Source organism: Rhinopithecus roxellana, chromosome 2, assembly GCF_007565055.1.
Source record: "Rhinopithecus roxellana isolate Shanxi Qingling chromosome 2, ASM756505v1, whole genome shotgun sequence".
Lineage (NCBI taxonomy): Eukaryota > Metazoa > Chordata > Mammalia > Primates > Cercopithecidae > Rhinopithecus > Rhinopithecus roxellana.
Window position 1 is genome coordinate 52,437,228 of NC_044550.1, and position 108,847 is coordinate 52,546,074.

The window sequence follows — 108,847 nt, forward strand, 5'->3', positions numbered from 1 at the left end:
AGGTGTGGTGGCACACACTTGTAGTCTCTGCTACTTAGGAGGCACAGGAATCACTTGAACCCAGGAGGTGGAGTTGCAGTGAGCCAAGATCGTGTCACTGCTCTCCACTCTCCAGCCTGGGCAAAAGAGGGAGACCCAGCCAAAAAAAAAAAAAAAAAAAAAAAAACCTCAACTCATATACCAAAGTTAACTGAGAATGAATGATAGCTTACATGTAAAACCTACTAAATATTGAGAAGAAAACCTAAGAAAAATCTGTGACCTTGGGTTAGGCAAAGATTTTAGTATAAAACTAAGATTCCCAAAAAGAAAAAAATTGAGAAACTGGACGTACCAAAATTAATTACATCTGCTTTTCAAAAGACACTGTTAAGAAAATAAAAAAAGCCACAGACTGAGAAAAAAATAATTGCAAAACACAACTGATAATGCACTTATATCCAGAATATGTAACTAATGCTCAGTAAGAGCCAACCTTCCAAAATATGAACAAAAGACTTGAGCAGACCTTTCACCTAAGAAGATACACGATGGCAAATAAGCATATGAAAAGGTGCTCCACATCATTGGTTATTAGGAAAATGCAAGTGAAAACTACAATGAAATAGCACTAGACACCTATTAGAATGGCTACTTTAAAACAGACCAAAATCCTGACAATATCAAGTGCTAAGAAGTAGTGCAATGGAAACACTGATATATTGCTGGCCAGAATGCAAAATGATATTCACTTTGCAAGTTCTGGCGGTTTGTTATAAGGTTAAACACATACTTACCCATCTTGTGGTTACAGCACATTTTGTTGTTTTCATTAATCAGTCAATGGACATTTAGGCTTTTCCCCACTTTTTGGCTACTATCAATGAAGTTCATGTACACATTTTTGTGTGGACGTTTTCATTTCTCTTGGGTACATGCCTAGAAGTACAATTTGCTAGGTCATAGGTAACTCTAAGCTTTTGAGGAACTGCCAGGCTATTTTCCAAAGTTGCTGTACTAGCTGGACTATTTTACATTCTCACCAACAAAAGTGTATGAGGGTTCTAATTTCTCCACATTCTTGCCAATACTATGTCTTTTTTTTTTTTTCCTTTCAGAGATGGGGGTCTCACTGTTTATTGTCCAGGCTGGTTTTAAACTCCTGGGTTCAAGCAATCCTCCTGCCTCGGCTTCCAAAAATGCTGGGAGTTGAGGCATGAGTTACTGTGCCTGGCCATGTCTTATTTTTTTTTTTTTTTGAGACGGAATCTTGCTTGTTGCCCAGGCTGGAGTGCAGTGGCATGATCTCAGCTCACTGCAACCTCCGCCTCCCAGGTTCAAACGCTTCTCCTACCTCAGCCTCCTGAGTAGCTGGGATTACAGTAGGGTTTCATCATGCTGCCAGGCTGATCTCAAACTCCTGACCTCAGGTGATCCACTTGCCTCAGCCTCGCAAAGTGCAAGGATTACAGGCATGGGCCACTGCACCCGGCCTCGATGTCTTCTAATAGCTGTCCTAACAGGTGCAATATGATATTTCATTGTCATATTGATTTGCATTTTCTGGATAGCTGATGGGAACATATATTCATGTGTTTTATGGCCTTCTGTGTATCTCCTTTGGAGAAAAATCTATTCATATTCTTTACCCATTTAAAAATTTTGGTTATTTGTCCTTTTGAGTCATAGGAATTCTTTGTAGATTCTAGATATAACTTTATTAGATAAATGATTTGCAAACATTTTTTTCCATTCAATGGGTTGTCTTTCACTTTCTTGATGGTATCCCTTCAAAGCACAAGTTAATTTTGATGAAGTACAATTATTTTCCTTTGCTGTGCTTTGTCTTAAGAAACCACTACCTGGCCAGGCACGGTGGCTCACACCTGTAATCCCAGCACTTTGGGAGGCCAAGGTGGGTGGATCATGAGGTCAGGAGTTCGATACCAGCCTGGCCAACACAGTGAAATCCTGTCTCTACTAAAAATACAAAAATTAGCCGGGCATGGTGGTGCATGCCTGTAGTCCCAGCTACTCGGGAGGCTGAGGCAGGAGAATCGCTTGAACCTGGGAGGTGGAGGTTGTGGTGACCCAAGATCCCTCCACTGTGCTCCAGTCTGGGCAACAGAGCGAGACTCTGCCTCAAAAAAAAAAAAAAAAAAAAAAAAAAAAAAGAAAGAAAGAAAAAAAGAAACCACCACCTAATCCAAATTTCAAAGTTTAACTCTGTATTTTCTAAAAGTTATATAGCCTTACCTCTTCTATTCAGGTCTTTGCTTCATTTCAAGTTAATTTTTTTGCATGTGGATAACCATTTCTCCTAGCACTAGTTATTGGGAAGTAGGATAAATTTTTAAAGGGAATGCTTTTCTCTGAAGAAAAAAATGGTCAAGATGCAAAGTAGAAATTATAACCAAACTGCCCTAAATCAAATATGAATGAATAATTTATTTCACTGTAAAGTGTATCATATCAAGTAAATCTGGTATAAGACTCCAAGCCCCTTCACAAGTGCAGGAGCAATTAACTGGGCTAAAAGTAGTGATGAGACTATTCTTATCTTCTTATCTAAGAGAAATCTGTGACCTTCAGATTTTTCAATATTCATTGTCTCTATCGACCATCTCTTTCCAATTTATCTAGCACTTAAAGTAATGCAAAACACTAAAATACAGACATCTGCACATCAGTCAAATGTAACACCAAAGGGCATTAGATACTACACATATAAATCTTGCTTTACATAAAGATCAGGTACAGAGCTTGGATTTATATAAGCAATAAGTTAAAGTTGGTGATTTACAAACAGGCTTCCTTTAAATAAGATTTATCCTGGTGTATTCAATTCTATTTACAAACAACAAAAAGCACAATATTCAGACTTCTCAGCAATAGGTTCTGTATAAAATGAAGTATAAATTGGTTACACTTCAAAACTTAAGCCTTTGTTTGAGGTAGAATAAACAAACATATCAAAATATACTTTGTAAGGGGAATTTTAATATAATTTTGTTATCATTAATCTTTTACAATTCTAAGTTTTCATATTAGGATTAACTGTACTTTGCAAACACTCAGTGACAAAAAAGATGTTTTTATAACACAGGTGAATAATTTGCTTGTTTCTTCTATCCATTAAACTATTCTCATTTGTGAAAGCAGAGTTACCTATGTTTTTCTGTTTCTCTTTTCGAATGTGGATGTGAGTGGAGAAAATTGTCCTTAGTATGCTTCCATCTTCAAATTAGGTTCCCCCTGTTTTCTGATGAGCACTGAGCTTTTTCAAGTCAAACTAATAAGTGTCCAGCCTTTTATTCAAAAGTAATATTTCAAAGTTCAGAGATAATGGATAGTGAAAAACACATTAGGTATATTATTTCCAGACTGCACTCCCCAGCGTGGCTGTAGCACAAGGAAGAATCTCATGGCTCATGTTCTTTACCTTCTGCCTGATGAAGTTTAAGCATTTCTATTTTAGGTATCCTGGGACAAGGGGATTTTTGCAGTATTTGATATTTGCTTGAGCCTAATTTTCAAACTACAATTTAATTTTCATATTTAAGTAAAAGTTATCTTCAAGGTTTTATAGGTATTGTTAATATTTTTAAGAACTGCAATCCAAAAATCTTTTAGAAATGTAGTGTAGTCATAAAAGGAGTCAATGTTTTGATAACTCAGAGTTGTTGTTTTTCTTGTTTTTGAAGCAGATGGAACAAGTTAAAACGGTGTCCAGTAACACTGCTTAGTCTTACAGTAGTAAATTCAAAGACAGTACCTATTGGCCAGTCTGCTCCTACTGACTTACTGCTTTCTACATTTTGGAAAACTCTTAAATGCTACAAGCCATACCAAAAGTATAAGCAGATTTTGTGATATGCAGAATTTGAAATTTTAATAAGTCAGAATTGCAAACTTGTCCACTGTGCAGAATGGTCAATTTATAAAATATGGTAAATTGAACTTTTAAAAATGTTGACCAAGTGTTCTTAATTAAAATGTTAATATATTTTAGGTCTCTCATTTGAATGGATATCCATCGTTACTCAGCAAATGCCTGAATTTACTACTGGTATTAGCAAAACTTGAACATTTATAATCCTGTAGAGATGACCAGTGTTTCCTTGATAAAGTTTTCATATCAGTTCTCTCTGACTGTTTTAAAGGGTTCTGTGCAACATTTTTAGCTCTGATATTTAAGAAACAGATTATTATATCCTTTAGCAACTTGACAAAGTGATTGATGGCACACACTTCTCCATCAAAGAGATGCTTATTCAAATCTACAAAAAGATAAATATGCCCAGAAAGCTCACATAATATTTTCTGTTGAAGATACAATTCCCTTTGTTTAGGAACTAGTTCAAAAATTGCCATTCTTGAATGGGTTCTTACAACTCGCTCACAAATATTTATGACCCGACACAGACCTTCTGAAGGAAAATGCAAACTATTCTTCTTTTTAACAAATAATAGTGACCCAATTTTAGAGGCTTTGAGATCCGATGCATACAGTGCTGTGATGCAGTCCTCACAAGTTAAAAGAGCTGATAACTTGTTTGCAACATAACCAGCGTAACAGATGAGGTTTCGCCTATGATCTGACAGGTCTAATAATGCCTCACTTAGTGAACAATTAGACCAGTCTTGACAAATACCCTCTTCGTGAAAGAGAGTCTTTGTAACGCTGACACCATACTGACGTTGAACTGTCCAAAGTGCCAAGTCTTTCCTTCGAGCAATTGAAATGTCAAAGATGCTTACTTTGCTTAGAAAAACTTCATCTTGAAATTTGTATCTGGTCTCCAAATTATGGTAAGCTTTCTGGAATGCCATGCAGGTAGGGCTACAACTTGTTACTAATACCTGCCTAAGCATATTTAGAAATAATTCCAGATGATCGTGACTGAATTTGTAAGTCAGAAGATAAGGAAAAGGCATGACCTTTGGGAAAACATAATTTTGGTAGAGCCATTTTAAGCTCTCAGCATTGAGCAAAAATCCCAGGAATCCTAGTTTTTGCTTACCTTTAATTATTTGATTATTGCTAGTGTCAGATAATGTAACAAAAATAGTCTTGGCTTCAATTAACACGTGGTTTATTTTACTGTAAGTTTCAGGCAACAGAGGCCCTTTAAGTCCCTTTCCATAACAGTTCCTACTGTTAAAGATGTCAAACAGATTGTTAATTAAACGTAAAAAATGGATGGTACCAATACAGTTTTGAAAAGGTGGCAGGTCTAAGGATAGCAAATATTCTAATGCACTGGCTACACTCTCACTAAAGAGTTGGGCAGCACAATTCACTTTCAGTACATGATTTTTCAAATTTGCAAGTGTACTTGGTATTCTTTCCATATTTGATAATTCCTGTTCCTCCAGTGCCACTAACTCCACAAGGTGCTGCCAATGTGCTATGCCATTAATAAACTGAATGCTTTGAAAATTCTGAAATGCATTTCTTATTAGTCTTAGCAAGTGGCAAGAGTCAAAGAAGTATGCAATCTGTTGACTAGAAGATGAAGGATGCTGAAATGTACATTTCATGTCGTCTCCATCAATATGTATCCCCAATGCTTTTGCCATCTGAACACTATGTGCTGTGGCATCAGATGTAACAGCCAGAACTGTGATTCCTATGTCACTCAGTTTACCAATAGTCAGACGAAGCAGCTGAGCTTGCAAATATCCAGATGCTCTGTTTACAAAAAAATAACCAAGAGGTGTTCTCCAATGGCCAAAAATACCCACTGCCATTAACAAAACAGTTTCTGAAGCAAGTGGCGTTTCATCAGCATCAAGTTTTCCAAGACCAAAGTCCATAAACCCCTGCAAACTGTGACTGCTAGGATCCCAGTGAAGCTGTTGCTTGAGAGGTATACTTTTTATTAACAATGAACAGTACTGATAGAGCTGATCTCCATTCTCTACTCTTCGTTGAAGAAAAGAAAAAATGTTGCTGTTGAAACCTGGACTGGGTTGGCATTTGGATAACCACCTAGAATATATAAAAAGTGAAAAACAGAAAACTTAAAGAGAAATAAAACGATAAATGGGAAAATGCCTTAAGCAGTACTAAAGTAGTCTCCTATCCCTGTAGAAATAAAGCCAAGTATATAAGCAGCCAAATTCTATAGACATTTTCAATGGTAAATTCGTTACAATAAAATAGTAAGATAAGAGAAACTTAGAAACACAAAGTAGTATTTTAAGATGCAAATATACAACATATTTTTAATTCCTCATTTATTCTTTAAAAAGTAAACAACTAACCAGTTTGTTCTGATCTTTTTATATTGTAAATCATAAACAAGTCTTACCTGTAAATTCAATGAAATGAGAAAATTGCTGAATGTAAAGGAACCTTTGAGAACATCTAGTAAATCTACCTCATTTTACAGATTAGGAAACTGGGACAGAGGGAGAGGTTAAGCGACTTGGCCCATAATGTACTGTTAGTTATGAACGAATGTGAAACCTGGCTTTCCTGATGCCCAGGGGTTTAGTGTTTCTCACTCTTTACAGCCTCAAAATTACACCCTTAAAGGCATATAACAAGTGTGCATCTGCACCCCTATACAACCTACCTGCGCTACTGTTCTTTCATAGTATCCCTGCTCTTCTCAGACTGCTAAATATTTTCTTCCTATTACGGTGTCTATCTTTGGAATTCTTACTTCTAGTTTACTCTAACTTGTTACAGACCAGGAAAGAAAACAGCCACATTTAATCATTGTCTAAAACTAAAGGGATTCTGAGGCAGAGACTAGGATGTTCACCTGTAACTAACATATACTTTTGTAACTCAAATGTCTGTTAAGTTAAATTTCTGATTTTCTGGCTATATTCTAAGGCAACCAAGGCTTCTTCCTGGACAGCTGACCTCTACTTAATTGTGAGTTTAATGTTCTTCTCTAAGTATTTTGGGATAGGGCTTTCCAAATATTTTAAGTGTCACCTAGGAGTTTCATAAACAAAATTCACCTTTAGTACATACTATGAACTTTCACATATATGAAATATATATACTACACACATACACAAACACACACACACACACAGAATTGACTTTTGAACTAAATGGCATGGGTACACTTATACCTGAATTTTTTTTTCCAACCAAATGCATGGAGAGAAAATACAGTATTAACAGGACGCAAAACTTGCATATACAGCCAGCCAACTTTTCATATACATAAATACTGCAGGACTGTCTACAGGACTTTTGTATGCATGGATTTTGGTATACTGGCACAAGTGGGGGGTGTCCTAGAACCAATCCCCCACATATACCAAGGGATGACTGTAATAGTTTAAATAAATATATATATGTGTGTTTATATATACTTAAATGGCAATTATGACCCACTAATTTCATGACGCATTAATAGGTTTAAAAAACACACTTATAGGCCAGGCATGGTGGCTCATGCCTACAACCTCAGCACTTTGGGAGGCTGAGGCAGGCAGATCACCTGAGGTCAGGAGTTTGAGACCAACCTGGCCAACATGCTTAAACTTCATCTCTACTAAAAATACAAAAATTAGCTGGGCATGGTGGTGCGCACCTGTAATCCCAGCTACTCAGGAGGCTGAGGCAGGAGAAGTGCTTGAACCTGGGAGGTAGAGGTTGCAGTAAGCCGAGATTGCGCCACTGCACTCCAGCCTAGGTGACAGAGCAAAACTGTCTCAAAACAAAACAAAACAACATACTTACAGGATGGCAAAAGACATACCTTGACTATAAGTAGGTTATAATCTATTCAGAAGACAAAAGTATCTGTTGTTCGTATATTAAAATAGGCAAACCAGAAATAAGGCCACACACTTATGACAATCTGATCTTCTACAAAGCTGACAAAAACAAGCAAAAGGGAAAAGACTCCCTATTCAATAAATGGTGCTGGGGTAACTGGCCAGCCATACGCATCAGACTGAAGCTAGACCCTTACAAGCCACATACAAAAATTAACTCATGATGGATTAAAGACTTACATGTAAAACTCAAAACCATAAAAACCCTGGAAGGCAACTGAGGCAATATCATCCTGGATATAGGAACAGTAAAAGATTTCATGACAAAGACACCAAAGCAATCATAACAAAAGCAAAAATTGACAGGTGGGATCTAATTAAGCTAAAGAGCTTCTGCACAGCAAAAGAAAATGTCAACAGTAAACATCCTACAAAATGGGAGAAAATATTTGCAAACTGTGCATCTGACAAAAGTCTAATATCCAGCATCTATAAGGAACTTAAACAAATTTACAAGAGAAAAACAAGCCCATTAAAAAGTGGGCAAAGGATATGAACAGACATTTTTCAAGACATACATGCCACCAACAAGCATATGAAAAAAAGCTCAACATCACTGATCATTAGAGAAATGCAAATCAAAACCACAATGAGACACTATCCCACACCAGTCAGAATGGCTATTATTAAAAAGTCAACAAATAACAGATGCTGGCAAGATTGCAGAGAAATGGGAAAACTTACTTATACACTGTTGTTGGGAGTGTAAATTAATTCAATTATTGTGGAAAGTGAATCCTCAAAGGGTTAAAAGCAGAACTACGATTTGATCCAGCAATCCCATTACTGGTTATATACCCAGAGGAATATAAATTATTCTACCATAAAGACACACACATGCAAATTTTCATTGCAGCACTATTCACAATAGCAAAGACATGGAATCAACCTGAATCTCCATCAATGACACATTGAATAAAGGAAAAGTAGTACATACACACTATGGAATACTATGTAGCCATAAAAAAGAATGAGATCATGTCTTTTGCACCAACATGGATGGAGCTAAAGGCTATTATCCTCAGCAAACTAACACAGGAACAGAAAACCAAATACTGCATGTTCTCACTTATAAGTGGGAGCTAAATGATGAAAACTTGGCTGGGCACAGTGGCTCACGCCTGTAATCCCAGCACTTTGGGAGGCCAAGGGAGGCAGATGACCTGATGTCAGGAGTTTGAGGCCAGCCTGGCCAATATGGTGAAACCCCATCTCTACTAAAAATACACAAATTAGCCAGGTTCAGTGGTGTGTGCCTATAATCCCAGGTACTTGGTAGGCTGAGGCAGGAAAATCACTTGAACCCGGGAGGTGGAGGTTGCAGTGAGCGAAGATCATACCACTACACTCCAGTCTGGGCAACAGAGTGAAACTCTGTCTCAAAAAAAAAAAAAAAAAAAAAAGATAAGAACTTATACTCAAGGAAGAAAACAACAGACACTGGGGTCTACTCAAGGGTGGAGGTTGGGATGAAATAATCTGTACAACAACCCTGTGGCATGAGTTAACCTATGTAACAAAGCTTCACATGTACCCCTGAACCTAAAAAGATAAAAAAGGAAAAAATAGTAAGACAATGACTAAGCAATATAGCAGTGCTACAGCACACTAGAATGTTGAAAACTCTTTGCAAGTGTGTCACCGAATTTTAATTGTTTAGTTTATTTGTTTTACATTAGGATTCTCAAATGAGCACAAAAGATGCTAACTGTGTTGCATATGTGGTACATATATAACAAAGCACTTAATGTCCCTATGTAATTTTATTTTAAATGGGTGTTAAAAAAATAACCAACTTATGTTCTGCTGAGTTTGATTTTTAAATGGAAATCTCAATGGTATCTGAAAATCTACAGCTACTAAAACAACGTCATGAACATGAAGCAGAATGGTATGTGGATTTGTTGACTTATTTTTTAAAGTTTTTACAAGAAAGAGTAGGCATACCCAAACCAAGTTCATGAGTTAGAACGGTAAGGAAGGAAACAATTTCTCCTTTAAATCTCTTTTCTTCTCTGAAAATAAAAAAATTTTCTTCTGATCATAAAAAAAGACACATTCTTCTTTTTAAAAAAACTAAACACAAAAAGTATAAAGAAGAAACTAAAAGTTACTGTTAATATCTTTGTGTATACATACCTAGATATAATTTTCAAAACTGTATACTGAAACTATTTTTCACTTAATGGTAAGTAATGTTTCACATATTTTTATGCGCCCTTAAACATCAACCTACAGCAACATTTTAAATGTGTACACAGTATATACCACAGTATAGTTAAATGAAAAATAATTTAACCAACTCTAATCGAAGGACATCTTGATAATTTCAAATTTTTAGATAATGGTACCACAATGTGTATATGTATGCATGTGCACCCATACACATATACATATTTATGTCATTTGTCTAATTCCTAGGAATAACATTCCGAGGTAAACTTACTTATATTTTAATAAGAAATTAAAGACAAAGTTTGGATTTCAGCTGCACGTAAGTTGGTGGGTCAGTTTAAAATTCATATTCCCAAATTGTCCTTGCAAAAGTTCAAACCAATTTTCATTTATACGCTCATCAACATGATATTTTAAATTAACAAACCAATATCTAATAACTTAGTTATGGAATGATTATAGGGAGTCACTTGTGCCGCCTAAAATTCTGCCTGGGAAAAATATAGTCCTAGAGATCTACAGTGCTAAGTGTTTTTCTGTTAAGACTTTTAGCTACTCCCACTGTTGTTACTTTTGATTCTCTCACAGCAGATAATCTATAGAGGGAGTTGGTTTACTAAATTGCAGTGAATATAAACCAAAAATTAGAAACAGAGGAAATATAAATAAGGAGCAAATGTGCCAGCATTTTCTATCTATGACCAAGATCACACTAAACATATCACTATTATAACAAGGAAAGTTGAGGATATTAAGACTTAGTTTCAAAGGATTTGTGAAAATAAATTACCTTAAAAGACCGCAAACACTGAAAATTATAAAAAAAACACAGCTTTGGGAAAGTTTTGGACATAAAGAATCCAGGGAGAACTGAAAAAGAATCCAACATCAGTGAACAGAAAATTAGAGAAGTATCTGATGTAGCTAAGACTAGAGAAAGATATATGACAATTAGAAATTCATGGGGCACCCTATCTAACCAAACCAAGGGTTTTAAAAAAATTTAAGTCTAGTTTGGTCTGTCATCGTCCAATTCTTAACCATCTAATTGTTTCTCCATCATTATGGAGGGAAAGACAACAGTTTTGACCACAAACCTGGTACTGCAATTTTCTAGTTACTTACTTTTCCTGTCGGTGACTGGTCACATATTCTCCTTTCTTTCCAAATCTAATGCCTTCCTCCTCAACTCTCAGTTAATAACTTTATTTCATTGAGAAAACAGAAGCAATGCAATAAAAACTCATTTTCCTGCTGAGTGTGGTGTTGCATGTCTATAGTTCTAGCTACTCCGGGATTGCTTAAGCCCAGAAGTTCAAGGCCAATCTGGGCAACACAGTGAGACCCCATCTTTTTCTTTTTGAGATGGAATCTCACTCTGTCACCCAGGCTGGAGTGCAGTGGTGCGATCTCAGCTCACTGCAAGCTTCGCCTCCTGGGTTCATGTCATTCTCCTGCCTCACAATCCCGAGTATCTGGGACTACAGGCGTCCGCCACCATGCCCGGCTAATTTTTTTGTATTTTTTTAGTAGAGACGGGGTTTCACCGTGTTAGCCAGGATGGTCTTGATCTCCTGACCTCGTCATCCGCCCGCCTCAGCCTCCCAAAGTGCTGGAATTACAGGTGTGAGCCACCGCGCCCGGCCAAGAACCCATCTTTTTAAAAGACAAAACTCATTTTCCTACTACCAAATCTGTTAACCTATTGTATCTGTACTTCTGGTTTTCTTCCTGTTTCAGTGGATGAACTGTCCCAAAACCTTAAGGTCACATTTCCTTCCACAGTGGTGTTGGATGTCATCCTCCTGCAATTATCATTTATCTTATATGTCACGAATTTTCTTTTCTCTCTTGGATCATTCCCATAAACATGCAAACACGCTGGAACATCTGCCATCTCAACAAACACCCTCCCCTCAATGCATGTTCCTTTCTACCCACAGACCCATTTCTTTGCTCTCCTTCATAGCAAAACTCCATGGAAGAGTCCACCATTTTCTCTGCTTCTTCACTTTTAGTCTCTCTTAATCCCACTCCAGCCAGGTTTACCTCTCCACCAATCTACTGTAACTGCTTTTGTCATGGTCACCAATGACCTTCATCTTGCAAAATCCAATGGTCAATTCTCTGTCCTCATCTTACCTGATCTCCCAGCAGCATTTGACATAGTGGACTACTCCCTCCTTGAAATACTTTCTACACTTGGCTTCCAGGCCATCACAATCTCCTGGTTTTCCTCCTGCCTCACTGGCCGCTCCTGATCAATAAATATTTATTGAATAAATGAATATTAAATATAATGATTATAAAAATCTAATACTTAAGATAACTGTGTTAAAAACAGATCACTTTTTATATGGGAAAATAAATGGAAATGTATATACCATTAATATTAGAATCTTATATTAATGTAATATAATCTTATATTAATACAAGAAAATAAACGGAAGCTCTATATACCATTAATATAACAGAACACTATATGGCCACTAAAACAAAATTTTATTGGTAGGTAAATAGTTTTTTGTTTTTTTTAACTCGGAGGATACACACAAAACTGCTAATTGTAGTTATTTTGTGGGATTAGGGGAAAGGAAGTACTGTGTTTCTCACTTTCTGGTATTTATGTACTTACATATGGTTTGAATGTTTTATAAGAAACATGTATTACCATCATACTAAACAATATACCTTACTCATACGCAAAGTACCTAAAGAAATGAGCAACTGTTTGAGTACTGGAATTATAAATCTAAATATATATATAATGTTACAGCAAAGGTCACAAAATGCAAAATGACATGAAGAGAGAAAAGATAAATGTGAGCTGGAATTACCAGGAAGATTTAATCTAGGAGTTGATGTAGAACTATGGGAAATGAAGAAAACCATGAAAAAGAAAAGATGAGAAGTTACATGAAATATCTTATATAAACCATAGTGAAATATCATTAAGTAACACTTTAAAACCAGTGTAGAAGAGATTAAAAAGGCATATGCTTCTCAACACAAAGAAAAGATAGATGTTTGGATTTATAAATGATGGATATTTTAATTACCCTGATTTGATCATTACAAATTATATAAATGTATCAAAATATCACATGTACCCCCAGAATATGTACAGCTATCAGAAAACAAAAAAACCAGAAAGGTATAGGAGGAGAAATTAACATAGCACCTATAAAACTCTCTTGCTTAGCAAAAAGTGAATATTTATAAATAATATCTAGCCTGAATGGTAAAACCATATTATAAAAGAGTAAAGCCTTATACACAAATGTTCATCTAAATATATGAAAAAACAATTATAACCCCAAAATGGAAACAACAGAAATGTCCAATAGCTGGAGAACGCCAGAGTTAGGTAGGGTAGGACTACCATGTATCATGCAGCTATTAAAACTTGTCTATAAAGAGTTCAAAATAACGTTATAGATAAAAGGCATACATAATAAAGTGATAAAAGGCTGGTTGGAAATTTATTTACAAAAGATCATAACTATGTAAACACTAGTAAATCTAAGTGCACACACACACACAGACAGGAAGGAAATACTCTAAGTGTTAACGGTAATTGTTTATATATAATGTATGGGAACAATAAATTTTTCCTCTTCTAAATTTTTTTGGAAGAGCAGCCCACTCTGAAGGTCAATTATTTTTAAATATTTTATTAGTAGTATTATTGTAATAGTGTGTATAGAGGAAAATCTACAATTTTTAAAAAAGGAATCTGGGCTGGGCACGGTGGCTCATGTCTGTAATCCCAGCACTTTGGGAGGCTGAGGTGGGTGGATCATGAGATCAGGAGTTCAAGATCAGCCTGGCCAACATGATGAAACCCCACCTCTACTAAAAATATAAAAATTAGCTGGGCGTGGTGGTGGACGCCTGCAATCCCAGCTACTCGGGAGGCTGAGGCAGAAGAATGGGTTGAACCTGGGAGGCTGAGACTGCAGTGAGCCAAGATCTTGCACCAGTGCACTCTAGCCTGAGCAACAGAGCAAGACTCCATCTCAGAAAAAAAAAAAGGAATCTGTAAAACTAGGCTGGGCATAGTGACTCATGCCTGTAATCCCAGCACTTTGGGAGGCCAAGGCAGGTAGATCACTTGAGACCAGGGATTTGAGATCAGCCTGGCCAACAAAGCGAAACCCCATCTCTAGTAAAAATATAAAATAGTAGCTGGGTGTGGTGGCACATGCCTGCAATCCCAACTACTCAGTAGGAGGCTGAGGCATAAGAATTGCTTGAACCTGGGAAGCAAGGTTGCAGTGAACTGAGATTGTGCCACTGTGCTGCATGCAACCTGGGTGACACAGCAAGACTCAGTCTCAAAAATAAAAAAAGGAATCTGTAAAACTAGTGGTAAAAACAGTAAAAATTAAGAATTCAGTATTAAATTTATAAGACATTACTAAAAAATCATTGTTAACTACTCCACACGAAGAGAATTATATCTATCCACTTTGATCACAAATCCTAAAAAATTATTTATCAAAATCTGTTCCCTGGACAACCTACATTGGCATCAACTGCAGTGCTTATGAAAAATGCAGATTTTTTTTTGTGCTTTGCCTAAGACCAATGGCGATCGATCCAGAACTGTTCTAGATTTTCCAGGATAGTCAGATATTAAACTACTGAAGTATACTGGAAATTCCAGTATTTCAGGATTCAAATTTTATCCACAAAGAGTGTCTGGGAGATGCAAAAAGCTTGTCACACTGTGTATCTTCATTTTGTTAGTGAAAATATTGCTTTTGTGATAACAGGCAAATACCACCTAGAAGTTTTTAAAAAACAGAAAATGGGAGTCCATTTTTTCATTAGTCCATGTTTTCTTTTTTTATGGGAGTATGAGTACTAATAGCCTTAATAAGTAAAATGTGATAAAAGAATAATATGGTTTAACATCTAAAGAGTAATTCACATGTAATCAACAAGATGTGGTGACAAGAAAGACACTTTTAAAAAATAAAGTAATTCACTTACGTTCTGAGGATGGAAGAATGAGGCAGCTTAAGAATCTTTCTTACATAATCATAGACTTTGCTACTGCACAAGTAGAGTGTACATGCAAATTGTTTCATTTCTGTGGTGTACTCATCTGTTTCTCTCCAATTATATAACTCCCACTTAAAATCTGTTAAAATAAATTTTTTTATTCTTTGTGACGAATAGTAAAATTTTCAGGTACAGATTACAGCATTTGGATGTAAAATGCACTGGGCATCAAAATTCAAATACAAATATAGATGCATTTTAATTAAGTCTATTCAGAGGTTAATATTCACGTAGGCCCCTTGACCAATTTATTCAGTTCATCTGGAATCATTTCACTAGAGCGAAAAAAAATTTTTCAACTTGCATTATGTTTTACTATTCAGTGGCAGCCTGAGTGGAGAGATTTTTAGAGGAACAGGAAAGAAAATAAAATGAGGACACTTATTTATTTAATTTTGTTCCCTGATTAGTATTTATCTGAGGGTGAAAATTAGATATGAAAAACATTTCTGGGGATAGGGTACTCTTCAGACTGAACAGACCATCTTGCCTAATATCGAGAAAGAAAAAAAAATTCTTTTCCTGGTGGGGATTCCTATTTATGACTTCTAGTCCCCTCTTGGAAAAACATAAAATATTCTCCTCCTTTGGAGATACCTACTCTTTTCTAAAAACAGGACACGTTTCTCTTTTCCTAGAATGTAATCCAAATCTCTGCTGCTTTCATCAAAGAATAAGTTGGCAATTTTTATTTTGCCCTTTTTCAAATATCTTAGTTCACAAAGAGGACTAGGTAGCCTTTCCGTGGGTTTACAGGTCTACTCTACAGAATATTTTAGAAAAAAATGTGGAGATACACAATTTCCAAGCTCAAAGAAATTCTGTAAACTAGTACAACTCCACTGCAAAAAGACTTTGGTAAAATTATGTAGCAGTTAAAACTGTTTATAATGAATTTGCAGTAGCAAATGGGTAAGAGCTACTATAAAAAGTGAAAAGTGCAGAACAGAAAATGGTATAAACCATATGGTCTCATCTCTGGGTAGTGGGATTACACATTATTTTAATTACTTAAATATTTCTTTGCTTTTCCTATAATAAATGTTACTTTTATAACTGGAAAACCATAAGATACAAAAGAATTTTGGTGATTTTCTTTCTTCTTGCTTAAGCTGAGACTTTCACTTCCCAACTAAAAGCATGTTTTCATAGGCAAGAACAAAATAAATATTTAAAGGTCTTTCAGAAAAACAGCTATTTTTGTAAATACTACAGGTTACCAGGGGGAAATACCTGAAAACTGAGCTCGTAGCAGACACTCAGTTTCTTCAGAAAGTAGTTTCTCTTCTACAAGTGCATCAATTAATCGTAAACCTTTTCTCTTCTTGATCATCCTGTAGTTCTTTACGGAGATAAGTCTTTTTTTGGACACTTGTAACATTTGTTGCACCTCAGCCAGTTTCTCTGCACCTATCATCAAAGGTGTCTTTAAACTATAGTTATGGTCCTCAGTAGCAACTTCTTGAGAATTATCTGGAAGAGGTTGTTTTAGGATTTTCTGTCTTGCTTTACCTTTAAGATGTACACCTTGAGGAATCTATGACAGACATATAAAATTAAGGTTATTTTAGAAATAATCACACCGAAGAGTATCTGTAAAAATACCCTAGATACAAAGCACTAATCTGGTTGCTGTGGAGAGTTAGTTAGGAAAGAAAAGGTCATAATCTCTGAATGTTTTAATGTATAGTTTATAGGGTAATATAAACAGTTTTTTTTTTTTTTTGCACTACACAGAAATATTAATGTGAGGTTGAAAGTTTCTGAAATAAAGTAACTAGAGAAAAGTGGTAGTAAACTGGGACGGCTTCATGGAAGTGAGTTTTAAGCAGTTCTTAGAAGGTACAATAACATGGTTAATGAAGGTGACAGAGAAGTTATTTGTGCAAAAAAGAAGGCATAGTGGACAGAGCATGGCTTTGGAATTAAGACTGACCTGGGTTTGAATCTTAGCTCCCTCAATTAGCTGTCACATAAGCTCTACAATCCCTTGTGTCCTCATCTGTAAAATGTGGATAATAATACAAGGCTGTTTTGAGGATACAATATAAGAATTTATGTAGATCTCCTAGTACAATGCCTGGACCATTGTCGCTCTCAATAATGGCAGCCATTATTGAGTTTACACAAAAGTATGAAAGCAGGCAAATTTATCACATATATAGTAAGTATAAACAGTTTGAAAAGATAATTCAAGGCAGTTAAAAATGTACAAATCAATTAACAGTAAGCTCTTGGAACTTGGTGAGTTTGAATTTGACACCAACTAAATACTTCCGAATAGGGGAATGAGATAAACCAATACTGAAAGAAGGAGACTCTGATGATTAAGAGGAAAGTAAGGCAAGTGTCAGGATAGAACAGTTAGGTGACTATCACAGACTGTGCAGAAAGTGAAAGCCCATGTGTCAGAGTTGTGGTTAAGGGGTAAAAGGATAAAATAAAAACAGTCATAGGAAACAGAAGAATATCATACCAATACTGGCGACTCATTCATAGAAAGTTTCATTATTTCCCATATACTTCCTGTATCAATGTTAATAATTACGTATATTTTTGATCAAGATAAATAACATGATTAGGAGGAACGAAAAAACAGGTATTTTCAAAGTACTTTGAAAGCTGTCTTATAATTTTAAAAAGTCTGTATTCTAAGGCTATTTATATCTACCAGTTGATTTTTGCAATTGGTTAGTAACCTTTATATATATCTAGACAAATGATTTGCATTTATATAGTTTTTTAAAAGCTCCAGAACAAATGCTAATATATATAGACTTTTTTTTTTTTTTAATTTTCAAAGCATTTAAAATCTATTACTGGATTTAAGACTTGGGATTTTTTTCTGGTTGCAAATTCTAGCTATAATGGGGGCTATCTTGATTTTTAAAGGCTCTGTAAATTTTCATTTTGTTGACTTACACCTACATTTAAGTACCTTGTATAGAGAAACAGAAGGCACAGCTCCTTTTTTCAGCTTTCTTCTTATGCCATATGACTCAAAGTCACTTTCTTGAAAATGTTTGGAACACAGTATAGCACCTGGTCCTGGAATCCAAATCTTTTTGCTTCTGGGGTCCACACGATTAACAGCCCTGATCCATTTTGAGCGCTGTATGGTATCAGTTGGAAATCTATGGCAATCATATTAAAGTTCCATTAACATGAAAACATTATAGTAATACTGCAGTAGTATTTATTATATAAACCCATTTATTATTTTACTGCTTTATAGAAACATAAAGCCGAGTGAATTAAAAGTTTACTTAGTACGTTTTTCAAAGTTCTTTGATTTTTTTAATCCACAAGTTCAATATCTGATTGTGTCAATCATAGAGGGGCAATTCTCATATTAAAAATCCTACTGTATTTTGTCTTCACTTCCTACACTTAACAGAATCTGCTCAAATTTAAATGGTTAAAGAATGTATGACTCTTTTCCTTTCCTGTGGTGATTTTGAACTATTTGGTACTCCTCCTTTTAAGAAGTGGAGCCTGGCCGGGCGCAGTGGCTCATGCCTGTAATCCCAGCACTTTGGGAGGCTGAGGCGGAAGGATCAGAGGTCAGGAGTTCAAGACCAGCCTGGACAACATGGTGAAACCCCGTCTCTACTAAACATACAAAAAATTAGTCGGGCATGGTGGCGGGTGCCTGTAATCCCAGCTACTGGGGAGGCTGAGGCAGGAGAATCTCTTGAATCCAGAGGTGGAGGTTGCAGTGAGCTGAGATCGCACCATTGCACTCCAGTCTGGGCAACAAGAGTGAAACTCTGTCACAAAAAAAAGGTGGAGCCTAATTCCCCTCCCCGTGAGTGAGTATGGGCTAGAGTTAGTGATTTGCTAAGGAATGGAAAAAGAACATGTGACAGTAAGTGACCACAGACTGTCATAAAGGAACAAGTTTTCCTCCTTGCTCCCTGTAGAGAATAGTTTGCTCTGGAGTAAGGTATCTGGCATGTTATAAGCAGTCCTGTGGAGAAAACTAGTTGGTGAGCAACTGAGGCCTCCAGTCAAAGGCCATGTTGAGTTAGTTTTTTTGAAAGCAGGTGACTTCAGCCTTCAGATGACTGCAATCTTATGAGATACCATAACATCCAGCTACACTCCTGAATTCCTGACCCTTAGAAATGTGTGAGACAATGTTTATAGTGAATTTTGAGGTAACTTGTTATGCAGCAGTAGAAAACAAGACAAGTATATTTAGTATATTCAACTTTTTCATGTTTAAAGGCACTACTTTTTGCTAGTCCTGATTATAAAAATTACTTTGCATTTATTTTTCAATCCAAGCCAAATTATGTTTAGAAACTTGTCGGCTAGGCGTGGTGGCTCACGCCTGTAATCCCAACACTTTGGAAGGCTGAGGCGGACGGATCACTTGAGGTCAGGAGTTCAAGACCAGCCTGGCCAACATGGTGAAACCCTGTCTCTAATAAAAACACAAAAATTAGCTGGGCATGGTGGCTCGCACCTGTAATCCCAGCTACTAGGGAGGCTGAGGCAGGAGAATCACTTGAATCTGGGAGGCAGAGGTTGCGGTGAGCCAAGATTGCGCCACTCTACACTCCATCCTGGGCAACAGCAAGACTCCATCTCAAAAAAAAAAAAAAAAAAAAAAAAAGAAACTTGTGAAATTAACACAATAAAACCACAAAACTACTCTTTCTGCCCCGTCTTCTTTGACTTATTTTAGAGACAGATTTACAGGTAACTATGCTTTTTGTGCATCTTAATTTAGACTTTAAGGCACATAGTTACCAGAACTGAGATTGGTATAAATTTTATTTCTCAGTTAATTGCTACAAAAATATAGCAGTATGGTAAAACATAATTCTGAGATACTCTCTCAATCACCTTGAGAAAGAACACTGACTTGGAAAACCTGTTTTTAAGCTTTATAGCTTTAAAAGGTCAGAACACCGACCTTTTACCAGCTATATGGTATTAGACACATCTCTCAATCTTAGAACTTCCTCACGGGGCTGTAGTAAGAGTGTATGAGGCTACAAATGTATTCAAAATCACTTTGTAAACTGTAAAGTACTATCCAAAGTTTGCGCTTTCCTACGAACAACTAATTCCATTTCTGGGATTACAATTTTATTGTTCCAGGAAGATGATGATACTTGCTCAAGGGAAAATGAACAGGGAATTCTTTTTCCAATAAGGTTGGAGCAAATCTATCTTTTTTCACTGAGTTATTTTTTAACTCATCGAACATATTTGCAAGGGAGCTTTTCCACAGATTTGGTATAGTCTCTAAATGTGCAAGGAACCCTCAAAAGGTGGCTGGTCCAACAACTTCTATTACTAGCATGGTCCTCTGATGCAAAGCTTCCCAACTGGTATGCCGAGTACAGCTGTTGATATTGGCCTGGGACACCTGAGTAGTTACTTCAAGGCAGCCCCAAAGAGTGCTGTAGGTTTGCCCCCAAAGTATTGAACAATTATTTCCTATGAGTAAAATGCTATGAAAAAGGCTGGGGCCGGGCAGGGTGGCTCATGCCTGTAATCCCAGCCCAGAAGTTGGAGACCAACCTGGGCATCACACTGAGACCCCTTCTCTACCAAAAAAAAAAAAAAAAAAATAGCCGGGGTGGTGGCCTGTGCCTGTAGTCTCACGAGGCTGAGGTGGGAGGATCACTTGAGCCTGGGAGATAGAGGCTGCGCTGAGCTGTGATAGTGCCACTGCTCTCCAGCCTGGGCAACAGTGAGACCCTGTCTCCAAAAAAAGAAAAAAAAAAAAAGAAGAAAAAGGCTGGGAAATATTGTAGTCTAACTAACATAACGAGTTTTGAGTTCTGGAAAAAATTAAATTGGTAATAATACCATTTTTAAAGCATTTACCTTGTGGTCTACATATGCTATAAAGTCTTACGTTTTGGTTTTACAAAACTCTACAAGGCAGGTTTTTATTCCTCTTACAGAAGAAGTAACCAAGACCCAGAGCTAAGTACAGAGATCAGTAAATAATCAATTAAAATTGGAATTCATGTCTCCCTAGTTTAAAGCTACCTCTATCACAAGAAAAATCCCAAATCAACTATCGTCTCACATACAGAATGAATTGGTTCACACTGTTAACAATTTAGGTGGAGGAATCAGCCTTATTTAAAACATAAAAAGAAAAAAAATGAATTTGATACACAGCCTACCATACATAATCCAAACTCCTCAACCTGGCATTTAAATTTTTTAAATGATTTGTCTCTCAGGTATTTTCCCATTCCTCTATATTTGCACTTTCTATCCTTTACATTTTCCCATGCCATTCCTAACTACCCTCTTCCTAACCCCACTTTCCAACCATAAAGTTCTTTTTGATCGTTCCATAAATCTGTTCCTTTTGTCTGTGATGATCTATTTTACCCACTTTTCTACTTGCCGGTACACTCTGAACACCGATTTGAATGACCTATAGCAGTCTGAACCATGGATAAGAGTTCAGATAAGACTGGTCTGAAATTCTTCCCCACTGTCGAGCCAAATGAAACTTCTCTGCCATAAACAAATCCAACCAGAATCGGACCGGCCTTGTAGAGCTCAGCTAATAGCACTTAAGAACTTGCAATGTCTGCCAGTACAGGAGAAAACTGATCTGTACTCGTGCTCAGGAACACGCCACACACTTCAACCGTTGTCCCAAACTGCCTTCCCTTCCGGCCTCCTCACTTTAAATAATAAGACCATCCAATTAATGGAGAACTCCTTTCGCGTAACTCTCGCTAAAGCGGTAGGCGGTGCTAGACCCGGCTACAAAGAGGTAAACACGAGCGAGGAGAGAGAACCTCAATTCTCACAGTGCCCCAATTCCGCTCCCACGCCCCGACGCTGCGCACGTCACGTCGCGTCACATCCACGGCGCGACCCACAGTGCGGCCCGGCCCCGCCCCACGCCGCGCTACGGCCCACCGGGCCCCGCAGGGAGTTCGAAAGCTCCGAAGCTTCTCCCATACGCACTGGTGGAAGGAGAGGCCGCGCTCCCGGCTGAGCACGGTGTCACGGGTGCTGCAGCCCACTGCGGAGCAACTTCGGGTCATCTTCTTGTTACGTGGGGCCCCACCTTCGGGGTTCCCGCGACAGCATGAATCACGACCACTTTAGCTCCGCCCGTTGACTGCGGCTACGACCTTTATTTGTCAGGAAAGGCGGGCTTTAGAGGCGCGGGACTTCCACACTTCCTCTCCGAGGCCCTGCGCCGGTGCCGTAGCCAATCACAGGCCACGTTATGTCGCAGCAGCCAATCGGAAGGGCCTGAGCCTGAAGACGTGCACTTGACCGCTCCTTCTTCCGCGTTGGAGGCCCAATAGTGGGTTTTGCTGCAAGCGGTTCATTTTTCTTCTGATTTCACCCATTCTGGCACAATCCGGCGCCATCGTCGTTCTTGTGTGACCGAGTCTGAAAATGCGAAGCAGAGAGGCAGGACCAAAATTGAGGCGAATCCAGGAACCTGCCAATGGGTCTCCGGATGCGTTCTCTGAAACTGGAGGATATCGGGAGGAAAGGGTATGGAAAAGAGATAAAACACGGTGCCCCAGGTATGTTGAAGACAGAGTCGGGTCCAAACTACATGATTTACTGAGATGCGTGTCGTGTTCTTGCGCTTTATCTTGTAGCTTTCCGATGCGGAGATGATGCGGAAGCTCTTGGCATGGTTGGCTGTAGGTACCTGATACGGGAGGAGCGGTAGTCAAATAGGATACGCCGACTTTTAATTCGAGGAACCCTTTTCTGAAACACTGCCACAATGAAGGACATAAGGTAAGGTTCTTGGGGCTCGTCAGACCACACTGCCCCTATTAGGGGCAGGGGACAAGGGGCAATTAAGTGGTTTTGGTTGGCAGTGAGGCGTTATGGATAGCTTTCAGGAGAAAAAGCTTAGAACAATGTTTTAGTTATAAGCCCTTATGTTTGAGGAAGAGATTTCAATTTGCTTAGAAGGAAACAGGCAGTGTGTTTTTGTCTCTGAGGAGATCCTTAGCATACAGAAAACAGAAGGGTTTGCAACTTTTCCGTTTCTTTGTATAGCACACAAAAATAATTCCAAATATCCAGGCCTAACAAGATTGCTTCTTTTTCCCCTTTGTGTTTACTTTGTCCTAATTACAGCCGAAAAGACACATATTAAGGTATTATTTATTCACACCAGTTTTCCACTAAAATATGTTTATATCTTCTTTGAATGGAATTAATAGCTTTTGGTTATGGTTCCTTAAAAGTCACATGGTCTAAGGATAGTCAAGGAACTTTGGAAAAATTGGTCCCTGGGGGATGTGCAGGGAAAATACTTTTTGGCTGTAAGATGTGTGCAGAGAGTAGGAACTGGATTTAAATACTGTAAGTTGGTTGGGCTGTTAAAGCCTTTTCCTACTCAACCAATTAAGACCTGAATGAGGCTGAATAAAAATACATTGTTTTTAGCTGTCTTTAAGGAAAAAATCAGTTGCCTTGTATTTTTGTAACAGTTTTGTTCAGATATAATTTTCATACCATACAACTAACTGGTTTAAACTGTACAATTCAGTGGGTTTTAGGATATGCACAGAATTGTGCAATAGACACAATCAATATTAGAACATTTTCATCACTCCAAAAAGAAACCTCATTCTTTTTTTTTTTTTTTTTTTTTTTTTTTTGAGATGGAGTTTCGCTCTGTCGCCCAGGCTGGAGTGCAGTGGCGCGATCTTGGCTCACTGCAAGGTTCCCCTCCCAGGTTCACGCCATTCTCCTGCCTTAGCCTCCCAAGTAGCTGGGACGACAGGCGCCCGCGACCACACCCGGCTAATTTTTTGTGTTCTTAGTAGAGACAGGTTTTCACTGTGTTAGCCAGGATGGTCTTGATCTCCTGACCTCGTGATCCACCTGCCTCGGCCTCCCAAAGTGCTGGGATTACAGACGTGAGCCACTGCGCCCGTCCGAAACCTCATTCTTATTAGCAGTACCTCCAAATATTCCCCCACCCCGCTTCAGCAACCACTAATTTACTTTCTGTGTGCCTATGCCTGCTCCGTACACTTCATGTAAATGGAATTATAAACTAATATATGGTCCTTGTGACTGACTTCTTTCACTTGGAATGTTTTCAGAGTTCATCCATCTTATAGCACGTATCAGTACTTTATTTTTTATTGCTGAATCGTATTCATTTTATGGATGTAGCAGATTTTGTTTATCCGTTCATCAGTTGGAGGGCATTTGGGTTTTTCCGTTTTTTTTTTTTTTTTTTTTACTGTTAGGAACATTTGTGTACAAGTTTTTGTGTGGACAGTGTTTTCATTTTCCTGATTACACACCTAAGAGTGAAACTGGTGAGTCATAAGGTAACTGTGTTTAATTAACTTCTTGAGGAACTGCCAGATTATTTTCCCTAGTGGCTGCACCATTTTACATTCTCACCAGCAGTGGATGAGGCTGTCAGTTTCTCCACATTTTTGTGCGTGTGAAGCGACTGTCTCATCGTAGTGTTTACCTTTTCTTAAGGACTCAAAAGTTTGCAGATACAGGCCTTCACTTGCCATTTTCTTAAGGTAGAGTTGAAAGTACTGCTGCCAGTTCATCATCTGAAATGAGGGCTGTTTTCTTTCCTGTTTAATTGGATTGCAGCTATTTGCCTTTCCTAAAGTTGAAACAGTGTGCTTCCACATTATTCTGACAACATTCCTTTAATTATTATTTTCAAATCAGTTTCTGAAAACTGCTTTTATCAGAACAGATTTACTTAAATGAAGGCAATAGCCGCAAGGGGTTACTGCTCTAGATATTTACTTCTGGATAGGAAATAAGTAATCCTATCTTTACATTTGTTTATAACTTATTTATGCTTTTTTTGTTGTTGTGATTGTTTATTTTATTGTTGACATTGAAGTTCTCAATTTGATCCTTTGGTTATATCGTTGCTTCTTCTAGTAACTTCATATCCAGTGATTAAACCTTTTCACTGCTGTTCACATAATGAACTGTTGTGATTATTGAATACTGAAATGAGGATATGTAAGCTGTATTAAAGGTAGTGTTATTTGCAAAGGCATTGACTATTGCACAAAAAATTTTAAAAGAAAGTATCTCTTTTCAGGAATCATGCTCAGAGATGTCAAGAAAAGATACATGGGTCTTGGAAGATAATTACTCAAAATATGCAGGGGAAGGTAGTATATTTTTCTATTTTGAATGTGTTAAGTATTCCTGGAACTATAGCAGTGAGTTGGAAATGGAGAATTGTCCAAGTAAAAAACATTTATAAAGGCTTTGATGAAATCTAATTACCTATTTTATGGTATAGAATCTTATTAATTGTCTACTTAGAAAGAATAATAACAAATTATTTATTGGCCCATTACTGTGGGCCACACATTATGCTGAGCTGTTTATTATTTTATTTTATTTTTTTGAGATGGGGTCTCACTCTGTCACCCAGGCTAGAGTGCAGTGGCGCAATCTCAGCTCACTGCAACCTCTGTCTTCCAGGCTCAAGCAATCTTCCCACCTCAGCTTCCTAAGTAGCTGGGACCATAGGCATGTACCACTACACCTGGCTAATTTTTTTTGTATTTTTGGTAGAGACAGGGTTTTGCCGTGTTGCCCATGTTGCTAAGCTTTTTATATACAGTATATAGAAAGAGTTGGTTTTCTTAAACAATGTTTATTTCTCATAATAACTATGAAAGCAGATACAGACTTCTTGCTTTCTAGGGTTGGTATCTTGCTTGTTGAGCACCTACCCCTTTTGTCTTGCCAAATTTTTCATTGTTTGAGTTCTTTTGTTTCAGAAAGCCATGGAGTTTTGAAATTATTGTTAAATCATTATTTGTTACATAATTATTTCTACTTCTAGAATCTCATGCTAACTTGGAAGTGTCTTCTCAGCATCAAGCCTGATATAGAGGGGCAGCTACACCCTAATGTACTCCAAAACTAGTTATGCTTTGTTTTATACGTAATACTTCTATTATTAGACAAGTGGTTTCCAACTATTAGAAGCAGTGCTAAGACTTAAAGGAAAAGGGGGAGTGTTTTTTCTTCTAACAGAACTTTTGAGCAGTGATGAAAGGAAAACAAGAAGACTCAAAAGATTATAAATCTCGGGCATGAATTAGTATTCTGCCAATTAGAAACATTGTGATTGCCTGACAAGGTCTATTGCTGATGAGGAGTAGAAGCCTGTGGGAGGTGGGGGTGGAAGCAGCAAAAGGAAAAGACAAGCAAGTAGTTAGTAAAATATATTCATCATAGTGGATAAAAATCAAGCTTTGGGGGAAAAGGTCAAACTCCTTCAACAGTGCTGTACATCTGTACCTTTACTCCATCCTATGGCAAATATTTGTATAACTGCACAGAAAAAATTGGACAATGTTTGTTGAAATATTCTTAGAAAGTTCAACTTTCCAAGTTAGTGCCACCCTAAGGAAAATTATATGAGTAGGGATACTTAATTTTTAGCCATACTCTAGTTCTAATCAGCTTCTCTAAGTAGCTGGAACTGCAGGTGTGTGCCACCACACCTGGCTAATTTTTTGTATTTTTGGTAGAGAAGGGGTTTTGCCATGTTGCCCAGGCTGGTAAGATTTTTATATATAGTATAAAGAGTTGGTTTTCTTGGCCAGGCATGGTGGCTCACACCTGTAATCCCAGTACTTTGGGAGGCTAAGGCAGGTGGATCACCTGAGCTCAGGAGTTCAAGACCAGCCTGGCCAACATGGTGAAACACCATCTCTACTAAAAATACAAAAATTAGCCAGGCGTGGTAGCATGCACCTGTAACCCCAGCTACTTGGGAGGCCAAGGCAGGAGAATCACTTGAACCCAGGAGGTGGAAGTTGCAGTGGGCCAAGATTTGCCACTGCACTCCAGCCTGGGTAACAGAGCAAGACTCCGTCTCAAAAAAGAAAGAGTTGGTTTTCTTAAACACTATTTATTTCTCTTAATAACCCTATGAAAGTAGATACAGACTTCTTGCTTTTTAGGGTTGGTATCTCACTTGTTGAACACCTACCCTTTTGTCAGATGCATAGCAGGTTAACAAAGTTGATAAAGTGATATACTTGACATAATCTTTGTTCTGAGTTTTTTTTCCCAATTATAGTAAAATTGGAGGTCTTAACTGTTCTACATTAGATAAATATACGCATTTGTTTTAAAGAGCTAAGCAATGAGAATCTTATGACTAGAGCTGAAGTTCAAGAAATAAATGTCCAATGATTAAACTTTTTCCACTGCTGTTCACATCATGATTTGTTGTGATTAATGTACGTGGATGAGGACATAATAGAAAAAGAAAATGGTGAGGCTTGTATATATTGTGTTTCTGCACAATGAGTTCCTTTGAATGTTTTTCGTTTTAGGAATAAAATTGAAGGGTGTTTTTCTTAGAGAAAATCATTTGTCATATTTATTTGATCAAGAAGTTGAAGATTTATGTAATAAGGTATGAGACTTACACATTTATTTTGATAAAAGAACACAAAAAAGGTCGGGTATGAGTAGAAAATTGACATTTATTTGAGTCTAATGTGGATACTGTACTCTGAATTAAAATTTTCTTTTTGTTACTCTTCCAGCTTTTAAAGATAATAAGTATTATTTCAAAATAGTTTTTTTAAGTTAATAGATTCAATTCAGGAAAGGCATTGGAGGGGGTGGAGCTTTTAACTTTGACAGTCTCACTCTGTTGCCCAGGCTGGAGTGCAGTGGCGCAATCTCTGCTCACTGCAATCTCTGCCTCCTGGGTTTAAACAGTTATTGTGGCTCAGCTTCCCAAGTGGCTGGGATTAGAGGCGCATGCCACTACGCCCAGCTAATTTTTTTTATTAAGTAGAGACCAGGTTTTGCCATGTTGGCCAGACTGGTCTCGAACTTCCAGCCTCAAGTGATCCACCTCGGCCTCCCAGAGTGCTGGGATTATAGTCATGAGCCACTGCACCTGGCTGTTGGTTGTCTTTTCTTAGAAATAATGATGTAATCTTTTCAGCACCTGAATTCTTAAAGATCCAGGGTTTACAAATGACTCTTAGATATGCCAAGGATGACTATCCTATAACTTAAGTCAGGAACAGTAGAAAAGAAGATGATAGGAAACTGGGAATCTTAAAACTAGTTCTGTCATTAATTAGGCTTGTTATTGTGGGTGTTTCTCAAATTTAAGAAATATGAGGGGTCTTGAAAAAGTTTATGGAAAATGCATATCATGAAAAAACTGCATGGATTTCAAAATTTTTGGACTAAAATAAACTCCTACTAACTTGTTATAACATTTTTGAACAGGATCTAGTTTGAAGCACTAAGAAGAATAAGACATCAGTTTGAAAAGAGGCTCTATCAGAGCAATATGAATTCTGCTAAAATTGAAGCAAGAACAAACATCAAATATATGTTGACACTTGGGTGGAAGAATGGTGAGCTAATTGATGCTTTATGAAAAGTTTATGGGGACAATGCTCCAAAGAAATCAGTTTACAAATGGATAACTTGTTTTAAGAAGGGATAAGGTAATGCTGAAGAAGAAGCCCACAGTGGCAGATCATCCACATCAGTTTGTGAGAAAAAAATTAGTTCACGGCATAATTGAAGAAAACCAACAATTAACAGCAGAAACAACAGCCAACACCATAGACATCTCAGTTGGTTCACCTTACACAATTTTGACTGGAAAAGTTCAGCAAACTTTATACCTGATAGGTACCAAAACCATTGCACCCAGATCAGCTACAGACAAGAACAGAACTTACAATGGAAATTTTAAGTAAGTGGGATCAGGATCTTGAAGCCTTTCATTGAAAAATTGTAACAGGAGATGAAACATGGTTTTACCAGCGCAATCCTGAAGACAAAACACAAAGCAATCGTTACCAAGATAAGAAGTAGTTCAGTCAAAGCACAAATGGACTGGTTGAGAACAAAGGTCATGGCAACAGCTTTTGAATGCTCAAGGCATTTTGCTTGTTGACTTTCTGTAGGACCAAAGAATGGTAACGTGCTTATCATGGGAGTATTTTGAGAAACTTAGCCAAAGCTTTAGCAGAAAAATGCCCAAGAAACATCAGAGAGTTCTTCACCACAACAATGTTCCTACTCATCCCTCTCATCAGACAAGGGCAATTTTGCAAGAGTTTTGATGGGAAATCACTAGGCATCCACCCTACAGTCCTGGTTTGGCACCTTCTGACTTTTTGTTTCCTAATCTTAAAAAATTTTTTAAGGACAGTACATTTTTCTAAAGTTAATGTAAAAAAACTGCATTGATGTGGGTAAATTCCCAGAGCTCTCAGTTCTTTAGGGATGGACTAAATTTTATAGCTGGTATCATCACTTACAAAAGTGTCTTGAACCCTATGGAGCTAATGTTCAGAAATATCGTTTATATTTTTATCTTTTAATTCCATTTTTCCACAAACTTTTTGAAGTCTCCTTGAATATGTACCCTTTATAAAGGGGAAAAATTCTGTGACTACTCATATTGACTTAATGCTGACTTAATTTTCTATTTTGTAAATATATACAAACATAAAAGTTGATACAAATTTTGTTCGTAACCCTAACAAACAAATTTGTGAAATAAATGCATTCAGAAACAAACTGAAACATTAATGAAATGGATGCTACTGTTTTACTGAGGTGTAAACATAGTACTGGCTGCTGTGGAAAAAGTTACATAAACAGTCATGTGCCTTGTGATGATTGTTTTGTCTACAACTTCACTCTTTGCAGACGGCAAGACTATTGAAATGAGGGGAAGGGATCTGAATTCCCGAAAGAATGTCAAGTGGGCATCGAGGCTTATGCCTAAAATCCTTGAACTTTGGGTGGCTAAAGCACAAGATCCTTTGAGGCCAGGAGTTCCAGACCAGTATGGGTGACAAAATGAGTCCCTGTCTCTTCAAAAAATAAAATAATTAAGCATGGCCATGTGCCTATAGTCCTAGCTACTTGGGAGGCTGAGGTGGGAGGATCACTTGCACCCTGGATGTTGAAGCTGCGGTGAGCTGTGATCATTGCCACCACACTCCAGCCTGGGTGACAGAGCAAAAACCTGTCTCTAAAAACAATTAGAATATCTTTGTGCCATGAAATCCTAATTTGAAGAATTCGTCATTAAATTCTCTCCAAACATTCTTCTGATGAGCAATTCAGTTTTTATTTGATTCAGGATTAGGCTTGGATAGTAGTTAACAAAATTGGATTACAACTGTTTTGTGAACTAGAGTTTTTTTTTTAGATACAGGCAGTCCTTGCTTTGCACAGTTCCAATATGTAAATACCAGTTACCACAATTAAGTTAAATAAAACCAGTCCAACATTGTGGTTAATAATTCCATTACCACAGTACTGAGAAAACTTGCATAAATTTTGCTGCTAGCTCTTTAGTCCACAAATCGTTGTGCCCCCCACCTCCGCCAAAAAAAGGTGTGCATCATGATCAGTGGCCAGTTACGTTCTTTAAAAGTTTGTTGGTGATTTGTTACTGATCATCAGTTCATGCACAGATAGCAAAGCACAAAGTGCATAGTAGTGTTGCCTCCGTGACCCCAGAGATTAAACTTCTGACCATTTACAGAAATGGATAATCAAAATAGGTAATTAGTCAACAAAGGACAGGGCAGCAAAGAAAAGTGATAATGCTGGAAGTGAAATTGGATGTGATTAGAAGATTTGAAAGTGGTGACAGCAAAGCAAAGATAGGTTGAGACCCAGACCTGCATGAAGCTGTAATACAGGCCTATTGAAAAAGTCTGATAAATGTAAAAAGGTAAACTTGCTTCAACGTCTTTCAGTTTTAGTTGCACTAGGAACAGAAAGCTGCTTGCGGTTGAAATGGAGCATTTACTTGTTTGGATTGAAGACTAATCAAAAACAAATCCCAATCAGTTTGACTAGCATTCAGGCCAAAGTGATAACCTTAGTTACTGCGTTGAAAGAAAATGGTAATTAGAAGACTGAAAGAAAATATATTACTACCAGTAAAAGCTGGGTTCGTTATTTCAGAAGTTGGCGTGAATTAATGTTAAGCTATCTTATGAAGCTGCAAGCATCAGATGGAATGTTGCAGAAGATGTAGCTGACTGGGAATGTTGACACTGCTGCTGTTCAAGAGGCAGGATCCTGCTTTAGCCACCCAAAGTGCAAGAGTTGGCTTGAATGCTAGGTGTAATGAGAAAAGAACTTGTCTAGAAGTTAGGAGGCCTGGGTTGAATCCAGTTTCTGGTAGTTTAGCAAGTGATTTTCCTTTGGCTTTACCTCGCTGTAAAATAATTCCTCCCTAAACTAAAAGTACACCCAGGCAATGCATCTCATTAGATTTGAGGCTCTGGGGAAACTAGTAAGGTAACAGCGGAAGGCGAGTGCTACCGGGTCTCAATACCATGGGATAGTAACAAGTATGAAAGGGTACTAATTGATAACACCCCATCTATGCCTCTTTGTCCACAATAGCCTTTGGGTATGCCCAGATAGTTTCGCTTTGTGTAAGTTCTCAAAATGCCAGAATGTGTTATCAAGTGGGTAATTTTAAGAACTCAGTCACAAATTACAATAAAGCTCTTGCAGCCCAATTTTCCACGTGGTTTGGCTCGGGCAGTGTCGCCAGGGGCTGCAGACGCCTCACAGGACTAGTGCTACGTGGCGTTCCTGCGGACCACGGCGGTTATTCGGCCGGACGGAGACACCCTCTGCACTAGTCCTTTACCCGCTAGTCCTGGCTACCGCATCCGCATTCTGCGCGCCGCCCCTCAGACAAGGGTTTCTACATTCGCGCGGGCGCGATGACCGCAGAGCGCGCCCAACCCGCAGAGCCATACCCTGCACCCCAGCCTACCGCCGGTCCCGGAAGTGCCGTGGGGGGCCGTGCGTCGGGGTGGGCGGGGAGAGATGTCGTTCCCGGAAGTGTTGGGCGGCAGGGCGTGGCTGCGGCTGCGGCTGCCACGTTGGAACGGAACGTGGAGGTGGCCCTGGCCCGGGAGGAGGGGCGGCGGCGAATGCTGGGAGACTCCGACGGGCGCTGCACTAACGCAGGATCCCGCTGCCCAAGGTCCTTGCCAGGTGCGTCCACCCGTTGCTTTTTGTCCTCTTCGCCCGTCCTTAAGCCTTGAGGTAGAGCCCAGGCCAAAACTGGGACCGCAGCCTGGGTCTCCGCTGCCCCGCGCCAGCCTGAGGCCCAGTCTCTGGTGACGGCGCGCCCCCAGTCTTGGTGTCGGGCCCGGCGGAACAACGCCTGGCGTCTGGACTCCTTCAGTGATCGCGCCCGTCCGCATCCGCCGACCTCTCCACTGCTGAGCAAAAGCCACCCGAGGCTGGCGACGGTGTCTTGCCGGGGAGTCGTAGCCGGGCTGGTAACTGGAGTTTGAGGTTAGGAGACTTTCAGACCCTTGTGCACAAAGAGGTGCGGTCCCCGAGGGTGAGGAAAGGAAAAAAATCTCAGGATTACTTTGGTTGACTTTAGTTTGGTTAGGGTTTTTTTTTGTTTGTACTTGAACTGTTGCCAGATTTATAGTTAAAGGTTCATAGGTTTGAACTGACGTCTACTGTTACTAGGATTGGATTATTTTAAGGACAGTGGTAGCCAGGCGCAGCCTGTACTGTGAGGGCAGTCTCATTAAGTGTTACATGTTTTTGCTAATAAGTTGTTTAATTACGAGGCTGTTGTAAAATAAACCAAAATATTGCCAGAACTTGTGGGCATTATAAAATTTTCCTTGCGCTTAAGGAACTAATTTTACGTAGGGCTTTTTGAAGTTGCAGTGACCTGATAGTCTGTGACAAATCCTTTCTCCTATTTTTTTCTAACTATGGAAAACTGAAATTTGGTTGTCTTTGTGGGCAGTTATAACTGCATTTAATCGATAAAGGTGTGTTCTTGTTATAGTGTCCAGCGTTTTCTGTACCTCCAGTTATTCAAGGGTTGGCAAAAGCTTACTCTTTTTTTTTTTTTTTTTTTTTTTTTTTTGCGACGTAGTCACCCAGGCTGGAGTGCAGTGGCGCGATCTCAGCTCACTGCAACCTCCGTCTCCCGGGTTCGAGTGATTCTCCTGCCTCAGCCTCCTGAGTAGCTGGTATTACAGGCGCCCGCCACCACGCCTGTCCACTTTTTTTGTTTTTAGTAGAGACTGGGTTTCACCATGTTGGTCAGGCTGATCTCGCACTCCTGACCTCAAGTGATCCGCCCGCATTGGCCTCCCAAAGTGCTGGGATTACAGGCATGAGCCACCACGCCCAGCCTACTCTCCTTTTTTAGTGGTTCTTCTGTGCTTCTTGTTTCTCACTATTTCTTAGTTATAGCTCAGGGAGAGGTTTGTAGACTCCAAGAACTTTTGGATAACTCGTGGTGTTTTTGTAGTTTTGTAGTGATTTTATCTTACATACGTCCACGGTTATTTGTGAAATTTGAAATTTAAGGTGGATTTAGAATAATATTGCTTAATTTTACATAGGCAAATTATTGAAACTAATAACATGGGAATAGAAATAAATTTATAAATGTGAAGAGCAATGATTCACAATTTGGGGGGGATTTCACTGTCTTATGGGAATCTAATGAAAGCATTGGAAGAATGCACATATACATACGTAGGATTTTCTTTTTTTTTTAATTTTACTTTTTTTTCTGAGACAGGGTCACTCTTTGTTGCCCAGACTGGAGTGCGGTGGTGCAGTCATAGCTCACTATAACCTTGAACTCTTGGACTCAAGAGGTCCTCCCTCCTCAGCCTCAGAAGTAGCTGGGAATATGCACATGGCGCACGCCCAGTTAATCTCTTATTTTTTATAGAGATGGGGGTCTCACTGCGTTCCCCAGGCTGGACTCAAGCTCCTGCTCTCAAGTGACATGTAGGATTTTCTGTGTACATAATATTATGAAGTTTACAAGTTAAAAACTCCTGTAAGGGGATATTACTAGATTGATTTACATTGATTACATTGTTTTTAGAAATGTCATTAGGTTAATTTCAGCTAAAAGTTTTATTATACTGAAGATTAATATGACACCAATTAGTTCAGTAACCAGTGCACAGTTACTTTCTCCTTTGATTTGGTTTGGGTTGAGTGAAATGAACCTAGGACATTGAAAATAATAAATCCTCTAAACAATTGTTTCTATCCGTATTGAGATATTTTGCCCACAGAAAATGGATTTTTACTAAAAACAATGCCAACTAGGGATTGTATACCTGGTTTGGGAATCAAAGTTCCAATTCTATTATTACCTCTTTAACTTTTTACTTGCTTTCTGAGGTATGGGTCAGCTCTATATAGCATTGTAAGGTTGGTACTTTTCAAAGAATAGTGCCGTTGGGTTTTAGTATTGCTTCAGGAAATTTACATTTTGAAAATGAGGAGAAAGAAAAAAGTTTCCACCTAATTGAATGCAATTATCGAGAGAAAGTTGCATGAAAAATAAGAGTTCTAGTCTGGAATATAAATATTCCTCAATAAACCTTTTTTTTTTTTTCTGAGACAGAGTCTTGCTCTGTCTCCCAGGCTGGAGTGCAATGGCCCGATCTCCGCTCACTGCAAACTCCGCCTCCTGGGTTCAAGCGATTCTCCTCCCTCAGTCTCCTGAATAGCTGGGATTACAGGCATGCGCCACCACGCCCGGCTAATTTGTGTATTTTTTAGTAGAAACAGAGTTTCACCATGTTGATGAGGCTGGTCTCGAACTCCTGACCTCGTGATCCGCCTGCCTCGGCCTCCCAAAGAGCTGGGATTACAGGCGGGAGCCACTGTGCCCGGCCATATGTATTTTTTTATTTATTTATTTTTTGAGACGGAGTCTAGCTCTGTCTCCCAGGCTCACTGCAACCTCTGACTCACTGCAACCTCTGCCTCCCAGGTTCAAGTGATTCTTCTGCCTCATTCTCCTGAGTAGCTGGGATTACAGGTGCGCACCACCACGCCCGGCTAATTTTTGTATTTTTCAGTAGAGATGGGGTTTTGCGGTCTTGGCCAGGCTGGTCCCGAACTTCCAGCCTCAAGTGATCCCCCCACCTTAGCCTCCCAAAGTGCTGGGATTATAGGCATGAGCCACTGCGCCCAGCCAATAGATGTATTTTTGAAGGTTCATGGTTCCTGCCTCAACCTCCGGAGTAGCTGGGATTACAGACGTCTGCCACCAAGCCCGACTAATTTTTTGTATTTTTAGTAGAGACAGGGTTTCGCCACTTTGGTCAGGCTGGTTTCGAACTCCTGACCTCAGGTGATCCTCCTGCCTCTGCCTCCCAAAGTGCTGAGATTACAGGCGTGAGCCACTGTGCCCGGCCTTCTTTTTATATTTTTGTAGTGATTATGTTCTGTTTAAAATAGTATTGAGTGAAACAAGTATTCATAGTATGAATTGTAATCACGTTTAATATTGAAAAAACATTACACACGGCTTTTAAAGTAAGTCTTGCTTGGGAAGTATGTATGGTTTACTCTAAAACCTTTTCCTGTTTTTGAGCGCCATGGCTCATGCCCATAATCCTAGAACTTTGGGAGGCTAAGGAAGGATGATTGCTTGAGGCCAAGAGTTCAAGACCAACCTGGCCAACATAGTGAGAACCTGTCTCAAAAAAAAAAAAAAAAAAATTAAAATACATTTTTAAAAATACCTTTTTGGCCAGGTGTGGTGGCTCACTCCTGTAATCCCAACACTTTGGGAGGCTGAGGTGGGCTGATCACGAGGTCAGAAGTTTGAGACCAGCCTGACCAACTCTGTCTCTACTAAAAAATATATAAATTAGCTGGGGGTGGTGGTGTGTGCCTATAATCCCAGGTACTCGGGAGGCTGAGGCAGGAGAATCACTTGAACCCGGGAGGCGGAGTTTGCAGTGAGCCAATTTCATGCCATTGCACTCCAGCTTTGGTGACAGAGTGAGACTCCATCTCAAAAAAAAAAAAAAGACTTTTCATATTTTTAAGAAAATCATTTACAACTGAATGATTATTTCTAAGAGAAGGAAATATTCATATCCAGATGTAACTATATTTTCATGGCATTCTTAGTAATTTTGAGAATGATTGCAATAAGTAGAACGATTATGGTACTCTTAATTAGATTCAGGGCATATAATATAGTTCTAGGCCATTGTAGTATAGTGATTCTTTTTTTTAATAGATGGTATTGAAACCTTATATTCAGTACAGGTTAATAAGCAGAACTGCTTCTCGCGGAACACTGAGTACTAAGGCTAAGAAGTAAACTTTAGTAAATGCTTTGAATTCCCATTTAACCATTTTATGTTCGTATAAATGTGTCTCTTTCTTTTTCAATATTACACATTAACCAAGCATTAATGAATTAGGTAGTCCTTATACTTTAGCTCTTGGAAGTACTATTATTATATTCCTTTTTTTTTAATACAGCTATTTTGATTTCACTTTTAGAAATTATTCTGAAGTCATCTTATAACCTTTTCCCCCTTAACAATACTTTCTCATTTTTTAAAAAGTAAATGATCCTTTAAAGAGTTAAGAATTTAAGAGTAAATGTTTTATCTGAAACTGGTCGTTCTAGTTCATTAGTCTACTTGTTTTCCCCTAAATGTAAACTTTTAAAATAAATCAGAACTTTCTGCATATCTTCTAGTGTGCTAAGCAATTTTGAGTCTAAAAAGGGGTAAAAGTTTTGAAAAAAGACATTATTTGTCTAATTGATGAGATAAGATAGCACATAAGGCAACTGGTTAAAAAGTAATCGGAAAATATGTCAACAATATGTGCTAGTAGAATGTTACCAAATGTTGATTAAAATAGAATGATATTACTATAAAATGCTTAAATTGTAGTACTGACAAATATAAACTTGTGGTAAGTATTTAGATCAATGTGGATTGAATCATCAGGGCAGTTTTCATGGAGGAACTGGAACTTGAATTTATTGCTACAGATTAGATGAGACAGTTGGCAAAGAGGAAGAAGAGGAAATTCATGTTAAGAAAATAAATGCCTTTTTTATATCTTAGAAAGTTGGAATTTTTCCCCCCAAATAACCCTGAAGTTTTCTTGTTTAATCTCATGATAGCAGTAATCTTTAAAAATAGCAAGCCTATCAAAAGCACTAACCCATGTGCTAAGCACTTTGTTTGGTTCCCTATTATAAAACATATGATCTCATTGGAACCTCACAACATCCCATGAGGTTGTCACTCTTTTCCCTGTAAACCTCACAACATCCCATGAGGTTGTCACTCTTTTCCCTGTTTTAGGAATGTAGAAACTGGGGCTCAGAGAGGTTAAATAATGTGTCCAAAGTATCATAGCTAATAAGTGGCAGAGCCAGTAGTCAAATTGAGGATTAACTTCAGAGACCATACTTTTAGCTATGTGATACATCCTGCCTCCTAATCTCACTTTGCCCTAACCTAACACAATTTCTAAAATGCATTTCTTCAATTTCATCATGCATGCTGGTTTCTTGGTTACTGTTTCTCCTAAATGTTAATATTTCTTCTATAATATAAAAATTGAATATCTGAACTTGTTGGAAGTAATAAGAACTTGGACTCTGGAGCTAAACTTGTGAGTTCCAATCTTGGCTCTAGCCCCTTGCCCCCTTGCTAGCATGTACAGATTGTCTAACTTTCCATGTCTTAATTTTTTCCTCTATAAAATCTCCTTCAAATATGAACAATTTGCAGATACAAGACTCGGGGCATATGTTTAAGGCAATCTTAAGGAAAATATTAGAGGATAGACTCTGGAGCTAAGTAAGGAAACTGGCAAAAAAGTCCTGTTGGATAGCATTGAGTATCCTTTTTAACTGCAGGACTGAGACTGGAACAAAAGTGAGAATGAGGAAGAAAGAATAAAATGTAAATATTAAATGTCCAATAATATAGGGATTGGTTACACGACTAATAAAAAGAGAAGAGGAAAGAAATTGGAAGTAGAATAAGTTTGTGAATTGCCACATCTGTAATGGTTATGAGTCAGAGGACATCATTTAAAGCTGACAAATCAGTTAGTAGAAGTATAAGCAGTTCAAAGGTAAACACTGAGAAAGATAATGCTATTGATTGTAACTGTGTTGTGTGGAGAGGCAGTAAGATTATACAAGCTAATTTCATAAGTGTTCATAGTAGAGAGTTACTGTTTCTGTGTAAAGAAATAGAGGATTAATGGTGTTAAGTAAAATATTTAAAATTACAATTAAAAAGATAAAATCAAACACATATTATAATGAAAATATACATCATCCTAATTATCAGAAAAATGGTAATTGCACAAAAAAGATGAAAGACTTTTTAAAAATTATTACCCAAAGATATTAAACCAAAGTAAAATATGACAAAACTAAGACCAACCATGTCTGTCATGTCAATACATTTTAAATGTCCTTAGCTAACCTACTGAAAAGATTTTCAAATTAGATCACCAATAAAATCTGTTTTTTGTTTTTTTGTTTCTTTGTTGCCGTATAGCTAATGATGACATAGTTCTGAAGGACAAAAGTATACATGTAAAGGCAAACAAAAGGTGGAATTCAGACCAAAAGTCATTATTTCAGACAAAGAAGGATATTCATAAAGCTAAAGTGTACATTTGACAGTGAATTTGAACATTATGATTGTGCACCAAATAACTGTATTAAATAACAAAGTAATTTTCGTAAAACAAAGGTTTCAGGAGATACCATGAGAAATAAACATAAATATATTAGCAGTAGGAGACTTAATTCACTGTTTTGGTCCAAGGCAGATCAAGTAGACAAAAAAATAAGGATATAGGATATCTAAACAAATCAATAAAGAGGATTTAATTAATAGATATTGAGCTCTAGGTCCTGAAAACAGAGAGCACCCCTTCTTTCTAGGTCCCAAGAATAATTCACAAACATTTACTATATAGGCTCCATTGATAGGAAAGTAGGAATTAACAGGCACAGGGGATTTTAGGACAAGGGAACTACTCTGTGTGATACTATAATGACAGATACATGTTGTCATATGTTTGTCAAAACCCATAGAATGTACAACACCTAGAGTGAGCCCTCATATAAATTGTGGAGTTTCAGTGATAATGATGTGCTCATGTTAGTTCATGGATTGAAACAAATAGACCTTTATGATGTGCGATGTGATGTTGATGGTAAGAAAGGTTATGTGGTTGGGAACTGTGTAGCATTTTTTTGTACTTTGTGCTCAACTTTTCTAGGAACGTAAATCTAAAAGATAAAACATATATATATATATATTTTAATCAAAATCCTATGAAAGGTAAAAAGAAGTTTTTTTTTTTTTAAAAAAACAAAGTAAAAAGATAGTCTATCAACTTAATAGAAAAATTGTCAAATGATGGCCAGCTGCAGTGGCTCACCCCTGTAATCCCAGCACTCTGGGAGGCCAAGGAAGGTGGTTCACCTGAGGTCAGAAGTTCGAGACCAGCCTGGCCAACATGGTAAAACCCCCATCTCTACTAAAAATACAAAAAAATTAGCCTGATGTGGTGATGTGTGCCTGTAATCCCAGCTACTTGGGAGGCTGAGACACCAGAATTGCTTGAACCCTGGAGGCGGAGGTTGCAGTGAGGCGAGATCACGCCACTGTGCTCCAGCCTGGATGACAGAAAGAAACTCCGTCTCAAAAAAAGAAAAGAAAAATGGTCAAATGATACATGACTAGACAGAAGAGATGACAGAAAAGGAAATATGGTTGACCCATACTCATGTAAAAAAAGATGTTATACATTCTTTATAATATTACTATACAGAGCTAACATTTTTCTTTTTGTTTTTCTTTTTTTTTTTTTTTTTTTTTTTTTGAGTCATGGTCTCACTCTGTCGCCCAGGCTGGATTGCAGTGACGTGATCACAACTCACTGCAGCCTCAACTTTCCGGGCTCAAATGATCCTTCCTCCTCAAACTTCTGAGTAGCTGGACAGGCGTGCATCACCATGCCCGGCTAATTTTTGTATTTTTTGTAGAGGTGGGATTTCACCATGTTTTCCAAGCTGGTCTTGAACTCCTGGGCTCAAGCAATCGGCCTGCTTCGGCCTCCCAAAGTGCTGGCATTACAGGGCTGAGCCACTGCACCTGGCCTTTCATTTTTTAATGTTGCAAAAAATCTCAAAGTGTGACAGTATACTCTGGTAAGGCTGCAGGGCAAGAAGTAATCGTATATTACTCTTGGTAGTATGAAAAGGCACAATTGCCATAGAGGACAACTTGGTAATATTCATCAAAATTAAAATTGCATTAACCTTTTAACTTAGCAATTTTACTTCTGGAAATTTTTAGCTGTCCCTTGTTTTTAACGAAATAACATGTGCAGATGACCATTTATTTCAGCATTTTTTGTAAAAATAGCTACAAACAGCTTAGGTGTTTGTTGGTATTTGACTAGGTAATTATGGTACATCTTACAGTGGAGTACTGTGCCATTTCAATGTATTTATGTAAAAATAACAACTTTAAAAAGTGCATAATACTATACCTTTCTAATTTTTCCATCAAAGTAACTTTTTTTTTGAGACCAAGTCTTGCTCTGTCACCCAGGCTGGAGTACAGTGGCATAATCTCGGCTCAATGTAACCTTCACCATCTGGGTTCAAGTGATTCTTCTGCCTCAGCCTCCCAGATAGCTGGGATTACAGGCATGCATCACCACACTTGGCTAATTTTCTTGTATTTTTAATAGAGACGGGGTTTTGCCCTTTTGGCCAACCTGGTCTCGAACTCCTGACCTCAAGTGATCCAACTGCCTTGTCCTCCCAAAGTGCTGGGATTGCAAGCATGAGCCACCACACCTGACCCCATCAAAGTAACTTTAATGACAGAAAATACGTAAACAAGTGGTATATGGGATTATACCTTGAAGTGACCAGTTTTCTAATAATTTCTACTTTATCTTTAAAATCTGTGGACTTACTGTATTCTCTCTGTTTTAATTTTGAATTAATTTTTTAAACTGCTCTTATCATTGAGTAATCCTACTCCAGGAAGTTGTACCTTGTTTATTTTTTGGCTGCTCTTACCCATAATGTTTTGTCACCCATCCTTGTTGGATAAACACATGTGTAGCAAAGTTAATTCTTCAGGTACCACCTCATTATTTTTGTGGGCTATTTTTCTAGACCGATTCAACTGAAGAACTATAATCTGTAGACAGAATAGACCAGTATTTGTCTCAAAGTAGTTTATCAAGTTTGTCTTCTTTTTTTTTTTTTTAAAGTGGAGTCTCTCTGTCTCGCCCAGGTTGGCGTGCAGTGGCGCAATCTCAGCTCACTGCAAGCTTCACCTCCCAGGTTATGCCATTCTCCTGCCTCAGCCTCCTGAGTAGCTGGGACTATAGGTGCCCGCCACCACGACTGGCTAATTTTTTGTATTTTTAGTAGAGACAGGGTTTCACCATGTTAGCCTGGATGGTCTCGATCTCCTGATCTCGTGATCTGCCCGCCTCGGCCTCCCAAAGTGCTAGGATTACAGGCATGAGCCACCGCGCCCAGCCTCAAGTTTGTCTTCTTTCTAATTAATATTTCCAACAAATGACACCTAAACCAAGTTGATTTATTTGCATTTGGGCATTACTAATGTTGTAGTGGTTTGTTCAGTATGTTTCTGTGTAAAATATCTGTGTTCTGTGTTAGACATTCAAATCATTCAAATATATTTCTTTGTAAAATATTCTTTTTAGCAGGATGAAGTTAAAGGAAGTAGATCGTACAGCCATGCAGGCATGGAGCCCTGCCCAGAATCACCCCATTTACCTAGCAACAGGTAAGTTCAAAGGAGAGAAGATAGTATGAGTTACCTAATTTCTTCTCTTCTGCGTCTAGCTTATTCAGGTTAATCTTTATCTTCTCTGGAAAGCTTCTCTCTCCCTGGCAAGTTACCGACATTCTCTCAGCCAAGTTCAGTGTTCTTCCTGTGCGTTCCCATAGTATTTTGATCATGATGTGTTACATCTAAAATAGTTTCTTTCACAGGAATTATATTTTATCTTTATTCCTCCAGTATTAAGCACAATAGATGGCATGTAAAAAAAAAACACAGTTAATATCAGTTTGAATGAACGAAGAGCAATTTTGATGTTAGCATTTTTATATAAAAAGAATTAGTTATATCATGTATGTCTATAAGCAGATATAGTAAATCACAGGACTTTTTTTTTTTTTTTTTTTTTTTTTTTTTTTTTGAGATGAAGTCTTGCTCTTTCACCCAGGCTGGAGTGCAATGGCATGATCTCTGCTCACTGCAACCTTCACCTCCCTGGGTCATGCCATTCTCCTGCCTCAGCCTCCCGAGTAACTGAGACTACAGGCGTCCGCCACCACACCTGGCTAACTTTTTAGTACAGGTGGGGTTTCACCGTGTTAGCCAGGATGGTCTTGATCTCCTGACCTCGTGATCCGCCCGCCTCGGCCTCCCAAAGTGCTGGGATTACAGGCGTGAGCCACCGCGGCCATCCGCAATCATGGGACCATTTTTACAGAGATTTTTAAATATCTACAGGCTTAAAAAATTATTTACACTACCCACTCTTACGAACATCCTCTCCTAATTCTGTGCCAGAATCTCATTGCTATAGTGATTTAAGCGTCTGCTCAGTGGTATATGTGCAGCATTTATGAGCAAGAGAATTGAAAAACATGCTTTTAACTTCGGTTTTGTAAGGTTTCTCTGAGTCTTATTTTTGTGTGTATAGTTACCATAAATATATTTTCTATAGGAACATCTGCTCAGCAATTGGATGCAACATTTAGTACCAATGCTTCCCTTGAGATATTTGAATTAGACCTTTCGGATCCATCCTTGGACATGAAATCTTGTGCCACATTCTCCTCTTCTCACAGGTATGAGGTTCAGCTTTAAATTCATGTGATTATTTAATTATATATTGTTCTTGATTCCTAATGTGAGTGTATTTTTATGGAAGTAAAAGTGTTTATATGTCCTATTGACTTTTTTTTCCTTTGCTTTTTTGAGACAGAATCTCACTTTGTAGCTCAGGCTGGAGTGCAGTGGCATAATCTCGGCTCACTGCACCCTCCACCTTCCGGGCTCAAGCAATTCTTGTGCCTTAGCCTCCCAAAGAGCTGGGATTACAGGTGCGCACAACCCCGCCCAACTAATCTTGTATCTTTAGTAGTGACAGGGTTTTGCCATGCTGGCTGGGCTAGTCTTGAACTCCTGACCTCAAGCAATCCACCCATCTCAGCCTCCCAAAGTGCTGGGATTATAGGCATGAGGAACCACGCCTGGCCAGTATGTTCCGTTGACTTTTTTATTGCTGTTATATGCAAGGTGGGAAGGAGAGGCTGTAGTTTCTAGCATTTTTTTCTGGGTTTTGTGTGTGTATGTGTGTGGGTTTTTTTTTTTTTTTCTTTTGGGGGATGGAGTTTCACTCTTGTTGCCCAGGCTGGAGTGCAGTGGTGCAATCTTGGCTCACTGCAACCTCTGCCTCCTGGGTTCTAGCGATTCTCCTGCCTCAGCCTCTTGAGTAGCTGAGATTACAGGCACGTGCCACCACACCCGGCTAATTTTGTATAGAGTTCGTTTTTCTTTCTCCTTTATTGTGCCTGTTTGCAAAAAGGTAGATGTACTAGGAAAGAAGTAGTCATAAAGTATTAGTAGTGATTATCTCTGAATGGTAGCTTATTTTTATTTTCTTCTGTTACAATATTTAGAAATATATTTCACAGTTTTGTTGACATGATTTCTAATACACTAGATAACTAGGTATTTGGATCATACTTTCAAGTACTTATGCCCTATTGTAATGCAGAGAAAGGATGCCTTCATTTGAGTAATAAAATAATCTTTATTGCCTCAGTATCTTGGCAGGGTTTAAAGAGATTGCTCTTTAGCTGACAGAATACAGCTCAAATCATGCAGTTTCACGGAACTGCTCATATTCTTCAGAGCTGTCACAGTGGGATGGGAACCCCAGATACCTTTTGTCTAGTAGTTTTTCTGCTTACTACCATTTGTATCATCGTATACGTTTCTGCCTTCATATTTCATCTCCATTCTGGATCATATATTTTATTCTCCAATAGTAGGGGTACTTGTCATAATATAATCTTGATGTCATTTTTCTACTGTTAGAATACATTCTTTTTCTTAGAAAATTTCACATGACTCCTTTAACACCTTTACTATTTAACAGACCACTTGTTAGTGACTCTTGTTTTTTTTTTTTCAGACAAAGGTCAAAGCATGAGACGCTTCTATAGTCAAATGAACAGTGTTTTTACTTTTCAAGGGAAGTGATTGATTAGCTCTATTTTACAATGAACCAGAGGCAATTTAAGAAGATTAAAACTTAGGGTCTCACCGTTTCTAAATGGTAAAATCATTCTTAAGCTCATATTTTTTGACACACAACTCAAGTATATTTTGTTACACTACCTTATAAGAGTTTTTACTCTTTAAGGATTACAAAATCAAATATGCAAATATAAGTATAAATAAAAAATGAAATACTATTACACCAAAGTCATACATAGTTATTACCAGGAGTGGTGGGGAAGTAATATATTTGGACTGTTTATGAAAACATTAAAAATTAAATGTATAATTTCCATTTTTTGTCTACATTTATTTGACTTTAAGAATGAGTTATTTTATTCATTTTCTCCTGTAGATACCACAAGTTGATTTGGGGGCCTTATAAAATGGATTCCAAAGGAGATGTCTCTGGAGTTCTGATTGCAGGTGGTGAAAATGGAAATATTATTCTCTATGATCCTTCTAAAATTATAGCTGGAGACAAGGAAGTTGTGATTGCCCAGAATGACAAGCATACTGGCCCAGTGAGAGCCTTGGATGTGAACATTTTCCAGGTAAGTCTTTGACATTCATTCATAATTCTTAGACTGTGTGCTGCTCTTTTGATATCAGTATGTGAATCTATGCCTCAGTTTTGGAACTGAAAGTTGAAAAACTGTGTGGCTATACAGGTTGACAAGTGTTTGTTTAAAGAATGGTGGGTTCAGAATTGAGATCAGGGTTAAAAATACTACCTCCATGAAAAGGATCAGACCGATAGGTTTTTTTTTTTTTTTGAGATGGAGTCTCGCTCTGTCACCAGGCTGGAGCGCAGTGACGTGATTTCGGCTCACTGCAGCCTCTGCCCCCTGGGTTCAAGTGATTCTCCTGCCTCAGCCTCCTGAGTAGCTGGGACTACAGGTGCGTGCCACCACGCCCAGCTAATTTTTGTACTTTTAGTAGAGACAGGGTTTCACCATGTTGGCCAGAATGGTCTCTTGACCTTGTGATCCACCTGCTTTGGCCTCCCAAAGTGCTGGGATTACAGACGTGGGCCACCGTGCCCGGCTGGCTGATAGGTTTAATTAAGTCTGAAGATATCATGCCATTCGAATAGACATTTTATAAACATTAGGAGCCCCATAGGTTGGAAACCTTGCCTTTTAAAAGTTCATGCTAGTTCAGCATTAGGCTGGTGCTGTGATGTCCAGGTTAATTCACTGTTTTATTAATTGAGAAATTTTGTGTTTATGACAGAGATTAATACTCTATCAAATAATTAGAAATTAAATGTAATGGCCGGGCATGGTGGCTTACGCCTGTGTAATCCCAGCACTTTGAGAGGCCAAGGCAGGCAGATCACGAGGTCAGGAGTTCGAGACCAGCCTGGTCAACGTGGTGAAACCCCGTCTCTACTAAAAATACAAAAATTAGCTGGGCATGGTGGCAGGCGCCTGTAATCCCAGCTACTCTGGAGGCTGAGGCAGGAGAATTGCTTGAACCAGGGAGGCAGAGATTGCAGTGAGTTGAGATCGTGCCGTTACACTCCAGCATGGGTGACAAGAGCAAAACTGAAAAAAAGAAAAATTAAATATAATGCAGATTTAACAAATAGTCAATTAAGATTCTTTGTACTGTTGCCTTCATAAACGTTACTGGGTGTTAATTATATAAATCCACAGCGTAATAAAGATCTTAGCCTGCACAGGATGGTGAAACCCTGTCACTGCAGAAAATGCAAACAATTAGCAGAACATGTGGCATACGCCTATAGTCTTAGCTACTCGTGCGGATGGCTTTAGCCCAGGAGGTCTATGCTGCAGTGAGGTATGATCGCACCACTGCACTCCAGCCTGGGTGACACACAGAGACCCTGTCTGCGGGGGGGGAAAAAAGACCTTGAGTTAATAGGATACTATATTATAACAACCAAAAATGAGTATTAAGAAAATTTTAAATAGTTCCTTTTCTTACATTATAAATAGATCCTTAGGGTATAGCAATACAGAAACCCAACTTGTTTATTTCTTTTTTGTTGTTGTTTTATGTTTTTTGAAACAGGGTCTTGCTCCCTCCCAGGCTGGACTGCAGTGGCTCATGGCTTACTGCAGTCTTGACCTCCTGGATTCAAGCAAGTCTCCTGTCTCAGCCACCCAAGTAACTGGGACTACAAGCATGAGCCATAACACCAGGCTAATTTTTGTAGAGACAGTGTTTTTCTGTGTTGGTCAAGCTGGTCCTGAACTCCTGGGCTCAAGTGGTCTGTCTGCCTTGGCCTCCCAAAGTGCTGTGACTACAGGCCTGAGCCACTGTGCCCGGCCTTCATTTCTATAGTTTGTGGTATCTGCTCTTTAGCTAACTCTTTTGTTAATTGTATGAAACAGCTGATGATTTTTAATAAAGTATTTTGTGTTATAGGTAGCTACTACCATAGAATTTCTCTCTTTTTTTAGTTATATGCCAGCTGATAAGAGAATAATTTGTAAAAGTAAATAGTAGTGGATGAAGGTCAGTATATGAAGCCCATTGTCTTCCTGTACTTTGTATTACAATTTCAGGTTCTTTTTGACCCTTAAGGTTTGTACCAGAGAAAACCTAGAAATATTGCCACCTGGAACAAGATTGAGTGTATATGAACTAGAAATATGAGAAGAATTATGACAAGAGATTTTACTAGGGCTATATTGATTCAGCTCTGGAAGCTGACTTTGAAGTATACTGAGAAAGATACCACAGTTTTAGGATTCAGCTTTTTATGAAAGCAATAATTGATTACCTTTTTAATCTTGTAAATTAAATCTCCTTCCAGAGATGCAAAGATATAAACAGTAATCCTCACATGGTTGCAAGACTGATTAAGAATTTATCCGGCCAGGCTTGGTGGCTTACACCTGTAATCCCAGCACTTTGGGAGGCTAAGGCAGGCAGATCACCTGGTCAGGAGTTCGAGACCAGCCTGACCAACATGAGAAACCCCGTCTTTACTAAAAATACAGAATTAACTGGGAGTAGTGGCGCATGCCTGTAATCCTAGCTACTCGGGAAGTTGAGGCAGGAGAATCGCTTGAACCCGGCAGGCGGAGGTTGCAATGAGCTGAGATTGCGCCATTGCACTGCAGCCTGGGCAGCAAGAGCAGAACTCCATCTCAAAAAAAAAAAAAAAAAAAAAAAAAAGAATTTATCCATATAATTTTTAAAATAATATCTTGCATTAAAATTAGTTTGTTCTCAGTAGACATCTTTTGTCTTTGTTAAGTAGAATTTTATGTTTTTCTAGAAAACTTTAAATTTTGAAGGAATTATGCATAATTTAGAAATTCATGCGTATGTTTTTCACTTTTTAAATTAAATAGAAAAATTGTGTATGCTACATCTAGTATCTAACTCTGAACTGAGTTATTCTGAATTTTCTTAATTATGCATAAATGCTATTTAGTTATGTTTTCTTCTTACAGACTAATCTGGTAGCTTCTGGTGCTAATGAATCTGAAATCTACATATGGGATCTAAATAATTTTGCAACCCCAATGACTCCAGGAGCCAAAACACAGGTATTTTTATACTGATTTTGATCGTTGTAATAAGAAAAGCCAAAAGTAGTTCTTCTAAGCCCACTTATTTCACTTTTAAGGCTTCTCACACAAAACATATATGTTTAAAATCATTGTTTAGATGTTACTGATTTTTCTTCAGTAAAGTGTTAATAAATATGTTTTCTCAAAATATGAGTAAGTCCTTCAAGAGTATATATTTATTTAGTATCTCCCACCTGGTAGACACTGGTCATGGTACTAGGCATACAGTAGTAAACAAAATGAACAAAGATCCTTAATGATTGTCGTAGATATAGTATAATTATTTTTGTTCTTTGTGTGATAGCTGCTCTGTGTTTTAGCAACAACCAACCTTCTTAAAACACGCTTAGGCAAGACCATGGAAGGCAAGGTTTAAAATAAATACCTCAAGCCCTTTGCCTGTGTATTTCTAGTAAGTTTGGTAAGAACAATCTTCTGTTCTTCTTTATGTTGTATAGGCTATCCAATTGAGTAGCCATTGTAACTGGCTCTAACATTTTGGCAATGTGAGAGGTAGTGTAATGATAGCATATGTACTAGCATTTATAAAGGTATTTTGCTAATGGTCTAGGCTGTAATTTTGCCCTGCCTAGTTTTCTGTCATAGTCACCAACATCTACTTTGTGGTCCATGATCTACCTTGCAGCAGTTGCAAAGTAAACAGTACTTGGTTTATAGCAGGAATTCAATAAAATTCTTATTGAATGAGATATTATTAAACAAGATAATACACTTGAAATGGCATGTACCTGCACTTTAAATCGTATAATTGTACGTGTTGAGAATGTAGAGATGTAGGACTATAAAGCAAATTTTGGGTTAAATGGATCAGATTTTTAAGTAATATACTTTTCAAAGTGAAGGATCCAATTTTGCAGTTAAATTTGATTATAATAGAGAAACAGTTTTTATTAACTGTTTATTCCTTGTAGCCGCCAGAAGATATCAGCTGCATTGCATGGAACAGACAAGTTCAGCATATTTTAGCATCAGCCAGTCCCAGTGGCCGGGCCACTGTATGGGATCTTAGAAAAAATGAACCAATCATCAAAGTCAGTGACCATAGTAACAGAGTAAGTGTGTGATTGACTTGTGATGAACATGTTGTATTTCTGCTGTAGGTATTCCTGTGTTGTTTGTCAGAGTTGACAGCAAATCAAATTTCTGTGAAGTCAAATCCTGTTTTTTCGTTAATCAGTCATGTTAGAATGGATGTTTGTTTTTTTTCCTCTAAGGGAAAATCATAAAATTTTTATGATTTTATGGAAATTGGAAAATCATATCCAATAAATATGTTGGATATTATTAATGATGAAGAGAGATTGGTTAATCAAGGAACTTATTCCATGGTATACTGGTTGTTTTACTTTGCTAGCTGTTTTAAAACATTGCAGCAACCTTTTTTTTTTTTTTTCTTGAGACGGAGTCTCTCCCTGTCGCCCAGGCTGGAGTGCAGTGGTGCAATCTCGGCTCACTGCCTCCCGTGTTCAAGCAATTCACCTGCCCCAGCCTCCCCGAGTAGCTGGGATTACAGGCACGTGCAATCACGCCCGGCTAATTTTTGTATTTTTAGTAGAGACGGGGTTTCACCATGTTGATCTGGCTGGTCTCGAACTCCTGACCTCATGATCTGCCTGCCTCGGCCTCCCAAAGTGGTGGGATTACAGGCCTGAGCCTCTGTGCCTGGCCATTGCAGCAACTTTTTAATTCATCTTTAGCTTTTCTTAGAATGTAAACATTTTTCCTGCTGGGAACTTCATCACTGTGAACTTGTAATATTTGACTTCTTGGCCTCATCTCTTCCTCTGATTGGGTACTGCTAAAATGAGCTAATATATTTCCAGCACTTCCCATAGAGCACATTAAATTCTGAACCTTATAGGTATCTTAATTTTTTTATGTCATTAGGTGCTATAAAATAATTTAGATATAATTTGGAGCCTTTTTTTTGTTTATGAGTACATTGCATGGTTTGACATTTTCTAAAATAAGTTTGCAAAAAGTCAGAGTATATGTATGTAATTTAAAAACAACAATAACAACAAAAAACTATTTGGGAGAACATTTCTTCAGAGTATTGTTTTCAAATGAATCGAGAGTTTTAAAACAGAAGTGTCAATGGAATAAACCATACCAGAAGCATTTTAGTCATTTTGTGAAACATTTAATAGAATCTGAACTTGCAGATAGTTCCTAATAATGTTAGTTTATTCCATATGAAAATTTAAATGGTAGTTTTTGCTTAAGATATTTTGCCTTGAGTTTTCTGATAAAATAGAGGAAAAGCGTGGGGTTTTTTTGTGTCTTATGTGTGTCTTAATCTTTTTTCTTTTTTCTTAAGGGTTTTGTTTTTTTGGTTTTTTTTTTTTTGTTTTTTGTTTTGAGATGGAGTCTCACTCTGTCTCCCAGTCTGGAGTGCAGTGGCGCAATCTTGGCACTGCAACCTCCGCCTCCTGGGTTCAGGCAATTCTCCTGCCTCAGCCTCCCAAGTAGCTGGGATTATAGGAGTCCGCCACCATACCTGGCAAATTTTTGTATTTTTAGTAGAGATGGTGTTTCACCATGTTGGCCAGACTGGTCTCAAACTCCTGACCTGGTGATCCGCCTGCCTCAGCCTCCCAAAGTGCTAGGATTACAGGCGTGAGCCACCACGCCCAGCCTGTATGTGTTAATCTTTTATCTTTTTTTTTTTTTTTTTCCATTTTTCTGAAAGTATTTTAAATGTGTATAAAATGTTTTCTCTACTGGCCGGGCGCAGTGGCTTAATCCTAGCACTTTGGGAGGCCGAGGTGGGCGAATTGCCTGAGCTCAGGAGTTCAAGACCAGCCTGGGCAACAGGGTTAAACCCCTTCTCTACTAAAATACAAAAAATTAGCCAGGCATGGTGGTATGTGCCTGTACTCCAGCTACTGGGGAAGCTGAAGCGGGAGAATCGCTTGAACGTTGGAGGTGGAGGTGGCAGTGAGCTGAGATCGTGCCACACTGCACTCCAGCCTGGGTGACAGAGCGAGACTCCATCTCAAAAAAATAAATAAATAAAATGAAATGTTTTCTTTATATTTATAGTTTTGATAGTAAAACTCATTTTTGGTATACAGTTATTCTGACTCAGAATGGTTTTGTGTGTATCAAATAGCTGCATGAATTGAGAAAATACTCAAATATCTTACTTTTAAGATTACTGTTTAAGACTCTTCAATAAAATTTGGTAGTTAAAAAAATAAAATAAAATAAAATGTGGTAGTTTTACATTTTGTTTTGTATTGTTTTTTAAAATAAACTAAGGCCAGGCACGGTGGCTCATGCCTCTAATCCCAGCACTTTGGGAGGCCGAGGTAGGTGGATCATTTGAGGTCAGGAGTTCGAGACCAGCCTGGCCAACATGGTAAAACCTCATAACCACTAAAAATACAAAAATTTGCTGGCATGGTGACTTGCACCTGTAATCCCAGCTACTCGGGAGACTGAGGCAGGAGGATCACTTGAACCTGGGTGAGGTGGGGTTTGCAGTGAGCTGAGATGGCGCTACTGCACTCCAGCCTGCCTGGCAATAAATAAATCATAAATAAAATAAGCCAAAGCTGATTTTTTTTACTATTTGTTTCAATAAAGGCATGTTTCTTGTTTTAGTTTGGTTTTTCATAAAGTAATATGATTCATAAAATGTGAACCTTAACTATCTGCAGATGCATTGTTCTGGGTTGGCATGGCATCCTGATATTGCTACTCAGATGGTCCTTGCCTCCGAGGATGACCGGTTACCAGTGATCCAGATGTGGGATCTTCGATTTGCTTCCTCTCCACTTCGTGTCCTGGAAAACCATGCCAGGTATCATGCTGCTATTCCAAAGAACTTGATTTGTTTATTTTCTGAACATGTTGGTGATGTTTTTGTGACCAGAAATACACCATAGGACATAGGAACTTTTTTTTTTTTTAGACAGAGTTTTGCTGTGTCACTAAGGCTGGAGTGCAGTGGCAAGATCTCGGTTCACTGCAACCTCTGCCTCCCAAATTCAAGTGATTCTCCTGCCTGAGCCTCCTGAGTAGCTGGGATTACATGCATGCACCACTACGCTCAGCTGATTTTTATAGTTTTAGTAGATATGGGGTTTCACCATGTTGGCCAGGCTGGTCTCGAACTTCTGACCTCAAGTGATCCGCCCACCTTTGCCTCCCAAAGTGGTGGGATTACAGGCATGAGCCACTGTGCCTGGCTACCATAGGTACTTAATGTTTATATCAGTTTTGAGTCAATGCTAAAATTGGTTTTGTTATCCATTGTTTTGCCTAAAGTCACAGTTTCTGAATTAAGTAAGGACTTAGTGCAGTTAGATTTCATGCCCTTCCATAGGTAAAACATTTCACCGTACCTAAGTTACGTGTGTGTGTGTGTGTGTGTGTATGCATGTATAATCCCAATATAATTTTTATACAATTGGGATAATTTGTGCATATAGTTAGATAATTTTTTCGTTAATCATGAATACTATATAATGAGGTAAGAAGTTGATTTCCAGAAAATGATAAGTATACTTTTTAGATGGGGTCTTGCTGATTTGCCCAGGATAGAGCCACCATAGCTCACTGAAGCCATGAGCCTCTGGGCTCAAGTAATCCTCCTGCCTCAGCTTCATGAGTATGCCTGGAACTACAGGCACACGCCACCATAACTGACTAATTTTCAAATTTTTTGGTAGAGACAGAGTGTCGTTATATTGCCCAGGTTGGTCTTGAACTCCTGGCCTCAAACAATCCTCCTGCCTTGGCCTCCCAAAGTGTACAGAATAATTTTTATCTACATATTTTCTCATTGAAAGGTGGTCTGTAATTTATTGTGAAATAGTCTGTTGGGCATTTGTTTTCACTTTTTCGCTGTCATACACTGTACTATATTGAACATCTATGTCTTTGTAATGATCAGATAGCATATACGTTACTAAGTTGCCTCTGAAAATATTGCATTTATTTTATTTTTATTTCTTTTTTGGTTTGTTTTTCTTTTTTAATTTTATCTTATTTTTGAGATGGAGTCTCACTCACTCTGTTGCCCAGGCTGAAGTGCAGTGGCATGATCTCAGCTCACTGCAACCTCCACCTCCCAGGTTCAAGTGATTCTCCTGCCTCAGTCTCCTGAGTAGCTGGGATTACAGGTGTGAGCCAACGCGTCTGGTGTTGAAGCTCTTGCATTTAATTGTATTTCTGTTAACAATGTGTGAATCTCCAAAGCCTAGGCAGAAATAATTGAGATTTGGTTTTCTTAAGATTAAAAATTTCCTTATTCCTTTATGTTTTTTATAGGGGGATTTTGGCAATTGCTTGGAGCATGGCGGATCCTGAATTGTTACTGAGCTGTGGAAAAGATGCTAAGATTCTCTGCTCCAATCCAAACACAGGAGAGGTATGGGGAGGAAATGTTTCTCAACCTTGTACCCCTTGTAGTATGTTACTTCTGGCTACATAAGAAATTTTCTATGTGGATTCTTTAATGGATTACTATGTGAAAAGTATGTGGAGGTGTGTGTGCAGTGTTTATTTGGCTGCAATTTTATCAGGAACATAATCTAAGCTCAGCTTTTTAACCAGAAAAATCAGTAATTGAAATAGTATATTTTAAACTAGTAATCATCCCCTCCTCATTTCCAATAATGTATTTATTACCTAGACTCAGAAATACTTTTATTTATTTCACATGTGGTTTATGGGAATCAGTATCTTCGATGTAGGATTGTTCAAGGTTTGCATCTTTTGTCTGCTTTACCATTCCTGAGGATCCTGTTTCACTTCTGGAAATTGGTAGATATAGTTTTCCAGTCTGTCTTCTGAATGGTAAAGCAAGAATATAAATTATAGCTTTTATATTTTTACCTTTTTTATGTGAAGGTAGATTATTGCTAGTGCTTATGTAGTTTGATAGAATGCTAATAAAAATAGTGTCTTCGATAAGTTTTCATCTATATTGTTAAAATTAAAACAAGCCCTTTAGTTATTTGGTTTCTGGTTTAAGAGTCATGGATATAACAATATAAAATATAGAATCATTAACATTAGGGGAGACGATAAAAAAATTAATAAATTTTACTGCATATCATTTGTAGGATGAATAACAAAAATCTTAATTTTACACTGTGCCTTGCCAAGTAAATTCAAAATTCATGGAACTTACTATTCTGTCATCATTTTCTCTGTTACATAATTTAATTAGATGAATTTTTGCCTGTGATTAGTTGTGTGTGCTTGGACTTTGAAGGAAGAGACTTTTAGTACATGCTACAACTAAAAAATTGGATTTTGTTCAAATACAAGTAAGGAATAGATAAATGATCTAAGTTTTATCAAACCGCATGTCTTATGAAACAAAATGAATACCAAAGACATGAGCAGTCTGAATACCTTTTCAATTAATTCTATTTTTAAATAAAATGAAACATTTTAAATGTCACATGGGCCAGGTGTGGTGGCTCACGCCTGTAATCTCAGCACTTTGGGAGGCCAAGGCTGGCTGGCAAAACCCCATCTCTATAACAAATACAAAAATTAGCTGGCTGTGGTGGCTTGTTCTGTAGTCCCAGCCACTCGGGAGGCTGAGGTGGGAGGATCGCTTGAGCCCAGGAGGTCAAGACTCCAGTGAGCTGTGATTGCGCCACTGCACTCCAGCCTAGTCATCAGTGTGAGACCCTGTCTCAAAAATAAAAGAAAGAAAAAGGAAAAAAAAAAGTCACATGAAGCCAGAGTTAAGTTCATTTGACTGATCGTAAAGTCCTAAGGTGTTGCTTCTATGAATAGCGGTTAACCACCATACTAACTTTGAGTTCACAACAAGCATTATATTGTAAAGCTTTCGTATAAGCCATTTTCTATTTTTTTTTATTACTATTACTATTTTTTTGTCAGGATCTTGCTCTGTCTCCCAATGCAGTGGCACCATGACAGCTCACTGAAACCTTGACCTCCCAGGCTCAGTCAGATAGCAGGGACTACAGGGACTCAGCCTCCCAGATAGCAGGGACTACAGGCATGTACCACCATGCCTGGCCAAGTTTTTGTATTTTTTTGTAGAGATGGGGTTTCGCCATGTTCCCCGTGCTGGTCTTGAACTCCTGGGCTCAAGCAGTCTGCCCACCTCAGCCTCCCAAAGTGCTAGGATTATAGGCGTGAACCACCATGACCAGCCTCATATAGGTCATTTTCTATAGTTCTTTCTCTGTCATTTTCTTTCTAAGGGAAGCTGATAATGCCGAGTTCTGTTAGGATTCTGCAGTGATAGGAAGGGTGTGTACAGTACATGTTTCTCTCGTGATTAAAAGTCAAATTTCTTGGTGAATTCTTCCTTCTCAAGATTGATTGTAAAATTTGATTCTCAAGTAACCTAAATATGGTGGTTGTTTGGGTCTTACCAGACAAAAACAATTGGACAGGACATCACTTATCTTTTAGAGTTTAAGAAGTTGGCCCTAGGCCAGGTGCGGTGGCTCACGCCTGTAATCCCAGCAGTTTGGGAGACCAAGGCGGGCGGATCACTTGAGGTCAGCAGTTCAAGGCAAGCCTGGCCAATGTGGTGAAACCCCGTGTCTGTTAAAAATACAAAAGTTGGGCTGGGCGCGGTGGCTCAAGCCTGTAATCCCAGTACTTTGGGAGGCCGAGGCAGGTGGATCACGAGGTCAGGAGATCAAGACCATTCTGGCTAACACGGTGAAACCCCGTCTCTACTAAAAATACAAAAAACTAGCCGGGCGTGGTGGTGGGCGCCTGTAGTCCCAGCTACTCGGAGGCTGAGGCAGGAGAATGGCGTGAACCCGGGAGGCGGAGCTTGCAGTGAGCTGAGATCTGGCCACTGCACTCCAACCTGGGCGACAGAGCGAGACTCTGTCTCAAAAAAAAAAAAATACAAAAGTTAGCCGGGCATGATGGTGGGTGCCTGTAATACCAGCTACTTGGGAGGCTGAGGCAGGAGAATTGCTTGAGCCCAGGAGGTGGAGGTTGCAGTGAGCCGAGGTCGCTGCCACTGCCCTCCAGCCTGGGTGACAGAGCGAGACCCTGTCGCAAAAAAAAAAAAAAAAAGTGACTCTAATAGAGTGTGCTGGTCTTTCAAATGCATCCACTATTTTGAACACAGAAAAACCTCAGTTTTTAAAATGTGTTTATTCAAATCCGATTGAAATTTTAAGTCACATTCCTGTTAATCAGAATAGGTCATCATAATGAATCATTCTTGTACTTTAAAAAATCTTAGTATTCTTTTTCCTGGCTACAGATACTTTCTACAAAAAATTGTTCAATTTAGCTATACTTGTTGACCACGTTCATTCAGGTGTTTGGGTTGTGAAGTCGCCGTACTGAAGAGGTGACTTGCTCCTCCACACCTGTGGGCATTTCTTGTTAGGTGAAAGGAGAGACTTGAGGAAAAGAAATGAGACACAGAGACAAAGTATAGAGAAAGAAAAAGTGGGCCCAGGGGACCAGCGCTCAGCATACAGAGGACCCATGCAGGCACTGGTCTCTGAGTTCCCTCAGTATTTATTGATCATTATCTTTACCTTCTTAGAAAAAGGGAAGTGACAGGATAATAGGATCATGGTAGAGAGAAGGTCAGCAGTAAGACATATGAATAAAGATCTCTGTGATGTGAATAAGTTTAAGGAAAAGTGCTGTGCCTTGATAATGCATATGCAAACATCTCCATAAACCTTTTTAGTGCATAAAGAGCAGCATTGCCGCTAGCACGTCCCACTTTCAGGCCTAAGGCGGTTTTCTCCTTTCTCAGTAAATAGAAGATACAATCGGGTTTTACACTGAGAAGTTCCATTGCCTAGGGATGGGCAGGAGACAGATGCTTTTCTCTGTCTCAACTGCCAAGAGGCCCTCTTTCCTCTTAAACTAGTCCTCCTCAGCACAGACCCTTCACGGGTGTCGGGCTGGGGGACGATCAGGTCTTTCCCTTCCCACGAGGCCATATTTCAGACTATCACATGAGGAGAAACCTTGAACAATACCTAGCTTTCCTAGGCAGAGGTCCCTGTGACCTTTGGCAGTGCACGTGTCCCTGGGTACTTGAGATTAAGAGAATGGTGATGACTTTTCACAAGCATACTGCCTTCGGGCACTTGTTTAACAAAGCACACCCTGCACAGCCCAAAATCCGTTAAAACTTGAGTCACCACAGCACATGTCTCTTGCAAGGACAAGGTTGGGGGTACGGTCACAGATTAACAGCATCTCAAATACAGAACAAAATGGAGTCTCTTATGTCTACTTCTTTCTATATAGACACAGTAACAGTCTGATCTCTCTTTCTTTTCCCCTCATTTCCCCCTTTTCTTTTCAACAAAACCACCATTGTCATCATGGCTCGTTCTCCATGGTCGCTGTCTCTTTGGAACTATTGGGTATACCTGCAGACTAACAGCAGACAGAATAGACACACAAGGATTAATATGAAATTTACAATAGTCATACTTCAGATGGTTTTAACCGAAGTGACAGAGTTAAGATTTGCAAGGCCATCAGCACCTGCAGTTGCCTCAGTTTCTGGTACCAACACAGAGATCATATACTTCACAAAGTAATAACAAGTGAAGGCAGGATGAGATCACTGACCACAGGATGGTGTTAAAATTAAACTTAAAATTGCATTGTCATTGATAACATCTTATCAGGAAACAGGGTTTGAGAGCAGTCAACTTGTCTGACCAAACTTTATTAGGCGGGAATTTTCTCATCCTAATAAGCCTGGGAGCGCTACAGGAGACTGGGGCTTATTTCATCCCTTCGGCTTCGACCTTAAAAGACAGCACGCCTTGAGGGACTCATTTATAGGCCTACCCTCAGAGCGCATTCTCTTTCTCAGGGATGTTCCTTGCTGAAAAAAAGAATTCAACATTATTTTTCCTATTTGCTTTTAACAAGAGGAGAAATATGGCTCTGTTCTGTCCGGCTCACTGGCGGCCAGTTCAAGGTTACCTCCCTTGTTCTCTGAATATCGCTGTTATCCTGTTCTTTTTTCAAGATGCCCGGATTTCATATTGTTCAAACTCAAATGCTCTACAAACGATTTGTGCAGTTAACACAATCATCACAGGGTCCTGAGGTGACATACATCTTCCTCAGCTTACAAAGAAGATGATGGGATTAAGAGATTAAAGACAGACATAGGAAATTATAAAAGCATTAATTTGGGGAACTAATAAGTGTCCTTGAAATCTTCATGTTTTATGTTTTTCTGCCGTGGCTTCAACCGGTCCCTTCGTTCAGGGTCCCTGACTTCCTGCACGTCTTTTCTTCTGGTATCACCACCTTGTTCATCTTGTGAGTCAGTGGTGCTCGATTGTGGTGTTTCCGTCTCCATGGAGGCACTTTTCTTTCCATCTCTGATGGGTTCGTTGTAGAACTTCAAATGTTTAGTGGGTATCCAAACAGGAAGCTGATTTTCTCCTGGTGAAACACAAGCAAAACCTCTTCCCCAGGTTATCACCTTCCCTATTTCCCATGTCTTATTTTTGTTGTCTTTCCACCAAATCAGTTTTCTTTCATTGGGCTGTTCTTTTTGCCAGTAAGATGTTGTTCAGCAGAAGTAGTAGTCTGATTTCTGTAAATGTTTAAAAAATTTAAAGTATAGAGTGCTAGATTAAGCTGCATCTGAGGAGTGGTACACTCCTTACTGTCTCCCCCTTCTTTTTGTTTAATTAGCTGAGTTTTGAGTATTCTATTAGTTCTTTCAACATGGCCTGTCCTTGGGAATTAGAAGGAATTCCTGTTGTATGTGTAATTTTCCACTGATTTAAGAATTTTTGGAAAGCTTTACTACAATATCCTGGTCCATTGTCAGTTTTAATTTTTTTTGGGAACTCCCATTACAGCAAAACAAGATAATGAATGTTTTTTTTAACATGGGAAGTACTTTCTCCTGTCTGGCAGGTTGCCCATATGAAATGTGAATAAGTATCAACTGTTACATGAACATATGATAATTTTCCAAATGAAGGTACATGTGTAACATCCATTTGCCATAATGCGTTAGGACACAGACCTCTGGGATTAACTCCTGCCTCTTGAGTGGGCAAGTGTAGTACTTGACACCGGGTGCAGTGTTGTACAATATCTTTTGCCTTTTTCCATGTGACATCAAAGTTGTTTTTTAACCCTGCTGCATTTACGTGAGTCAAAGCATGAAGTTCTTGTGCTTTTATGAATGCAGAGGATACCAGTAAGTCAGCTTGTTCATTTGCTTTAGTTAAAGGTCCTCCTAAATTAGTGTATGCTTGAATATGAGTAATATAAAATGGGAAATTCCTTTTTCTTACAGTTTGTTGTAATAAATTGAATAGCTGGTTTAACTGATCATCCATGCTGTATTTAATTAGAGCTGTCTCAACATCCCTTGTAGCCTGTACTACATATACAGAATCTGATACAATATTAACAGGTTGATTAAAATCTTGTAACACTGTAATGACTACAACCAACTCTGCCCTTTGAGCCGATTGATACTGAGTTTTGAGCAGCATCTTGAAGCCTTGCTACAAAATCAGGGTAAGGCTCTTTAGAGCCTTGTCTTATTGTATTGAAGGAGGGGCAGGCGGTTTCTGGGTCTTGGATTTTCTCCCAGGCCCTAAGGCGGATAGCCCTAATTTGCTCAATGGCCTCATTTGTCATTATTACTTGTTGACTAGCAGTGCTCCAATTTTGACCTGTTCCTAATACTTGATCTACATCTATGTTAATTGGAGAATTGGCAGTCCTATTTCTTCGGACCTGTTCTTGTGCCCCGTCAATCCACCAAGTCTTAAATTGTAAAAATTGAGAGGGTGAGAGTGATGATTTTGCCAGAATCTCCCAATCATAAGGAATGAGTCTATGTCCATGAGCAGTGGAATCTAATAATGTTCTCACGTAAGGAGAGTGGGGTCCATACTGTTTTACTCCCTCTTTCATTTCTTTTAGCATGTTTATAGAAAAGGACTCATATCTGGCTTCAGCTACGAGAGGCTCACACTCTTGGGTCCCTGCTCCAGGTGGTCTTGATTCTAATATTACTGGGAATTGCCACGCTTCAATAGCTCCTTGTTTTCTTGCCTCATCAATAATTTTATGTAATGCACTACCCTGTCCACTAGGGTGGTGCTGTAGGATTAAGTCTCATGGTGGGCGGCTGAGGCTATAGCGCCCTGCCCTGTGGCGCTGGAAACATTCCTGGCTGTCCATACGGATTTTCTGGGGGCAGCCGATACTGAAGTTCGGCTGGCGGCCAGTATTGATAGGCTACTGGTGGCTGGGTCTTTCTACCGGCTGATATTGTGGACACTGTATTTGGATTGGCATTGCCATGGCACAGACTCTTATCTTTTTCTATTTGATCTTCTTTTGGAGTTTGTACTTGTTTAACCTGCTTTTGAGGTTGTAAAGTTACAGGCATCTGAGCTGCTGTAAGAGGAGTTGGCCATTGTGGTTTAGACTCTGATGGCTCTGCTAATTCTGGACCTTTTTCTTCTAACTTTAACATTTCAGGCTATATCACCTCCTGTAATTGATTATCGTCAACATTTTGCATTGACCGAGCCGTTACCGGCTCTGCTACACACTTATAATGTGAACTTTCTGTTCTTTTCTGGGATTCTATCCCTGCCTCTTTTTGACAATCTACTGCACAGCTTTCAGGGACATAAGAAACTGAAACGCTATCTTCTTCTGTTTGAAACGGTTCTAAAGCTACTTTAATAATGACCTAATCATTCCATACTGTAAGTGGGATGATTTTACCTTCCCTCCTTGCTTGTTTTAATTCTTTGCCAATTTTTTCCCAGTCTTTTAGATCTAAAGTTCCCTGTTCCGGAAACCATGGGCAAAACTGTTCTATTGTTTGGAATAGCGTATTAGATTTTTGGTAGAGACTTTAATTCCCCCTCTTTTTAAGAGAATTTTAATAAAGCTGCGATAAGAGGCATATTTACTTTTAGTTTGCACCATTGTTAACCCTAGGTTCTTCTGAGTGCACAAGCTTACTGCAAGGCTGACTGTTAACGTACTCGGGAGTCTCTCGTCGACTTGTCCTCAATGACCACGCTCAAGCGTACCTTCACCTTAGAGAAAAGCACCCACTTTGGGCACCAGATGAAGGGGTGGCCTGCCCCTCCACACCTGTGGGCGTTTCTTGTTAGGTGGAATGAGAGACTTGAGAAAAGAAATGAGACAAAGTGACAAAGTATAGAGAAAGAAAAAGTGGGCCCAGAGGACCGGCGCTCAGCATACAGAGGACCCATGCCGGCACCAGTCTCTGAGTTCCCTCAGTATTTATTGAATCACTACAGCACATGTCTCTTGCAAGGACAAGGTTGGGGATTAACAGCAAGGACAAGGGTCACAGATTAACAGCATCTCAAATACAGAACAAAATGGAGTCTCATGTCTACTTCTTTCTATACAGACACAGTAACAGTCTGATCTCTCTTTCTTTTCCCCACACTATACCATTTTCTGAGTGTTGTTTTTTGTTTTTTGTTGGCCTAGGTGTTATATGAACTTCCCACCAACACACAGTGGTGCTTCGATATTCAGTGGTGTCCCCGAAATCCTGCTGTCTTATCAGCTGCTTCGTTTGATGGGCGTATCAGTGTTTATTCTATCATGGGAGGAAGCACCGACGGTTTAAGACAGAAACAAGTTGACAAGGTAATAGGAAGTGTTAAAGTTTTCTATTATAATGCCTGAAAAAAGTACATGTTGTGTAATATTTTGAAATGACTTCACTAATTAACAGTGCTGGTTAATTGGACAATTGTGATTTAAAAATTTTTTGGATATGACTGGAAAAAAATGAAAGTTTGTGTATGGTCAGATTCTCATGTTATTAATCTTTTTTAGCTTTCATCATCTTTTGGGAATCTTGATCCCTTTGGCACAGGACAGCCCCTTCCTCCATTACAAATTCCACAGCAGACTGCTCAGCATAGTATAGTGCTGCCTCTGAAGAAGCCGCCCAAGTGGATTCGAAGGCCTGTTGGTGCTTCTTTTTCAGTAGGTGGATTTTGTTTTTATGGTCCATAGTCACAAAGGACTTTTTATACCAAAGTGTTATTATAGGATCCCTCTGATGGAAGAAGTCGGGGTTTAAGTTGAGATTTGAGATGTATTTGTGGGTATTTCATCATTCAAAATGGTTTCTGAACCATTTTTTCAGGTTCTGAAAAACTGGAACCTACTCTTTTTTTTCCCTTTTTTAAAAATCATGGTAAAATATACATAAAATTTATCATTGTATCCATTTTCAAATGTACAGTTCAATGCCATTAAGTACATTTACATTGTTGTTGTGTAGCCAATACTCTTATGTTCCTCCCCCCCGCTTTTTTTAAAATTTTTTTTATTTGAGACAGAGCCTTGCTCTGTTGCCCAGGGTGGAGTGCAGTGGTGCAATCTCGGCTCACTGCAACCTCTGCCTCCTGGGTTCAAGCAATTCTCCTGCCTCAGCCTCCTGAGTAGCTGGATTACAGGTGCATGCCACCACACCTGGCTAATTTTTGTATTTTTAGTAGAGATGCGGTTTTACCATGTTGACTGGGGCTGGTCTCGAACTCCTGACCTCAGGTGATCCACCCGCCTTGGCCTCCCAAAGTGCTGGGATTACAGGCATGAGTCACTGCACCAGGCCCTCCTCCCTTTTTTTTTTTTTTTGAGACGGAGTCTAGCTCTGTCGCCCGGGCTGGAATGCAGTGGCTGGATCTCAGCTCACTGCAAGCTCCGCTTCCCGGGTTCACGCCATTCTCCTGCCTCAGCCTTCTGAGTAGCTGGGACTACAGGCGCCCGCCACCTCGCCTGGCTAGTTTTTTGTATTTTTTAGTAGAGACGGGGTTTCACCGTGTTAGCCAGGATGGTCTCGATCTCCTGACCTCGTGATCCACCCGCCTCGGCCTCCCAAAGTGCTGGGATTACAGGCTTGAGCCACCGCGCCCAACCCCTCCCTTTTTTTTAAATATGTCTCCCTTCTCTCTCTCTCTCTCTCTGTCTCTCTAGCTCTTTACCTCGCTCCCTCCCTCCCTTCTTTTTTTCTTTTCTTTTCTCTTCTCTTTTCTTCTCTTTTCTTTTCTTTTCACAGGGAGTGTCCTCCCTCCTCTTCATCCTTTTAGCTTTCTTTTTTAATTGTCAGCCTTTTTTATTGTAAAAAATGCGTAATATAAAATTTACTATCTTAACCATTTTAAATATACACTACAACGATTTTTAAATATATACTACGGTAGTGTTAACTATATACACGTTGTTGTGCAACAGATCTCTAGAACTTTTTCATCTTGCAAAACTGAAACTCTGTGCCCTTGAACAACAGCTCCCCATTTCCTCTTTCCCTTGAATCCCTGGTAACCACATTCTACTTTGTTGCTAGGAGTTTTACTACTTTAAATTACTCATATAAATGGAATCATGCAGTACTTGTCTTTTTGTGGCTGGCTTATTTTACTTAGCTTAATGTCCTCAAGGTTTATTTGTGTTGTAGCATGACAGAATTTACTTCTTTTTACAGGCCAAATAATATTGCATTGTATATATATACCACATTTTTTTTTATCCTTTCATTTGATGGTTATTTTGGTTGCTTCCATCTTTTGGCTATTGTGAATAAATGCTGTGGTGAACATGGGTTTGTAATTATCATTTTGGGATCCTGTTTTCAGTTTTTTGGGATATATACCCAGAAGTGGAATTGCTAGATCATACGATGGTTCTATTTTTAAGTTTTTGAAGAACCTCCATACCGTTTTATAGCAGCTTTGCCATTTTACATTCTCACTAATAGTGCACAAGGATTCTAGTTTCTCCACATCCTCTCTAGCACTTTTTGTTTGTTTGTTTGTTTGTTTCTTCCTTTTACATTGCTGATGCTTTGCCTAATTCTTTCACGCCAGACTTCTAATAGCTTGATTGCGTATTTGTTGCTTGTCTTTTTCCTCTCTAATCTTTACTACATATTCCAAGATTAATCTTCCTAAAATAGACCTTCGAATATGTTTTCTGTCACTCATAAGTCTGTTCTTTGGATCTACTTAATCTTCTCATCATCCTATCTGGTCTTCTGTATCTGGGTGGATCACTTGAGGTTTGGAGTTCAAGACCATCCTGGCCAACATGGGGAAACCCTGTCTACTAAAAATACAAAAATTAGCCAGGCATGTGGCCGGCACCTGTAATCCCAGCTACTCAGGAGGCTGAGGCAGGAAAATCACTTGAACCCAGGAGGCAGAGGTTGTAGTGTTTGCACTCCAGCCTGGGTGACTAAGAGTGAAACTCCGTCTCAAAAAAAAAAAAAAAAAAAAGTACATTTCATCTAGAACAGAAATTGAAGTGATGTGGCGCATGAGAGGTGGTATCAACTAATTTCATCCAGATTATCTGTTTAGGCCACTTTATAAGCACTTTTCTTGGCCATATCCTCGGGTTAACACTGAGTTTGTTCATTCTCTCTTTTATAGTTTGGAGGCAAACTGGTTACATTTGAGAATGTTAGAATGCCTTCTCATCAGGGAGCTGAGCAGCAGCAGCAGCAGCACCATGTGTTCATTAGTCAGGTTGTAACAGAAAAGGAGTTCCTCAGCCGATCAGACCAACTTCAGCAGGCTGTGCAGTCACAAGGATTTATCAATTATTGCCAAAAAAAAATTGATGCCTCTCAGACTGAATTTGAGAAAAATGTGTGGTCCTTTTTGAAGGTAAAGTTGCTATTTAAGGCTGTATTATTTCATTATCTGCAAATGTAACTGTTCCATTATATTCTAAATCTGTCTTCCTTTAAAGAATTGAAGAAGTGATTTCAGCAATTCATCATGAAATTAAGAAGCCTTATAAAGAGCATACAACCTGTGTCCAGAGTTTTTCCTTCTCTACTTTGAAAAGTGTAATACGAAATACATTTTTAATAAGAAAACAAAAATAGATCTGTTTAGAGGAGAGAGACATAGTCAGCATACCTATTTTGAAGATTAGTACATAGAGTTTACTATGATGAAAACATAGAATATTTAATATCTATATTAGATCTAGTTAAGGAAAATGGAAAAAGAGGAAGAGGAATAGAGGAGAGAGGTTGGAGGCATTTTTCTTTTTACTTTAAGAGGAGTTAGAATAGAATAACAAATAGAATTTCCTTGTTGGTCATTTTGCCTGCACTGGAATGTCTGTTTCTTTATACAGTACTGATTTTTCAAGTAAAGCAGTCTTGAATACGGTAGGTTAAAGTCTAAAATTAAAGAATTTATATTTTGTAATAATTTTGGGAAAGAATTTTAGGACATAGAATATTCCACATAGTTTGAGTTTTGTATCAATTTAACCTTTGAACATAAGTTTGTATTTAAAAAAATTACTGTTCAAAAGTAAACTTTATTCAACCAGGGCAATTAATTACTAGTATATTTACTATTAAAAAATAACTTTTAAAAAAAAATGATTCTGGGCACATGTTCTCAGGACCTCCTGAGGCTGGGTCTTCAAATAAAAAACCAAAAAACCCACTATTCTTTAGATTCTTTCTAACAATGAATCTTTAGAATGTAGACTTCAGATAATTTTAATAATTCTCTTGGAATTTGATTCATTCTTATAAAAATTTGGCCTTTAAATGTAGGTCTTTCTTTTAAGAATATGTCTTTTTTTTAAAAGGTGAACTTTGAGGATGATTCTCGTGGAAAATACCTTGAACTTCTAGGATACAGGAAAGAAGATCTAGGAAAGAAGGTAAACTTCCGGGAAAGTTAGATGGCATGCTGTTTATGAATCATACTTTAAAAAAGTAAAGTTCGACACAGATTATCTTAAATCACCCAGTAAACATTTAATACTAATTTGTGTTTGGTTGCCAGCATTTTTTATTTTTTCTTTTTTTATTCTCCATTATTACCCACAGTGGTTGCCAGAGTTTTGAATACATACTTGTATTAGCCTTTCATCATTCTTTGGAAATGACTAGAGTTTTCTATAACATTGCAGGTTGTTGCACGTGTGATAGAGGTATACTGTGCACTGTAAGTGCATATTGAAGTTTAGTGCTCTTTTGATGTCAGGCAGAACTAAGATCACATCACAACCCCACTCGTTAGTGGCTGTGTCTTTGCTCACTCCTTTAGAGTTTTATATTTAACTTTATTAGTAGTCTAAACTTCTTGAGGCTGTAACTTTTTTAGGCTTGTAAGAGATTAATATATGAAAGTTATACTTCCATGCCTGATGGCAGAAAATGAGGAAATAGAATGATTGTCAGATTATTTCTAATCACTTCCGTGTGAAAGAAGCTAGAACCATGGAGAACCAGTTATAGCTTTTATTGTTTTTTTAAACATACTATTCCTATAAGAACTTTTGTGGATTTTCGCCAATGAGAAGCAAGAGGTGAACATTTGCTGGATGCTCTGAAATAGAATTCCATGTAGTAGGTGAGCTGTTATTTTTATTTCAGATTGCTTTGGCCTTGAACAAAGTGGATGGAGCCGATGTGGTAAGAAGGCCTTTAAAAATAGCTACCTTCTAAAACTTTGGCTAGGTCATAACAAAGAAGGAAGTATCATTTAAGAAATTTTTGTTTTATGGTTCATGGTATAAAAATAAATGCTTATTCTAGATATTTTAATAAGTTAATAATTCTCATTTTTAAAATAGCGTGAGCTTAGCAGGTGGAGCATTCCTTTCTCTTGACATACATATTTGAATTTTGTAAAGGAGGAAAAACAGAATTAATGACTACTCAAATACTTAAGATAAAGTTTTTTGTTGTTGTTGTTGTTGTTTTGTTTGTTTTTTTGCCGGGGAAAAAATAAATTGGTAGGAAAGAATGAGAAAGTGGGCTGGGTGCAGTGGCTCACGCCTGTAATCCCAGCACTTTGGGAGGCTGAGGAGGGCAGATCATGAGGTCAGGAGATTGAGACCAGCCTGACCAACATGGTGAAATCCTGTCTTTACTAAAAATACAAAAATTAGCCAGGCGTTGTGGCACATGCCTGTATTCCCAGCTACTTGGGAGGCTGAGGCAGAGAATTGCTTGAACCGGGAGGCGGAGGTTGCAGTGAGCCGGGATCGTGCCACTGAACTCCAGCCTGGGTGACAGAGTGAGACTGTCTAAAAAAAAAAAAAAAAAAAAATGGGAAAGTGTTAGTAGTAATAGTTCTTTGCTTTTCCTCTAATGGTGATTCTCAAATAAATTTACTCACTGTTGCTTCTTATGATTAAACTAGCTCTGAATGTTGTTGGTTGGGTCTTTTGTCTTCCTGGTTCACTAACAGCCTTTTAATGCTACATTTTTCACCTTCCCCTATAATTGTTTTGTGTACCAAAGGCTCTTAAAGACTCTGACCAAGTAGCACAGAGTGATGGGGAGGAGAGCCCTGCTGCTGAAGAGCAGCTCTTGGGAGAGGTACTTGTTTTTTTTTTTTTCATATTATATTGGACAAATTTGTGATATTTGTATATCTCACATTAAAATAGGAAAAATTTTCTTGACTACTTGTGACAAAATTAAGTTGAAATAAATTGTTTTCTTTGAGATGTTTAGGATAGGAATCTATTTACCTATACTGACAGAAGTATCATCTCCAGACTCTTGTTCTGCAACCTTGTTTCTGGATTATATGGTTTAAAACTAACAGTTGATGTAAGATTAGCATAATTTGGTCAGATGACTATCAGGATGTCAAACTGAAAAGAGATTTTATTCAGAAATCCTCATTGCGTTGCATGTAAAGTTAATGTTTTTTCTTGGCCTATAATTTTGGGCCGACTATCAGTGGCATAGGCCTCTGAATTAGTACTGAACATGGAGTTGAAGTAAAGGATATTTCACTAAACTTATTGTCATGATTTTCAATAAATGTGTCCTTAGTTGATAATTTTTGTAAATAATTAAGAAGAGTCCTTGAACACAGAGTTACATCATTAATTTTTCCTTTTAATTTTCTGGGTGTTTTTTTTAACCACTAATGAACAAATCTGTAATTTACTTTTCTTGCTTTCTAATTTTATATCATCTTGGAAAATTAATCAACAAGTTCTTCTCATCTCATCTTTGGCTTTTTCATTGTTCTTTGCAATGTCTTGACTATGCAATGTTTTGTATAATTTTTTACTATGTTATAAAAATAATTCAGTAAATTTAGTCTATTACAAGATGATTGCAAAAATCATTCTCCTTAGAAGTGGATCTCCTAGAGTTTAATTAACAAGGGAATAAAGGATGTGGATAAAATCTTAACTAAAAATTTGAACTAGGCCAGGCACGATGTTTGCTCATGCCTGTAATCCCAGCACTTTGGGAGGCCAAGGTGGGAGGATCACTTGAGACTAGGAATTCAAGACTAGCCTGAACAACATAGTGAGACCCCATCTCTAAAAAAACAAAAACATTAAAAATTAACCCAGTAGGATGGCACATGCCTGTAGTCCTACCTATTTGGGAGGCTGAGGTAGGATCACTTGAGCCCAAGAGTTCATGGTTGGAGTGAGCTATGATCACACCATTGCATTCCAGCCTGGGTGACAGAGCAAGACCTTGTCTGATTTAAAAAAGAAAAGAACTAATTTTGAGAATATTTAAACAGAATTGTAAGATACATAGAGAAATGTATTTTCATTTATGTACGACTAGACTATGTATTATCAAATAGAGGGTCATTTGGGAATGCACTCATGAATAATAGGTAAGGAAAATATGCATTTAATGAAATAGTAGTCATCAATGTGTACTTTTGGTTCTTTGAAAAAATGTGTTTAAGGAGATAAAGTCTTCCCCTTTGTCTTGATGAGCTATTTGTTTCATAGTAGCTTACACATTGAAGGCACTCATTACCTAATAAATTGTGCATTTTTTTGACCTTATATCTAGTTCAGAAGTCCATAAATAAGGATAAATCATTCCTAGAAAGCGAATTGGAGAAATAGTGAGTTAAAGAAAAGTGTCCGGGCGCAGTGGCTCGTGCCTGTAATCCCAGCACTTTGGGAGGCCAGGGCAGGTGGATCACGACTTCAAGAGATTGAGACCATCCTAGCTAACACGGTGAAACCCCATCTCTACTGAAAATACAAAAAATTTACCAGGCGTGGTGGTGGGTCCCTGTAGTTCCAGCTACTCGGGAGGCTGAGGCAGGACAATGTTGTGAACCCGGGAGGGAGGTGGAGCTTGCAGTGAGCTGAGAATGCACCACTGCCCTCCAGCCTGGGCGACAGAGTGAGACTCTGTCTCAAAAAAAAAAAAAAAAAGGTATTTTTATGCAAGTTTGTTAGTGAATGTAATTAGATCAGTGTGTCTGATTTATTCCTTAATGTGAATAACTTAAATTCTTAATTTCTTTGAGTTTTTAAATTCCAAATGCTTCTCTTTAGTTGGGGAAAGGGAATTAGGGTTGTAGATATTCTCCTGTAATAGTCAACATTGGTAATTAAGTGTATTTGCAGATGGTGCAGTGCTGTACTCTGCATTAAAATTACCCAGTTCTAAAGTGCCACTGACCTTGAATACTAGATATTTACATTCAGATGCATAGATAACATAGCACGGAAGATAGATATTTCATCTCATGTAAGAAAGCTATGTTTTTCTTTAAAAATTTATCTCTAATCTCTGATATATTTTGTCTTATTTTGAATTTTTATGCATGGGAGAGAAAGTGTTTAAAATTATTTGCCTGCAGAATGCTTCCATTATATGTTTTCTAAAGAAAGCATTGAGTTTATTTTTAATCAGTCTTGCAGGTAGTCTCAGAAATTATAACAGAACTGTGTTTATTTTTACCAGACTAGCCCACTGTTCCAGGTATGACTAATTTGAGTGAACACAAAATGTATACTTGAATTTAAGTGTATTAATAAATAATATACTTATATTGCTTTTATGTTGTGGATACCAAGTGATTTTTTATTCATTTTTTTTTTATGATTCAGTTAAAACAAAAACACCTTATAATCAAATGTAGTGGACAGGAATTCTTAGATGTGTAAAAGTGGGTTTGTTTTAAAATTTAAAAATAGTGTAATTTAAAAATATATTTTCCAGCCTGGCATGGTGGCTCACGCCTGTAATTCCAGCACTTTGGGAGGCCAAGGAGGGCAGATCACGAGTTCAGGAGATTGAGAGCATCCTGGCTAACATGGTGAAACCCTGTCTCTACTAAAAATACAAAAATTAGCCGGGCATGGTGGCAGGCACCTATAGTCCCAGCTACTCAGGAGGCTGAGGCAGGAAAATGGCGTGAACCCAGGAGGCAGAGTTTGCAGTGAGCCGAGATCGCGCCACTGTGCTCCAGCCTGGGAGACAGAGCAAGACTCCCTCTCAAAAAATAAAATTAAATAAATAAAAATAAAAATATATTTTCCATATTTTGAGCCACTCATAGTTACCTAAGAAAACAAAGATTCTGGCCGGGCGTGGTGGCTCAAGCCTGTAATCCCAGCACTTTGGGAGGCCGAGACGGGCGGATCACAAGGTCAGGAGATCGAGACCATCCTGGCTAACACGGTGAAACCCCGTCTCTACTAAAAAATACAAAAAACTAGCCGGGCGAGGTGGCGGGCGTCTGTAGTCCCAGCTACTCGGGAGGCTGAGGCAGGAGAATGGCGTGAACCTGGGAGGCGGAGCTTGCAGTGAGCTGAGATCCGGCCACTGCACTCCAGCCCGGGCGACAGAGTGAGACTCCGTCTCAAAAAAAAAAAAAAAAAAAAAAAAAAAAAACAAAGATTCTTCGGCTTCATTACTGAGATACCATTCATTAATATGTACACGTTAGTTTGTTTAATAGTGTTCTTTTTTTTTTTTTTTTTTTTTTTTTTGAGACGGAGTCTTGCTCTGTCGCCAGGCTGGTGTGCAGTGGCACGATCTCAGCTCACTGCAACCTCCACCTCCTGGGTTCAAGTGATTGTCCTGCCTCAGCCTCCCGAGTAACTGGGGCTACAGCCAGTTAATTTTTGTATTTTTAGTAGAGATGGGGTTTCACCATGTTGGCCAGGATGGTCTCGATCTCCTGACCTCGTGATCTGCCCTCCTCGGCCTCCCAAAGTGCTGGGATTACAGGCATGAGCCGCTGCTCCTGGTCAATTTTTTTTTATTTTAGTAGAGATGGGGTTTCACCATGTTGGCCAGGATGGTCTTGATCTCGGGACCTTGTGATCCGCCTGCCTCAGCCTCCCAAAATGCTGGGATTACAAGCACGCACCACCATGCCTGGCTAGTTTTGTATTTTTAGTAGATATGGGGTTTCGCCATGTTGGGCATGGCTGGTCCCGAGCTTCTGACCTCGAGTGACCTGCCCGCCTTGGCCTCCTGAAGTACTGAGATTACAGATGTGAGCCACTGTGCCCAGCCTGTTTAACCAGTATTCTTCATGACCTTGGATTTTATTTATGATTATATAATGGGAGGTAATATTTAGGGAAGTCATAGATCTTAGTGTAAATTTGGATCTGAGAACTTTTCTGGAATAACTTGGTATGTCATCTAGTCTGTAGATGAAGAATCATGTGTAAACTTTTTTTGTCAGTAAATCATTCCACAGTTTTATTCTGGCTAAATTGTTGCTTTTTTCATCTCTTTAGCATATTAAAGAGGAAAAAGAAGAATCTGAATTTCTACCCTCATCTGGAGGGACATTTAATATCTCCATCAGTGGGGGTAAGTACTTGTTGGTTTTGATTTCTAATTTTTTTTAACCATTGGAAAACAAATAGTTCCTGCATTTAAGTTAAAATGCTTCAAGTCAGGTGCCATGGTGCATGCCTATAGTCCCAGCTACTTGGGAAGTTGAGGCAGGAGGATCACTTGGGCCCAGGAGTTTGAGGCTATCCTGGACAATATACTGAAACGCTATCTCAAAAAAAAAAATAAGTTTTGTCACAGGTGGTAGAGTGTGAGAAAGAACTCACTTTTCCTTTAGTACAGTATATGTAATCAGTGCCTTGGGAAGGCTGGTGTGTTCAGACACCTAAGGTGATCTTTGATAATCCAGTTAAAGCAGTCTGGAAAATGTATTATTTTATATTTATCTCAGCATATTTCTATAGATCTTTTCCATAAATACCAATAGCTTGTGTTAGAAATTAATCCACTAAGACCAGGCGCGGTGGCTCAAGCCTGTAATCCCAGCACTTTGGGAGGCTGAGATGGGTGGATCATGAGGTCAGGAGATCGAGACTATCCTGGCGAACACGGTGAAACCCCGTCTCTACTAAAAAATACAAAAAACTAGCCGGGTGAGGTGGCGGGCGCCTGTAGTCCCAGCTACTCGGGAGGCTGAGGCAGGAGAATGGCGTGAACCTGGGAGGCGGAGCTTGCAGTGAGCTGAGATCCGGCCACTGCACTCCAGCCTGGGCAACAGAGCGAGACTCCATCTCAAAAAAAGTAAAAAATAAAAAATAAAAAGAAATTAATCCACTAGTAATCAGAAATTAGTGTTGTGGTCTCCATTCATGTATGTATACAAAAATTATAGATGTAGTACTTTGTTTTTGGTTTTGGTAATAAAAACTCTATTTAACTTGGATGTATTATTTTCTTGTTGCAGACATTGATGGTTTAATTACTCAGGCTTTGCTAACAGGCAATTTTGAGAGTGCTGTTGACCTTTGTTTACATGATAACCGCATGGCCGATGCCATCATATTGGCCATAGCAGGTGGACAAGAACTCTTGGCTCGAACCCAGAAGAAATACTTCGCAAAATCCCAAAGCAAAATTACCAGAGTATGTTATTTTAAAAATAAGCAATAACGTATTTATCTTTCTAATTATAAAAACAATACACTGTTATTATAGATAACTGAAATGCAGAAAACAGTAAAGAATTTAAAAAACTCATTAATTCCTTGACCTGGAAATAGTTGTTGACAGTTTGGCATGATTATTCTAGTTTTGTTGTTTTGTTATATATTTTTAATTTTAAAGACGGTGTCTTGCCCTGTCACCCAGGCTAGAGTCCAGTGGTGTGATCTTGACTCACTGCAACCTCCACCTCCCAGGTTCAAGCAATTCTCCTGCCTCAGCCTCCCAAGTAGCTGGGATTACAGGCGCCTGCCACCGTGCCTAGATAATTTTTGTACTTTCAGTAGAGATGGGGTTTCACCATGTTGGTCAGGCTGGTTTCGGACTCCTGACCTCAGGTGGTCTGCCCTCGTTGGCCTCCCAAAGTGCTGGGATTACAGGCGTAAGCCACTGTGCCTGGCCTTATTAAAATTTTTAATTGTGGCCGGGCACGGTGACTCATGCCTGTAATCCCAGCACTTTGGGAGGCCGAGGCGGGCAGATGATGAGGTCAGGAGTTCGAGACCAGTCTGGCCAACATGGTGAAACCCTGTCTCTACTAAAAATACAAAAAATTAGCTGGGCGTGGTGGCGGGCGCCTGTAATCCAAGCTGCTAGGGAGGCTGAGGCAGGAGAATCGCTTGAACCTGGGAGACAGAGGTTTCAGTGAGCCGAGATCACGCCATTGCACTCCAGCCTGGGCAACAGTGCAAGACTCTGTCTCAAAAAAGAAAAAAAATTTTTTTAAATTACTCTATAGTATTTCATGGTAAGAAGATGTAATGTTTCCCTTATTTTGTTATGTTTAGGTAGTTTCCAGTATTTTCCAAATAGAAATAAACACCTTTGTTTATATAATGATAAACACCTTTGTTGTGCCTAAAGACTTGTACAAATTTCTGATTATTTAAATTGAACTGTAGTCATAGAAGAGGAATTTCTGGCACAGAGGGTCTAAATTTTTTTTTTTAACTTTTATGTTAAGTTCAGAGGTACATGTGCAGGTTTGTTGTATCTAACGAACTTATGAGTAAACTTGTGTCATGGGGGTTTGTTGTACAGATTATTTCATCACCCAGGTGTTAAGCCTAGGACCCATTAATTATTTTTTCTGATTCTGTCTCTCCTCCCACCCTCCAATAGGCCCCAGTGTGTGTTGTTCCTCTCCATGTGTTCACATGTTCTCATCATGTAGCTCTTACTTATAAGTGAGAACATGCAGTATTTGGTTTTCTGTTCCTGTGTTGGTTTGCTAAGAATAATGGCCTCCGGCTCCATCCATGTGCCTGCAAAGGACATGATCTCATTGTTTTTTGTGGCTGCTTGATGTTATTTCTACATCATAAAAAAAGTAATTTTTATGGAAATTAGTTTTCATAAAAGTTGTACTGGCCGGACGCGATGGCTCACGCCTGTAATCCCAGCACTGTGGGAGGCGGAGGCAGGCGAATCACGAGGTCAGGAGATCAAGACCATCCTGGCAAACACGGTGAAACCCCGTCTCTACTAAAAATACAAAAAATTAGCCGGGCGTGGTGGCGGGCACCTGTAGTCCCAGCTACTCGGGAGGCTGAGGCAGGAGAATGGCGTGAACCCGGGAGGCGGAGCTTGCAGTGAGCCGAGATCGCACCACTGGACTCCAGCCTGGGCCACAGAGCCAGACTGCCGTCTCAAAAAAAAAAAGTTGTACCAGTATTGAGTCCCATCAGCCTCATCTCATGTCACTCTCTCCTCTGTTATCTTTTAGCCACAGTGGCTACATTGTAGTTCCTCCCTCACTCATTACATGTTCCTTTCTCACTGGAACTTTGCATCTGTCTTTCCCTTGGCCTAGAAGGCTTTTTCCTTCTTGATGAAGTTAATTCCTCCTTGTTCTTCAGATCACGTTTCAAACGTCTACATGCTTGGGCAGTTTTTCCTGATCCATCTGACCAGGTCACACCTTTCTATTAAAGGTTCTGATAGCATATTACATTTTTCCTTCTCAGCACTTTATGAAATATGTTGTCAGTTGTTTTTGTTGTTGCTGTTGTTTCTTGAGGAACAATAATACCGTTATTATGTCATTTGATTCAAAAATATACTTCATTTTGCTGCTGGATTTGGCATGAAATAGTTGACACGATTAATTAGAATTAATTTTTATTGCTATGTTAAAGACTTTTAGTTCTTCCTTTGTTTTCCTTTCTCAAGCTCATCACTGCAGTGGTAATGAAGAACTGGAAAGAGATTGTTGAGTCTTGTGATCTTAAAAATTGGAGAGAGGCTTTAGCTGCTGTGTTGACTTACGCGAAGCCAGATGAATTTGCAGCCCTTTGTGGTAAGAGATGTGCTTTATATTTAACTGCATTTACATATGTGGCAGGGTATATTGTAAATAAACTTAAATAACAAATTTTATTAGAAACTTTTTTAAATCTGTGAATCACAAAAAAGAAAAAGTAGTTCTCATTTCAGTGCCTTTCTCAGATCTTTTAAATACATCTTCATACCTACTTTTTTTTTTTTATCTTTTAGTGATTTTGGTTTCAGACAGACTAGAGTTGGAATCTTGCCTCAGCTACTTAGTAGCTGTATGATCTATGCAAAATTACTTTCTAAGCTTCATTGTATTCATCTGTAAAACAGACCATAAGTAGCTCTCACTTAATGTTAGCTATGATAAAATTAATAATGATAATGTTAGAATACAAATTACCATTATAGGCCATAACTAAACTGGTGGCTGAGGAATAAATATTTGCAAGAAAAGCTTAAGGCTACTAGTGTAAAAACAAATAGCCTTTTGCTACCTTGAAAGAATTATAAGAATATAAAAATTACAAGGTACTAACTGTTTTTGTTGGAGACGGAGTTTTGCTCTTGTTGTCCAGGCTGGAGTGCAATGGAGTGATCTTGGCTCACTGCAGCCTCCACCCCCTGGGTTCAAATGATTCTCCTGCCTCAACCTCCCGAGTAGCTGGGATTATAGGCACGCACCACTGTGCCTGGCTAATTTTGCATTTTTCGTAGAGACAGGGTTTCACCATGTTGGCCAGGTTGGTCTTGAACTCCTGACCTCTGCTGATCTGCCTGCCTCAGCCTCCCAAAGTGCTGAAATTACAGATGTGAGCCACCACGCCCAGCCATAACTGCATTTTTATAAGTAATTTATACTAGACTTAGCTACCATTGATAAATCTATTCCAAATATGCCTCTAGGGTTTTTTTTGTTCAAATAGTGTTACCATTTATTGTTTTTCTAATTTAATAAAAATTAGTTGTACAGTTAGATAATAGTTTTGTAAAATCATTTATTATATACAATTTTTCACTCTCATTCATTTAACAAATGAATATTTACTGAGCATTTAGAGTGATTTTGTTTCTCTATGCTATTCATTGGTTATGAAGCATAATCCATGCCTCTGAAAATATTATTTAACTGCTCACAACCTCATATACAGATTACCTTGGGTATAATCTTGTTTTATTTTCCTCTTACTTATAGATCTTTTGGGAACCAGGCTTGAAAATGAAGGAGATAGCCTCCTGCAGACTCAAGCATGTCTCTGCTATATTTGTGCAGGGAATGTAGAGAAATTAGTTGCATGTTGGACTAAAGCTCAAGATGGAAGCCACCCTTTGTCTCTTCAGGTAGTATCTTTGAAACAAAAGACACTTCCTTTTTAGTGTTGGCTTTCACCCTACTTATCATCAAGTTGTAATCTATAAGTTCATTTCTTCTGTACATTCAAGAACTTCTTTTGCTGGATAATTACATGCATTTATTGCTATCTTTAAAGAAGCAAAGTTTGAGATGATAGGATAGGGAAATGGGTTTGCAGCTGTTGTAAAATCATGGTTGTGATTTGGGAGTTTATTGGGGGAACTAGGTGGCAGGAGGATTGAAAACAGCTCTCAGGTTTACCTCTTTTTCTGTGTGCTCCTCTGTCTGCTTCCAGTAGCTCTGTCTGCCATGAGCAAAGAAAGAAGCAATGTGGGTAAAGGAATAGGAGGCATCCCCAATACCAATAGAGAATCTTTATGGGTAAGGGAAAATGAAAGTGAGAGGTAAATGGAATCCCATGTAACAGAGGTCCCCAACCCCTAGACCATAAACCAGTACCAGTCTGTGGCCTCTTAGGAACCTGGACTCACAGCAAGAGGTGAGTGGTGGGTGAGCGAGCATTATTGCCTGAGCTCTGCATCCTTTCACATCAGTGGTGGCATTAGATTCTCATGGGAGCACGAACCCTGATGTGGTCTGTGCATGCGAGTGATCTAGGTTGTATCCTCCTTATCAGAATCTAATACCTCATGGAATAGGCCAGGTGGAACAGTTTTATCCCAAAACCATCCCTCCTGCTGGCCTGTGGAAAGATTGTCTTCCACAAAACTGGTCCCTGGTGCCAAATAGGTTGGGGACCACTGCCATGTGACACCAATACACAAGCAATAGAGGAAGTAGAAAATGTGGGGACTATTCTCAGGCACTAACTATATATTAGATATTTTTTTCTAAGCATTTAAAGAGTCTTATGATACTTTTACCATATAATATTTCTCTGTCTGGAAAGAGTTTTTCTCAGTAGAGTCATTGCTTTAAAGATCACTCTATTGAAACAAAAAGGATAGGAAATCAAGGTTTTTCTTTTAAGAGCTTCTGAGAAAAAAGCACTTGTTTTACCCTTTTGAATCTAAGCAGTTAGGAAAGGCAGAAAGGTCGGATATCCTTATGCTTTCTACCAGAAGCATAGCTCCCCATTGTGGGAAGATTTGATGTTGAAGGGCACACGAGAACTTTGAGTTAAAATAGTAAATTCCTTTGGAAATCACGTGCCTCTGTCTACGGGTCACCTCATAGTAGTACTATTTTTCTAGGATAGATGGTGTGATGTTACATTAGTCCATTTTCATGCTGCGATAAAGAAATACCCAAGACTGGGTAATTTATAAAGAAAAAGAGGTTTAATGAACTCACAGTTCGACATGTTTGGGGAGGCCTCACAATCATGGCACAAGGTGAAGGAAGAGCAAAGGCATGTCTTACATGGTGGCAGACAAGAGAGCATGTGCAGGGGAACTGCCCTTTATAAAGCCATCAGATCACTATCAAGAGAACAGCACTGGAAAAACCTGACCCATGATTCAATTACCTCCCAGTGGGTTTCTCCCATGACACATGGGGATTATGGGAGCTAGAATTCAAGATGAGATTTGGGTGGGGACACAGCCAAACCATATCAGATATTTTCACTCACAGTTCCTCCCATACAGGCTCGAACACACTTTCTACCTTTAGACACCTGCCTATCATTTTCACTTTGAGTATTTGCCTGTTTTAGCTCACTAAACAAGTATCTGGTAGCTTAAGGATATTTAGGAAAAGGCGCTAACCTTCCTATCCTACCCTATCCATAAGTAAGAGGCCTTCCTCCAGGCCGGGCGCGGTGGCTCAAGCCTGTAATCCCAGCACTTTGGGAGGCCGAGACGGGCGGATCACGAGGTCAGGAGATCGAGACCATCCTGGCTAACACAGTGAAACCTCGTCTCTACTAAAAATACAAAAAAACTAGCCAGGCGAGGTGGCGGGCGCCTGTAGTCCCAGCTACTCGGGAGGCTGAGGCAGGAGAATGGCGTGAACCCGAGAGGCAGAGCTTGCAGTGAGCTGAGATCCGGCCACTGTACTCCAGCCCGGGCGACAGAGCCAGACTCCGTCTCAAAAAAAAAAAAAAAAAAAAAAAAAAAAAAAGAGGCCTTCCTCCTTACTAGTTTTTCACTTGCTTAAATAGTGGCTGTACTTTCCTAAGAGGGATGATAACAGGTACTATACTTTTAGTGGGTTTTAAAAATCTTAGTAACTCTTGATCTTTTCCTCTTATACGTGGTCTTGATATTTCTGTTTTGTTACTCATTTTTTTCATTTAGGATCTGATTGAGAAAGTTGTCATCCTGAGAAAAGCTGTGCAACTCACTCAAGCCATGGACACTAGTACTGTAGGAGTTCTCTTGGCTGCGAAGATGAGCCAGTATGCCAATTTGTTGGCAGCTCAGGGCAGTATTGCTGCAGCCTTGGCTTTTCTTCCTGACAACACCAACCAGGTAATTAGAATTGACCATTTTTGTAATGTTTGAGTAAGGTGAATCCACTAGATACCACTTAGCATTAGACATAAACATACTAGTAGGTGGAATGTTTTGGAGCATTTGAATTTCTGTAACCTGACTGCAGGTAAATGTTATTGACAATTCTTCAGGGCTCATTTTAGGTATATCTAAGCTGTGTTAGAGAGATAGGATAATCTTGCAGTGCGATAGATTCCTTCGTACTGACATAATATTTTAGGAAAATGAATAGGGAAAAGACCAACTTTTTATTTCTAAAGCCAAATGCCAATTCTTCATACAGAGTTCTTTGTAGGAATCTTTTATGTCAAAAAACTATAAATGTTAATGTTTAATCAAACAAATGGAGCTGTTAACATTTTTTAAATCGCATATGTTCCATCCGAGATAGTATTGAACTTCATTCTGTATGCCATTTTAGTTTGATACTGTCTGTGGGCAAGTATATTTTTATGTATTCAGGGCAGAGGGAACTAATTACATTGTCCTTATTTATTGCACAGTAAAACTTGGGCAAAACAATACTTGTTTCAATTCAATTCAACAAGTGGGTATAGAATGGTGAATAAGATTGCCAAGATCCTTCCTCTAGGAAGCCTCCAAACTCAAGTTGTCTATGGACAAGTAAACATGGGATTCCAAAAGTGTGATATAAGTACTGTAATAAGGGTATTGGTGGTGTGGAACACAATAAAGGGGAACCCAGACCCAGTCGTGGAACATAGGTAGAAGTACGGGTGAGGTTTGAGGAAACTTTTCCACAAGAATATATTTGCATTTTGTGTCTGATGGAGCTTGATTTTGAGCCTTGCAGATACTGTCTTGTCTCTATACTTTTTTATTAATCACTTTATTCTGTTTTTTATGTTTTTATGTTTTTTGTTTTTTTTTTTAGTCAATTGTTTTTAGTATTTTTGTCTGTTTTAGGGAAGTATTGATAAATTTCATTGGGTAAAAGTACATAATATTCTCCAGGACTATGGAGGTATGACTCTCTAGTTGGTTTTGTAAACACTAACTATAAGATCCATCTCATTCGTTTCTGAATTGTTGATGAGAATGTTAGGTAGAATAGATGATACGTAATCTTTTCCTTTAGGGTGACTTTGGCATACTAGTTTTGTTAAGACTTTTTACTTAGTAAGTAAAAAGTTGTAAGTAAATAGTTATATTGAGATATAAGAATTTTTATCTTAAGACTAATTTACCTTAAGACCCCTAGCTCATCTAGCTTAAGATTAATTCATTTTCAGTACCATTTATAAGCACATCCATTTTCTATACATTATTCTTCATGCTCTTTTTTTTGGACTTTAAAGAACATTCTTTAGGCCAAAAAGCATAATTTTGATGTTTTTTCCTATTTATCTCAGTAGACCCTGCCTTTTTTGTTGGGGGACTATGTCCTGAAACTTTGTGATAGCATTGTAATATATAATTCTCCCCTGTAAAAGGCAAATAAAATATGCCTAAAACACTTAAATGATCCCTTTAAACCTTTAACAAATGTATAGGAATGTATAATTTTTAAAGATACTAAAATCTTGCTGAAACATTTTAACACATTGCCTTTTTGTTATTTGTTAATACTTAGAGCATATATATGGTCACCTCATACTTTTGTAAGTCTCTATGCATGTAGATCTATATGAGCTACAGATCTGAATTTCACATCTTACTCTTTATTTTAAAAATCTCTTTTAACATTTTCATCTCTTTCTTAAATCACCATTTTCTTCAATAACCATCTTTAGTAGTTGATTCTCTTTGGTGGCCTCTTTTAGTTATAGTTGTATTCTATTATTTGAGACGGAATCTCACTCTGTCACCCAGACTGGAGCAGTGGCGCGTTCTTGGCTCACTGCAAGCTCTGCCTCCCGGGTTCACTTCATTCTGCTGCCTCCATTCTCAGCCTTCCCAGTAGCTGGGACTACAGGCACTTGCCACCACGCCCAGCTAATTTTTTGTATTTTTAGTAGAGACAGGGTTTCACCGTGTTAGCCAGGATGGTCTTGATCTCCTGACCTCATGATCTTCCCACCTCGGCCTCCCAAAGTGCTGGGATTACAGGCGTGAGTCACCGCCTCTGGCCTTAGTTACAGTTTTTAAAGTAGTTTTGTGATTTATGAGCATTAGGTAACCACAAAAAAACATCAAAAGAGTACTGGTGATAAGTGATACTGGTCTTGCATAGTAACCATGAGGTAGGTATAATTCAGATCTCTGCCTCCGTTAAATTACAAGTTGCACTGTATATCATGGACCTTTGGTGCCAATCTTGAGTAGTAGAAAGCGCACAGTCAAATCTGTGTGTCAGAGTCTATTGTATAATACCCAGCATTATGAACAAAAAGGGATATCTTGATGAATAATCTGATTAAGAAGATTAACATGCTGTAATATACCTGGGTGAACTCTAACAGTCTGCTGTTTTTCCATTCCTTTTTAGCCAAATATCATGCAGCTTCGTGACAGACTTTGTAGAGCACAAGGAGAGCCTGTAGCAGGACATGAATCACCTAAAATTCCGTATGAGAAACAGCAACTGCCCAAGGGCAGGCCTGGACCAGTTGTTGGCCACCACCAGATGCCGAGAGTTCAAACTCAACAATATTATCCCCATGTGAGTGTTATCGTCCAGATGAAGTAGGAATACTTTTGTATTTCTCTTCAAATTGGTGGTTTTCATTTGTTCAGCAGGATACCTTCTCTGATATGGTAAAACTAGACAATATATTGTTATAATAGATCTGTTTTCTAGATTCTTGAAGTTGTATTTATGATCTGCTTTTTGAAATCATCTCTCTCATTTGGTCAAACAGATTGTATTTTAGATATAAATTGGTTTTAAGCTCTCTAGGGAGATTTGTTCTATTTCTCTGTCACTCAAAGTTTACTTACACATGTGTATCTGTTACTGAAACTTCTCTTTGAGTCATCTAACAAGCTGTAAAGTAGCAGGAACAATCTTGGTGATGTGGTTGTTTTATAAAGTATTTTTAGGAGATAGTATTTTTTGAATATTTTTAATCATCAGTATAGGTTTAGGCTTAGTGTATTCTGTGTTTGCACAATAAAGTATATCCAGAATACAGATTCTTTTTTTTTTTTTTTTTTTTTGGACAATTTAGATATTAGAGAAAAATGAATGACCAAAGGTGTGTGAAGTTTTAGATTATGTGGAATGTGAAAAGAACTAATACTTTTATTTAAATTACCAAATGTTTGGTGTCATAAAATGTGGCTTCTTAATATCTTTTACTATTTCACATGGAAACTTCCATATTTCCAGACCAGCAGATAACCTTCGTGTACTTAAATGAAGAATATTTTTTCCATAGGTAATAAATGGTCTTGATTGATAGCAAAGTTAACAGGTACTCTGCCTATTTTAAAACAGAACAAATTGCTGATAGGATTGATGGAGTCTTTTTACATTTTGTTATAGCAAAAGTAAACATAAAATCTTGCAAAACAAAAAAATTAATGTCCTTTTGTCTGTTATGTTTTTGATTGGTACTTAATCAGGATAGATTACATTTGAATATAGCTGTTAACTATCTAGAATACTCTCTATTTTGACTTTTTTCATTAATTTGACAAATTTTTTTTGAGACCCTGCCATGAGTGCCTGGCATTGCTCTAGCTGCTATGGGGGTATGTTTATGAACAAAATAGACTAGATTCCCCTGCTCATGGAGATTGCACTAGACTTAGAAAGTCTATGACATAGGTAGGGCAGAACAGATGATGGCTGGAAAACTGAGAAGCAGAGATGTCAAGCAGCCCACCAGAATTGAAGACAGAGCTGGAATTTCTCAGCATTGCATGGCCGGTTACCGGCCAAGTTGGGATTAGAACTCCCAAGCATCTTGTTAAACCAAACTACCTGTCATGGTACTGAAGCAAGGCAAGCTCTACATTAGGAAAAGAGAATATTTGCTCTTTATGTCCTTAGCTTTATCTTTCTGGAAAAAGATAAAAACATTGAAAGATTTGTTATACTTTGATTTACCAATGTTATACTTGTAGGAAAAGACAAAGTGAATCATAAATAAAGCAGTGATTTTCTTGATTAAAGCTTATGATATACTGAATGAATGAGGACAGTGGCTTGTGGTTTTAATGCAGTGTTAACAGGCAGGGTCAAAGGGAGGAGAGGGAAGCCAGATCAGTGGGAGTTCCACTTCCACTTTGAGCAGCGCAGCTTAACCTTTACAGTTGACCCTTGAACCGTGTAGGTTAGGGGTACCGACCCTGCGTGCAGTTGAAAATCCATGACTTCACTCCCCAGAACTTAACCCCTAAAATTAGCCTGCTGTTGACTGGAAGCCTTGCTGATAACATGAACAGCCCATTAACACACACTTTATATGTTGTATTTATTATATACTGTATTCTTAACAGTGAAGTAACCAGGCCGGGTGCAGTGGCTCATGCCTGTAATCCCTATATTTTAGGAGGCTGAGGCAGGTGGATTCCCTGAGGTCAGGAGTTCGAGACCAGCCTGGCCAACATGATGAAACCCCATCTCTACTAAAAATACAAAAAATTAGCTGGCATGGTGGCGCGTGTCTGTAATCCCAGCTACTCAGAAGGCTGAGGCAGGAGAATTGCTTGAACTTGGGAGGCGGAGGTTGTGAGCTGAGATCATACCATTGCACTTCAGCCTGAGTAACAAGAGCAAAAAACTCTGTCTCGAAACAAACAAAGACAATGAAGTAAGCTAGAAAAAAGAAAATGTTGTTAAGAAAATCATAAGGAAGAGAAAATATATTTATTATTCATCATTAATATTCATCATTAAGTGGAAGTGGTCTTCTTGTCATCACATTGAGTATGCTGAAGAGGAGGGGTTGGTCTTGCTGTCTCAGGGATGGCAGAGGGAGAAAAGGTGGAGGAGGTGGAAGGGGAGGCAAGAGAGTCAGGCACACTCTGTGTAACTTCTGTTGAAAAAAATTCGTATGTAAGTGGACCCACGTAGTTGAAACCCATGTTGTTCAAGAGTCAATTGTATTAATTTTTTTTTTTTTTTTAATGTTTTGGAGTTTCTGCAAAGATTTACTTGACAAAAAGGATTTTGATGGCTCAAAAAAACAAATAGGCTGGGCGTGGTGGCTCACGCCTGTAATCCCAGCACTTTGGGAGGCCGATGTGGGCGGATCACGAGGTCGGGAGATGGAGACCAGCCTGGCTAACACAGTGAAACCCCTTCTCTACTAAAACTACTAAAAGTTAGCTGAGCGTGGTGGCAGGCGCCTGTGGTCCCAGCTACTCAGGAGGCTGAGGCAGGAGAATGGTGTGGACCCGGAAGGCAGAGCTTGCAGTGATACAAGACTGCACCACTGCACTTCAGCTTGGGCGACAGAGCGAGACTCCATCTCAAAAACAAACAAACAAACAAAAACCCAGTGGCCTCTACGGCAAGCAACGTAGTGTAGTATAGAAAACACTGGCCTGGAAATCAGGTGACCTGGAATCACCATTGAGTTGTAGGTCCCTTCCCTTCTCTGGACCTTGGTTTTGTCAGCGATAAAGGGTGGGGATTAGACTGGATGATCTTTAATATTCAGTTTTAATACTCTGATTGTATGACTTTTAAGCTTCATATTGTACTAATATGATTTTTGTGGCTGTAATGAAATCCAGAAAAGAGAGTTTATACCAATGTGTTTGTAGATTAGTAGTAGCATGAATACTATTAATGCTTCCAAAAAACATCGCTTTTTTACTCAATTATGTTTTTTTCTGGAATGTCTTTTTTCCTTCTCTACTTACAAAGCCTCACTTTCCCCACTTATACTTGACACTTGAATGGCATTGTTCTTGTGCTTTGATGTAGGTTTTCCTATTGATTTTTCTGCTGCCTTCCTCTCCCTGTTTCATTGTGATTGTGTGGTTTTTGTTGTTGTTGTTTTGTTTTTTTGGGAATTCCAGCTACCTTGAAAGCGGTTGCCTAATGTATGTTTTCTTGCCAATCTTACCTTTGCTTTGCATCTGGCTATTAATACCTTTTGGGGTTTTTTTCTTCTTTTAACGTTTTCATTTTTTATTTTCTGTGATTGGTATTTCTTTGTTCAATTCAGGTTAGAATTGCCCCTACTGTCACTACCTGGAGTAACAAAACTCCTACTGCCCTTCCCAGCCATCCACCTGCAGCCTCTCCCTCTGACACACAGGTATATCCTTCATTATTCCTCTTTGAGCAGAGTTCTGCTCACCTAAATATACATAGTTATATGTTCTCTACTCACCTTCCTCAAGCTGTTTCACCCCCACTCCCCATCCATTTGCCTGCTCATTGCATTTTAATGCTTTTAGGATGCAAGAAGCAGTTTTTAGTATAATTAATTTATTTCCTTATCCTTCCTCTCCTCCTTTTGCAGTTCTAAATTGACTTGAACTACAAAAACACCAACCAAGGTTTTGGCAGTGGTTTAAATCTGATTTTACTGAAGACTTTTTCTTTTTTCTTTCTTTTTCCTTTTTTAGCATTGCAGAAATTGAAGAGAAACAAAAGATCCCTTTATGGCATTTATACTTATATTTACAGAGTGGAGTAGTGGATGGAAATTAGTAGAGATGGAAAATCCTGGTGACATTTCATAAATATTTTTAAAGGCTGTTAGCATCTTTTGCCATTCATTGCAATTATTACTTTGGATCTGTCTGATCTTTTAATCATTCAAAATGTACTGCTCAGAAAATGTGCTTTTCTGAGGAGATAGAATATGCAAAATGCAATGTTTCTTATGCAATAAAGTTTTTTTTTTTTAAATAAACATAGAATTCCATTTCAGAGATTATAATTCCATCTGGTGAAGTTCCTGGTTCTACTTGTAATCCGCCTTCTTACCATGTTCTTGTTTCCTAGGGAGAAAATCCTCCACCTCCAGGTTTCATAATGCATGGAAATGTTAATCCAAATGCTGCTGGTCAGCTTCCCACATCTCCAGGTCATATGCACACCCAGGTACCACCTTATCCACAGCCACAGCGTAAGTAGTGTGACCCCAAAGTCCTTTCAGAGCAGTATTTATGATCCAATGTAGTAACTTTACTTTGAAGCCCCAAAGTCATTGTCAAATCAATAAGTAAGAACCATTCTGCATAGGATTCCTGAGTCCCTGCTGCAAAAAAAACATGTTTTTTTAGGAGGTGGCCTGAATCACCATGCTAGGAAGTAGCTTCTTTGTCACTCTGTTCAGAGTAGTTGATTCCTGTTCCTCAGCCATTACTAAGACTTGTTAAAAAGAATCAAGTGTCCCATGATTTTGATACAAAGAAACAGAATTTTAGAAATTATTTAATATGTATTCTTTTTCTTCAGGCAAGGTGACACAAATTATTTTTAGAAAAATGGTTTCAAGGGGCATTTGTTGTTACTGTTTTTCCATTTTATTTATTTAATAGACTTTGTATTTTAGAGCAGTCTTAGGTTCACAACAAAATTGAGCAGAAAGTAGAGTGCTCCCACTATTGACGTCCTGTGCCACAGTGTGTATTTGTTACAATCGATGAGCCTACATCAATGTCTCATTATCACCCAAAGTCCACAGTTTACACTCTCAGTGTTGTACATTCTGTGGGTTTTAACAAATGTGTAATGACATGTATCTATTAGTGGCATTTTTAAAATAAAATAATTATACATGGAAAGTGAAATATTGGCACTGTTTGAAAATTTAAGTGCAAAAAAATAAAATTCTCAAAGGGGAAGATTTAATGAGTGTGTTCTGTGCTAAAATGGATGTTATTACTCAACATAAATATGAATTTGATACAACCTTTTCGCTCAAACGTTTAATGTGAAAGCTGTCTTTAGAGTAGATAAGGAACAGATACACTTTTACTAGATTCACTCTGTTGAGGTTCATACTACGCTTGGTCACAAAGAATGTCTTGGTATTTATATTTATATCTCCCTAAGCCAAGCATAATGGCTCATGCCTGCAATCCCAGCACTTTGGGAGACTGAGGCAGGAGGATTGCTTGAGGTGAAGAGTTTGAGCCCAGCTTGGGGAACAAAGGAAGACCCCATCTCTACCAAAAAAAAAAATGTAAAAATTAGCTGGGTGTGGTGGCACCTATAGCCTATAGTCCCAGCTGCTCAGGAGGCTGAGGCAGGAGAATCCCTTGAGCACAGGAGTTTGAGAGTACAGTGAGCTACGATTACACCATTGCCCTCCAGTTTGAGTGACAGAGCAAGACCCTGTCTCAAAGAAAAAAAAAGTCCACAACTCCCTAATCTGGGTTTAGGTCTTTGCATTAAAGCATGAGTTGGCTGCCTTGCCTGATTGTTTACTAACCATCTTCAAACTGTATGTAAAATTTTGTTAGGGATCATAGAGTTGGCTATTAATCTGGAACTGTGCTCAAACTCAAAATTTCAGTAGCTGGTGATTCAACTGGATGTTGGAGAAGATATTTGATGCATAACAATAGTGTTCACCCTACAGTTCTTATTGGGAGGAAGGTCTGGAGCTGCCACCAAACTCCATGTAACTTTTTCTGTAAAGGGGGGTGCTTTGAATATATAATTCCTCCCTGGTTCCATCTGGTGGTCACTGTAGTCTTTTCACAGGATCAAGAAAAGTCTCAGAAAAGGGTCAGTCTTGCAGTTCTTGGATCTGATGATTCAAAGATTTTCATAACCAGCAGCAGTTTGGGGATGGCATTTTTCAAGTACTGAATCTATTGAATTCAAGCGTATTTGGGGCATTTGAGCCTCAAAAATATAACAGTGTAAATTTTTAATTTGGGATTATAACTTATTTTGATTAAAATCATTTCTATAGACTGAGATAACTTTTTAGTTTTCTGCTACTATCTGAATAAACTTGTAACTAATTGAAATTTTCTGTTTCTTCTCCTTGGTGTAGCTTATCAACCAGCCCAGCCGTATCCCTTCGGAACAGGGGGGTCAGCAATGTATCGACCTCAGCAGCCTATTGCTCCTCCTACTTCAAATGCTTACCCTAACACCCCTTACATATCTTCTGCTTCTTCCTATTCTGGGCAGTCTCAGCTGTACGCAGCACAGCACCAGGCCTCTTCACCTACCTCCAGCCCTGCTACTTCTTTCCCTCCTCCCCCTTCCTCTGGAGCATCCTTCCAGCATGGCGGACCAGGAGCTCCACCATCATCTTCAGCTTATGCACTGCCTCCTGGAACAACAGGTACACTGCCTGCTGCCAGTGAGCTGCCTGCGTCCCAAAGAACAGGTCTGCGCTTGAAAGGGATTTGGTTTGGCCCCCTCCTTTGTTTATGAACAGATGGGTGGATGGAGGGGTATTATTTCTAACTGTTTGTAAACTGGGTAATGTGAGGTGTTGACTGAAGTTTGGGTTTGTTTTTTTTGGTGTGTGTGTGTGTGTGTGTGTGTGTGTGTGTGTGTGTGACAGAGTCTCGCTCTGTCACCCAGGCTGTAGTGCAGTGGTGCAATCTCGGGTCACTGCAACCTCTGCCTTCCAGGTTCAAGTGATTCTCCTGTCTCAGCCTCCCAGGTAGCTGGGATAACAGACATGCACCACCACACCCGGCTAATTTTTGTATTTTTAATAGAGACAGGGTTTCATTATGTTGGCCAGGCTGGTCTCAAACTCCTGACCTCAAGTGATCCACCCACTTCGGCCTCCCAAAGTGCTGGGATTACAAGTGTGAGCCACTGAGCCTGGCCTTGATTGAGTTTTTGTTGTTGTTGTTTTGTTTTGTTTTGTTTTGTTTTGTTTTGTTTAAGACCCAGTCTCATTTTGTTGCCTAGGCTGGAGTGCAGTGGTGTGATCTCAGCTCACTGCAGCCTCCACCTCCTGGGTTCAAATGATTCTCCTGCCTCAGCCTCCCAAGTAGCTGGGACTATAGGCACAAGCCACCATGCCCAGCTAATTTTTGTATTTTTAGTAGAGATGAGTTTCACCATGTTGGCCAGACTGGTCTCAAACTACTGACCTCAGGTGATAGCCCACCTCAGCCTCCCAAAGTTCTGGAATTACAGGTGTGAGCCACCGCATCCAGTCAGATATTACTACTTTTAAAGTCTTAAGGAAAGAGAGTTGATCCCAGAATTATACACACATCTTCCTCCTTTGATGTACAGTCACATGCTGCCTAATAAAGTTTCAGTCAGTGACAGACCACGTATATAATGGTTGTCCCATAAGATTATAATGGAGTTGAACATTTTCTATAGCCTAGTGATGTCTTAGCTGATACACTGTTGTAGTGCAACATGTATTATTCATGGGTTTTTTTTTTTTTTTTTTTTTTTTGAGTCAGAGTCTCACTCTGTTGCCCAAGCTGGAGTACAGTGGCACAATCTCCGCTCACTGCAAGCTCCGCCTCCCGGGTTCACACCATTCTCCTGCCTCAGCCTCCCAAGTAACTGGGACTACAGGCGCCCGCCACCACGCCCGGCTAATTTTTTTGTGTTTTTTTAGTAGAGATGGGGTTTCACCATGTTAGCCAGGCTGGTCTCAATCTCCTGACCTCGTGATCCACCCGCCTCGGCCTCCCAAAGGGCTGGGATTACAGGCGTGAGCCACCGCGCCCAGCCTACTCATGTCTTTATAGTGATGCTGGGGTAAACAAACCTGTGCTGTCTGCCACTCAGAAGAGTATAATACATACAATTATGTACAGTATATAATACTTGATAATGATAATAAACAACTATTACAGGTTATATATTTACTATACTTTTAATCATTATTTTAGAATGTATTTCTACTAGTTTTTTTTTTTTTTTTTTAAAGTTAACTGCTAAACAGCCTCTGGCAGGTCCTTTAGGAATTATTCCAGAAGAAGACATTGTTATCATAGAATATGACCGCTGTGTTTCAGTGCCCCTGAAGACTTTCCAGTGGGACAAGATGTGGAGGTGGAAGACAGTGATATTGAGGATCCTGACCCTGTGTAGGCCTAGGATAATGCATGTTTTTGCGTCTTAGTTTTTAACAAAAATTTCAAAAGTAAAAAAATTATGTGTGTGTATATATATATATATATTTTTTTTTTTTTTTTGAGATGGAGTCTCACTCTGTCACCCAGGCTGGAGTGCAATGGCATGATCTCAGCTCACTGCAACCTCTGTCTCCCGGGTTCAAGTGATTCTCCTATCTCAGCCTCCCGGGTAGTTGGGATTACAGGTGTGCACCACCAAGCCCAGATTATTTTTCTGTATTTAGTAGAGACGGGGTTTCACCATGTTGGTCAGGCTGGTCTCAAACTCCTGACCTCAGGTGATCTACCCACCTCGGCCTCCCAAATGCTGGGAATTACAGGTGTAAGCCACCACGCCTGACCTTACTTTTTTCTTAATATTACGCCCTGAACCATTTTTCCATGCCCTTAAAGTTATGTCATGTTTTAAAAAGAGTAAAATATTCATCCCCACTTTATAGTTTTTCGAAAGAGTTAAAAAAGGATAGGGAAGGATTATCTCCTCTCCAGTTTTCTGAGACATTTCTATTCAAGGTTAAAATGTACTGTGTTGATATTTTTTTAAAAGTGTTGACCAAGAGTATCATTTTTCACATCCATAATGAATCTCCATGTTACAGTCTTCTGTAGATATTTATATTCTTCAGGTAGCTTGTTTTATGTCCTGTCACTTTTAAAGGATGTCTCTATAAAGTAGAGATCAGTTGAACTGTTTGTAAAAAGTCATGAAATCCCAGCACTTTGGGAGGTCAAAGTGGGTGCATTGTTTGAGGTTAGGAGTTTGAGACCAGCCGGGCCAACATGATGAACCCCCATCTCTACTACATATACAAAACTTAGCCAAGCATGGTGGTGAGCACCTGTAATCCCAGCTACTCAGGAGGCTAAGGCAGGAGAATCACTTGAACCCCAGGGGGCGGAGGTTGCAGTAAGCCCAGATTGTGCCATTACACTCCAGCCTGGGTGACAGAGCAAGACGCTCTCTCAAAAATAAAATAAGTAAAATCAATCCTTGAGTACGAGAAGTTTTTTTAAGAAAAGTCACTAAATCTAAATCTATAAAAGCAAAAAGAATTGAAAGGGGTTAGAATTATAATTGAGACAAAACTACGTTAAATTAACAAAAGGACTGTTGGGGTTTTACTAAAACACATAGCTTAATATATTGCATGGTTTGAGGTTAGGAGGAGTTAGGCATATATTTTGGGAGAGGGGTACTTAATTATAAAATATTACCTTCTATTCAGCAGACCTTCCCCACCCCCCTTTAACTTATTCAGGCTAGCCAACTGACTGTTCCTCTTGAGAGACTTGTTTTGCTTCTATTCAGTTTTACCCCTAACTTGGAATTTGATTTTATTATGACTTTGGTGTCATTTTACCAAGGGGACATAAGAAAATAGTTCCACAGACTTTTTTGTGCTGCTAATAGTTGGTAAAGTCTGAATACCCTCCCAGGATTTAACACCCACAGCTTAAAAGCAGTCCTCTCATCTTCTGCACCTTCTTATGAGGAACAGGAAGAGAGCATGTTGTTTTGACCTGACTAAAGGGTCAAGCCCCGTGTATTTCCAATACTTTTAGGTTTGTATTATATTACCTCCCTCAGCCAGAAGCTGAAGCCTGGTGCTTGAGAGTGCAGGAGTAGTCGGGAATCAAGTCAGTCCTTTATTGTAATGCACACACAGTGACTTACCAGGCATTTATGAACTATACTGTTATGAACTCATATCTCACATGGAGAGCTAGGTTGTAAAGTCATCATTTGAGATAAAAATAGAAAATCACTTACAGCCAGTTATCATTGATCCTTTTTACAGTTAAACCCCAGATGAAAAAGTTGGCTTGCATTTATATGTTGTATGAAAAACATCTGTCAGTAAACATTAGAATTGCACTCTGCACCATGAGATTTCAAACTATGGGATTACCTCTCCCGCCTCACAGTTTCCCTGTGAAACTGTGCTTCTTGAGTAGAGTTCAAACTCAGTTGAACTCACTATATTTTTTCTATTCTTTTACAGCCTATTTAACTGCAGAATGAAATCACAATTTTAGTTTCTGCTTTGCTCCCTCCCTCGTCAATTAATGATAGCTGAATCCACATAAGTTATGTGTCTGACATACTGACATTGTATACCCTTGATTTGAGGCTGGGCCTGGCCTGACCCTAAGTATTTGACAATTGGGATTGCCGTGTTGTCAGTCTGTTTTTCTCTTGTCCACTGCTAGAAACTTTGGTTTCCTATAGGAAGTAGTGATTTCTGGGAGACTTGTGCTCAGTCTGTAAATCTGTATTTTTTTTTTTTAATTATACTTTAAGTTTTGGGTTACATGCAGTTTTGTTACATAGGTATACACGTGCCATGGTGGTTTGCTGCACCCATCAACCCGTCACCTACATTAGGTATTTCTCCTAATGTTATCCCTCCCCTAAACCCCCACAGGCCCCAGTGTGTGATGTTCCCCTCCCTGTGTCCATGTGTTCTCATTGTTCAACTCCCACTTATTAGTGAGAACATGTGGTGTTTGGTTTTCTGATCTTGTGATAGTTTGCTGAGAATGATGGTTTCCAGCTTCATCCATGTCCCTGCAAAATACATGAACTCATCCTTTTTTGTGGCTGCATAGTATTGCATGGTGTATATGTGCCACATTTTCTTAATCCAGTCTGTCGTTGATAGACATTTGGGTTGGTTCCAAGTTCTTGCTATTGTGAATAGTGCCACAGTAACCACACATGTGCATGTGTCTTTATCATAGAATGATTTATAATCTTTTGGGTATATGCCAGGAATGGAATTGCTGGGTCAAATGGTATTCCTACTTCTAGATCCTTGAGGAATCGCCACACTGTCTTCCACAATGGTTGAACTAATTTACACTCCCATCAACAGTGTAAACACATTCCTGTTTTTCCACAACCTCTCCAGCATCTGTTTCCTGACTTCTTAATGATCGCCATTGTAACTGGCATGAGATGGTATCTCATTGTGGTTTTGATTTGCATTTCTCTAATGACCAGTGATGATGAGCATTTTTTCATGTGTCTGTTGACTGCAAAAATGTCTTCTTTTGAGAAGTGTCTGATCATATCCTTTGCCCGTTTTTTGATGGGGTCATTTGCTTTTTTCTTGTAAATTTGTTTAAGTTCTTTGTAGATTCTGGATATTAGTCCTTTGTCAGATGGATAGATTGTAAAAATTTTCTCCCATTCTGTAGGTTGCCTTTTCACTCTGATGATGTTTCTTTTGTTGTGCAGAAGCTCTTTAGTTTAATTAGATCCTATTTGTCAATTTTGGCTTTTGTTGCCATTGCTTTTGCTGTTTTAGACATGAAGTCGTTGCCCATGCCTATGTCCTGAATGGTATTGCCCAGGTTTTCTTCTAGGATTTTTATGGTCCTCGGTCTTAAATTTAAGTCTTTGATGCACCTTGAGTTGATTTTTATTTTTATTTTTATTTATTTATTTATTTTTGAGACGGAGTCTTGCTCTGTCACCCAGGCTGGAGTGCAGTGGCCGGATCTCAGCTCACTGCAAGCTCTGCCTCCCGGGTTTACGCCATTCTCCTGCCTTAGCCTCCCAAGTAGCTGGGACTACAGGCGCCCGCCACCTCGCCTGGCTAGTTTTTTGTATTTTTTAGTAGAGACGGGGTTTCACCGTGTTAGCCAGGATAGTCTCGATCTCCTGACCTTGTGATCCGCCCGTCTCGGCCTCCCAAAGTCCTGGGATTACAGGCTTGAGCCACCGCGCCCGGCCGAGTTGATTTTTATATAGGGTGTAAGGAAGGGGTCCAGGTTCAGTTTTCTGTATATGGCTAGCCAGTTTTCCCCTACGCCATTTATTAAATGGGGAATCTTTTCCCATTGTTTGTGTGTGTCAGGTTTGTCAAATATCAGATGCTGGTAGATGTGTGGTGTTATTTCTGAGGGCCTCTGTTCTGTTCCATTGATCTGTATATCTGTTTTGGTATCAGTACCATGCTGTTTTGGTTACCATAGCCTTGTAGTAATGTTTGAAATCAGGTACCGTGATGCCTCCAGCTTTGTTCTTCTTGCCCAGGATTATCTTGGCTATGCAGACTCTTTTTTGGTTCCATATGAAGTTTAAAATAGTTTTTTTCCAATTCTGTGAAGAAAGTCAGTGGTAGCTTCATGGGGATAGCATTGAATCTATAAATTACTTTGGGCAGTAAGGCCATTTTCCTGATATTGATTCTTCCTATCCATGAGCGTGGAATGTTTTTCCATTGGTGTCCTCCCTTATTTCCTTGAGCAGTGGTTTGTAAGTCTCCTTGAAGAGGTCCTTCACATCCCTTGAAAGTTGTATTCCTAAGTATTTTATTCTCTTAGTAGCAGTTGTGAATGGGAGTTCACTCATAAATCTGTATATTCTTACAGAAAGGACCATATGAGGTGGTTACATTATTTGCTGGGCCTATTCTCATTTATATGCACAGCATGACCCCAGAAATTAGTTTCTGCAGAGTGCAGACCACTGGGGCCTCCTCAATCCAGCAGTGAAAAAATGATACCACTGTGCTAAGATAAGCACATTTATCCTTATCAAATGCAGGTTGAAGTCTGTAGGACGTGTAGAAATCACCCCATTTCTCCAGTTCCCTGCTGCTTCAAGAGAGTGTTGGACCAGCAGCATTCATATCATCTGGGAGATGGCTGCAAAGACAGTATCTAAGGTTCTATCACTATACCTAATGAATTCGAATCTGTGGTTTAACAAGCTCCATAGCTGATTTGGATTCACAGCTTTGAACAATACCAAAATAGACACATTAGGTGAATATGTTAGGAAGTGCTATCCCCTCAGTGATATTTCTGAGCTTCATGAGTTAAATAGTAGAAAAACAGTTAATGCAAACAATTAGGGAAACATTGTTTTTTAAATATGAAGGGATAAAATTTTCTCTTAAAAACAGTAAGAAAAAAGTGATGTTTAAGAGTTAATTGGATCTAACAAATGAATTCCCTCTGTCAAAAAACTGGTTACTTAATTAGAAGACATTTCACATGACTTGGTTAAAAAGTAAGTTTTGTTCTCTTATTAAATTAATTTACACTTTCTGGGGATTAATGAAGGGAGAAGAAACAATTATAAAATGAGTAAAGTTTAGAATGTCTTCAGTAAACACTGTTAAGTAATTTTTACGTTTTGTCTACAGAAAACCATTCTGTCCAAGACCAGGCACCTATGTTGGAAGGTGAATTGGTTATAAAATATACCTTTGGAAATCTTTGAATAATTGAATACAATTAATGAATGGACATTAACGATAATGCATGTGAACTTCAAAGATGATGATATCCTAAATCTGATCAGGATAATTCTTTTTTTTTTGGCTTCCTAATTGAATCAAATTTTACAACTGATTGAATTTACATGATTACACAAGTAGCTTGGTTATAAAGGCTGTCTGTTTTATATAGACATAAAGAAAATAACTATGCCAAGACTGTCTTAAGCCACGGGTAAGACTAGAAAGTGATTGCAGAGATTTGAATGATTATGTAGAACCAGAAGTTTAAGAATTTGTTAATCAGAAAACAGCATATGAGTTAATATTTTGTGGTTAACCCTTGACTGTTTTGAGCCATATCTGATTTTCTGTCTCCTAGTAAACTTTTAAGAAATGAATTCTGCTTTTATTTTTTTATCTTTATTTTTTACTTTTTTGAGACAGAGTCTCACTCTGTCACCCAGGCTGAAGTACAGTGACAGAATCTTGGTTCACTGCAAACTCCACCTCCCAAGTTCAAGCAATTCTCCTGCTTCAGCTCCTGAGTAACTGGGACAACAGGCATGCACCACCGCACACGGCTAATTTTTGTGTTTTTAGTAGAGACAGGGTTTCACCATGTTGGCCAGGCTGGTCTTGAACTCCTGACCTCAAGTGATCCACCCGCCTCAGCCTCCCAAAGTACTGAGATTACAGGCATGAGCCACTGCGCCTCGCCTGAATTATGTTTTAAAATCAAGACAAGTAAGTGCTGGTGGTTAGTTGAAGATCTGTATTTTTTAAAGTTTCTGTGACTTTGGTTTGACAGTTTTCTTGTGACTTAATATGTATATCAGTTAAACAAGTGCAAGTTAAAATATTGAAAGAACATTTATTGGAAAGGGAATAATTTTTTGTCTTCACATATATACATACATAAAAGTTTCTTTAGCAAGTATCTGGTTCCTTATAGAGGATATCAAAACTCACACTTAGTGAAATGTAAAAGAATTAATTGTGATTTAGAAATTATTCTGTCTAATTTCCAGCATGTTGTATTCCTTTTTTCTTTGAAGATACTGGCATTAAAATACTTAATAAGTTCTGCTACTATTGTTCATTTTTCACTTTGAAGTAGCAGGGTTTTTTGATTTGTTAGTGTGTGCATGTGTTTTTTTTTAAGAGGAAATTTACTACAGTTGGTAGTATTTTAATTTTATATTTGCTATTAGCCTGGAATTTTTTTTATGGCATTAAAAATCTTAGCACAGATATTTGAATACCCTTTTTTACTTTGCTTATAATTCCCAAGGCAAAGATGATAAAAATTATTAGTGTTACATAGTTGGAGTCTGCTTTTTTCTTAACAATACTTCTTTTTTTTTTTTTCTTTTTCTTTTTTTTTTTTTTGAGACGGAGTCTCGCTCTGTCGCCCAGGCTGGAGTGTAGTGGCTGGATCTCAGCTCACTGCAAGCTCCGCCTCCCAGGTTTACGCCATTCTCCTGCCTCAGCCTCCCGAGTAGCTGGGACTACAGGCGCCCGCCACCTCACCCGGCTAATTTTTTGTAGTTTTTAGTAGAGATGGGATTTCACCGTGTTAGCCAGGATGGTCTCGATCTCCTGACCTCGTGATCTGCCCGTCTCGGCCTCCCAAAGTGCCGGGATTACAGGCTTGAGCCACCGTGCCCGGCCTCTTGACAGTATTTCTACCATGTTTAGAATAGATGATTTGCTCATGTTGAATTGCCCTCTTGGCAAATAGGAGATTGCTAATTTTATTCTTTTTTTTCATATGTTGAATATATCAGAAGCCTGGTGGTTTTTTTTGTTTGTTTGTTTTTGTTTTTTAGCAGACTGTATTTTCATTATTAGGAGAGAATAGTAAACTGATCTTTGAAAGTCATACACCAATATAAATAAAAACTTCACCACCCTAAATTTAGCACAGCTCTTTCAGTTTAAATGGAAACAGTGTCAAGATATCTTACCTACCAAGTGAAGGCCTTGTTCCTATTAAGAGATGTGAGTGTGAGAATCCAGGGCCACATAGTGATCCCCACACTCAGCTGGTAAAACCTTTGTGACAGTTATCTCAGGGTGAAGGCAGAATTTTGGAGTATTAAGTGATGGATTCAGTTTTACTTTTTTCCTTTCAGGATTCTAAAGGAATACGTTCTCTATTATCTGTTATAGGTCCTCAGAATGGTTGGAATGACCCTCCAGCTTTGAACAGAGTACCCAAAAAGAAGAAGGTACTAGAAAAAGATGTTCATCCAATGGCCTACAGATGTAATGTTAACCACATAGCCACTTGGAACACACTATACTTCACTGATCCTTTTAAAAGCGAAGCTTACTGAGTGATGTATTTAAAGCGTACTTCAACATGCGCCTTCTCATCCATGGAGGGAAGGAAAGGAAGTAGAAAACAGTATCATCAAAACCTTGTTCTGATGATGGTGATATTAATTAAAGCCCTTTTAGAAGGCAAGATATAAATTCCCAACAGGCCTCTTTCAAAAAATAGGAAATTTCAGTCTTCAGGGTTGCTTTTTGTTTTGGAATTACTTTGGTCTTTGGGTTCTACTAGTAATCATGAATTTGGCAATTAAATGTTGGACTTTTTCTGTCACATATAGTGTGAATGAAATAGCCTCATGGCTGAGCACTGTACAGGTCTCAGTAACTGTTAAGAGCTGTTAAGCACAAATTAGATGCTTCTTTCTGCCCAAGCCATTTTTACTTTTAAAAATATTCCTAGTGACCTCCTTCCCTAAATATACTAATGAGAGGCCATAATATAAAATTAGGAGGCTTTAAATGAGGAAAGAATCCCAATATTTAGGTTAGTATTAATCAGAAACTGAATTTTGTACTTTTAGTGTGATAGAATTGCCAAATAATGTCTACTTAGGTATTACATTCTGATCATATTAAACACATGTGCACATACACGCACATGCATACTTGGCACCTCTGATTCCAGTATTGCTACATACAGTTCTCCAGACCTGATACCCTCTTTCAAAAATGCCATGGTGACTATAATCCCAGCACTTTGGGAGGCTGAGGCAGGCGGATCATGAGGTCAGGAGTTCTAGACCGGCCTGGCCAATATGGTGAGACCCTGTCTCTACTAAAAATACAAAAATTAGCTAGGCGTGGTGGCACACACCTGTAATCCCAGCTACTTGGGAGGCTGAGGCACGAGAATTGCTTGAACCCGGGAGGCAGAGGTTGCAGTGAGCTGAGATTGTGCTATTGCACTCCAGCCTGGGTGACAGAACGAGACTGTCTCAAAAAAAAAAGCCATGGTTTTAGCTCCCCTTTATTGGGGATAAGTATGGGAGGGCAAAGGGAGACAAAGAAGTCCAAGTTTGAGCTCCCTATCTGTCTTAGCCAAATCAGCTCTATTTTTATGTTTTACTTTTACTTTATTCTGCATAAAATTTCATTAGAAAAAAGCATTCTACTACTATTAAAAAATTTGTTTAGCCATGGTATAACCTCACTCCCTTATTTTAAGCTGAAGAAATATTGCTATCGTTTTTATTCTTACTCCTGGTGTCTTTTATTTCATCTTTTAACAGATGCCTGAAAACTTCATGCCTCCTGTTCCCATCACATCACCAATCATGAACCCATTGGGTGACCCCCAGTCACAGATGCTGCAGCAACAACCTTCAGCTCCAATACCACTGTCAAGCCAGTCTTCATTCCCACAGCCACATCTTTCAGGTGGCCAGCCCTTCCATGGCATACAGCAACCTCTTGGTCAAACAGGCATGCCACCATCTTTCTCAAAGCCCAATATTGAAGGTGCCCCAGGGGCTCCTATCGGAAATACCTTCCAGGTAACAGTAAATTTGTAGAAGTGGAATGGGAAGATGGCTGTGTTTCAGTATATTTTCTTTAATGTGCTAACTTTTATGATTACATGATTATTATTAAACATCTAGACAACCTAAACAAAAAATAGTAACTTTTTTTTTAAGATTGATCATGTATGTATATTATTTTTCAATTACATGGCCACATAAAAGAAGGTTATACATTTGAGAGTATTTACTATAACTTGGCTAGGTCAGTAGCCATAATTTAAAATCAGATGCATCATCTCTGCATCTGAGGTTGCTAAGCAAAAGCTGTTTCCAAAGGTTTTTCTCTTCAAAATAGAAAATAAAAATGTAGTGAGTTATATATTTTTATGTGTATGTATAAAAGCTAATAATACAGCCTTATCTTCAGATACAGAAAAACATTTTTTACTTGCTTTTCACAACACAAACAGCCAGTTGGCAAAGTCCTGAATGTTGAAAAATTTAACACATTTCTACATAACACACTTAGACATACAGAGTTAAGTGTTTTGATCTATTCATGAGAAATAAAGAGCTTAGATCAAAATTCAATATAAGAAGATGAAACAAACTCCTGCCCAAGTAAAAAAAACTAGTTCTACTGTTTGATTCTGTCTTTGATTCATTGAAGTCAAATTTGTAAAGATTGTATCTCTTGTCACAAGAGTATACTTTACTGTTAAGAGATAATATGCCTGAAGCCCGGCACAGTGGCTCACACCTGTTATCCCAGCACTTTGGAAGGCCGAGGCGGGCGGATCATCTGAGGTCAGGAGTTCGAGACCAGCCTGGCCAGCATGGTGAAACCCTGTCTCTACTAAAAATACAAAAATTAGCTGGGTGTGGTGGCATGCGCCTGTAGTCCCAGCTACGCGGAAAGCTGAGACAAGAGAATTGCTTGAACTCAGCAGACAGAGGTTGCGGTGAGCTGAGATCGCGCCACTGTACTCTAGCCTGGACGACAGAGCGAGACTCCATCTCAACAAAAAAAAGAGAGAGATAATATGCCTAAGGAATTTTTAAATGTTAAGAGTTGCATTTTAAAAACATTTTGACAAAGATGAGAAGAAGTGGTTCTTTCTGGAAAAATAAAAATTACAGAGTTTTATTAAAAAAATTAAAAAGATTATAAGCCTGTTATTTTGGGAAGCTACTCAGCCTCTTATATTTGTTTAGACTTGGGTTCTCATGCTGTACTCGCCTAGACCTGAACCTTAGTTACCATCAAAAGAGAAAGATACATAGTGTTCAGCCAGGCTATATACCCAGCTGCTTGCCTACTTGGATGTCTTGGAGGCACTTCAACCTCAGCATGTCCAAAACCTAATTCATACTCTTCCTCCCAAACTTAGTCATCTTGCCTTGTTTCCTGTTATCAGTGAGTGGCACCATAACCTTTTTTGTGGAATCCAGGCAAAAACCTGGGGATCATCTTTATACACTTTTCCCTTTAACCTCTATTTTAAATCTGTCTCCCCAAATCTTGTCGATATCACTCCAAAATATTTTTTGAATCCTTTCTTCTCCGCATTTTTACTCTAGTCCATGCTATCTTCATCTCTAATCTTCGTCAGTACAGGAACCTCCTAATTGGTCTGCTGATATCTACTTTGATCCATCTCTAATTTGGCCTTTTTTCGTCTTTGCCTAAAACATTACAGCTTCCCATCGTTCTCAGGATAAGGACCGAAATATTCAACATTGTCTGGAAGGCCTCAGCTCATACTCGTTCTCTCTGCTCCAGCTATACTGGCCTTTTAACTCCCTTTTACTGTGATCCTTCCTTTGTACATGTTATTCCTTTCATCTGGAATACTCTTTTTTCCTACTTAACTGTTCAACTCCATTTTGTCCTTCCAGTAAAATTTCCTGAAGAGAGCCTTCCCTTCCCTCAGTCAAATCTCAGTTATAGCATCTTTTGTTTCCAGCAAGTGTTAACGTACTACAGTTGCTATTTTACATATATTGATGATGTTTTTAAACTGTGCCTCTTCCATTAGCCCATAAACTCCCTGAGAACTGAGATCATTTCTGTATTGGCTCACCAGTAGTACATAGCCAGTGCCTAGTACATAGTTGCCTAATGTTTTTTGAATGAGTGAAAGAATGAACTAATAAAACTTAACCATTTCTTCTTTGTTCTTTCATCTGTACACTCAGCAGCATCGGGATGTCTTCTCTCTTAATCTTTGGCTTCATCTTACAGTTTTGATCACAGCCCAGTTAACAACCTCTAAGAGTAAAACAAAGAATAGAAGAATGCCAGCATACATGAAAATGAGCCAACAAGCAGAGCAAGCAGCCATTCTAACCAGCCAAGTGTGTTTTTCAGTGCCTTGTTTTTATTCTCTGCTGGCACGTACTTATTTCCCATCAGTTATAAACAATATTGACCAACATATGTTACCTAATTAATCAACTACTTTGTATCCAGTCCTGTATATGAAAATCCAAACTGTAGGAAGAGTGCCTACACTTTGTACTAGATATCTGGTTTTTATTTTTACTTATCCTACGTGATTCCACACATTAAATTTTAATTTGATTTTGAATAGGTCTATCTTCAAGGTTGTCAGTTTCTGTTTATCATATAGATTCAAGATTGTGTATATAAGGTAGCTTCTGGTCATCTCTGATCTGTTTTTGTTGTGTTTCTTCCAGCATGTGCAGTCTTTGCCAACAAAAAAAATTACCAAGAAACCTATTCCAGATGAGCACCTCATTCTAAAGACCACATTTGAGGATCTTATTCAGCGCTGCCTTTCTTCAGCAACAGACCCTGTATGTATTTTTTTTTAAATCATATTTTGCTTAATTAGAAGAATCCTTGGCCAGGCGTGGTGGCTCACTCCTGTAATCCCAGCACTTTGGGAGGCCAAGGTAGGTGGATCATTTGAAGCCAGGAGTTCAAGACCATCCTGGCCAACATAGCGAAACCCCATCTCTACTAAAAATACAAAAAATTAGCTGGGTGTGGTGGAATGCAGCTGTAGTCCCAGCTACTCAAGAGGCTAAGGCAGGAGAATCACTTGAACCCAGAAGGCAGAGGTTGCAGTGAGCCGAGACTGCACCACTGCACTCCAGCCTGCGTGACAGCGAGAGACTCCATCTCAAAATAAATAAATAAAATAGAAGAATCCTTTATGGAGTTCTTCTATAATTATTGCTTGAAGTCCTACAAGGTATATTTCTAAAAAGTTTGCACAAAAGTAATAAAGCTAGCACTTACATAGTTTGCATTACATATAGAAATATATTTAATTGCTTTTTATATATAAATGTACTTAATCTTCACAATAACTTAATGGCAGATAGATTTGTCATTTTTATTTTACAGACAAGAGAATTAAGGCAAAGAGCAGTTAAGTAACACTTAAGGTCAGAGCCAGCATTCAAACCCAGACATTCTGGCTCTAGAATTCATGCTCTCAACCACCGAGCTTTACTGCCTCTCATCAACAAAATGGTATTTGGCACATAAATAGAACATAATGGTGCTATGCAAGAAACTCAGATTTGGGATTTCTTTTTGAACTTATATTGAAATTATTAAAAGTAGATAGATCATCTTCTAAAGCTTTGCAGAGATGTTAACGATAGTTCAAAGTTTTAGATATCGGAGGCATATTTACATTTAAAGCAACTGATTTTACTTAGTTTACTTAGGATACCCCTGTATTGCAACAACAAACATTCCACAAAGCCAGTCTTAAGTGAAATTTCATTTTCTGTTAGCACACATTGAATGTTTTCAATCATTGGCTTCTTGTCTGCATGAAAAAACAACTTCTGGGTTTTATTTTTCATCAGACATTGAGTATTAATATGTGCAGCCTTCTGCTGGTCAGTGGCTTTGTGGAAAGCCATTCTCTGTACTGGAAGTATCAGGAAAGCTTCGTGCCTGACATTCTGGGAGTGATGGGAAGACCAAGGTGGAAACGAGAGCAGACGAAGCTGATAACCAGATACATGCTAGCCCTTATGCACACTTCTAAATAGACAGGCCATGATTTACCTTTCTCTCGGTCATCATTCTGTATTCCTCCTGGATACCAAGGAGCTCTGGGTAATAGAGAAGCATAAAAGACAACGTGTTCCTATAATTCCTATAATTAGTTGGGGAAGAAGTTCTAATATTCTGCCTGCCTGGCTGCCCTTGCCTCCTTGGGGTGGTGCTCCTGTTTGTAGCTAGATAAGGTTAACTTTATTTTTTTTCTTTTTTTTTTTTTTTTTTTTTTCTGAGATGGAGTTTCACTCTTGTTGCCCAGGCTGGAGTGCAGTGGTGTGATCTCAGCTCACCGCAACCTCTGCCTCCCAGGTTCAAGCGATCCTCCTGCCTCAGCCTCCCTAGTAGCTGGGATTACAGGCATGTGCCACCACGCCCAGCTAATTTTGTATTTTTAGTAGAGACGGGGTTTCTCCATGTTGGTCAGGCTGGTCTCAAACTCCCGACCTCAGGTGATCCACCCACTTCAGCCTCTCAAAATGCTGAGATTACGGGCATAAGCCATCACGCCTGGCCATGTTAACTTTGAGCAAGGATTATAAGGTTTCCTTTCCACAAAAGTTCATTTTAATCAATAGTTGGAATGGTTTTTATAGCATGGATTTATCTTATTTTCACTTTATGTCTAAACAGCACAAAGTAATTTTGCCACACAACTTGATGTGTAGCATCCTTGATGGCCTGTCTCTTCCTCTCTCTTCTCCAAGCACACTGACATTCCTTCCTTGAACACACCAAGAGTGCTTCAGCATCAGGGACTTTATACTTGCCGCTCCTTCTGCCTGGAACTCTTCCTCCACATATCTGCATTGTTTGTTTCCTCCCAAGTTCAAGGCCTCTGCTCAAATGTCCCATTAGCCATCAGGCCTTTCTTTATTACCCCCAACTCCCAACATGTGTAGCCCCCTTCCTGTATTAACTTTTCTTCACAGCAGTTATCACCATCTGACATGCAATATATTGTTCATTTAGTGTCTTTTCTCACCCAGTGGGATATGAGCTGCATGACATACAAGACTTTGTCCCTGGTACAGCACATAGTAAGCAGTCAATAAATATTGAACTAACATGAGGCTGTGGTATAATGTAGAACATTAAGTTAATCATGTAATTTTAAAACTGTTAGTTTTAGTTTTAGAGTAGTTTCTTTGACTATACTTTACAGTACTATGGTAGGGAGAAAAAAAGCTTTTTAATTTAATCATGTGTTTTACTACTTCCCTCAGTAATCTTAAGCTGCCAAAAGATAGTTTTCTTTTTTTCTTGGTGCTTTAAAGGCTTAGAAAAAGGCAGGATTAAACAAATGTAACTAAGTGTTTAAATAGTATTTTTGAAAGGTTAAAACAAGATTCCACAGTTCACCTATATGTTTGCCTTCTACCACCTAACTGTACTTAGACCTTCTTTTCTGTGATACACTGACCCACTGCTGCCTCCTGTTGCTTGTGAATATAGTGCAAGCAAACATGCATATATACCTTATCAAGTGAGTTTGCAGTGCATATGAAATCCAATCAGTACTCTTTCATGCACTGGAAGGAAGTCTCATCCTTTCCTCATCCCAGTCCCCTCCACCCTCTGCTCTCCACCCTCCACCCTTGATAGATGATTGATCTCTGTTCTAATAACCTGTTCAAGTTTCTTTTTTTCTTTTTTTTTTTCTTTTTTTTTTTTGAGACAGAGTCTTGCACTGTTGACTGGGCTGGAATGCAGTGGCAAGATCTCGGCTCACTGCAACCTCCACCTCCCAGGTTCAAGCAATTCTCCTGCCTCAGCCTTCCAAGTAGCTGGGATTAAAGGTGCCCACCATTACGCCCAGCTAATTTTTTGTATTTTTAGTAGAGACAGGATTTCACCATGTTGGCCAGACTGGTCTCAAACTCCTGACCTCATGATTTGCCTGCCTCAATCTCCCAAAGTGCTGGGATTACAGGCATGCGCCACTGCGCCTGGCCGTAATCTGTTCAAGTTTCTTAGTTGTAGTTGCCTCCATTTCTTTATAAAATGAAGCCATTCAACATTTTAAGTATAAGGTTTAGTGCAATGAGATAGGGCAAGTTCTTAGGTTAAAAGTTAATGTTCAAATATAACATTTGTTTTTTCTTTCCTGCAGCAAACCAGGAGGAAGCTAGATGATGCCAGCAAACGTTTGGAGTTTCTGTATGATAAACTTAGGGAACAGACAGTAAGTTTTGGAGGAAAAGTATTTATGATAATCATTTATTCCTAGTTGCTAGTAAAACAGTTGTCTCATCAGCACTCGCATTTAGTATGCATGGGGGCAGAATTGTCATGACAGTTAGAGAATGGGCATGGCTGTGTTAGAATCATAAATTCCACTCACTGGGGTTAAGAGGATATGGCTGTGTGTGTATGTGTGTGTGTGTGTGTATGTATATGTGTGTATGTTTATGTGTGTGTGGTGAGAGAGAAATTTTAACCCTCTCATAACAAGAGTATAAATACAAACTGGCCTGTGTTGGCCATAAGGTAACTGACCTTCTGCTGTTCCTTTTATATGGCCCAGTTACAAGAAATCAAAGAGTAGGCAGGTACTCTGTTTTCCAGGGACTGAATCTATCATCTTTCTCAGAGTCTGAGACTCTTGATCCTTTTCTTTTAGGATAGCCATTATACAAAAACAAAGCCAAATGTAGCCACAAGATGAATAAGGTAATGTGCTGTAACTATCAAGATAGCCAGGGCCGGGCGCGGTGGCTCAAGCCTGTAATCCCAGCACTTTGGGAGGCCGAGACGGGCGGATCATGAGGTCAGGAGATCGAGACCATCCTGGCTAACACTGTGAAACCCCGTCGCTACTAAAAAATACAAAAAAAACTAGCCGGGCGAGTACAAAAAAAACTAGCCGGGCGAGGTGGTGGGCGCCTGTAGTCCCAGCTACTCGGGAGGCTGAGGCAGGAGAATGGCATGAACCCGGGAGGCAGAGCTTGCAGTGAGCTGAGATCCAGCCACTGCACTCCAGCCCCGGCGACAGAGTGAGACTCCATCTCCAAAAAAAAAAAAAAAAAAAAAAAAAAAAAGCCAGGAGTAAGAAGTAAATTCACTATGTTTGTCCTCTTGTCCCCACCTCACCATTCCTTTCTAAAATTGTCTTGTTTTTTATTAATGAAAGCACTAGGAAAGGAGAGGAAAAAAAGAAGTGGGACTTTCTTTTTATTTTTTCCATTTCAGCATTCCTCTACCCCATTCCCCACACACAGTTCCATCAGATGAAAATAACCATTTCTCTCATGAGAACCAAACTAAAGAAAGTTGATATAACAGTGGAAGTAGTAGTGTGGTCCTTGATCCAAAATAAAGTCTTCTCACTGGACACAGTGGGATATGCCTTTAATCCCAGCTACTCAGGAGGCTGATGCGGGAGGATCACTGGACCCCAGGAGTTTGCTACCAGCTTGGGCAACATAGCAAGACCCCATTTCCAAAAAAAAGATACAATTAGCATATACATCTAGATGAGTGTATATTAAAACTTTTTAAAAAAATGAGATGAAAACAGGCCAGGCACGGTGGCTCACACCTGTAATCCCAGCACTTTGGGAGGCTGAGGTGGGCAGATCACCTGAGGTCAGGAGTTTGAGACCAGCCTAGCCAACATGGCGAAACCCTGTCTCTACTAAAAATACAAAAATTAGCTGTGCATGGTGGCACATGGCTGTAGTCCCAGCTACTCTGGAGGCTGAGGCAGGAGAATCACTTGAACCCAGGGGGCGGAGGTTGCAGTGAGTCGAGATCGCACCGCTGCACTCCAGCCTGGGTGACAGAGTGAGACTCCATCTCAAAAAAAAAAAAAATCAAAATAAAGTCTTCTGTAAAGTATGGACACCTGTGCCAAGTAATGACATCGTAAAAAACTACAGGTTTTATAGTTTCAAGAGATGACAGGATTATAAAAAGCTGTTAAGAATTAGTAAATTTGGGCTTGCCCTTTGAGATATTATGATTAAGAATCTTTAATCTCCTTTTTGTGCATAGGAGAATTTTTTAAAGGTCTGAGGCTCTCTCTCTCTCTCTTTTTTTTTTTTTTTGAGACAAAGTCTGGCTCTGTCGCGCAGGCTGGAGTGCAGTGGCGCGATCTCGGCTCACTGCAATCTCCACCTCCCGGGTTCACATCATTCTCCTGCCTCAGCCTCCCGAGTAGCTGGGACTACAGGCGCCGCCATCACGCCCAGCTAATTTTTTGTATTTTTAGTAGAAACGGGGTTTCACAGTGTTCGCCAGGATGGTCTCGATCTCCTGACCTTGTGATCCACCCACCTTGGCCTCCCAAAGTGCTGGGATTACAGGCATGAGCCACCGCGCCTGGCCTGAGGCTCTCTTAAGTGGAGAGAGACATTAGCATTTCAGTTTGGAGAGGAAATCGGGCTGCTTTTCTATAATAAAATACCCGGCTTATATATGTATAATTCATTAATAACTTCTTTATGTAAATCATTTTGTTGTGGTTCTACTTGACAACTGTTGCTTGGTTCAAGAAACTTTCTAGAAATGCTAAATGGTTTATACATTTTTATAATGTTTGTTTCAAGTTCCACTTAAATATCTGGGTGTAATGTTTGTGGAGGTTCTCATGGGAAATTCTCCCTTAATTTAATTCTTTCTCTTGGTTCTACTTTTGTTTCAGCTTTCACCAACAATCACCAGTGGTTTACACAGCATTGCACGGAGCATTGAAACTCGAAACTACTCAGAAGGATTGACTATGCATACCCACATAGTTAGCACCAGCAACTTCAGTGAGACCTCTGCTTTCATGCCAGTTCTCAAAGTTGTTCTCACCCAGGCCAATAAGCTGGGTGTCTAAAAGGACAGGTTCTCTTCCACTCAATATTGCCATTTTTCCAAAGAAACATGTTAAAAAACAAATTTTAAGACATGGACCAGTCGCCGTTAGCATGTTTGCATAGCAACCAGTCAAGAGCATTTACACTATTTCTGCCGATATACTCACCTTAGAACTGTTCAGAACCCTGGTGCTTTATTTTTTGTTTTAATCTTTTGTTGCCAGTGATGATTTTCCTATTCTGAAACAGTGTATTTCCTGGATTACACATAGTATGGTTTCCTAAAGTATTCTGATAAATGTGTTTTCTAAAACCTCAATATACTTTTTAGAAAAGGAGCATCTGGTTATGCATAAAGCAGAGCTAAAACTAAATTTCTTTCATGTCCTCCCTACTTCCTCCATGTCAATCAGATTAAAGTGTGTAATCCTATTTTATGTGTGTATAGTCTTTTTTGAAAGAGCTGCTTACAATTTAGTTTATTTTTGTGTCTTAAGATTCACTCTGTTCCTGAGTAAATAACTACATCTACAAACTGCTGCATGGGTTTTAGCAGATATTAATAAAAATGGGATCACTGGCTTTAAATATATATGAAAAGACTGGACATTTTTATTCTGTAGAATGCATTGAGCTTTTTTCTATTTCTAAATGTTTCAATATTCTATTTGAGTTTTAAGACTAAATTGTGTCCATTTTATAGCTGGAAATTTTTTCACCTATTTTTTTAAATTACCTATAGCTGTGCCAGGCGTGGTGGCTCACACTTGTAATCCCAGCACTTTGAGAGACCGAAGCAGATGGATCACCTGAGGTCGGGAGTTCGAGACCAGCCTGAACAACATGGAGAAACCCCGTCTCTACTAAAAGTACAAAATTAGCTGGGCATGGTGGCGCATGCTTGTAATCCCAGCTACTTGGGTGGCTGAGGCAGGAGAATCGCTTGGACCCAGGAGGCGGAGGTTGCAGTGAGCCAAGATCGCGCCATTGCACTCCAGCCTGGGCAACAAGAACAAAACTCTCAAAAAAAAAACAAAAAAATCACCTATAGCTTTGAGGTTTAAGTTCAGAAAGAAAGCTTTAATTTCAGTCAGCCTCCTAAATCAAAGCCACACATTTTGCACCCAGTTTTTCTGTCAAGTGATTTTGTTATCATTTGTCTTAAGAACAGTGTGGTAAGGCTAGGCGCGGTGGCTCATGCCTGTAATCCCAGCACTTTGGGAGCCCAAGGCAGGTGGATCACCTGAGGTCAGGAGTTCGAGACCAGCCTAATCAACATGGAGGAACCCCGTCTCTACTAAAAATACAAAATTAGCCTGCCAGACGTGGTGGTGCATGCCCGTAATCCCAGCTACTC

The 108,847-nt window shown here is 38.9% G+C and overlaps 2 protein-coding genes and 1 long non-coding RNA gene across 23 annotated transcripts; 2 read left to right on the forward strand and 1 right to left on the reverse strand.

Annotated features, from left to right (window-relative positions):
* Positions 1-2,667: 2,667 nt before the first annotated feature.
* Positions 2,668-22,193, reverse strand: THAP9 (THAP domain containing 9). 2 transcript variants are annotated; one of them, XM_010358944.2, is made up of 5 exons: positions 21,997-22,193; positions 17,975-18,170; positions 16,270-16,573; positions 14,965-15,115; positions 2,668-5,974 (listed from the first exon to the last, which is right to left on the reverse strand). In XM_010358944.2, exons 1-5 carry the CDS (start codon positions 22,074-22,076, stop codon positions 3,997-3,999), a joined length of 2,709 nt encoding a protein of 902 aa, XP_010357246.1. In that variant the 5' UTR covers positions 22,077-22,193; the 3' UTR covers positions 2,668-3,996. The 2 variants fall into 2 exon arrangements, with proteins under 2 accessions (XP_010357246.1, XP_030771978.1); XM_030916118.1 differs by having other exon boundaries at positions 17,965-18,170; positions 21,997-22,130.
* LOC104658827 lies at positions 21,918-29,706 on the forward strand. Of its 3 annotated transcripts, XR_747497.2 has the most exons (5): positions 21,918-22,542; positions 22,653-22,797; positions 25,109-25,181; positions 27,375-27,457; positions 28,294-29,706. It is a non-coding gene; the product is annotated as an uncharacterized LOC104658827 (long non-coding RNA). The 3 variants fall into 3 exon arrangements; XR_004053107.1 differs by having other exon boundaries at positions 22,245-22,542; positions 27,375-29,612; XR_004053108.1 differs by lacking the exon at positions 27,375-27,457 and having other exon boundaries at positions 22,245-22,542; positions 28,294-28,341.
* A 2,163-nt stretch (positions 29,707-31,869) lies between these two features.
* SEC31A (SEC31 homolog A, COPII coat complex component) lies at positions 31,870-107,922 on the forward strand. Of its 18 annotated transcripts, none has more exons than XM_010358932.2 (28): positions 31,870-32,064; positions 41,635-41,714; positions 42,667-42,790; positions 44,584-44,782; positions 47,663-47,758; positions 48,715-48,855; positions 51,469-51,611; positions 53,084-53,183; positions 61,286-61,447; positions 61,640-61,792; positions 64,243-64,479; positions 65,429-65,503; positions 66,222-66,260; positions 67,095-67,172; positions 71,339-71,414; positions 72,304-72,482; positions 74,733-74,859; positions 76,030-76,175; positions 78,450-78,623; positions 81,097-81,270; positions 85,522-85,645; positions 87,530-87,871; positions 94,766-94,804; positions 97,013-97,071; positions 98,410-98,673; positions 101,341-101,460; positions 104,799-104,870; positions 107,331-107,922. In XM_010358932.2, exons 2-28 carry the CDS (start codon positions 41,636-41,638, stop codon positions 107,508-107,510), a joined length of 3,702 nt encoding a protein of 1,233 aa, XP_010357234.2. In that variant the 5' UTR covers positions 31,870-32,064; position 41,635; the 3' UTR covers positions 107,511-107,922. The 18 variants fall into 18 exon arrangements, with proteins under 18 accessions (XP_010357234.2, XP_010357239.2, XP_010357240.2 ...); XM_010358931.2 differs by having other exon boundaries at positions 31,892-32,064; positions 41,632-41,714; XM_030916135.1 differs by having other exon boundaries at positions 31,892-32,064; positions 41,632-41,714; positions 87,530-87,826.
* The last annotated feature ends 925 nt before the right edge of the window (positions 107,923-108,847 follow it).

Excerpts from the sequence above, each read along its gene's own strand:
- SEC31A (XM_010358932.2), top strand. The coding sequence starts at position 41,636 with ATGAAGTTAAAGGAAGTAGATCGTACAGCCATGCAGGCATGGAGCCCT. Across the intron at positions 81,271-85,521 it reads CTCAACAATATTATCCCCAT|GGAGAAAATCCTCCACCTCC; the intron begins GTGAGTGTTATC and ends CTTGTTTCCTAG. Across the intron at positions 87,872-94,765 it reads GCCTGCGTCCCAAAGAACAG|AAAACCATTCTGTCCAAGAC; the intron begins GTCTGCGCTTGA and ends TTTTGTCTACAG.
- THAP9 (XM_010358944.2), bottom strand. The coding sequence starts at position 22,076 with ATGACCCGAAGTTGCTCCGCAGTGGGCTGCAGCACCCGTGACACCGTG. Across the intron at positions 18,171-21,996 it reads CGCGGCCTCTCCTTCCACCA|ATTTCCAACTGATACCATAC; the intron begins GTGCGTATGGGA and ends TGATTGCCATAG. Across the intron at positions 15,116-16,269 it reads GCTACGAGCTCAGTTTTCAG|ATTTTAAGTGGGAGTTATAT; the intron begins GTATTTCCCCCT and ends TTATTTTAACAG.